This window comes from Pongo abelii, chromosome 8 (assembly GCF_028885655.2).
Source record: "Pongo abelii isolate AG06213 chromosome 8, NHGRI_mPonAbe1-v2.0_pri, whole genome shotgun sequence".
In the NCBI taxonomy this organism is placed as follows: Eukaryota; Metazoa; Chordata; class Mammalia; order Primates; family Hominidae; genus Pongo; species Pongo abelii.
In genome coordinates, this window is record NC_071993.2 from 17,906,026 (window position 1) to 18,050,204 (window position 144,179).

The 144,179-nt window shown below is 39.7% G+C and overlaps 1 protein-coding gene and 1 pseudogene across 1 annotated transcript; both read left to right on the top strand.

Annotated features, from left to right (window-relative positions):
• Window positions 1–25,778: 25,778 nt before the first annotated feature.
• On the top strand, window positions 25,779–115,095 carry MRC1 (mannose receptor C-type 1). Its single transcript, XM_024253705.2, has 29 exons — window positions 25,779–26,180; window positions 30,228–30,401; window positions 37,403–37,567; window positions 44,441–44,554; window positions 49,045–49,191; window positions 53,352–53,537; window positions 56,799–56,956; window positions 60,075–60,185; window positions 65,175–65,290; window positions 67,293–67,441; window positions 70,529–70,728; window positions 74,159–74,286; window positions 74,761–74,848; window positions 75,881–76,025; window positions 77,609–77,650; window positions 78,903–79,066; window positions 81,738–81,805; window positions 83,573–83,673; window positions 84,378–84,523; window positions 84,925–85,039; window positions 89,213–89,379; window positions 98,070–98,172; window positions 101,866–102,098; window positions 104,688–104,853; window positions 105,870–106,019; window positions 110,772–110,885; window positions 111,420–111,584; window positions 113,206–113,247; window positions 114,123–115,095. The coding sequence occupies exons 1-29, from the start codon at window positions 25,916–25,918 to the stop codon at window positions 114,371–114,373; spliced, it is 4,173 nt and encodes a 1,390-aa protein (XP_024109473.2). The 5' UTR covers window positions 25,779–25,915; the 3' UTR covers window positions 114,374–115,095.
• LOC112135378 (U4 spliceosomal RNA) lies at window positions 106,702–106,884 on the top strand (annotated as a pseudogene).
• Window positions 115,096–144,179: the final 29,084 nt, after the last annotated feature.

A 144,179-nucleotide genomic window follows, 5' to 3' on the forward strand; every position in this document is an offset into this window, starting at 1 on the left:
TAAGAATACTCTTCAATAGAGCCTTTTAAAAAACTAAGAACCTTTTCCATCAAGTTAGCCCAAGAATAAGATTTTTATCTTTTCTATAGATAGCATTATATGAATTGATTGATTAAATTTAGTTTTAAAAAACACACTTGAAATTATTGAATAATTTTTAGATTATACTTTTTTTTTTTTGAGACGATGTCTTGCTCTTGTCCCCTAGGCTGGAGTGCGATAGCGCGATCTCAGCTCACTGCAACCTCTGTCTCCCGGGTTCAAGCGATTCTCCTGCCTCAGCCTCCCAAGTAGCTGGGATTACAGGCCCCTGCCACCACGCCGGCTAATTTTTGTATTTTTAGTAGAGACGAGGTTTCACCATGTTGGCCAGGCTGGTCTCAAACTCCTGACCTCAGGTGATCCGCCCGCCTTGGCCTCCCAAAGTGCTTGGATTATAGGCGTGAGCCACCACGCCTGGCCAGATTATACTTTTTAAAAATTTGAAAATTGTAGTTTTAGGGGTTCCTTCAAACATGGAATTATATTCTTTATTCCATTGTGGCAAGGGACTTTTATTCAATAAATTGATTTCAGCATAAAAAGTAATTCACTTTAATAGATATTTGGCTCAGTTTAAGGCTTAGCTGTATTGCCAGTACTGAAGTACTAATATGAGTGTTGTTTAGTATAATGAAGTCAAGGTACATCTGTAATACCTAGATAAAGTTTCATAATAAAAAGCCATAAAGTGAAGACAGAGATTTCAAAGTAAAAGAATATTTTATTTGTGGAATTTGATCCTTTGATAAATAATCAAAGTACAAGCCCTGTTTAAAATTAAAAGTTCAGCTTACAAATATACTAGCCAATGTATCAGGGTCTTATGTGATACTATATCATGGATATATTGATGTTATAAAATAATTAGATACAAAGTCATGCAACTTGCTTTCACCCTGTTGGGACACATTCTGATATTCCCAGTCAGCACTGTTCATTTGATAGGAATTTTCAGATGCTAGAGAGATTTGTGAGAGGCTTATGAATGCAAGAGTAATGATTTATGTAGCCAGTTTCTTCAATGATCTGTGATAACAAATAGCTTAAGAATTTGACATATGGCAGGCTGTGGTGGCTCACACGTGTAATCCCAGCACTTTGGGAGGTCGAGGCAGGTAGATCGCTGGAGTCCAGGAGTCTGAGACCAGCCTGGGCAACATGGAGAGATCCTACCTCTACAAAAAATACAAAAATTAGCTGGGCATGGTGATCTGCACCTATAGTCCCAGCTACTTAGGAGGCTGAGGCAGAAAGATTGCTTGAGCCCAGGAGGTCAAGGCTACAGTGAGCTATGATCATGCCACCGCACTCCAGACTGGGCGACAGAGTGACACCCATCTAAAAAAAATAAAAGAGAATTTGACCTTGTATTATTCTACGCTCCACCAAACACCTCTCCCCCTGCCACCCTGTCTCCCTTTCCCTCTGTTTTAGGATTTTTCTCACACTGTAAAAGAAGATTTACTTACAGTTGTTAAAAGCTTACCTTCCAGCTTTCCAATTTGAGGTAGGTTCTTTAACCTCTGTGGGTCCGCATTTCCACATCTAAAAGATGAACATAATACTAGTACTACATTAATAGGGTTAGGAGGATTAAAAGGTAAAGAATCCTCTGAGCACATTATCTGGCAAACCATACTAACTTGACAAATGCTAAGCATTGGAATGGGTACCAAGTCTCCAAGAAACAAGTATCTCAATGCAGTTTTAGAAATTTCCTGTTTTATTCTTTTCTGTGGCCCTGCTCACCCTCTGGGAATAATCATTTAAACTTTGCATTTGTGAAAAATAATACATACAATCTTAAGGTTACTTCAGACTATACTTTTTCATCGAGCAGTATTGTATTCAAAAGTGATTGATCTGCTGAATATATAAATTAAAATGGACACAAGCCTCCATTCATCAGACATCTGAGTGTCTGTCCTCTGAGTTCCCGTAGAATCTGAATTACAGTACTTAATTCATACTTACATTATGTGTTTACTTTTCTGAGTGTCCTATTAATCTTTAAGTGTCCTATTAATCTTTTTCCTTCCTTAAAGGAAAGCCTGAGGGCATCTTGTTTAACAATGCATCTCTCTCTTCATCAATCAACCCTGCAGGTGCTTACAAGATTTATAACTTAAAAAAAATTATAATACGAGGCCCAGAGCAGTGGCTCAAGCGCCAACAGTTTCAGAGGCCTTGGCAGGCAGATCACTTGAGGCCAGGAGTTCGAGACCAGCCTGGCCAACATGGTGAAACACCGTCTGTACTAAAAATACAAAAATTAGCTGGGTGTGGTGGCATGCGCCTGTAGTCTCAGCTACTTGGGAGGCTGAGGCAGGAGAATCACTTGAACCTGGGAGGCAGAGGTTGCAATGAGCTGAGATTGCACCATTGCACACCAGCCCAGGTGACAAGAGTCTCAAAAAAAATTATAATACAAGTAATTACTTTCGAATTCTGCCATGGGGATCTTTTTATTATTAAGAAAAGCCTATCATCAAGGGATTCATTTATGATATTCCTAAATATGAAAATATTTTATGTAAGTATATATTTATCTCCATATTAGAACTTAGCAACAGTGCTCAGATAAACTCAAAAGTATTACTTGAGTTTAGAATGCATTTTGTATCTAATATTTTAATATGAATGTGCCTGATGTTTTCGGAAGTCACAACACTTTATACAGATAATGAAGGCATGTATAGAAGATTATGTGTAGGAGGAAAATTGAGTAGCTAATTTAATTTAATTTAATATTTTACTTAGAGTGTATACATGTTTATAGAGTGCAAGTCTATGGGATTTAATAGATATTACGGCAAATTACACTGGGAAAACATTGATAGTTCTACACTGTAATTAAATGTTACATATATTATTAAAATTATTAGGTTGGTGCAAAAGTAATTGAGGTTTTTGCCATTGAAAGTGGTGGTGCATGCCTGTAATCCCAGCTACTCGGGAGGCTGAATCAGAATTGCTTGAACCCGGAGGGTGGAGGTTGCAGTGAGCTGAGATCTCGCCACTATGCTCCAGCCTGGGCAACAGATTGAGACTCTGTCTCAAAAAAAAAAAGTCAAGTACAGTTAATTATAGGAATGTACATTTAAAAATTAATCTATGATTAGGCTATTAATATATAGTCTAATAATTTTATTGCATTATAATTATAAAATAGTTTTATAATTTTATAAAATTTTATTGATGCTGTAATTTTAATAAAATTTTATTTATTTTATAATTTTACAAAAAATTCTAATACCTGTAATACACTTTTTAGTGCCTTTTCTTTCTAAAAGTTAATGTTTGAAATTACAATGTGTAAATGTTATCTCATCTTGTTTTTCTTGTTAGGGCCCCATTTCACTGAATGACAATTGCAATGAGGCATAGGAAAGAAAAGGGAAATGAAATTGCTTGATGAAGTCCTACTATGTGCTGGGCACTATGCTGTTTGCCTAATAAATAATTGCTTTGTGCTGTGTACCTTGGAGCAGGGCCTTACATAGTGAATATATCAATAGCTTTTCACAAAAAGAGCAATATACCACTTAGAAGCTACAGAACTTAAAAATAGCTATTTATACTCCATAGAAGATATAGTAAATAATAGAAGAAAAAAATGAAATGGCTAAAGACATTTTGTTTTACAATGGGGCTATTTTTACATGTTAATTAAAATTCTATGTTTAAGCAAATCTCTTGTGATGTCAGTTTCATTATGAGAGGCTGCATTTGTATTAGTCAGTTCTCTAGAGGGACAGAATAGGATAGATGTATATATGAAAGGGAGTGTATTAAGGAGTATTGACTCACAAGTCCCACAGTAGGCCATCTGCAGGATGAGGAGCAAGGAAGCCAGTCTGAGTCTCAAAACCTCAAAAATACGGAAGCCGACAGTGCAGTCTTCAGTCTGTGGCCAAAAGCCTGAGGGCCCCTGGCAAACCACTGGTGTTGGTCCAAGAGTCCAAAAGCTGAAGAACATGGAGTCCAATGTTGGAGGGCAGGAAGCATCCAGCACAGGAGAAGGATGGAGGCCAGAAGACTCAGCAAGTCTAGTCCTTCCACGTTCCTCTGCCTGCTTTTATCCTAGCTGTGCTGGCAGCTGATGAGATGGTGCCCACCCAGATTGACGGTGGGTCTGCCTCTCCCCGTCCACTGACTCAAATGTTAATCTCCTTTGGCGACACCCTCACAGACACACCCAGGAACAATACTTTGTATTCTTCAATCCGATCAAGTGGACACTGAATATTAACCGTCACAGCCTTTATACAATGTTCAGCTTCCTGGTTGTCTGTCTCACGTCCACCTTCTGTGCTCTGTAGTAATCGAATGCAAACACACAAACAGTAGAGTCAGAAGGTGAAAAAATAGAGAAACAGAGAGCCATGTACACCTGCCCACACAGAGACACTGAGAACCAGATCCAACTGCATTAGAAAGGTGTTTCCAATATTTACAGGTGAGATTAATTAATGAATTCTAACTCATACAGCGCCCCTTCAGGTTGAACAATGCACAACCTCTACATCCCTGAGTACCAGTGATTAATAGCTTTAGTAACCTGAGATATTTGTATTAACAATTATTTACAAGAGCTTTTACATATATTACCATATCCTGAAGATTATTTTTTGGAAATTTCATTAATTTGTCATTTGACAAATTTGAGTGCCTGTTATAGACTAGGTATGGTTTTATATGAATTTCAGGATAATATTTACTAAAGTAACACTTGCTGTGAAAGTGTGCATTTATATATACACAAATCTTAATTTCCCAAGATATGCCTATTTTTAATAAGATTATTTTTTATTTTAACTCGTAATTATTCTTATATTGAAATGGAAATAATGGATTTTTAAGGAATGCCTTCTTTCTCTACAAAACTTTTTTTCTTGTAAATATTTAACTCAGATGCCTTAGAGGTGTTCAGAATATTTGAGTGAATAAATAGAAAATTTGCGTTTCAAATTGCTAAAAATTATACATAACCTTACATAGTTAGTGTTGTTCTGAAGAACCAGCCCAACATTGTTGTGTCTTGGTTTCCATCTGTAAAGTATAGGTCACTTTCAGATTATAAATACATGTTTAATCTTATTCTTAAAATTTGTTTCTGCCGGGCGCAGTGGCTCACGCCAGTACTTTGGGAGGCTGAGGCGGGCGGATCACGAGGTCAGGAGATCGAGACTATCCTGCATCCTGTCTAACACGGTGAAATCCCATCTCTACTAAAAATACAAAAAATTAGCCAGGCGTGGTGGCAGGCGCCTGTAGTGCCAGTTACTGGGGAGGCTGAGGCTGGAGAATGACGTGAACCCAGGAGGCGGAGCTTGTAGTGAGCCCAGATTGCACCACTGCACTCCAGCCTGGGTGACAGAGCGAGACTCCATCTCAAAAAAAAAAAAAAAAAAAAATTTGTTTCAAAAATTACATGGATCAAATAGCCTTTTAATTAAATTACTTTGTAAAATTTAGTATATTAAAAAGATGTGTGCCAAGACAAACAGAACCAAATGAAACAAAGTATTGGTTATAGAAATACAAAATTCAAAGACCCTTCAAATAGTATGAATCTACACACTGTAAATTACAATAAATCTAAATATATTATCTGAAGACAGTTACAATTGAAGCCTAATTTTATGTAAGTAATTGAATGCAAAGAAATTGGATTGCTATGATATAGTCATTTTCTATTAAACTGTAAATGCATTGTTGATGTTTTGCTATATTTTGGTAAGGATTGAAAAATATGAGATAGAACATCTAAATTTTTAAATTTTTACTCAAAAATATATTTTTTTTCTTTTGGCTGAGTAGGAATTATGTTGATAAGAGTTGAATAAATTTGTTCATTAAAAAATAGGCTTACTGAAAACACCATTTCTGAAGGGCTTACCAGTTTTATCTGTGAGAAATGATGTAACAGGTTATGAAAAAATTTGCTCAGCTATTTTTCTTGGAACTATCTCAGAGCAAAGCAGACACTAAGTTCATCATACGTGAAACTGAGTGGGTAGGAGGTGGCTGATGTTTGAGAAAGTCTAGGAGGAAATGACACAGTTGATTGTCTTGCCAATAAAAAAACGAGAATTTCCTTTATATTTTAGCTTGAAGAAAGGACTAGTTAAAAATAACCACCATCATCAATAGCTAACCAAAATTCAGAACCAGAACTTAGTAGAAGGGTGTAGACAGGATGGCATGAGTTGGATTTTTTAAAAAAAGTTGGTAAAGGATACATAACACAATTATTATTGTAGTCATTTCAACTGTACAATTCAATGGCTTTAAATATATTCACCATGTTGTTTAACTATCACCACTCTGTATTTCCAGAACTTTTCATCATCCAACATCCAATGGGCTCTGTGCCCATTAAACAATAACTCTCCATTCTCCTCCATCCTCCACCTCCCACCCTTTAGTAAACTCTCTTCTTCCTATCTCTCTGAATTTACCTATTCTATGTACCTCGCATAAGTGGAATCACATAATATTTGTCCATTTATGTTTGGCTTATTTCACTTAGCAAAATGTTGAAAGGTTGTACATATAGCAGGTATCAGGATTCCTTTTTACAGCTGTATAATATCCCACTGTATGTTCATACCACATTTGTTTATCTGCTAACAGACACCTGAGTTGCTTCTACTTTTTGGCTATCATAAGTAATACTTCTTTGAACATTGTTGTACAAATATCTGTTTGAGTCCCTAATTTCAGTTCTTCAGGGTATATACCTAGAAGTAGAATTGCTGGATCATATGATAATTATAGTGTAATTTTGTGAGGCATTGCCAAGCTGTTTTCCGCCGTGGCTACACCATTTTACATTCCCGCCAGCAATGCCCGAGGGTTCCAATTTCTCATATTCTCACCATCACTTGTTATTTTCTGTTTTTTTAAAATAATAATTCTTTTGGGTGTGAAATTTTATTTCATTGTAGTTTTGATTTACATTTCCCTAATGACTAATGATGTTGAGCATCTTTACATGTGCTTAGCTTATTGGCCACTTGTATATCTTCTTTGGAGAATTATCTGTTCAGGTCCACTGACCATTTTGTATTTGGTTTTGTTGTGGTTATTGAGTTGTGGTTGTTAATATATTCTGGATATTCATTCCTTAATCAGATATGTGATTTACAGATATTTTCTATTTTGTGCTGTCTTTTCACTTTCTAGATAGTGTACTTTGATGGACACAGTTTTTAATTGTGATAAAGGCCTTTTTATCTACTTTTCTATTGCTTGTGCTTTTGGTATCCAATCCAAGAAATCATTGTCAAATCCAATGTTGTGAAGATTTTCTTTCCTGACGTTTTCTTCTAAGAGTTTTATAGTTTTTAGCTCTTATGTTTAGGCATTTGATTCACTTTGGGATAATTTTTGTATTTGGTGTAAGGTAAGAGTCCAGTTTCATTCTCTTGCCTGTGGATGGCCAGTTTTCCCAGCACAAATGCTGTTCTTTCCTCATTGAATGCTTTTGGCACATTGTTGGAAATCAACTGCCCACATAGGTTTATTTCTGGCCTCTCTATTCTATTCCATTGGCCTGTATGGCTATCCTTATGTCCGTACCACACCGTTTAGATTACTGTCATTTTGTAGTATGATTTGAAATCAGGAAGTGTGAATCCTTCAACTTCATTCTTTTTCAAAATTGTTTTGGCTGTGCAGACTCCCATGAAATTCCATATGAACTTTAGGATGGGGTTTTTCATTTCTGCAAAAAAAAAAAAATCGTTGGGATTTTGATAGGGATTGCATGAATCTATAGATTATATTGGATAATATTGACATCTTAACAATATTAAGTCTTCCATTTCATGAACACAGGGTATCTTTTCATTTATTTGGGTCTTTTTCTTTCAGCAACCATTTGTAGTTTTCAGTGGACAAGTCTTTTGTCTACGTAGTTAAATTTATTCCTAAGTATTTTATTCTTTTTGATTCTATTGTAAATGGAATTTTCTTAATTTTATTTTCAGATTGTTCATTACAAGTGTATCAAAATTCAACTGATTTTTGTGTTTTGATTTTGTGTCCTGCAACTTTGTTAAATTTGTTAGTGCTACAGTTTGTGCGTGTGGTATGTATGTGCGTGTATGTGGTGTGTGTATGTATGTGTGTGTCTGTGGTGTGTGTGTGTGTGTGTGATGTGTATGTGTGTGTGGTATTTGTGTGTGTGGTATGTGTGTGTGTGTGTGTAAGCTTTAGGACTTCCTACATTTAAAATCAGGCAACCTGTGTACAGAGATAATTTCACTTCTTCCTTTTTAATTTGGATGCTTTTATTTATTTTTTTCTTTGCTACATGCTCTTACTAGAACTTCCAGTACTAAGTTGAAGAGAAGTGATGAAAGCAAATAAAAGCACCAATCAGAACACACAGTCCTGACATTTGGAGGGCTAAATCCTTGTTGCCCAGGCTGGCCTTACCAAGCTGCACTGGGCATGTGGGCTGCTTCCCCCTTCACAGCTGCCTGACACAGCCATAACCACAGGGACAGGCTGAAATTCGCTGAAGTGTACCAGCCTCTTTATCAAGCTTTCCCTTGGATGCTCCAAGTTTCTGACTAGACTAGTTCCAAAGTACAGATGGTCCTTGACTTAGAATTGTTAGACATAATGATTTACCCACTTTATGATGATGTGAAAATAGAAATGGTGCATGCAGTAGAAACTGTATTTCGAATACCCATGCACCCATTCTGCTTCTCACTTTTAGTACCATATCCAATAAATTACATGAGATACTCAACACTGTATTATAAAATAGGTTTTGTTAGATGATTTTGAAATAGAAGAGTTCCCTTATGACCCTCGCAGGGCGTGCGACAGGAATGAGGCTTGCTCCTTTGGTGCCCTGCTGCTCAAACCCCTAGGGGGAGCATGCAGCATGCAGATGGGCAGGTGCAGAGGCTGTGGGGAGTGCTTTTGGGCTCCGGCCCCACGGCAGCATCTAGGACTCCTGAAGCCCAAGTGGGCGTGTGTTACAGTGTGCTCTTTCAGCTATACCATCTGCAGACAGCTTGTGTTAGCTCAATAGACCCTCTGCCTTATCGCAAGGACAGGGAGCCAGTGTGACAGCCTGAGTTCTTGCCCAGTGTACTGGAAGAATCAGATCACATGTGGGCTGGAGGGCTGAGTGCAAGGTTTTATTGAGTGGTGGAGGTGGCTCTCAGCAAGATGGATGGGGAGCTGGAAGGGGGTAATGGAGTGGGAAGGTGGTCTTCCCCTGGAGCCAGGCTGCCTAGCCCCCCAGGCTGTTCTCCAACCACCGCTGGCCAAACTCCCCTTGGTGTCCAGATGTCCTTCTCTCTTTCTCTGCTGTGCCACCCCACTGCTCTCCACTGCTCTATTCCTTCACTCCTCTCAATGTTTAGCGCTTGTGTCTGTGCCCACTAAGGTCTCAGGTTTTTATGGGCACAGGATGTGGGGTGTGGTGAGCCAGAGTGGTCTTGGAAATGTAACATTTGCATATGAAAACAGGAGTGCCTGTTCCCACTTAGGTCTGTGGGCACAGGTCCGAGGGTGGAGCCTTCGCCAGGGATCCTGCCCTTCTCTACCTAGCACTTCTCTGCCTCCTGTCCATATCAGTTTTGCCCAGTTGGAAGCTAATGTAAGTGTTCTCAACACGTTTAAGGTAGGCTACGCTAAGCCGTGATGTTTCGTAGGTCAGGTGTATTAAGTGCATTTTTGACTTACCATATTTCAACTCACATAGGGTTTAACAGGGCCTAATTTGATCATGAGTAGAGGAGCATCTGCAGTTGCTTCAGTCAGTTCCTGTCCATTTGATGGCTGCTTAGACGGACGGATGAATTCCTGGAGCTTCTTACACCACCATCTTCTGTGACATCCCTTCCCCAAGATTTGGATTTATTTTTTGCCCTGGTGGCCTCTTGTAGCCTGATAAATCTTTGTTTCAATGAGGTCAAGGTCATGGGGTAAATTCCTTGTGGGGTGGTTGGCTGCATTTTGTTTAAACTTCACAGATTTTAGTGCTGATCCTAATTTTTAATTTTACTAATGTGATATACACACTTAGGTAATTAAAATACAAACCCTGGGCCAGGTATGGTGGCACACGTCTGTAATACCAGCACTTTCAGAGGCCAAGGCTGGCGGATCACTTGAGGTCAGGGGTTTGAGACCAGCCTGGCCAGCATGGTGAAACCCCATCTATACTAAAAATGCAAAAAGATAGCTGGGCATCATGGCACGCGCCTGTAATCCCAGCTACTTTGGAGGCTGAGGTAGGAGAATCACTTGAACTCGGGAGGTGGAGGTTGCAGTGAGCCCAGATTGCGCCACTGCATCCAGCCTGGGCAACAGAGCGAGACTCTGTCTCAAAAAAACAAACAAACCCTGAGTGTGATTATATACATAATTCAATTAAATTGCATTTGCTTCTGAAATTTATATAAATCTAAATTAGGCAGTCACTTTTTGTATATGATTTATTTATATTTGAAAGCCACAAATGACCCATTTAAACTATTTTTTTTTCATAGGTCAGTGAAACAATGTCTTAGAAAGAAACATTTTTGTTTTCTCTCTTCTATTCTATAACCAACATTTTTTTTCAGTCACGTACAGCCTTAGTGACAAAGAAACACTGGTCCTCTGTCCTACATTTTCACTATCTTTTTCCCTCCGGTCAGAATAATCTCAAATTTACACGTTAAAAACAATCAGTAAGAGAACTGTATCACATTTTTAATAGGATGGAAAGTTTTCAACTTTATCACAAAGACAATGAATGTGGAGGCTTTCTGTTTGAAGATAAAACTATTCATTTAAAAAATTTTAAAAATTACAATGTTTTCAGTAGCTTCTTTTTGAATTACTAACATATTCCACACTCTAGTAATGGTTTGGCCAGCTAATCGTTAGTTTCTGCTTTAAAATGTTCTAAATTCCTGTTCTACTTTTGAAAAATGACAACATAGATGTTTGGAGGGTTATTTTCTGCTTAATGAAAGATCTAGAAACATTTTTTTACTCTAAGAAAGAATTCCACTTGCCTTTAAATAAAGATATATCTTTTGACCAAACAATCAGATTTTCTTTTTCTTTTTTTTCTTTTTTTTTTGAGATGGAGTTTCCCGCCTGTCACCCAGGCTGGAGTGTAGTGGTGCAATCCTGACTCACTGTAACCTCCGCTTCCCAGGTTCAAATGATTCTCTTGCCTCAGCCTCCTGAGTAACTGGGCTCACAGGTGTGCATGACCACCGCCGGCTAACTTTTGTATTTTTAGTAGAGACGGGTTTTCGCCATGTTGACCAGGCTGGTTTCAAACTCCTGATCGCGGGTGATCTGCCTGCCTCGGCCTCCCAAACTGCTGGGATTGCAGGCATGAGCCATTGTGCCTGGCCAGATTTTCTTTTTCTAGCAAGGGGACCCACTTAAACTTGAAGAGGACCGCGATGGTTGAGGCTGGGCAGCAAGGCTTTACTGCAAATCCTTTACCACTGTTTTTTTCTGGCTTTCTAGAGAACGTTCTAGCAAAAGGTTTCTAGAACTTTCTCCTTCCTGGCCTGACTGACATTCCCTCTTAGGTGTAGCCTCCCTTTCACTTTTCTTCTGCCTGGAGGAAATGAAGCTCCACGGAACTTTCTCTTGAAACTGTCCAAGAAAAAAAAGAAAGGCTCTAAGCACTGAATGTGGAGACTGAGGGGGATGAGCTTCAACTCTGAAGTGTTTCCAGAGTAAAACTGTCCTTTCCAGGGCCCGTGGGGCTGTCACTTCAGAGTGGAGGTTGTCTGCTGAGGGACCCCTGACTCAGCTGCTTCCCAGGGGAAGCTTCGTCTTCCGGCACAGGTAATGGCCTGCAGCTTGATCTCCACCCAGCCCCATCTGAGCAGGCCGGGAGCTCCCAGGCTTGTTTCACTTCTCTCCTTCCTGACTCCTCACCATCACCATCGCCCTCTCTCCTCCCCACCCCGCCACTCCTCTCCCACACGTGTCCCTTTCTCTCCTTCCTCTGCGTCTGCTCTTCTCAGAAGTTAGCTTACGAAGCAAAGTTGTTACTTTGAATTCCTGTTTTTCCAGCCACACTCATGTGACAGGATGTCTCCTCAGTAGAGGCTTTCCCTAAATTCAGGAGCCCTTTAAAAGGGAGGGCTTCCTCTGTAGTTCTTTTCAGCTGGGCAGCTCTGGAAACTTGGATTAGGTGGAGAGGCAGTCGGGGGGCCTCGTTGTTTTGCGTCTTAGTTCCGCCCTCCTGTCCTTCAGGAGAAGGAGAGGATAAACCCTGGGCCATGAGGCTACCCCTGCTCCTGGTTTTTGCCTCTGTCATTCCGGGTGCTGTTCTGCTACTGGGTAAGTCTGCTCTGAGGCAGGGGGCTCTCTGACTTGGGGGGCCGGAACCACACCTTTCTCTTCTGGGTTACTGTGAATGGGTTCGTTTCAACATCTCTGTGAGGAGGAAACGGGGTTCCCCTGCACCACGCAGTCCACGGCTGAGCCTGCTGCCTTCACCTGGCGGCCAGGCGTGGGAGGCCTGGAGCTGGAGGAGAGAGGAGGATGCGTCTCAAGTCTCGGTTGCTGTCCGGCCGGGAGCCCTGCAGACCTTCAGTGTCCTCCTGACTTCTCTCATCGCTCGTTGTTCCTTCCCTGTTTTCTTCGTGCAGAAATTTCCTGCTCTGTGGTTTACTCTTTCTGGTTTTCAATTCACACTAGTTCTGTCTCACCGCCAACAAACACCTTCTGAGTGTCTTTGGCTGGAAGGAGGGCAGCACTGATATCTCCCCGCGTCTTAGGTCCAAGGATATCATCGCAGATCATCCCCCTAAAAGTGATTCTAGGCAATTTCCATGCTCATTTTTTTTCTGGCAGAATCATTCAGACACTTGATTGTTAGAAAGTTCATCCTTATCTGTATTCTAGACTATTCAAACTGCCGCATAAGCAGATCGATTCCTGTTTTTCTTCTTTTTCTGGAGATTAGAGATTACTCATTAGGAACAGCTCCAGAGTTGTTCAAATTCTCGAATACTTTTTCCAGTCTGTCTTTTCTATTTCTCTGGACTCAGTTGCTTAAACTTCAGGATGCGAGTGCCTCGGGGGATTTTCGTTCCTGGTTCTATTTGGAGATGATATAGAAGAGATTTCAAATTTGATTTTTTGGTTTCTGATCCCCCTTTATTTCTATGAAATCAACAAGCACTTGCAGAGAATGGTTTGTGCCTATGATCTACTCTATGCACTGACGTGAAGGTGGGTAGGAAGTTTCCTAGGAAGAGAGTGTTTTAGTACCGCAGAGGTTAAATCATAGTGAGTATTGAGTAGTAGTGATTATAAAAACACAAGTGAAGGCGGTATGGTTTACACCCTGTCTCTCTCACTCACTAGCTTTGCGACCTTGGGCAGGCTACTTTATTTCTTTGTGCTTTAGTTTCCATGTCTATAAAATGGAAAGAATAATATTACGTGCCCCCATCAGTTCTTGTGACGATTCAATGAGTAACACTATGTGAAATGTTTAGAACAGAGTATGACCCATAGTAAGTGCCTTATAAGTGTTAGCTATTAAAATCAGTGGCAGAAAAGAAGTACATAAAAGGCCAAATAAAAAGGATAGATGAAATTAATTTTATTTTTATTTTTGAAACAGACTCTCATTTTGTTGCCCAGGCTGGAGTGCAGTGGCATGATCTTGGCTCACTGCAACCTCCACCTCCTGGATTCGAGCGATTCTCGTGCCTCGGCCTCCCAAGTAGCTGGGATTACAGGCATGCACCACTATGCCCAGCTGATTTTTGTATTTTTAGTAGAGACGATGTTTTACCATGTTGGCCAGGCTGGCCTCGAACTCCTGACCTCAAGCGATCTGCCCTCCTCGGCCTCCCAAAGTGCTGGGATTATAGGCATGAGCCACAGCGCCCAGCCCTGATTTTATTAATGTATTTTATTTCACCCAGTAACTCGGAAATATTATCACTTAACATTTAATCGATTTGGGATATTGGGATATTTTCCCATTCAATTCTTAAAACTAACTCTTCAAAATCTGGTGAGTATTGTATACTTATAGCACGTCTCAATTCACAGTAGTGTCATTTTAAGTGTACAATGGTCACATGAGGTGACTGGCTATCATATTGGGCAGCACAGATACAGTGCCTAATTTTCTTTAAACTGACTCAATAATGCTTCTGAGCAATAGTGTTTCTCGGTTTGCTCAGGAGTGTTTCCCTCTTCCTGACAGCAGGATGCCCTCCTCTGACTAATGTCTTCCTCTTCATAGGCACCGATATTGGGGAGAGAAGGGGGATGCTGAAGATCTGTTTACTTGGAGAATAAAGAAACAAAAAATTCAAGGGACCCCCCTTCCAGATTTTTTTTTCCTACCTGAAAGCCTGTAATTTGTGTTGTTTGGTTTTTTGAGACGGGTTTCACTCTGTCACCCAGGCTGGAGTGCAGTGGTGTGATCATGGCTCACTGCAGCCTTGACATCTGGGCTCATGCAATCCTCTCACCTTGGCCCACTCCCAACTCTCCAGTAGCTGGGACTTTGGGCTTAAGCCACTATGCCAGGCTAATTTTTAATTTTTTTTATTTTTTATTTTTGTAGAGACAGGGTCTCACTATCTTGCTCAGGCCGATATCAAACTTCTGGGCTCTGGTGATCCTCCCACTTTGGCCTCCCATAGTGCAGGATGATAGATGTCAGCCACTGCACCCAGCCTGTAACTTTTATTTTATCTTTTCTTGGCCCAAAAAGCATGTGATTGGAGGAATTTGTGTAAAGGCAGGGCACCTGCTTAGTTAGCAGCAGGTTAAAGCTATGCTAAGCCTCAAGACCTCTCCCCTGGCTTCCTGCCCACTAGGAAAACCCATGGGAAGGTCTCCCTACTTGCCATCGGTTTATTTCTTTTCAATCCACATCCCTTCTTTCCGCCTTCAGGAGAGCATCCCACAGCATTAGCACCGTAAGTCTCTGTGGGCTGCTGACAACGGATGGGCTGGTTCTACCTGGAGGGGTTCAGGAGGCTAGAGGTTAACAGGGCTAGACGCTCACCTTTCCTACTGTTGTTCTTGCCGCGCTATCTTTTTAGCACTCGGCAGCAAGGTTTCCAGCTCAGTTCAGTTATAATCATGGTCATGTACCATGAGAGCCGGTGAGACACAGAAGTTAGACCACAGCAAAGAAGTTTAACTTGGAAATGGGAGGGTTTGGCTCACAGGTAGTTGTGTATTGGCAAACTTAACTACTGGTTCCAAGAAGGAAAGGAAAGGAAGCACTGATTTGATTTATGCTGTTTACTGGTGTCCATGCTGTAAATATTCCCACCATGGTTGATTTCAAACTACTGACTTGATGCCACTGGGGGCAGAGTTGGGAAGAGATGCCAACAATAGGCTTTTTTTTTTTTTTTTTTTTTGAGATGGAGTCTCTCTCTGTCACCCAGCCTTGAGTGCAATGGTGTGATCTTGGCTCACTGCAACCTCTGCCTCCTGGGTTCAAGCAATTCTTCTGCCTCAGCCTCCCGACTAGCTGGGATTACAGGTGCCAGCCACCACGCCCGGCTAATTTTTTATATTTTTAGTAGAGATGGGGTTTCACCATGTTGGCCAGGCTGGTCTTGAATTCCTGACCTCGTGATCTGCCCACCTTAGCCTCCCAAAGTGCTGAGATTACAGGCATGAGCCACCGTGCCTGGCCAACAATAGGCTCTTGCTAGCTGCTGCTATTGGTCCCCGGGCAACATGGAGCCTTTCTAGGCTCTGGGAAGGCGCTCAAACAGTGGGTCAGGTAGTGTCATGATAAGCCTAGAACATCTGCAAAAAATGAAAATGAGAGACGCCTTAGTGGACAGAGAAGCCTTAGAATCATGGAGCATTAAAGCAAGAAGAAACTTGGAAATGATACATTTTGACATCATCATTTTATAGATGAAGCACCAGGCTCAGGGAGGTAAACTGTCCAGAAGGTGACTGTTTAGCAGGTACACGTAGATCCAGGACTTTGCTCAACAGCTTGTACTTTTCCACGTCCCCTTAGATTTCTTACTGCGCTGTTAGATCAAGTAAGTGCAAATTAGGTTATCCTGTTGCCATTTGCGGGGCTTACATTTGGCTGGAAGGGATCCAACTGTGGTTCTGACATTGATATCACACTAATGGTATAATCCTGATAGTCCTCTATTTCATTTCCCTCATTGAAATGCTAAGAAAGATAATTATTATCATGTAATTATCACAGTAGTGGTTTTTTACAATCACTCTTGAAAACTTTGATTCCAATATAAATGTATGTCTTATGTTAAATATTGATTGTTCAATGTATTTTTCACAAAACTGAATAAAGTGGGAGAAAAATACAAGCACCTTTCTCCTTTTTAAATTTGGTCTCCATCTTTCTCAGTGTTTGTATTTAGAAGGCTGAGCTAACTTTTATGCTTTGGAACATATGGCTAGATTTTATATATATATATATATATTTTTTTATTTTATTTATTTTTTGAGACAGGGTCTCACTCTGGAGTGTAGTGGCATGACCATCGCTCACTGCAGCCTTGACTTCCCGGGCTCAAGTGATTCTCCCACCTCAGCCTCCTAAGTAGGTGGCACCACAGGTGCATGCCACCATGCCTGGCTAACTTTTGTGTTTTTTTGTAGAGATGGGGTTTTGCTATGTTGTCCAGGCTGGTCTCAAACTCCTAGGCTCAAGTGATTTGCTCACCTCGGCCTCCCAAAGTGCTGGGATTACAGGCATGAGTCACCATGCTCAACCTTAGGTTTTGACAGTTGTGCAACTTCTGGTTTAATCTGCAAATATTGCACGTGAATAACTGTAGTTGAAACTTAGACCTCAGGGGCCCATAGCTTCCCATAAAGCAGATGGGAAGATGTCACTGTTTATGTTTCCCTATGTGAGAAAGCTGAAGCTCTGAAGATTCAGTGACTTGCAGAAGTCAGGTAGTCAGTAAAGACCAGAGCTAACTCTTCATTATGATCTTTAGACTCTGAGGCTAAGAAGTAGATAAATTTACTACCTGGAGTGTGTTGATCAGGAAAGATATAATGTGGTTCAAAATAACACTATGTTAAAAGAAGGACTTAGATCCCTTTATCTGTACCAATTTTTTTAGACTTTTCAAGAGGGGGAAAGGAAGGAATTAATATTTATCAAGTGTGTATTAGATGCAAATGATATGCTGGGTGCTTTACATAAATGATCTCATTTAGAAGTTCATGGTAGCTTTACCAGACAGCATTATTATCCCCATTTTACAGAAGAGGAAGTAGAGGCTAGAATGGCTAATAGCACTAAGGCAACACAGCTAAAAAATGGTGGAACCAGGATTTGATTGCAAGTCTATCAACCCCAAAGAAGATAACCCTCCACACCACGCCCCCTGAGGCTGGAAACCCTGTGGTTCTGTGTTCTCAGTCCTTCCGTCCCTCTCTTTTTTTTTTTTTTTTTGAGACAGAGTCTCGCTCTGTCACCCAGGCTGGAGTGCAGTGGCGCCATCTCGGCTCACCACAACCTCCACTTCCTGGGTTCAAATGATTCTCCTGGGATTATAGGCGTGCGCCACCCTATAATTTTTGTGCCCGGCTAATTTTTGTATTTTTAGTAGAGACGGGATTTCATCATGCTCACCAGGCTGATCTTGAACTACTGACCTCAGGTGATCTCTCCTGCCTTGCCCTCCCAAAGTGCTGGGATTACAGGTGGGAGCCACCGTGCCTGGCTGGTCCCTCTTTCTACACTGCTGCAACAGTTCTCTGCTCTTTCATTTCATCTTATTCTGAAACATCTCACACTGTCTGTACGACTGATTTTGCCAAGTTAACAATAATAATAATGAATATATATTAAGCAATTCCTGTGTCAGGAACTCTTCTAAGCCCTTTATTTAGATGATTTCATTTCATTCTCACGACGATGAGGAGGTCCTGCTATTTCCCCCTTTATTTTACAGACGGGGAAGTGGAAGCACAGAATAATGTTGAACTTGGCCAAGGTCACACAGCCAGCGAGCAGCAGAGTCTGTTACCTGGGAACCAAACCCTAGAGCTCTGATTATGTCATGATCAGATTGACATGATACATACATAAGGTGAACGAATTAGTTAGTGGGGCTATGCATGGGAGAACAAAGAGCAGCGTAGTGTCAGCTTCTTACCTAGTAAAGGGTTTTGTTTATTTATCTTAACGGGGATCTGGGGAGACTGGCATTCAGAGGCTGAAGAAATAGGAGTGAGAGCAGAAACTAGCTGTGGAGAAGTAGGAGGGTTCACAATCCAGGACACGGGTAGGGCAGTCAGCAGGAGGAAGGAAGCCTCTTCTACTGACATGGGAGTGAATGGCCCCGGGAAGGTGTAGATATTCATATCTTTAAGGTGGTAGGAGGGAAGTTGGAAGAGTTTCTTGGCCTCTGTTTTGTCCTTGCGGTCAGACCCATACTGGGTTCCTATTTTGTACTTTTCCAAATGGCCAATTGCAATGACCTAAATCAGTAGTTTCCCTGAATATTTTGGGTCTGAATGAAGGATCAAAGTGACAAATGAAGTAATTCTCCATTTTTTTTTCTTTTGTTCAACATTTCTTTTCTTTTTCTTTTTCTTTTTTTTGAGATGGTGTCTCACTCTGTTGCCCAGGCTACAGTGCAGTGGCACGATCTTGGCTCACTGCAACCTCCGCCTTGTGGGTTCAAGAGATTCTCCTGCCTCAGCCCCCCACAGCTGGGATTACAGGCATGCACCACCACATCCGCTAATTTTTGTATTTTTAGTAGAGACGTGGTTCCGCCATGTTGGCCAGGCTGATCTCGAACTCCTGACCTCAGGTGATCCGCCTGCCTTGGCCTCCTGTTCAACATTTCTAAGCCTAAGATTCTGACTAACACCCCTCATGAGCCCCCAGCACCTGGCATAGCTTCTTGAATGTACTAGGTGCAGGGTAAATATTTGTTTTTCACTTAATTTGGGGTCTTTTGGGAAAACATAGGTACATTTATTTAACTGAGGCTGGTGAACATATTTCTTAGTTTGGATTCCCCAAGAAGTTGTCCTCAGACAATTGCTCTCTGGTTTGAGGGCAAGTTAGTTTATTTAGGAAGTGAGCCCAGGAAACACTGGCAGGGTAACGGGGAAGTGAGACAGAAGGGGAAGGTGTGTGGACACCCAGTGACCGCCGTGGGCAATGGAGTGTAGGAGCTCTGGGCGACGCTGTGGAATGGGTGCCTCAGACTCATCCCATCCAAGGTGCAAGAGATTTAGAGCCTTCAGCAGTTCTCCTTGGCCTCTGATGAGGGCCTCCTCCTACAGGGCATTCGTTTTCTGATCCATCTAATTTGTGCCATGTTTGAGCCTAGAGGGCTCTGATAGCCAGAAAAAGCCCCCAGGCCAAAAGACGTGGTGCTGGCATTTGGGAGTGGGGCCTGCATGCACCTAAATAGTGAAGGCCAAGGAGAAATAGTATAAATCTGGAGGCATCTGCTACAGCTACTTGCTGCTTTTCCTCTTATCCGGCTTCTCTGTCTTCCAGAAGTTATTGTCTTTTGTGTTCCAATGTCAGCATTTTATTTGCTGATAGTCAGAAAAATCTAAAAATGTATAAGAAAATGTAGCATATCATACTTATCTCCCTGAACAATCACCTTTAATAACCACATTTTCTTTGCTACTAGGCTTGGGAATTTAATGACTTGTTGAATGTTGTGGAATAATTTTAAAAATGGTTAAAAGAAAATCCAGGCCAGGGGCGGTGGCTCACGCCTGTAATCCCAGCACTTTGGGAGGCCGAGGCAGGTGGATCACTTGAGATCAGGAGTTCGAGACCAGCCTGGACAACATGGTGAAACCTCGTCTCTACTAAAAATACAAAAATTAGCCGGGTATGGTGGCACATGCCTGTAGTCCCAGCTACTGAAGAGGCTGAGGCACGAGAATCGCTTGAACCTGGGAGGCGGAGGTTGCAATGTGCTGAGATCGTGCCACTGCACTCCAGCCTGGGTGACAGAGTGACTCTGTCTCAAAAAAAAAAAAAAAGAAAATCCACACCTATGTTACTGGATGTTTAGTCTTTAATCATTTTTAACCTGAGATATTGGGTTGAAACTTATTGCTTCTTTACTAAATGTATTTTGACCCTTGATCTTTTTGCCCTTGAGTTAACCACAGCAGAGAGTGTGCTCAACGTGGCAGGAAACTTCTCTTTTGTTTGTCTTTGTATTGTCATTAGCATAGCATCTGGCATGTGGTCATTGTTTGTCAAATATTTGTTGAAAAATCAATGTGAGATTAGTAAGATCAAGTTGGGATGGAAGGAGAATCACTGCAATTCTGGAAATAAATTTCTGATGTGTAAGTATTAAAGAAAGAAACTCACATATTAGATCCTACAAATGAGATTGCAGAGAAATGAAAACAGCAACTGACTGTGTCGATCTGTTCATCTTTGCCATATTTCTGTTACAAAAACATAATTAGTATGGACAAAAATAGGATGTTTATAAATGTTAGTGTGGTTAATATTGGTAAAAATGCCACAAGTTGCCTTTTGGCCAACGTCTTGAATACGCCTTCAGAGGAAGAAGTATGACATTTTAAGTCAGACGTATTGCAGAGATGATGATAAAAGCAAAATGACATGCTGATTACTTGGGGAGAAGAATAATGCATGATGAATGTATCACTACAGAGCAATAATTTTACATTTCCTTGTATTGTCTGGCAAAGGCAATATCAAACTTACACTGCTTCCTAATGGCAAAAGATAAATAAAGGAAACAAGAATAGATAAGTGTGTATTGAAATAGAACCTTTTCATTTCCAAGTACTCTTTTTGTAAGTATACACATTTCTAAATTGCTTTTCAGTAAAAATAAGCTTTCAGGGGAAAAACGAATATTCAGTATACCTGTAATCATTAATCTATCATTAGATAAATAATTTATCTGGGTTACTAGTCAAGATGCTGCCGCCTTAATAAACATTCTTTCATTCATTCAACTAATTACTTGTTGAGAGATTATTTATGCTCCCCAAAGAGAGACTGCAGCACTAAATCAGAAAGATCAAGTACCTCGTCTCATGAAATTTACATTCCAGTAGGGGACTATGGACAGAACATTAGTAAACAAATTGAAGAAGAATATATTTTAAGATGGTTATGGATATTATATGGTAAATAAAAGAATAAAATGAGTTAGGATGATCTGCCTGCTAAGATGTTGACACTTGGCTGGGCACAGTGGCTCACACCTGTAATCCCAACAGTTTGGGAGGCCGAGGTGGGCGGATCACTTGAGGTCAGGAGTTCGAGACCAGCTTGGCCAACATGGTGAAACCCCACCTCTACTAAAAATACAAAAATTAGGTGGGTGTGGTGACATGCACCTGTAATCCCAGCTACTCGGGGAGCTGAGGCAGGAGAATCATTTGAAATCAGGAGGCCGAGGTTGCAGTGAGCCAAGATGGCGCCACTGTACTCCAGCCTGGGTGAAATAGCAAGGGTCTGTCTCAAAGAAAGAAAGAAAAGGAAAGTTGGCACTTGAGCAGTGACCTTAGTGAGCATCCCAAGAAGAGGGAACTCAAAACATGAAGTCACTAATGTGGAAGTGAGCCTGGAGGGTTTGAGGAGCTGAAAGGTGGTGTAGTTGGTGGTGAGGGCAAACAGGTCACTGTTCCCTTTCTAACAAACAATGACATAGGGGCTGGTTGTATTTTTCCTGGGTACAGTGGTTCCCTTTTGCAGGGTTTAAGTTGTTGAGAACTTGTAGTTAGAAACCCAATCTCCTTCCCACCCAGAAAACCTCTCCATAAAGGTAGATGAGAAAGAAAAGAATTTTACTATTGAGTGAACATTCAACCAGAATGTGGTGTACATCGCAGGCAATCTGCAAGAGATGGGAAAAACAGAAAGAAATCTCACTGTTGTAGGTGGCTCAGTGAAGACCACCTATTATATTAGATAGGTTTTGCAATTTGGCATCAGGTGACAAGTCAGGCCCGGCTCCTCCCAGAAAACTGGGAGATCAGGTGTTATCTTTTTTGATGATTCCATTTTCAAGAGAGGAAGACTAGAGCCAAACCATGGTGGCTTCGCCTGGGATGGTGTAAATGGAGTTGGAGCAAAGAGAATGAATTAGGGTATGTGTATGAAGTCAGAGTTGTATGTGTGTGTGTGTGTGTGTGTACACAGAAAGGGAAGAGAAGAGGGTAGAGAGAGGGAGAGAGAGAGTTATTTAAGGAATTGGCTCACACAATTGTGGAAGCTGGCAAGTCCAAAACCTGCAGGGGTAGAGGATTGCGGGAAACTCAGGAGAGGGTTGATATTGCAGTTCGAGACTGAAGCAGTCTAGAGCTGGGTGAGGTGGCCGATGCCTGTAATCTCAGCACTTTGGGAGGTCGAGGCAGGAGGATCACTTGAGCCCAGGAGTTCAAGACCAACCTAGGCAACAAAGTGACACCCCTGTCTCCAGTAAAAATAAAAAATATTAACGGGGTGTGGTGGCACAGGTCTATAGTCCCAGCTACTCAGGAGGATGAAGTGGGAGGATCGCTTGAGCCCAGGAATTGAAGGCTGCAGTGAGCTGTGATTGCACTACTGCACTCCAGCTTGGGCGACAGAGCAAGATCCTGTCTCAAAAACAAATGAACAAACAAAAACAAATAAAGTAGTCCAGAGGCAGAATTCATTCTTTGGGGAATTCCCCCTTTTTCTTCTTCTTCAGCTTGTTTCTCTTAAGATCTTTGCCTGATTGGATGAGGCCCACCCACACTGAGGAGGGTGAGCTGCTTTACTCAAAATTGGCTGATTGAAATGATCATCTCATCTTTAAAAAAATTCCTTTATAACAACATCCAGTCTGGTGCTTGATCAAATATCTGGGTGCCAAGACCCAGCCATGTTGACACATAAAATTAACCACTGCAGTGTATTTTTGGGTAGAGATGGTAGATGTCACTATTGTTTTAGAATGCAAAAACAAGCTGAAAATCCAGGAAGACTCCTACGTTTTTAGCTTGTGGATCTCGGGGGATGGTGGTGCCAAGAATGAGAAAGAAAAGTTTGGATGTTACTCATTAAATGCTGTCTTAGAGTAAAATTAAGATGAACTGCAGATAAAAATTAGGCATATAAAAGTCAAGTATAAAAACATCTGAAGGAGGAACACTATTCATGCGTAAAGATTTTTGAACGCCTTCTCTTAAAAGTCTGGTTGCCAACCGGTTAATTGACTGAATTTGACCAGTTAGTAAGACTGTTGTTTGACAATACAATGAAAATGGCCAACGTATAAGGTGGAAGATATATTTACTATTATTAACAATGAGGTATTACTAAGCAAAGCTATCTGAAAAGTGGAAGATAAGTCCAGGTTTTAAAAAAAACAACACTAGGTGGAATAACACAAACAAATTACATTAAATTTAGAGGCCAGTATAGTGGAGTTTACATATATCTATGGCAAAAGTTTCAGAGTTTGTTACATTTTGAGATTAGAGAAGATAATTTACCTCTGCATAAAGTAAATGATCGTTGTCACTGTTTTTTAAAAAACCATTTTTATTTTCCTATTTCCTGTGTCCCATTGTGAGCAAAGCCTTATATTATCAAAATTCTCATTTTATTGCCAAGGTAGAAAATTACTCATTTTGTCCCACTAGGGCATGAACAGTTACAAAATGAGATCAAGTGTGGAAGGAAGCTCAGCTAGACGGGAGGAGATTGGGACAGGTATTGCATGTTCGGTGGGCAGATGTCAACTGCAGAGAAGCCAGCAGAGGCAGGTGTCCGGATCCAGGCTTTACTGAGTTCCGATTCCAAGAAATCAAAGCAGCATGAATGAGTAACCCAGCAGAGGAGCCCAGGCAGAGGTTTGAGGTTGCAGAGAACTAGGAACCCAGGTGGCACAGAGGCAGCGAGAGTAAGTCTTACTCACTCTAAGTAAGACAGCATTTAATGCGTAACATCCAAACTTCTCTTTCTCATTCTTGGCACCATCATCCCCCAAGATCCATAAGCTAAAAACCTAGGAGTCTTCCTGGATTTTCAGCTTGTTTTTGTATTCTAAGGCAATCGTGAAATCTACAAGCTCTACCCAAAAATATACTGCAGTGGTTAATTTTATGTGTCAACATGGCTGGGTCTTGGCACCCAGATATTTGAACAAGCACCATACTGGATGTTGCTATAAAGGTATTTTTTTTTTTTTTTTTTTTTAAAGATGAGGTGATCATTTCAAGGTAGGATAGGGGCAGGAGGTCTGGAACTAGTGTGGACAAGAGCATATAGAGGAGCATGTCAGGAGAAAATAATCTTTTGAAGCAAAAATTTATTATAAGCTTTAAGCTTATGGGTCTAGAACTGATCTCAGAGTGTAAGTGGTGCTAACCTCCCTGGGGCGTTCAGAACAGGAAATAGAATACGGCTTCAAAAATGCTTTGGAAATACTGAAGGACTCTACTAGTGGTATGATTCTAACTTTGTTTGATTTCACTGGAATTATTTAATTAAAAATAATGAGCTCATTTAGTCAGAACCTCAAACATCTGCACTACTACCAGCTCATTTTGAAAGAACAAGGTGAGTACATGGAATTTAGGAAAACTTCACAAAATGTGTTTAATTTATGTTTATGTCACAAAATTAAAGCACTCAGTTACTTTCATTTCTATATTCCTTAACAATAAAGAAGAAAGAGAAAGCTTTACATGAACTCAATTTTGATTTAATTAAAGGAAAAAAAATGCTTACCAGATCCTTCGTTCCTCTTTTGCAAGAGGAATTTCCGTTTTGCCAGCTAGCAGCTATGTGCTGGTAAGTATAAGCCATCCTTACATATTTACTTAAATCACCACTTCCAAATTACAAATATAAAAAATGTTATTTTTAAAGTTATTCTCATAAAATATTCTCTCCAATGATATAAAACTTACATTGATTTATCCTTTATTGCAAACTTCACTATTAAATTATTAACAAATAATACCAAAATGTGTTGAGATGTGTCACACTTCAAAATCCTATTCTAGTCTGGGCGACGTGGCTCCCACTTGTGATCCTAGCACTTCGAGAGGCTGAAGTGGGAGGATTGCTTGAAGCCAGGAGTTCAAGACCAGCCTGGGCAACACAGTGACTCCATCTCTACAAAAAATAAAAAATTAGTTGACTATGGTGATGCAAGCCTGTAGTCCCAGCTACTTGGGACGCTGAGGCAGGAGGATCACTTGAGCTCAGAAGTTGGAAGCTACAGTAAGCCATGATTGCACCACTGCACTCCAGCCTGAGCAACAGAGCGAGAACTTGTCCTTTAAAACGACAAACAAACACACACCTTTTCTAGGACATACATGCATTTAATTTCACAGTTTATTCATATTACCCAAATTTTCTTTTCCCAGTTGATATTATTCCTTTCTGTTTTCTGCCTTGTATGTTCCACTCCTGGACAATCCTTGGGCATGTAAGGTGGGCCTTTTCATGAGACTCCTCACAGTGAACTAGGACATTTTGAGGACATCCAGCTGAGTGCTGGTACCTTGGCAGGCCCTCAGTCCAGGTTCTCCCTCCAGCTTCAGGGATCCTCAAAGAGAGCTGGCCCAAGCACAGTCATCAGTACCTCTTTTCCTGCAATCTTAAGTCTTTAGGGAAATGGAAGAGTTGGAAACTTTTGACCTAAAAGATTGTCCTTGTTACATGAATCCACTTACCCATGCTTGCTTTCTTCTTCTTTTCCTGCTTCTTTCTTTTTAAACAGACACCAGGCAATTTTTAATCTATAATGAAGATCACAAGCGCTGTGTGGATGCAATAAGTCCCAGTGCCGTCCAAACCGCAGCTTGCAACCAGGATGCTGAATCACAGAAATTCCGATGGGTGTCCGAATCTCAGATTATGAGTGTTGCATTTAAATTATGCCTGGGAGTGCCATCAAAAACGGACTGGGTTGCTATCACTCTTTATGCCTGTGACTCAAAAAGTGAATTTCAGAAATGGGAGTGCAAAAATGACACACTTTTGGGGATCAAAGGAGAAGATTTATTTTTTAACTACGGCAATAGACAAGAAAAGAATATTATGCTCTACAAGGGATCAGGTTTATGGAGCAGGTGGAAGATCTATGGAACCACAGACAATCTGTGCTCTAGAGGTTATGAAGGTAAGATGCCTGGAATTTTCACCTTTGTGTCGAAATTTTCTCGTCTTCTTAGTTGGAACCTAATTCAAGAAAATCATCATGTTGTTGTTTGGCGTGTACTAGAAATATCAATTGATCAGCATCTTTGTGTTTTCAACTATTCTGTAGGACTATTCTGAGGACATGATGGTGAATAAATGTGGTTAAAAAGTCCTGAATGATACTTCCGCTATTTTTACTCAATGGGAAGGCATTCTTTTAACTTTCTCTGAGGTTTTATTTTTTTAACTATGGGCTACATTTTTCAGAAAATCATTTTCATTGCAGTCTTTGACCCAAAGTCTCCTAGTTAACATTATAAAGTTGTAGTGATAAATACATTTAGCCAAATATTTCTTTTCCTTTAAGTTATCCCTGGAAAAATGATCCATAGAACATTCTTTCCCAATTTAGATTGCCTCAGATGAAATCTCGGCAGGTCCCTTGGCAACATGGGATTCTAAATGTTTCTGATTTATTTTGTCAGGTTATGGGTATTTAGAGACTGTAATAATAAGAAGATTATAAAATCTGAAGTATTAGCTTTTAAATTAATAGGCAATCTATTTAGTTAGCCATCAGAGAAGGTGATACCTCCAATGCGGTGGGAGGAATCCTCTTATATGTAGTTGGTTTCTTGACCTCTTGAAGGTTAAATAAAATCAGAGTATTTAGTTCTTTCTTATATTGACCAAATTTCACTATCTGGTGGCTGCACAGAAAACGAAACAAAAATACAACACAACTTGAAGCCTTGTTGCAAAGGCTGGTCTCTTGAGTCAGATGATGGTTATAATCACATTTTAGGTTTGGATACTTGGTTATTGTGAAGTGTTATCTAGAACAACCTCAAGGTCAGAGAAAGAGCCTACTTTTGGGGACAAGAGATAACCTGTTTCCAAAATTGCTATGTTACTGGGCTACTAAGATTGGTTGAACCTAGCTTATCTCAGCTAAGACTGAGCATAGCAATTTAGTTCTTTGTAAGGCGATAATTTGTGAGCTTTCTATTTTCCATCTACATACAGAAGAGGGGAGAGTAGGAATTGAAGTAGGGTGAGAGAAGGCCTCAGAAATAAGTTATTTTGAAGCATTTTTCAAACATAATATAGGTTTAGAAGTGATATGAGAGGCAAGCTAAATGAACACAAAAAAACCTTTCGGGAGAAACTCAACAGAAAATTACAAGGAAGGAGAAGGGTGAATTAAACTTGACTGAGTCAAATTCCACAGATGGGACAATTGTGCTAATTGAGGAGTTTCACTTGAGGAAGATTGGTGCTAAGAAATCGGGCTTTTATTTTATTTTAAAATATAATATTATACGTCCTTCACCCCCTACCCTTTCTGTTTCCCTGTTGGTTTTGAGACAAATATGCATAGGGTTTGGGCTAATAGTTCTCAAACTTTAATATGCTTAAGAATCACTTGGAGAGTTTCTTAAAAACACAGATCCTAAGCTCCCCCTTCTGCTAGATTCTTAATATGCATATCGGGAAAAAGCCCAGGAATCTATTCAATGATTTCTATGAAGACCTGGGTGATTCTGCGGCATAGGGTCTATTGACTACATTTTGCATACTCTCCACAGATCTCCCAGCACTTAAGATGATCTTGCTCCTCAGTTCTAGCTCCGCAGAGTGACCATGAGATTGGGAACACACATTAGAACTGAAGACAGTGTCGAGAGGATGTATTGTAGGGTCTCTGTATCTCTGATGAGAACATGGGGGAGGGGGTGGAATGGTGGAACTTTTTGAAAATAGGAATTATTTTAGAAGAATGGAACCAGAATTGTAGACTTAGATGGATTTGATGGTTGTTTGGAAGCTCAGACTCCAAGAAGAAGACATTGACTGCAGTTACATGATGTGTCAGTGAGGTAGTTGGGGTTCTTTTGGCCTCATCAGTGTTGGGTGTATAGAATGGCTCAGTAATTATTAAATAGAGTTAGTTAATAAAGCTGGCAGGCGTGGTGGCTCACGCCTGTAATCCCAGCACTTTGGGAGGCTAAGGCAAGACGATCGCTTGATTTCAGGAGTTCAAGACCAGCTTGGGCAACCTAGTGAGACCCAAACAAAATGTAAAAATAAGCTTGGTACTGTGGTGTGCACCTGTAGTCCGAGGTATTCAGGAGGCTGAGGTGGGAGGATTACTTGAGCCCAGGTAATTGAGGCTGCAGGGAGCCATCTTTGCACCACCTACTGCAGCCTGTGTGACAGAGTGAGATCCTGTCTCAAAAATAAAATAAGTAAATGAAGCTATATCTCATTGGCATCTATAGATCCAGCATTTCTTGGCTAATGATGGACAGTACAACTAACCCCAAGGTGGTCTTGACTGGTTTCCTTTGTACAAAGAAACAGTTATCCCAGTGACTAAGAATGGCGCAATTATTTCTGAATACAGCATGTTCCTAACACAATATATGATTTGGAGACCTTTCCCATAACTTAGTGGAACTAAAGCTAGAATAGCATTTTAAAGTTATTAACAACTACCTTATTGACAAAAAAGGAATTTTGAGGTCATTAAAAATAAACCTAACATTTAAACAGGACTTGATAATTACAATGAGTAAAGGAAAAAGAAAAGAGGTCAATAACTCACATTGTTGTGCTCTTACTATGCGCTACATGTTTTACAAGCTTTATAATATCAGAATGACTAAATGTCTTTTAAGAAATTTTTCTTCCTTTTTTTTAAGATTTATTTTTTGAGACAGAGTCTCACTCTGTCACCCAGGCTGGAGTACAGTGGTGTGATCTCGGCTCACGGCAACTTCCGCCTCCTGGGTTCAAGCGATTCTCCTGCCTCAGCCTCCTGAGTAGTTGGGATTACAGGTGCCTGCCACCATGCCCAGCTAATTTTTCTATTTTTAGTGGAGACAGGGTTTCACCATTTTGGCCAGGCTGATCTGAATTCCTGACCTCTAGTGATCCGCCCGCCTTGGCCTCTCAAAGTGCTGGGATTACAAGCGTGAGGCACCACGCCCAGCTAACAACTTTTTCAAGTCATAGAATCTACAAAACGTAATGAAGAATTCCTACCTAGGATAAATTCTGAATATCAGTTGGTGGCAAGAGGTCAAATACTTTAATTTAAAAAGTTGTTATCTCTACAAAGGTGGAGACTTTAAACATACTGGACAATGTAGCTATGTGCATTGTTTGGTTCTTAGTGGAGAGATGAGCTTCCTTAACCTTTTTGGCTTAAGCCAAACCATTATCACCAATGATTCTGTGTTTGTTTCAATTAACATTTCTAGTTGAACCCAGAGCTTCCCACTCAATCTGTTGGCCTTCACTTGTTGAAAAGAAAAACCTTGATTGTAGATGGTATCTAACAGTTTTGAGTGGTTTCTTTTCATGATAGGGATTAGAGAACAATGCCAAAATGTCTATCCTTCCTTATGGTCATTGTTGAGGAACTCAAGTGAAGGCTGGCTTGACAAAAAGTGGTTGGAGGGGATTTAAGTATTGACTATGTGTTTGGGCTATACAGCTTTAAGGTTAATTTTTATCTAGAGATTCCAAAGCTCCATGATTCCAATCAAGAGAAAGAACTGTTTCAGAGGAAATTCAGAAGTTAAAGCTTGTGTCAATAGAGGAAGGAGGAAAAGACAGTGGAAAATGAAGTGGTACTGTGAGTTATTATTACCACTTTAACTAGTACCACTTCATTTTCCACTGTTATTGGTACTACTTTGAATTGTACCATTTGAACATTTTCAAATGGTACAACTTAACAAATTAGTCTCATTTGAAAATCTTCCAAAACACAGTGGAAATGAAGTGGTACTAAGAGTTATTTGCTAAGTACAGACTGCTCTATGTACCCAGCAAAAGACTAGGGTAGAAGGAGAAGGAAAAAAAATAACCAAAAAAAAAAAAAGAAAAAAATTCTTGTGTGGGTGCACCAAGTGTGATCAGAAGAGTAAGACCAATTCCTTCAGTGGGCTTCTTATTGGAAAGTCAATGTTCAGAAATACCACTCACATTCCAAGTTCAAGTCAATATGTTTTTCCAGCCATGTATACACTACTAGGCAATGCCAATGGAGCAACCTGTGCATTCCCGTTCAAGTTTGAAAACAAGTGGTACGCAGATTGCACGAGTGCTGGGCGGTCGGATGGATGGCTCTGGTGCGGAACCACTACTGACTATGACACAGACAAGCTATTTGGATATTGTCCATTGAAATGTAAGTACTGTTTATCACCAAGAAAAGCTGGGCACATTTAGTCTGATAATGTAGTGAAAGACCTTGAATTTATCTAGAGCATTTTTCCCCAAAGTTATTTCACATTTACGACCTCATTGTACCTACTACTGCCCTTTACAGATGTCATTATTTCCATTTTCCAATGGAGAAAATGATCTATATTGGCTGAAGACTAGAACACAGATGTTGGACTTTATACTGTAGGCTTTGTATGTGTATTTTGATTTTGCCAGTAAGACTAGACTCACCCCTACTATCTCATCATTCCCTGAGATCATGCTAAGAGGACTAGACTGCACCCCCATGGTCCCACCATTCCCTCCATCAAGTGACCTCTTTATTTATTTATTTATTTTTTGAGACGGAGTCTCACTGCGTCTCCCAGGCTGGAGTGCGGTGGCGCAATCTCCACTCACTGCAAGCTCTGCCTCCTGGGTTCACGCCGTTCTCCTCCCTCAGCCTCCCGAGTAGCTGGGACTACAGGCACCCGCCACCACGCCCGGCTAATTTTTTGTATTTTTAGTAGAGACGGGGTTTCACTGTGTTAGCCGGGATGGTCTCGATCTCCTGACCTCGTGATCCGCCCACCTCGGCCTCCCAAAGTGTTGAGATTACAGGCATGAGCCGGCGCGCCCGGCCATGACCTCTTTATTTTTACCAACTATCAGTTACTTAGCGAAAATTATCCTGTACACAATATAATATATACTTAACACTGGAGGTAGGTAGGCATGCTATTATTCCCTCATCTCTGAAATGCCTTACCTTTATGAAACCATAGATCAAAAACAGAATTCGAAGGAAGCCACAAGCATGTGGTTTGATGGAGAAAGACGTGAAGGTCCTGAATTTTGTATCAATGTCATCAAAAGTGTTCTTCACAGTGAAAATAATAGTCAGGATACTCTTCTTACGTTTAAATTAAGAAGCGTGCCATTTAGTTTCACACAGCTAGAAATCAATGGAACTGGGTAATTTATATGCTTGAAGGTTTCTTAAAAATGAAAATTCAAGTTTTATTGCAAGGATGCAAAATAAGCAGTATTGCATTATCTTAGTGGGAAAGCACCAGAACAGATGAATTCTTGGTGTTCTTCCATGCTTGAAAATCTGTGAGCAAACAGTGAAGCAGATTTTAGGTGGGGTGGAGGAGGGCATCATGTTGCAAGGCAGAGCTGGGGCTGAGGAAAGAGGAAAAGGAAGTATTCCTCTTTGCTTCACATTCCCCATCACCAGACACCCTCTTCCTGATGCTGCCTCCACCCTTCCCAAACTTCTTACCCCCGACCTCTCACCTGCTACTTTAGACCAGATCAGAGCAGCTCTTGTTTCCTGGTATCACCCAGAACTCTTTCTCCTGCTGCCCTGCAAAGGGACTGGGCAGAGCAAAGAGCATTCGATATGGTCTGGGATGATTGTGACACCACCTGAGTAACAATAGAATCACAACTATCACAATTCAACTTTCCAGACCACAAATCCACACATAATCACACTATTTCAAGCATTATTGTAAAACAGAACAACTTACAAAAATATCTGAGTTTGAAGAACAAAAGCCAGAATTCTAAGAATTGTCCTTATTTATCTTTCTGGATGATAATCCCTAATTATTGCACTAAAAGTAAATTTAATTTCTGAGCCCCATATACTATTGTAATTGTCTTCAGAGTGCAGTCTCTCCAATCCGAATGAATACTCACAAAAGCCCATAGGCTTTCTGTTCATAGCGACACTGCTCTCTCGGTTTTAACTGAGGTAGTTCTATTTGTCTCTCTTATGTCAGTCTTTAGAAAGACATTTCATTTCCATTCAAGGTTTATAGATGTCGAATTTTTGTATTCGAAGTATTTTTGTCTGAAACACATTGAGCAATTTTTTTCTCAGATAAAGCAATACTTGGTTTTCAAGTGATTGAAAGTGTCTTTCTCCTTTACTTAATAGGAATGATATTTTCTTAATCTGTTTCATGGAGTTTCTTAAGGGTATATATTTCACGGGTCCAACTATAGCATCCTCCACATAAGTGAAATTGACAAAGGAGTTAGATGAATGTGTGATTTCATGAATGAAATGTGGAGGACAAATGGTAAGTTACTAATCACAAAGAAAACTCACAACCTTGGAAATCCTTGGATGTGTGTTGGAGACATATCTTGAGTTTGTTCAGTGGAAAAATTTTTTAGTCTTATTACTTGTGTTTATGCCTTCACTGTCAAATTATATATTTTTTCCTGTTAAATGTAAAATAATCATAGAAAATAAATTGATTTGATTTCAATATGCATTAAAATTTTAAAGCACATTTTTTACATTTAATATCTTTCTTAAAGGGCTTTATAGTCTTCCAGTCTGTTTCATTTTGTGTTCCTTTCAAAAGAGTTTTTATTGTATTTATTTATTTATTTATTTGTTTTTGAGACAGGGTCTCACTCTGTCATCCAGGCTGGAGTGCATTAGCCTGATCTCGGCTCACCACGACCTCTGCCTCCCAGGCTCAAGTGATTCTCCTGCCTCAGCCTCCTGAGTAGCTGGGATTACAGGCACCCACCATCACGCCTGGCTAGTTTTTGTATTTTGAGTAGAGAAGGGGTTTCATCATGTTGCCCAGGCTGGGCTTCAACTCCTGACCTCAAATGATCCACCCACCTCAGCCTCCCAAAGTGTTGGGATTACAGGTGTGAGCCACTGTGCCCGGACGAGCATTTTATTTTATATCAGCCTTAAAACTGGCAGGTTTTATACAGGAGGATGAGGAACCAGTTATTAACCTAGTAACACTTAATAGATGCTCTCCATTTTCTGTTGCATTGTTTATTGTAATGCTTTCCTTCCATGTAGACATTTATTTTCAAGTATCATGAGAACAGGAAAAGGAAAAGTCTTGGTTCTCTCAATTCTCTGTAGCAACTTTAGCTTCCAGCATCAGTTGTGTTGGATTACTGTGGGAATTTGAACTCCTTGGGGAGATAGTATGCAATCAGCAAACCTAAACATTAATTGAGAAATATGTTGAAATCCCTTGGTTTAAAATATACTTTCTTTAAGTGAAAGGTCAATTGCGTTTCCTTCTTACATCATTTATGTCACTTGCCTCCATTCCCAGGTTTAAAAAACAACAACAACAAAACCCTTTTTTATATCTCACATTTTCTACTATATTTATATATATTTTTGGAGATGGAGTCTTGCTCTGTCACTGAGGCTGGAGTGCAGTGGCATGATCTTGGCTCACTGCAACCTCTGACTCCCGGGTTCAAGCGATTCTCCTGCCTCAGCCTCCTGAGTAGCTGGGATTACAGGCATGTGCCACCATACCTGGCTAAATTTTTTTTGTATTTTTAGTAGAGACGGAGTTTTACCATGTTGGTCAGGCTGATCGTGAACTCCTAACCTCGTGATCCGCCCACCTTAGACTCCAAAGTGCTGGGATTGCAGTCGTGAGCCATGGCGCCCGGCATTTTCTACCATATTATAAGCAAAACCTTCCTCCACTTGTCTAAAACGAGTTGTTTAAAACATCTCTATCTTCAAATATACCCGAAATTAGTCTTATTTGAGTGGTCTCACTGACACAGACATGAAACTAGCAAGACCTCAGATCATTATAATTTAAATTTAGCATTACTGATTCAAATTTATTTTTATATAAACATATAATGATTTTGTAGTTAAAGCATCTTAAAAATTTCTATGCTGTTGCCTGAATCAAATTTTGATACGTTTTCTTCCTCTTCGATATGTCATGGGACCACAAGTTTCATATCATGGTGTGTGGTTTGCATATTACAAAAAGGTCTATGATCGCTTCCTCATCAGATATAAAGGGCAATTAGATACAGTTAAGAGTTACAAGGGTGTAGGCTGTGTGCTTATGGAAAATTGCCTAATTTCTTACCAAATTGAGTATTTCTCAGAACATTTTCAGAGAAGTTATATAATACTTCCTTTTTTCCTTACAAATAAATGAAAAGATTATTACTTCACGTGGCTTGTAAGCAGAATTTTATATTATTAAAAAGAAAAAAGAAATATTCACTACATGAAGCATGCCAAAATATTTCATTTGTTTACTAGCTTCGCAAACATCATATATGTGAAAAACTATCAATAATATTTATCTGTATATCATTGGCCACTTATAGAGTACAACCAGGTTTATGGAATTTGTTAGGAATCATAAAATAGCAAAGGAAGAAATCAGCTTGTGATTTTTTACTCTGTGGAATGAAAAAGTTACAAGCAACATTTCCTATTGCTAAGAGCTCCACCCGTATTAAATATATTCTAGCAATGAAAAAATGAGACTTCAAAAGTTAATAATTTATCTGAAGTCAAGTCTCCAGTGAGCGATAGGACCTCAGGTGCAGGCCCAGGCCAGTCTGTCTGCAGGAGTCCGTGACCTTCCCTGCTGACAACCTTATGCTTCCAGAAAGACCAAACTAGAATGTGCAGACAAATGCAAAATATCCACCTGCTGAGAAGATGTACTTTTATTTTCTTTGCTTCCCCTGCCTTACTTTACTAGATCAAGGAATTTGGGCTGGTATCTGTTCTTTTAAAACATGTTTTATTCACTTTGGGAGGCCGAGGCGGGTGGATCACAAGGTCAGGAGATCGAGACCATTCTGGCTAACACGGTGAAACCCCGTCTCTACTAAAAATACAAAAATTAGCCGGGCGTGGCGGCGTGTGCCTTTCGTCCCAGCTGCTGGGGAGGCTGAGGCAGGAGAATGGCGTGAACCTGGGAGGCGGAGCTTGCAGTGAGCCGAGATCACACCACTGCACTCCAGCCTGGGCGACAGAGCGAGACTCCGTCTCAAACAAAACAAAACGAAACAAAACAAAAAGTTTTATATTTATTTATTTATTTATTTATTTATTTTTTGAGGCAGAGTCTCGCTCTGTCTCCCAGGCTGGAGTGCAGTGACACGATCTCGGCTCACTGCAAGCTCCGCCTCCTGGATCCACGCCGTTCTCCTGCCTCAGCCTCCCTAGTTGCTCGGACTACAGGTGCCCGCCACCACGCCCAGCTAATTTTTTTTTGTATTTTTAATAGAGATGGGGTTTCACTGTGTTAGCCAAGATGATCTCGATCTCCTGACTTCGTGATCCGCCCGCCTCGGCCTCCCAAAGTGCTGGGATTACAGGCGTGAGCCACCGTGCCCGGCTATTTTTATTTTTATATATTTAGGGGGTATATGTGCAGATGTCTTAATATGCATATATCGCATCATGGCAAAGTCTGCGTACCCGAACTGTGAACATTGTACCCAAAAGATAATTTTTGAATCCTCACCCTCCCACCCTCCCACCTTTTGTAGTATCCAAGGTCTATTGTCTTTATATTTGTCTCACTTCCCAACTCAATTGATCCCGAAGGGGAAATGGTGCCTGCCTCTCTTTCTTTTTTTGTTTTTTTTTTTTTTTTTTTAATTGCCATGAGTAAGATTTTATTTTATTTTTTTATTTTTTTCTTTTAATTTTTTTTTCTCTTTTTTCTTTTTCTTTTTCTTTTTATTATTATTATTATTATTATTATTATTATTATTATAATACTTTAGGCTCTATGGTACATGTGCACAACATGCAGGTAAGTTACATATGTATACATGTGCCATGCTGGTGTGCTGCACCCACCAACTTGTCATCTAGCATTAGGTATCTCTCCCAATGCTATCCCTCCCCCCTCCCCCCACCCCACAACAGTCCCCGAAGTGTGATGTTCCCCTTCCTGTGTCCATGTGTTCTCATTGTTCAATTCCCACCTATGAGTGAGAATATGCGGTGTTTGGTTTTTTGTTCTTGCGATAGTTTACTGAGAATGATGATTTCCAATTTCATCGATGTCCCTACAAAGGACATGAACTCATCATTTTTTATGGCTGCATAGTATTCCATGGTGTATATGTGCCACATTTTCTTAATCCAGTCTATCATTGTTGGACATTTGGGTTGGTTCCAAGTCTTTGCTATTGTGAATAATGCCGCAATAAACATACGTGTGCATGTGTCTTTATAGCAGCATGATTTATAGTCCTTTGGGTATATACCCAGTAATGGGATGGCTGGGTCAAATGGAATTTCTAGTTCTAGATCCCTGAGGAATCGCCACACTGACTTCCACAAGGGTTGAACTAGTTTACAGTCCCACCAACAGTGTAAAAGTGTTCCTATTTCTCCACATCCTCTCTAGCACCTGTTGTTTCCTGACTTTTTAATGATTGCCATTCTAACTGGTGTGAGATGGTATCTCATTGTGGTTTTGATTTGCATTTCTCTGATGGCCAGTGATGGTGAGCATTTTTTCATGTGTTTTTTGGCTGCATAAATGTCTTCTTTTGAGAAGTGTCTGTTCATGTCCTTCGCCCACTTTTTGATGGGGTTGTTTTTTTCTTGTAAATTTGTTTGAGTTCATTCATTAGGCACGTGGAAGAGACTGGATGTAGTTGATACTTTGAAACCTCATCCCCCACCTCCTACTTCATTTCAGGAGTAAAGAAAATCTCAAAGACACCTTAAAAACAAGTAAAACAGTCCGGGCATAGTAGCTCACCTTTGTAATCCCAGCACTTTGGGAAGCCGAGGCAGGAGAATGGCTTGACAACAGGAGTTTTAGACTAGCCTGGGCCACACAGAGAGACCACATTTCTGCAAAAAGTTAAAAAATTAGCCAGGCATGGTGGTGCATGCCCGGAGTCCCAGCTACTTGGTAAACTGAGGTGGGAAGATTGTTTAACCTCAAGAGTTGGAGAGTACAGTGAGCCAGAATCACAGCACTGCACTCCAGCCTGGGTAACAGAGCAAGACTCTGTCTCAAAAAAAAAAAAAAAAAAAAGAAGTAGAAGCGGGGAAACAAAAGAAAGGAAAGAAAGAAAGTGCTTCAGGCAAAAATGCTCCTAGGCTAGTTTAAATAATACTATTCACTGAAAGTGTTTTCTACGCACAATGAACCAAATTCCATCTGATTTCTTTCACAGTTGAGGGCAGTGAAAGCTTATGGAATAAAGACCCGCTGACTAGCATTTCCTACCAGATAAACTCCAAATCCGCTTTAACGTGGCACCAGGCGAGGAAAAGCTGCCAACAACAGAACGCTGAGCTCCTGAGCATCACAGAGATACATGAGCAAACATACCTGACAGGTAATGACATGAAAAGAAAAGTCGCAAGTAAAATCATGACTGCTTTATTTTTATATAATTTAACTTAGAAGTCAACAGCACAAGTGTTTATAGATGTTATGACAGAAGCAATTCTTAAGCAGTTTATGCAGATGTCATGACAAATCTGTACTCTGAAAATGACACCAGGGATGGCAAATAGCTCTCATTTCCTGAGCCAACTATTGGTTGTAAGAGTATCTAGAGCCAGTGCTAAGAAGGATTCTGAGGGCTAATCTAGAATCAGAGTAAAAGATGCCACAATCGATTAATGATGTCGTTGTTGGACGCAAGGCAGTGGAACAATCCTGGTCAAGTATCCATCATCCAGGTCTAACCTGAAGCCACAGGTCTTTCATTAGCCTCACAGAGGTCAAAATCATAAATTAAAACACTGCTAGCACTGGCAGAGACAAGTCAGAGGCTGCTTTGAAACCCTGAAACCCTGAGTTCTTTTAGCCTCCTGTCCCTCGAACCCCCAGGCTCTACCGGTTTTCAGGTTTTATTGATTCTCTTTCCACAAGAGTATGATTTTGTTGTTGTTTTGTTTTGTGTTGCGTTGTTTTGTTTTGTTTTGAGACGGAGTTTCCCTCTTGTAGCCCAGACTGGAGTGCAATGACGCGATCTTGGCTCACGGTAACCTCCACCTCCCGGGTTCACGTGATTCTCCTGCCTCAGCCTCCCAAGTAGCTGGGATTACAGGTGCTTGCCACCATGCCCAGCTAATTTTTTGTATTTTTAGTAGAGACGGGGTTTCACTAGGTTGGCCAGGCTGTCATAAACTCCTGGCCTCAGGTGATCCACCCACCTCGGCCTCCCAAAGTGCTGGGATTACAGGCATGAGCCACTGTGCCTGGCCAATGTGTTTGTTTTTAAAATATCTGTTCTTATTAGATTGTGAAGACTAAAAGGGCTAAAGTTTACTTGAGAAGCGAGTATCTGTTTTAGCTTCTAAAAGACACACTCGGGGAAACAGAGAGATTAGGACCAGAAATTAGTGTGGAAACAAAAGCATCCCCGATTTCTTGCCCCCAAAATCTCCTCCCTCCAGTTTTTCTGGACACGGCTAGATTAATATTAGTCTGTCTCTGCTCCTATGATTGCCATGTTCGAAAAACCCCTTGTGCCTTCTCATTTCCCATCAAATAATTAACAAAATACATTTTGCCTGACGTTCAAGATTGCCACCTGCCGAACATCTGTACCGTTCCCGGTCTTGAATTTTGCGGTCCCGAAAAAAGAAAAGTCAGTCTTGGATTCCTTGTTTTTCCGCATCCATTCTCACCCTCACATCTTTTCCCATGTCGTTTCTTTTGCCTGGAATTCTCACAATTGCATACAGTTGAAATGCAGTTCTATTTCCATCTGCATTTCTCTTATTTGCTTATTACCACTTTTATTAGTATAATAGCTACTTACACAGATGTCCTACTTCCTTGACAACACTATAAATACATTAATTTGTTATTATTTATTTACTCATTCATTCATTCCCAAGATATCTGGTACCCATGTGCCAGGCTTTCTGCTAGGTCCTGGGGACATCAAAGCTGACCCTGTCTTGTCCACATGCAGCTTAAAGTCCAATGGGAAGAAACAGATGTAAACAAGAAAACAAACAAATGAATAGGTACCAATTATAATAAGTCCGGCATGGAAAGCGAACTGAAGGCCGTGTGGAGATTGCATCAGAGGGGGAAATAGCTGAAAACGGGGAATGTCTTGTGAATATCTGTGCCCCCTCTTCCCCCAAGGAGATTGACACAGAGCCTTCCAAGGAAGAATCTCACCAAACGCTTGCTGACTGACACGTTGACATGCAGCAAAATAAAAATACTTAGAAATTCAGTCTCCTGTTTGGAAAACTAGACAGTTCATGGCAAGAAGACAGTAAATGCAGTGGTTCTTCTGGGTGAAGTGGCTTATTCATCACCTTGGAAGTGATGATGCCTGGGCTGAGACTCCGAAGACTCTAGATCAGTAGGTGTGACACAGGGCACAGTAGGTATGACACAGGGCACAAGAATCTGCCTTTTGTCAAACTCCCGGGTGATTCTGGGGCAGCTGGTTGAAAGACCATATCTGGCAAAACACTGTTTTAGTTCCTGCTGTGTCTAGGTGCTAACACCAGGCAGCAGAGCAGAGGGGCTAAGGGCAAAGATTCTGGAGACAGACTGCCTAGGTCCCAGCTCTGTGAAACTGGGGGAGCTTGTGGGGATTTCCTGAGGCACCTGTGCTTTGGTGACCTTGTCTGTTAAAAGAGCTGATGTGTGTGAACCAATACAAGGGCAAGAGCACACTCCCTACCTTGCCTCATTTCTTAGCACCTACCTTTTTCCAGCTATTTTCAGATGACACCCGTCACCAACCAGAACACATCTCTTCTATAAGTTATTATTAAGGAGACTGAGGTTAGAAAAGCAATATGATGTCACTGTGGATTCATAATCTTAGAGATAGGGTTCTTCCTCTGTCTGCTCAATTATTCTGTTTTGCATTGGCCTTTGGGACCCTTCTAATAGTGGAACAGAAAGGATCAGAGTGATTCATATTTACAACCATGCACAAAAATTAGAAGGAAGAGGAGAAAATACAGAATAGACAAAAGTAAATTTATGTAGATGATTAAGGAATAGAAAAGATGATTCGAGGCAGTCCTGTGGTTATCTGGGCAGACTTGCAGGCACGAGAGAAAATGTATCAGAGGTGGTCTGGGCACAGTGGCTCACCCTTGTATTCCCAGCACTTTGGGAGGCCGAGGTGGGTGGATCACCTGAGGTCAGGAGTTTGAGACCCGCTTGGCCAACATGGTGAAATCCCATCTCTACTAAAAATACAAAAAATTAGCTGGGCACGGTGGCAGGCTCCTGTAATCCCAGCTACTCGGGAGGCTGAGGCAGGAGAATGGCTTGAACCTGGGAGGTGGAGGTTGCAGTGAGCCAAGATCACACCATTGCACTCCAGCCTGGGCAACAAGAGTGAAACTCGTCTCAAAAATAAATAAATAAATAAATAAATTTTAAAAAAAAGGAAAGAAAATATATCAGAGGTGCAGAGAGGTGAAATGGTTTCAGTTGGTGTGTTTTTGGTTTTTGTGTTTGAATTTGTTTGTGGGGTGTGTTATCTCTTGGAAGCCTGGGGACAGAGCACAGGTTACTTCGTGCGCTCTCCACCAGCTGCAGAGGAGCGAGTGATTTGAGCGGACAGCGGCTTTGCCCAGGCACAGACTCATTTCCTGGTTCCCAGACTCGCTATCGGACTCGGGCTGCAGGAAATACTTCCCTAATCAGCCAGGGCTTTTCTTGTGTCCATGAGGACAGCAAACAAGCCCCAGGAGATCCAGAGGCTGGGTTCACCTCAGATACTTACTTGAATCTTATCCAAGCCTCCGGAATTTCAGTCAGCACATTTTCACTGGCATCTGGATAAGAATGGCATCTCTAATGAGATTTGTAGTATTCCTGCCTTTCTTTAAGTAAAAAAGGTCAGGCATTAGGACAAGAAAAAGTCTGACAGGGAATTTAAAAAATAGGGGAAAGATATTCCCTCCCGACTGTTTATTTGAAAGAAAGGGATGACACTCGCTGTTGATTGAGATATATTGGGGAATAATCTAGAAAACAGTGGTGTGAGTGCATGTTTGCGATCCACTCTATTTTGGAAAATATGCCATTAAAATGAAAAAACAACCTACAAAATATTTACACTTTTAAAATAAGTTTTCTTTTATGTGAGTGTTTTGAAAAGTCAGTATCTTTTTATTTTATTTTATTTTATTTATTTATTTATTTTTATTTTTTTTGAGGCAGAGTCTCACTCTGTCGCCCAGGCTGGAGTGCAGTGGCACCGGGACTTAAGTGATTCTCGTGCCTCAACCTCCTGAGTAGCTGGGGCTACAGGCATGTGCCACAAAGCCTGGCGAATTTTTTGTATTTTAGTAGACACAGGGTTTCACCATGTTGCCCACGATGGTTTTGAACTCCTGAGCTCAGCTGATCTACCAGCCTCAGCCTACCAAAGTGCTGAGATTACAGGCATGAGCCACCATGCTCGGCCAGAGTCAGTATCATTTTTTAAAAATGTAGAACCTAGTTTGATGACTCTAATTAAATTGTCTGCCAATTACTGAAGAGCTACCATGTACTAGATTCTGAGCTTTAGTTCTAAAGCCCACAGCAACCTCATGAATGAATGTTATTAGCCCCACTGTATAGATGAGATAACAGACTAGGAGGGAGAAGTTAGGAAACTTGCTTAATGCCTCCTGTTTAGAAAACAGCTGAACTGGAATTCAGCCCTGTCTTCCATTTCACCCTGCCTGTGTGTCACACACAGAACACCCGGGGATCCGCTGGTTCCCAAAGCACTGATGAGAATCCTTAATTTTGTCAATATCTCCTGGCTCCAGTAAATGTATTCCAGATTGGTGGTGATCTGATTTCATATTATCTGCCAGGTGAAATGTTTCTGCCCGGCAACACGTTTGCACACTACCCACAGCTGTTTTATCGTCTTCCCTTCTGTTTCTACCCTGAAAAATGTTGGGACGCTCTATGGAGTCTCTGAGTCCTGAATCAGATTTATGGCTCCATGTGTGCAGGATAAGGATTTACAGAACTGAAATAAGATATAGGAAGTGAAATTCGGCTTGTTTCCTCGATTGTTTTTACCAGTTTCCTTTGGTACTGCCTGAAAAACACATTGGACCTCAATTTAAAAAAAGAAAAGAAAAGAAAAGAAAACCAGTGTAATATTGGACATTTGTATATCTTCTATTACATCTAAGTTCAAACGTTGGTATATAACCATTTCAGACAATATACGCAGAAAAGTTACACCTTGAGCATGTGAGGCTGGGCGCGGTGGCTCACGCCTGTAATCCCAGTGCTTTGGGTGGCTGAGGTGGGAGGATTGTTTGAGTTCAGGAGTTCGAGATCAGCCTGGGCACTATAGTAAGACCCCAACTGTACAAAAAAAATTTCTGGTTTGAGTTGGTGTCTGGAAACAAAGCAAACAACAAAAATTTAGCATGTGGAATTGTTGCTTTGTGCAGCAATACTAAAAGATTTTGGTCTGCTCTTTTATAAAATTACAAAAGCATATTAGAGAAAATTATTTGTGGACAACACTCATCTGCTTTAAGAGATATATTTTAACCCAAGATTTGAATTTTGCTTCTGAGTCACACCTTTTGCCAACCTTAATTCAATATGAAGCTATTGATAATAATAATAATAATGGTAATAGTAACAGTAGTAACTTACATTTATGGGGCATATACCATATGTCAGGCCTTGTTTTAAAAAGTATTAGCTAATTCAGTTCTTCAAGACAAGTTTATAAGTACTTAGAGCTGGTAAAAAATGTCAAAAGATAATTCTCTTAAAGAGCTATTATCATTTCTCATCATGCCAAACATAGTAATTTAGTTACGCAGTCTCAATATCTACTTCAATTCTTCTTTAATCAGCGAATTATTTATAATTTTTAAAACTTAAATACACTTATTTTCTTAATTAAGTTTTTTAAAATCCCAGAGTAAATTGCTTTTGGGAATAGCTAGTATTAAAATGCTACTTTTAGGAGCATGTCCTGTAGGATACATCTGTGCAAGTAGAAAGATAATTATATTCAAGTTAGTACAACTTTAAAGAATTTGTGAAAATTCTGTTAAAGAATTTTTTTAAAGGTTGTTGAGTACAGTGGTGTGCACCCTGTAGTCTCACATACTTAGGAGACTGACGTAGGAGGAACGCTTGGACCCAGGAGTTTGAGAGCAACCTGAGCACCATAGTGAGACTCCATCTCTAAAAAATAAAAATAAATTTTTAAAATGTTTTTAAAAGCCAAAGGATAGTTTTTATTTTAATTAATTGCTTTTGATCAATTAAAATAACTCAGAACAGAGAATTCTCATTGATGGTTTTAAAAAAGATAGAGGTGGCTGTGTATGGTGGCTCACGCCTGTAATCCCAGCATATTGGGAGTCTGAGGTGGGCCGATCGCCTGAGGTCAGGAGTTTGAGACCAGCCTGGCCAACATAGTGAAATCTCATCTCTCCTAAAAGTACAAAAAAAAAATTAGCCAGGCGTGGTGGTGGTCACCTGTAATCCCAGCTACTCGGGAGGCTAAGGCAGGAGAATTGCTTGAACCCTAGAGGAGGAGGTTGCAGTGAGTGGAGATTGTGCCACTGAACTCCAGCCTGGGCGACAGTGCGAGACTCCAACCCAAAAAAAAAAAAAAAGATAGCGGTAATAATAGGTTAGAGTGTTTACCGCTGAAGAGCTGAGGTCCGTGTTATTTCTGGTTTTATGACTTCCACATCAGTCCTAGTACAGAATTTGAAACATTGTAATTTTGATTTCTTAACTGCTTAAGCAAAGCATCCTTGGTGTTAGCATAAGCACTTAGTGATTAGTATTTAATCATCACTTTAACGAAGAAGAGAACTTGACTTTAAAAAATCATAAAATAAAATTCTTAGAATAAGTTTTGAAATATGCAGTGGAGGTAACACCTATTCATATTCACACAAGAAGACTTTGCACTGTCTTTGAGAAAGTAGATAATAGTCAAGATGATGGGGTTTGAAGCCTCATTAGATCTGGGTTGGAACCTTAAAAATCTTACCAGATTACCTATGCTCCCTCTGCCTCCATTTCCTCACCTGTCAGTGAAGGTGATAATTTTACTTGCCTTAGATTGTCAGGAGAATCAAAGGAGACGTGGTAAGCATGATTATTATTACTTCCCTCAATTACATTTTGATTCAAGCACTTAATTCTGAATTTAATTTCAACTGTTTTCTGAATGCCAAGTTCTTGTTTGTTTGTTTTGCTTTCTTTAAAAATATAGGATTAACCAGTTCCTTGACCTCAGGACTCTGGATTGGACTTAACAGTCTGAGCTTCAACAGCGGTTGGCAGTGGAGTGACCGCAGTCCATTCCGATATTTGAACTGGTTACCAGGTAGGGTTAAGCCTGTCTATGTCGAATTAATCCAAATTTAAGTCATCTAGACGCCCTGAAGATGTTTATTATCTCACCTATTGATCTCAAAGAGAAGAGTTGGGAGACTTCATCAAATACAGTTCATTTCACCTTGCTTTGAAATCTACGCTAGATTTCCATATACTGAATTGTAAGGTTATACCAGCTTCCTGGGATAGGGATTTGTCTGCCAGGATTCTCACACGAATCAATAAAGGTGTCTGTTTAAAGTTTCAATTTTCAGAGTATCCCTGATGTGTTGGGTATTATATTCAAAAGCAGATGTTGTGGCTACTCTTAAACATGATTTACTAAATATGCTAGCTGCCTTGTTACTATATACTCGCTGTTGCATCGACTTTGTCAATATCCTTGAGAGGATTAGCCAACATCTCTTTGTAAAGTTTGAGAAGTGGACTGAAATTATTTTGGGTTGGAGAGTTTTTTTATGACTGTACCTTGAGTCATGAGGTATTTGCAATACTGCTGTCCTTGTGACAATGATTTTAACATCTACATTAATGCCCACTTTTCCTGTTTTTGATTTAATAGCATTGGCTTAAAAATACTATCTCAGTTACAGCTTATGATATTCCATACTGGCATAAAAATTCGTTAGAGGTTTCTTGACAGTTTGTAGTTTATAGAAAAACAGAGTTGGGGTTGATAAAACCTACAACAGCTTTCTAATTTTTTTAGAGGATAGAAAATGCTGTGAACTAATTATTTCTACATTGTCATAACATAAAAGTTACAGAATATAAAATAAGTTTACATATTGAGCAACTATTTAGAGAAAACAAAAAAATGATATAAAGTTTTTCTTATTCACCAGTACCAACTGGTGTTAGTAGCCACTTGAGGCCTTCTATTGGGTATAAATCCACTCCCCATCCCTCAATCCCACCCCAGTGCCATTTTTTTTTTTTTTTTTTTTTTTAGGAAAGAGTGAAATTAATGATTAGTGATGTCTGCCATGGGTGTGGGAAAGGAGAAAAGTATCATATTGGTCACATCTTTACTTATCGATTCTCCTGTAGGCCATACCATTATAATATGGTGTTCTTCAGACAGTCAGACATCTCTTTTAAAGCCATTGAGTGGTTTTTGCATTTGGCTTAGAAAACTAAACTCTCCACTTTTTTTTTTTTTTTTGAGACAGGATCTCACTCTTTGCCCAGGCTGGAGTGCAGTGTCACAGTCTCGGTTCACTGCAACGTCAGCCTTCCTGGCTCAAGTGATTCTTGTGCCTCAGCCTCCCAAGTAGCTGGGATTACAAGCATGCACCACCATGCCTGTCTAATTTTTTTATTTTTTGTAGTGATGGGATTTCCCCACATTGGCCAGGCTAGTCTCGAACTTCTGAACTCAGGTGATGTGGCCTGCCTCAGCCTCCCAGAGTGCTGGGATTACAGGCGTGAGCCACTGCACCTGGCCAAACTCTCCATTTTCTATATTGGTTTATTGTATTAAAAGAAGAAAAACTTCAATAAAATAACATTTCAAATAGATGCTAAAACATGAGAAAATTTTTAGAGAATATATTTTGGCTTAAATAAATTAGATTTTACTATGAAATTCCAGTTTCAAAGCATTAGTTCAACATATGATGGTTACAGTGCTGTCACTCAAGTCTTGAGCTAGTAATCAGTTCTATTTTTTTCTGGAACATGGAAGGTAAAAATTTCTGGAATATGGGAAGACTTACTGCAAGAGAATACATATAAAATATCCTTTTTTGTGGATGAAAATTTAGGTGTCTGTCTACCCATTCAGCCAGATGCAATTAGAGAATACTAGTTGGCCTCAATCAGATTATTAGTCAATAAACCTTATTAGGGGACTAGAATTTATTCTTCTTTGTGTTGCTAAATTTTTATACATATTAAGTAGTCATTTAATTTATTCAATTGGGGGTGATGATTGTATTTAACCGCTTGCATCCTACAAGTTCAGGGAGAAAATTTCTGGGTTAACTTTGGGTGAAGTAAAGAATGAAAATGGAATATGATTAAGAAAGGGAAGTAAATGCTTTTGAAAATTAAACTTCACTTCCTAAGAAGTAGGTGCAAGATTAAATCACCTTGCGAAATGGTATGAGAGTTTCTTCCAACTAAAATTAGAGATCTTGTGGAAATTAAAAATCGGTTTCATATAAGTTGTTCAGTCAAGCATTCAATTGAATAATTACCAAGTAATGAATCTATTAAAATATATTCACTTTTGAAGTGAGGATATTTTGCATAAATGATGTGCAAGTGTGAATTCAAATATATAATAACTATGGTAAACATTAAAACCACTAGTTGATGTCTCAAAGTTGAGAGAGGTATTGTATTGATAAATAAATGTGTAATATGATTTACTAATTAACACATTAATTAATAACTTATAGCTAGAAAATGTATTTTTTTGAAAGTTTCTTTTTAGTGCTGATAACCTTATCTGTTAGTTCAGTTATCCTGTTATTTTAGTTACAGTATCAACAAATGTTTAAGATACCTTTATGCTTATTAGTAACTTTATGATAACTTTATGCTTATTACTGACTTTAAGATAACTTTGGCCAGGTGCAGTGGCTCACACCTGTAATACCAGCACTTTGGGAGGCTGAGGTGGGTGGATCCCGAGGTCAGGAGTTCAAGACCAGCCTGGTCAAGATGATGAAACCCCGTCTCTACTAAAAATACAAAAATTAGCTGGGCATGGTGTGGGCACTTGTAGTCCCAGCTACTCAGGAGGCTGAGGCAGAGAATTGCTTGAACCCGGGAGGCGGAGGTTGCAGTGAGCTGAGATCACGCCACTGGACTCCAGCCTGAGTGACAGAGCAAAACTCCATCTCAAAAAGAAAAAAAAAAAGATAACTTAATGCTTATTACTAACCATTATTTTCTTTGTGTGGTAGTTAAATAAACTTTTAAAAAATCATTTAATTACCACACAAAGAATACCAACAAACCTTTAAAAAGGTTATTTAGGTTATTACCTGCTCCAGACTTTGTGGAGCAGGTAATATGATTTCCGTCCTGCAGGAAAGGAAGTGACATTCAGTCACAGGTTACATACACATTGGAGGTCACAAAGCATAGTTATTAACAGAATGTGGCTCATTCACCCTGTCTTCAGGTGGAAGGTGAAGCTAGTTTGGGGAGTACTGGTTTTTAAATCATATATTAGAGTAGCAAAACGCATGTGAAATGTATCAATGCCTATACTTATCCCTTTAGCAACGTTGACTTTATCTGGTTCTTTAATCAGTTTCCACTAATAAATGGATAAGGCATAGCTGCTGAGAGCATTCTTCAGTAGACTGAGTTGAAGATATTGAGAGAGTTTTAGTTCTGGGAGCACAGCATGTTGCCCTTCTAGCTCTCCCATTAGCTTTTTCTCCTCCGTTTATTTTTATTTTTATTTCTGAGACAGAGTCTCACCCTGTCACGCAGGCTGGAGTACAGTGGTATGATCTCCACTCACTGCAACCTCTGCCTCCCGGGTTCAAGCAATTCTCCTGCCTCAGCTTCCCAAGTAGCTGGGATTACAGGTGCCCGCCAGCTCCCTGGCCGATTTTTTTGTATTTTTAGTAGAAATGGGGTTTCACTGTGTTGGCCAGGCTGATCTCGACTTCCTGACCTCAGTTGATCCACCCCCCTCAACCTCCCAAAGTGCTGGGATTACAGGCGTGAGCCACCGTGCCCAGCCGTAATAATGTGGCAGGTTTGGAACATCGTGTATTTTTTCTTTTTAATAAATTCTACTTTTAGATTCAGAGATACATGTATACGGTTGTTATATACCTAGGTAAATTGCATGTTGCTGAGGTTTGGGATATAAATGATCCATCCCATCACCCAGGTAGTGAGCATAGAACCCAGTAGTTAGTTTTCCAAACTTTGTTACCCTCCATTCCTCCCCCATCTCATAGTCCCCAGTTTCTGTTGTTGCCATCTTTGTGTCCATGAGTACTCAGTATTTAGCTCCCACTTAGAAGTGAGAACATGGCTATTTGGCTTTCTGTTCTGCATTAATTCGCTTAGGATAACGGCCTCTAGTTGCATCCATGTTGCTGCAAAGGACATGATGATTTCATTTTTTTTTTTTTACGGCGGCATAATCATGCATTCTTTTCATTAGGTACCTCTCTTTGATAATGTAATCCATTGTGACAACTGTTCAAGTTTTAAGGTGTAGCTTTATTAGCTGATAATGGGGGAAAAGGTTGTTTCAAAGAAGTATATTTGCTTTATCAACATTCTAAGTATTGGAATGATCCAACGATAAGAAAACAATAGACACCCATCGTGTCTTTTGCTCTGCAGTCAGTAAATATTTTTTTGTGAATGTGTAGCAAAAGACAGAATGGTGGTCCATTGAATCCGCAGGATGAAGACATGAGGAGACGTGGGAGGGATGCTATCTATCTGCTGGGAATAGCTATAATAGTCCACTTTAACTTTTCCTTTTCCTCGAAGGAAGTCCATCAGCTGAACCTGGAAAAAGCTGTGTGTCACTAAATCCTGGAAAAAATGCTAAATGGGAAAATCTGGAATGTGTTCAGAAACTAGGCTATGTTTGCAAAAAGGGCAACACCACTTTGAATTCTTTTGTTATTCCCTCAGGTAAGTGATCTATGGGATCTGAAGTGCCTCAACTATTAGAATTGAAAGATAAGTAACACTACAGCTTAGGTGTAGCTGTTGGAATGCCGCCAGAGGTTTTGTGGATAGTTGATGGGGTAAACTTAATGATATTACTGCAATATCTCTGTGTGCTGGTTGCTAATATTTCCTGAGTGTGCGGCGGTGTCTGGGTGTTGTGGAGATCCTCTGACCTAAATAAAAATGTTACCTTCACAAGCAGTCCTCTGAGGTAGGTGTCGTGATTCACATGCTGTAGTTGAGGAAAAAGATATTCAGAGGATACAGAAACCTTGCACACATGGCAAAACCGGAATCCAAGCTAGAAAGTCAGTGTTTGGAAGGGATGTTTATATTAGGTCCTCATGGCTCTATCTGGGCTTCCTTGCTATTCAGTGTAGCATCTTATACTGAAGTTTTCATAGAATAGAATAAAATGTCTAAAAAGTTGTAACTGAATTTTATTTATTTATTGAGACAGAGTCTCATTCTGTCACCCAGGCTGGAGTACAATGGCGCGATCTCAGCTCACTGCAAACTTCGCCTCCTGGGTTCAAGTGATTCTCCTGCCTCAGCCTCCCGAGTAGTTGGGATTACAGATGTGTGCCATCACGCCTGGCTAATTTTTGTATTTTTAGCAGAAATGGTGTTTCACTGTGTTGGCCAGGCTTGTCTTCAACTCCTGACCTTGGGTGATCTACCCACCTCAGCCTCCCAAAGTGCTGGGATTACAGGCATGAGCCACCATGCCTGGCCTGTAACTGAATTTTAAATATCGGCTAGACTTCAAGAAAAAAAAAATCAATTGTGTTGTCCCTTACAATTTTATAGGAGAATAAACTACTAAGGCAAGAATTCTTTCTTCCAATTGATGAAAGACAAACTACATATTTTTATTATTACCTCTTTTTGGAGGGACAGCGAATGCTTTAAATGGTTTAATTTATTTCTGTTTTTCTGCTGGAGGAAACTGACAATGTGGCATTCTTTTTTTTTTTCTCATTGGCTTTGAAAGCAATTTCGTGTATTTTAAAATACGCTTGACATGGCTAGAGATTCAAAAGGTACAACATGGTAAATAATAAGGTTTTCCCTACCTCTTACCTGTAACACCCGGTTTACCTTCCTGGAGAATAATTGTTTCTGGGTGTGTATCCTTAGTTATTCTGTGACTATATAAAGAAATATGTTTATAATTATTTTTGTTTCATACAAATGGCAGTATACTATAATACGTTTTTATCCTAAGTTTTCCACTTGATAACAATTTTGGACATCATTCCACATAGAATATAAACAGCTTCTATGTTTATTTTTATGGCTGTCCAAAAGCTATTGCAGAGACAGCACATATATTTTTTTGACCAATCTCCTGTGTAATGGATTTTTAATTTAATTTACTTCCAATCTTTTATTAATACAAACAGTCCTGAGGTAAATAACTATATACATTATATGCACATCATTTCATGCGTGTGATCATTCCTGGAAGTGGACTTGTTGGATTAGGGAGGAGATGTGTTTGCAATTTTAATTGATATAGATTTGGCCAAGATCCTAAATAGATATAGATGAGGGACATGGATGTTGGGTTGGATTATCCTTTACAGGCTCTCCATATCTTTAGACTGGGTATCTTTAGAGAAAGCCCACCATTTTTGCATTTTACCTCTACTATTCCTCCTCTAGGAGAAATAGTGTATTTTTTCCTTTTTGGAAGCCTTCATACAATTCTCTTTCTAAGACTTGGAATTTCCATGTTGCCAAAGAGGAGAATAGTTATTTTATAGTTTCTCTGGTACAGCATTCAGAATTCTGTAACTTGGCCTTACTGCTTAACCTGCCGGTGCTGGGATCCTCATGTGTAAAATGGAAATATTCATGACTCTTCTTCCTGAGATCAAATTTTGTTCATTTCATCAAACACTCAGTACATTCTTATTTCTCTATGATGCCTCCTTCACTTGCTAACCGCTTGATATCAGTTTCTGAACATCTCTATACTCCCTGGATTAATGATTCTGTTTTATCTATAAACTCAAATAAACTAGAGCTTGGAAAAGCGTATCAGAGTTCAAATTATGCAGCATACAGGATTGGCAACATCCTTAGGCAAGAATTCAACCTCAAACCCTGTGAATTCTTGTAACACTAACCCGTTTGTCCATAATCCTCAGGTCTCTAGGGCTGTACTCTTCTGGTTTAGCAGCCACTTAACCGCATGTGGCCACTGAGCACATGAGCTGTGGCTAGAGGAACAAATCGTCTTCTGTGGCTGCCGCAGGGAACTCCCCTTCATTTCACTCAAGTTGGTTGTTTTCATGCTTTCAAATATTTTTAAAGTTCATCAGTTCAGTTTTTGAAGGACTCAGCATTGGCTGATACTATTTTCAATTTCCTAGGTAGCAAAATTAAAATAACCCAGCAGAGGGCTCCAAAGCTGTACTAACCTTTCTTTGTTTTTCTTTTTGTTCTTTTTTTTTTTTTTTTTGTAACCACTGGAAGTGCACAGAATCTAAATTGTATTGAGGGAATAGAAGTTTTTTTAAATATGCGTTTTTTATTACAATTGTACAGCATTTGAGCCTCATGACTGAGTAGTTGTATGACTGCAGGGCACAAAATCCTGGGCTTAAACAATGATGTTTCAGATACTCTCCATCTTTAAGGGAAGATACGACCAATTCATCAAAGGAATAGTGAAGAAAGGTACCCTATAACGAACATATACTAAGGCAGCCATTTGAAAACATTTAATATGAGCTTAAATAATATATACGTTCACTTTCATTTGGTAATATAGTCCACTTGTAAGCAAAACATGTTGCCAAATTACTGTTTGAAATAGTATCTCTAGAATAGTAATAACAAGCAGCCATGTATCAACTATAACTTCAATTCTTTTTCTCTTCCAATACTCAATATGCTTCTATGTACCAGGCCCTGTGCCAGGCTCAAGGCAATAGGGATGAATAAACATCTGCCTTCAAATGTCTTTATTGTCACTTTCCCCTAGCTCATTACTATTAAAGTAAATTTTTGCAGCATATAATCAAGATTATACAATTTGATCCTATTAGTAGCAAGCCTGAGGATGTTGACAGCTGGTGTAATTAAATAATGATTGTGTGGTGCTTGTGATTTACAAGCTCACTCTCTCTATTCTTTTCTAGTTCAGAAGAACACGGGGTGGGTGGTTTGATATTAGTGTTAGTACTAATCTCATTTAAAAATTTTCACCTGTATGGGTACTTCTGTTCATGTGATGTGACTTGCCTAAGATCACACAACTTACCGCAAATTCAGGTTTTAGGGGTTATGACTCCAGATCCCTCTCCTTGTCACAAGAGCACATGTCAGTTTTGGGTAGCAAGTAAATGGTAGTGGGTCTGTTCTGAGGCAACAGGTGGCTGACTCATGTGACTATGGTGGCGGACGCTCCTTGGAGACCGTTTGTCCCCCAGCCATTCCAGCTCTCTACTTCAACACTAACCTGCCTCTCAAGAGTGACTGGCTCCCTAATGTCCATAGAATAAAGTAAATTCAAATCTTTTAGGGGATGTATTTAGTCCCCCAAAGCTTTCAGGCCTCCAGCATTTAAACAGTGCGTAACAGATGCTTAGTTCAGGTTAGCTGACAAGATTTAGATAATCTAATATATATTAGTATAGTCTTGTTGTAGATATAACTTTTTAAAAAGAGATTTCCCATAGCCAAGTACGGTGGCTTATGCCCTGTAGTAGCAGCTACTCAGGAGGCTGAGGCAGGAGGATTGCTTGAGCCCAGGAGGTTGAGGCTGCAATGAGACATGATCACACCACCACACTCTGGCCTGGGGAATAGAGGGAGACCTTGTCTCTTAAAGAAAAAAAAAAAAAAAAGAAATAAATAAAATTGATAAAGTGATTTTCCATTTGACTAAAAAGTAGGTTATTTTGTTTTGTGTAAAAACCAACAAAATAGTATATGCCTTGTCTATCTTTTGTGAATATGTATGCTGCAAAAATAAAAACTAAATATTACCTTTATTTGCCTAGTAACTATAAGCTGTTTCATGTATTATATAAAATGATTAAAATATTGTTATAGTTTTAATCAAATCTTTAAAAACTTTTTTCCAACCCCCCCCTTTTTGTTCCTAGAAAGTGATGTGCCTACTCACTGTCCTAGTCAGTGGTGGCCATATGCCGGTCACTGTTACAAGATTCACAGAGATGAGAAAAAAATCCAGAGAGATGCTCTGACCGCATGCAGGAAGGAAGGCGGTGACCTCGCAAGTATCCACACCATCGAGGAATTCGACTTCATTATCTCCCAGCTAGGATATGGTGAGAAAGCTGACAGTGATAATATACTTGGCTTTAATCCTGGGAGCACCCCTCTCTACCCAACTCTGGAAAATTCTATTATAAACATCAAATTTAATCAATGTAAATTAATAATTAAATGAACAACGTATGAATTTAATCAGAAATGCTGAAAATGCCACAATGTGAAAATTGTATAATAATTGAAAGAATTCTTATCACTGAAAGATAATTCAATTTCTTTTTCTTTTAATGTGTAATCCATTTATGGATAGTTTTAAAACATTATTTTTTTCATGTATTATCTAGATTCAGAGCAGTCTACCTTACACTTGTCAACAATGCTTAATTCCTTGGAATTATCTGTGTGTTTGTGTGTATCTTTTTTTTAGGTCCATATTTTATCTCCTAAAAAAGATTTTCTAAATGGACTGTTTCAGACTTTGGATTTCTTTTTTCTTTGTGAATTTAGCTGATGCTGGGAGGGTGTTGAACAGTGAAAAATATAGGAGTTTTTTTTTTTTTTTGAAATGGTTAGATATCAGCCTAAACCTTTTAAAGGAATATATTTCTTTGCCAAGGTACCACGGCTCACGCCTATAATCCCACCACCTTGGGAGGCCAAGGTGGGGAGGATAGCTTGAGCCCAGGAGTTTGAGGCCAGCCCAGGGAACATAGCAAGACCTCATCTCTACTAAAAAAAAATTTTGTTAAAGAAATGTATGTCTCAATCTTAGGTGCATAATTAAAAATACATAGAAAATGTACTAACCAGAAAAAAAAATAGATGAATAAAATGAGTTGGGAATGCTTGTCCCAAAGACGAGCGGCTTGAGAAACAGCATAATGATAATGGGCACTCAGCAGTGCTTGTTGATTAAATGATGATCATTTTCATCTTCCACTGATGAGGCTGCTGAATAGCTGCAGCTGCTCTTCATTTCCCCCCAGCAAAACAAGAGGAAATGGATGGTGGAGATGGTGGAGACAGCTTCCTGACACATAGTGCCTGGAAACTGATGGGGCTGGGGGAGGGGAGGAAAAAGCAACTAACAAATAGATGAGAAAAAAATAGAGTAGTAGCAGAGAAAGACTTAAAAGTCCCGGAAACACTCCTACTTCTAGCACCTGCCAAATGGTATCCATCTTCCTGTGTTGACCCCATTGAGTGTCTTAGGACATGAGAATAGCCCAGCTGCAGCCTATGAACAATTTCTTGGTTATTCTGTGTCTACCTATCCTGGAAAATTCACAATCGAAGATAATAAGAGAATCAGAACTGATATGTCTGAATAACAATTACTTAAATTTAGTGTGGCACTTATAGCCAGTAAAGTTTGCAAATGATTTAGCAGAAAACAGGCTAGGATGCTATAGAACTAGAGTGCACATTTAACTCTACTTTATATATATATATATATATATATAAAGTATATATATACTATATATATATCTACTTTTATACTATATATAACATAATATAGTAAAAGAAAAAAACCTGATATTTTTATTGCTATAATTATTTTAGGAAATTGGATGGCCAAAGTTGCTTTGAAATTCAGCTTGAGAATTAGTAAATAAATTAGAAAACCTTCCATTAAAATTATTGGTAAGATTTTATTTTAAACAATAAAATAATATTAATAAAAATAAAGTTGTAAAGTTAAAATTATTGTTTCTAAACAAAAGCCTAGAAATTTTTTTTTAGATAGTTGAGATGATACCTTTTGTATTAATCATGGAAGTATATTTCAAGTGGACACATTAAGACCTATACACGTAAGTTATGATTATACCAATGAATACAACTTCCCCAACTGATTGATAAAAATCAGCATGACAACTTTATACTCACATCTTATATATTTTTCTAGGATCAAGATTGTGCTTAGGAATTGAAGAAGCTATGGGGAGAACAATTTAGTGAGAAATATGTATATAGAAAACTCTTAATACTATAATTGTGGGACTTAGGAGTTAGTTTTTCTTTGATCTTCAATTGAAATCTTTGAGGGGTACGTGAGGTCACTTTGAAGCCTGCATTTGTTGCTGAAAAGATCACGATCTGCAAATCAAGTGAAAGGAGAAGAGGATCATCCTGGCAGTGTCATTCATTCTCCACGGCACTGGAAACATCTGCCAGTGCTGGCGCCAGGCCAGCTAGAGACTTCTCCAAAAGCAAAGTTGAATGACAACTTTCAGGAGGAAGAGACTAAACCCCTTAGGGAGATTCTTATACATTGTGATATTTTCCTCATTTTCTACCACAACATCATCTTTACAATACTTTGGCAACTAATTTTATTATACCAGTAAATGATCATACATCAAGTATTCATGATGGGACTCCCAGTCATGTGAATTAGATAGATATTGATTTGTGTATTCTTTAACTTTTTTAATTTAGACATGTTTATTTTTTAGCCATGACATCTTAAACCTTCATTGACTTTATCCCATTTTTGTTGTGATATTTAGGAATTTTTAGCATGGCACCTACTTATAAAATCAATAATGCTCTCCATAGAATTTCAAAACAGAATGATCACGTTTTAAATCTATATTGGTCGTTTTGGTTTTGACCTCATTTTTTATTGAAGTTTTGCTGGAATTTCATGGCATTTCATGATGAAAATGATTACAGATTCATTTGTATATACAGACGAATAAATAGGTTCCAAATGTCAGACACAAGTCTCACCTCTTGGTTTATAATTCTTTCACTATACAGATAACTTTCACTCCCAGTACAGCGATTGATCTTTAACAGAAGTACCTAGAATGTTCTTGATAACAAGAGTCAGTAAAATAGAAGCAGTTTAAAATTTTTGTTATTTGAAAACATTCATCAATTTAATCATAGTCAAATAGAGGTATATAAATAGGGTACCATCAATAATATGAGTGCGGTTGGCATGGTAAATAATTTGTAACAATAAAAGCAGCTTCGTAAGATAGAGCATAGTAATAGACCTACCTCAATTTTGTTTTTGTAACTGCCAGGAGATACAATCTATAATATTTCCACTAAAGAATACAGTCATATTCACAATGTAAAGGGAACACTACACAGCCTAAAACTAACAAAGTAAAATGTAGTTGGCATCTAAGTTGACAGCATGTAGGTCAGAGGAGCACTCATGAGGACTGTCTTTCATGATGGTGATCATATCAAGGGAAGTAGAGCCCTGTTGATAAAGCAGAGTGCCTTCCGTTCCTTTTACCCCCCGACCTTTGGAAAGCAACCCTTGTATATACCACTGTGTGCTTCTTCCTGTTTAGAGCCAAATGATGAATTGTGGATTGGCTTAAATGATATTAAGATTCAAATGTACTTTGAATGGAGTGATGGGACCCCTGTAACATTTACCAAATGGCTTCGTGGAGAACCAAGCCATGAAAACAACAGACAGGAGGATTGTGTGGTGATGAAAGGCAAGGTAAGGCCACTTGAATGACTGATATTTATAATGAAAGTCATGGAGGATTTTTCCTTCTGTCCCAGTCAGTTACATATATTTGTTTAGATTGTTTTTATTCTACATAAATTGGCATGGATCAAAGGTGAACCAAAATTCAGATTTGATTTCTTGAATCCCTCTCAATTGTCTGGCAAAGTCAAATTTTCAAGAGGATCACTGACGCAATGGACAGAAACTTTTGGTTCAAGGATGAAATTGGCCTATAATGAATACTCATATTGTTCCTATGGCACTATATATATATATATATATATATATATGGGCATATATATAGTGCCATATTATAATGGTGTGTATATATATCCACCAAAGCTCTCATTTAACCAATTAAGCCATATATATGGTTATGTATGTATATGTAAAAAGTTATTATAAGGCATATGTATGATTACAAGAGATGTAAAAAGAGATATATATGTGTGTGTGTGTATATATATGTATGTTATATATATGTAAAAAGAGATTGTAGTCCCGTATATAAGTGAGATATATATATACATGAAGTAGATGCAGTTCTACTTAGAACTATGGTGGATTAGGTCTGGAACCTGTACTTGGGGAGCTACGTTCATTTTTTTCAGTTTACATGGAGATGTCATATGAAATCATTGCTTCTATGATTGAAATATGAGCTTAGTGACTGAAAAATGTTATCAAATTTATCTTTTATTAATAGATGATAAACACAGTGATTAAGGGGCTGAGTTTTGCTGTGTGACTGACTCCTTTATTTGCAAAATGGGAATAAGAGCTGTACTCAGCTCACCTGTGGATATGAGGTTTTTGTTGTTGTTGTTGTTGTTTGTTTGTTTGTTTGTTTTTTAAGACAGAGTCTTGCTCTGTCACCCAGGCTGCAGTGCAGTGGTGCAATCTCAGCTCATTGCAGTCTTGACCTCTTGGGTTCAGGCCTCCCAAATAGTTGTGACTGAAGGTGCGTGCCACCACGCCTGGCTAATTTTTTGTATTTTTGGTAGAGAGGGAGTTTTGCCATGTTGCCCAAGCTAGTCTTGAACTCCTAAGCTCAAGCGATCTGCCTGCCTCAGCCTCCCAAAGTGTTGAGATTACAGGTGTGAGCCACTGTGCCAGGCCCAGGATATGAGTATTAAATAATGCATGTATGGTACACAGTTCCCAGCCCATATTTATTGTTCAATAATTTTTGTCATTATGGTTGTTTATTTTTGTCACTGTGGCTATTATTTTTGTCATTGTGGTTGTTTTTATTGTGATGGATTGAAAGTTTAAGAACATATTAGGTATTAACTATCCAAAGAGTAGACAGAAGAAACCAGAAAGCAGGATGCTTGGAGGAGGTGAAAGGTCAGTGTGGTTGAAATCATGAAGTTAGAGCCAGAAGGGTGGGTAGGAACTGAGGTTCAAGAAACATGAGTTGTCTTGGAGGGGTAAAACCAAAGTGGCAATTTATAAATGTTACTCTGGCTAAAGGCTTACGTGTCAGATTGCATTGGGCTGAGACCAACTAAGATATGAGGAGTTAAAGACAGACAATACAGAAAACATTTTATTTATTTATTTATTTATTGAGACAGAGTTTCACTCTTACTGCCCAGGCTGGAGTGCAATGGCGTAATCTTGGCTCAATGCAACTGCTGCCTCTAGAGTTCAAGCGATTCTCCTGCCTCAGCCTCCCGAGTAGCTGAGATTACAGGTGTGCACCACCACATCCAGCTAATTTTTTTGTATTATTAGTAGAGACAGGGTTTCACCATGTTGGCCCGGCTAGTCTTGAACTCCTGACCTCAGGTGATCCACCCGCCTCGGCCTCCCAAAGTGCTGGGATTATAGGCATGAGCCACCGCGTTTGGCCCAGAAAACATTTTTTTCAAGATGTTTAGCAGCGAAGGGAAGGAAAGGAGAGGTCCTGTTAATATGAAATCTCAAAGGAAAAGAGAGGGGACAGAATCTGAAATAAAGTGGAAGGTTGAGCCTCAGATCCAGGAGAACACTCATCGGTAGAAATAGGAAGAAGGGAGAAAAGATGACTGTGGTTTCATGATGCTTTCACGTTGGTGTGTTGGGTGCAGGAGATTTTTCTGGATGGCTTATATGAACTTGATTAATTTGAAGGCAGAGCTGACTGCAGGGATTGATGAAGAGACTGCTTGCGGCCGGGCCCGGTGGTTCAGGCCTGTAGTCCCAGCACTTTGGAAGGCTGAGGCGGGCGGATCACGAGGTCGGGAGATCGAGACCATCCTGGCTAACACGGTGAAACCGCGTCTCTACTAAAAATATAAAAAATTAGCAGGGCGTGGTGGCAGGCGCCTGTAGTCCCAGCTACTCGGGAGGCTGAGGCAGGAAAATGGCGTGAACCTGGGAGGCGGAGCTTGCTGTGAGCCGAGATCAGAGCCACTGCACTCCAGCCTGGGCAACAGAGCGAGACTCCATCTCAAAAAAAAAAAAAAAAAAAAAAAAAAAAAAAAGGCTGCATGCAAACCTCTTGCGAGCACTGTCATCTAAGGACTTACAGAGATTTTTAATTTCTCCCTGGATTCCTCTAAACAATGGCTTGGACATCTCAGATATAAAATCATATTGGGGCTCCAATCTCTTTTTACATGTTTGTAGCCAGAGTCAAAATTACTGTTTACATGTGAACATGTCAATTACCTTTCCTTTTAGTAGATGCCGTTTTCTCTCAATAACCTTGGATCTTAATTTTCCTCCTCTGAGGCACAGTTACAAGAAAATAACATCAAAGTCCAAAATTGGCCGGGCGCAGTGGTTCATGCCTGTGATCCCAGCACTTTGGGAGGCCAAGGCGGGTGGATCGCCTGAGGTCAGGAGTTCAAGACCAGCCTGGCCAACATGGTGAAACCCCATCTCTACTAAAAATACAAAAAATTAGCTGAGCATGGTGGTGAATGCCTGTAATCCTAGCTACTAGAGGGGCTGAGGCAGGAGAATCACTTGAACCTGGGAGGCAGAGGTTGCCGTGAGCCAAGATCATGCCACTGCACTCCAGCCTGGGGGACAGAGTGAGACTCCATCTCAAAAAAAAAAAGAAGTCCCCAAACTGATAATCCTTAATTTTTTTTTTTCTCTCTGCTCCCTGCAGGATGGGTACTGGGCAGATCGGGGCTGTGAGTGGCCTCTTGGCTACATCTGCAAGATGAAATCACAAAGCCAAGGTCCAGAAATAGTGGAAGTCGAAAAAGGCTGCAGGAAAGTGAGTGCACCAATGCCCACAGTAACTTAAGCTGAGCACATATGAGTTGACACCGTTGGCTTTATTTTTATGTGTGAAAGTGCCTTATTATTGCAGTAGCCAAGGGTTTCCGCTGTCTCAGTCTTCAATAGTTTATTGTTAGTGTTTGATCTCACTGTTCTCCTTAAAGTTTTCTTTGGGAATTCTGTATAGTTAATATGGAGGTACACAAGGCCGGTAGCTCCTTTCGGAATGTCATGGGAATTGGAAGAGACAGAACAGGAACTAAAAATGGCACATCAGAGGGAGTCTGGCTAAGTTGAGGACAGGCCATGGGAGAAGGTGTCATCCACCTTCTGTAGTAGAAGGTGACAGTCTACTGTATTCTGTCATCCTATGGGTTGTTAAGAACATTTCCAGTAGATACCCCCAAGTTGCTGATAGCAAATGATCCTTAGTCATTTTCTTCCCATTTATAATATTCCTGATGAGGCATCTCCTGGAGAGGATTCTTCTCAGTAGGTCACCGCAGTTGGGAGGTGGGAAATCCAGCCTCCAACTGGTACCCACAGTAACTCAGTGGTCCCTGTGAAATAGTTTTCTAAAGCACACAGAAGCTACGAAAACACAGGGTTTATGGTTATCATTTTCCTGTTTGATTGCTACTTCTTGTTTTCTCCTTTCTCATTTTCTTTGAATAAAAATGAAGTAGAAACTATTTTTTCCCCAAGAGTATTATGTTGTGGTCACATAATCTTATAACACGTACCAGAAAGCTGATAGTTTGGTACTATAAAAATAAACCGTAAAGAAATAGAGCAGATAATGGAAAATCATAGCATGGAAGAGGCACAAAGGACCTGGGTGATTTCACAGTTCCTCTTCTAAGTTTTGAATTCTGGAAACTTCAGTTCAGAGAAGCAATGTAGCTTTCTGATAGAAACAGAGGCAAGGCTAGATCCCAGGTCTCCTGTCCCTAGACAACTATTGTTTGTTTCTGTTCCAGCATACGTTCATATTCTTTGCCTGATCATATGCTTACACACGCTTGTATATTACTGTCATTTTCTAAAATAACAAACCTTACATTTTTATTACTTTTAATCAATCTGTTTTATTTTTTCTATTTTCCTACACATCTAAAATCTTGATAATAATCCTGTTTAATCATTAGGATGATAATAAAAATAAAATAATAGCAGTCCCTTATGAAGTACAATTATTGCATTCTAATAGATTTACAGGGTGAATATTACAGTCCTGATTAAAAGGAAGAGGAAACTGAAACACAAAGAGTTTAAACAACTTGACCACTTTAAAAACACCTGTTTGAGGCAGTGCTTTCCTTACCGGGCTGGGAAGACTGGGGAAGAAAAAATCCACTCATCAACAAAGGAAGATAATAATGCAATTTTTTCTGTCTGGGCTTTGGCATACAGTGGTGTTGAGGGGTCTTTCTAAGAATTCAAAAATCACAGGCTTGTTGTTGTTGTACAGACCTGAGATTTAATTTTCAATTCAATGCTATCAGTGTGGGAAACCCTAAACCAAGAAATCAACCTAAAGTGGCCATAAGTTTCTAATATTCCAGGATTCCTGACATATATAAATGTAAATCCTCATTATAAAGAAGTCTCATTATTCAAGCTGTGGGAACTCCACAGGTGAGACTGAAACCCCAAATTATAAGATATACCACCAAGATCTTCATATGGGGAAAATTTATAGATATGACATTAAAATAAAATGTGTTTTAAAATGTTTACAGAAAAAGACAGAAATGAAACCATTGATCAGCCACCACATTGTCTGAGAATGTCTTAAATTCATCCTCACCCTGAATAATAGTTTAGCTAGGTCAGTTTAGAATTCTGGATTGATGGTTGTTTTCTGACAGCAATTTACATATTATTTTATTATATTTTCTCCTGGCCTTATTTTTGCTACTGGAATTCCTGCTGTCACACTAATTCTTCTTCTGTTTTGAATTGGATATGCTGGTGGTTCTCTCTGATTGATTTTAAAATCTTCTCCTTGTCTTTGGCATTCTGCAGTGCCTGGGTGAATGCCGAGTACCTAGTGGAATGCTGCAGTGTAGCATTCTACTACATGTGCCTAGATCTGGAATTATTTTATTTGTTGCCTTTGCTCCCCAGTGTGATTCTTTTTTTTTGAAATGAAGTCTCGCTCTGTCACCCAGGCTGGAGTGCAGTGGCATGATATCAGCTCACTGCAACCTCCGCCTCCCGGGCTCAAGTAATTCTTCTGCTTCAGCCTCCTGAGTAGCTGGAACTACAGGCACAAGCCACCATGCCTGGCTAATTTTTGTATTTTTGGCAGAGATGGGGTTTTACCATATTGGCCAGGCTGATCTTGAACTCCTGACCTCATGATCCATCCGCCTTGGCCTTCCAAAATGCTGGGATTACAGGCATGAGCCATCGTGCCAGGCCCAGCGTGATTCTTTGAGGTTTCACAGCCATCTTTCAGTTCTTGAAAGTGACCCGTCATTAGTTTTATTCGCTGCTTCTGAAACTTCTGAAACTTATCATAGGCGGTTGTTCAACCTTCTCATTCTATTGTCTATGCTTTCTATCAATATGTTTTTTAACCTCTTTTCGTATCTTCTTCTCTTCCTATGCTATCTTTTCTATCTTGCTATCTTTTTATCTTTTCATCCAATTTACTAATTTCCTATGAAACCCTGATTACTATATTTAATCTGACCATTGAGTTTTTAACTTCATTGCTATGTTTTTCTTTTATAGACATTCCATACTTTGGAGTTCATGTCCTCCTGTTCTTTGTGCATACTATTTTGATCTTTTGTTATTGGATTTATTCTTCTGTTACAAAGTCATCTCAAACATGCTGTTTTTTTAAATAAGATCTTTCTGTTTTATTATGTTCAGTTGTTGAGTCTTCCTTAAAATGGGACATTTTCTCATATGGCTTGTTGTTGTTGTTTTTGAGAAGGAGTCTTGCTATGTTGCCCAGGCTGAGGTGCAGTGGCACGATCTCGGCTCACCGCAACCTCTACCGCATGGGTTCACACAGTTCTCCTGCTTCAGCCTCCCAAGTAGCTGGGACTACAGGCGCCTGCCATCACGCCCAGCTAATTTTTGCATTTTCAGTCGAGACGGGGTTTCATCATGTTGGTCAAGGTGGTCTTGAACTCCTGACCTCAAGCGATCCACCTGCTTCGTCTTTCCAAAGTGCTGGAATTACAGGTGGGAGCCACTGCACCTGGCTGGTTTGTTGTTTTTGGTTGTGATTTAGTGACCTCTCCATCCCCACCCATCTCCCCAAATGTCACAGTCTCTCTTGACCTGGTTGGTGGGCATATTTCTGATGTGTGGTTTTACATTCTACTTCTTGGAGTGCTTTAGAGATTCTCCTTTTACAGATTAAGTATGACTTTAATTTTTTGGCTGTGGATTCCCATGCAATGTGGATAGCGTAAACTTGGAACTGTCACTCATCTGTGGCACAAACTTGGTATTTATTTTCAAACTCAGGAATTGTTTTTTTCCGGTACTCAGAACCCCACGTAGATGACAAGACACTGTCATTTTCTGGTTCTGTAGGCAGAATGTTCTAGTTCTCCTTTAACCAAGGGGTTACAGGGGTTACTGGTATCATTTTTATACAAGGACCTTGGTTCCAACTCCCTGCCTCAAGTGAGACAAAGGCCAAATATCATATTCTGTATGGACACTAATACCACAGCCTTTAGGACCTTAATCTAGGATCTCACATGTCCTTGGCCAACAACAATTTAGTTTGTGCATTTTCCATTCAGCTTTTAGTATTCTACTAAATTTGGGTACCTGGAGATTTCCCCCTTCTTCTTCTCAAACTCTAGTATGGATTTTTCATTTATTGTTATGTTTTTATTTAGCATTTCTGTTGTTTTTTTTTCCTGAGACACGGTCTCACTTTGTCACCCAGGCTCGAGTGTAGTGGTGTGATTGATCATGGCTCACTGTAGCCTCCACCTCCTTGGCTTAGTCAATCCTCCTGCCTCAGCCTCCCGAGTAGCTGGGACTACAGGCACATGCCATCACGCCTAGCTAATTTTATAAAATTTTCTGTAAAGATAGGGACTCACTATGTTGCCCAGGCTGGTCTTGAACTCCTGGGCTCAAGTCATCCTCCCGCCTTTGACTCCCAAAGTGCTGGGATTACTGTGCCTGGCCATTTCTGTGTATTTGGAGTATGGGAGAAGGAGGAACAATGCTGAATCATACTGGCTGAAGTTTGAAAAGTGCTCTCCTATGACCAAATGATGTAACTTTATACCCACCTTCTAGTATTGTCTTCCATAGGCAACTAGGTTTGCTCTTCCCCAAATTCTTTCCCATGGTTACCTATTCTAAAACTGGTATCTTAGCCGTTCTGTTCAGTTTCCTGAGTAAATGTTTCACAAATAGTTTTCGTTGCAAGATACATTATAAGTGGAGAGAATGGCTGCCCCCATTTATTTGCATATTTGTCATAAGAGGAATGATGTACTACTGTTTCTTTTATTCGTTTATGTGTATAATTTTCATTGCATTTCAGATTCTTCAGAGTTGTGTTCTTTAGACATTCCTATTGTTTATCCAATAGTTTCATGATAGAAAAAGTATTAAAATAGTATTTTCTAAGGCCGGGCACAGTGGCTCACACCTATAATCCCAGCACTTTGGGAGGCCAAGGCGGGCGGATCACTTGAGGTCAGGAGTTCGAGACCAGCCTAGCCAGCATGGTGAAACCCCATCTCTACTAAAAAGACAAAAACATTTGGCCAGGTGTGGTGGCACGTGCCTGTAATTCCAGCTACTCTGGAGACTGAGGCAGGAGAATTGCTTGAACCTGGCAGGCAGAGGTTGCAGTGAGCCAAGATTGCGCCATTGCACTCCAGCCTGGGCGACAAGAGCAAACCTCCATCTCAAATAATAATAATATTTTATAATATATATGTGCATGAACTCTGCTCATTTATTCACTGCTTGATAACATTAATAGGGCTGGAAAAAACATCACTTTTACTGCTATATGATTGGACATACGCTTTCAACATTTGCAGAAGCAAACCAAACCTGTAATAATGAGAATGCTTATTTAACAACTATTGAAGACAGGTATGTAACTATTTTAATTTCATTTTAAAATATGTCAAATAGAAAAAAGTTTCAGAACAGCCCGAGTATCAACATGCTCTAAATTTCTGAGTATATTTTGTGTGATCTTGAGGTATGATTTGTAAAGGTAGAAGCATTAAAAATAATATTCTTATTTGGATTCTTCATTGCAAACATTATAAACCGTTTTTGCTAAATTTAGTAATATAAAGCAACATTCAGAACACATTACAAATAATAATCTAGTAAATGTAGTTTATAGAGCTAACTTTTTAATGATCCATTCTATGTTGAATTTTTTAAAGCAGGAAAGTAACTAAAAGTTGCCAGCTCAAAATCACGTTATGTCTTTACCACTCTCTCCACCAAAAAAGAAGGCAAAGAAGTTTACTGAATAATTCATTCATTCTTTCCATTCTTCCATTCTTTGCTTTGCTTTGCTAGGTTAACAGACTCATAGGTCAGGAAAATCACATGAACATAGAGGAGCTTATGTAATTTTTTATCTCTAGGGTCCTATCTATTTTGAAGATTTATTTATTTACTTTTCACCTACTCTACGCAAAGCTCTGGATTAGCCGCAGAAGAAAGTTTACAAAAATGGAAAAGTATCTATTTCACTTGTAGTAAAGAAGTAACAAAATTATGGAGTTTTAGTACAATAAGTTATATTTAATGGTCTTTTGAGGCAGACCGAATAAAATATAGGGAATACTGTTGATATTAAAAATCTTTGGATAAAAATGAGAGATGTCATAACATTTCATAGTCTTTATAAAAGAACTGTATTTCTATCCACATGCTGCTTTCATATATATTTAAATGTCTAATATATGGTAGTAGCACCCTAATACAGTGCTAACATCTGAAACTCAGAACGTAGGTACTTTTTATCTTCTGTGAGGGAGGTGAACTGCTCACCTTTAAGTACCATGAGATCATATTCTGGTCTGCAGTATAATTGATCTTTTGGTCTGTTGGAGATTATGTACATGATTTCACTATACTTTATATTTAGTTTTCCTTATGTATCTTCTGTAATATTTATACCCAGGAGTTCACTAACTGTTGTTAAATATGGTTTAGAGACATTTAAGGCAACTAAATTGAGTTTGGAACTTTTAATTTTTTTGGTTTGTTTTGTTTAGGGAATGAAATTATTTAGACTATGGTCAAATAAAATGTTGCATTGCTGTTAGGTTTCTCTATATTCTCTTCCTGCTCTCTCTGAAGTCATCTACAACTCTCTCCGTTCCTGGAAACTTCGGACACCATTTTTGTTTTTCTCGAAAGACAGATTTTTTCCTATGTTGCAGCCTCCATTGTTTTATTTGTCATTTTAGACACATTTTCGGTGCCTTGTCAACTGAATTTTATTGTTCCCAGATTAATGCCAAATAGACAAGAATCCTAAGGGAGAGAAAGTGTTGGAATTCATGATTCTGCCTCTCATTCATTCTGGAGATTGAGTCTCTGCTTCTCTATATTTCATGATAATTTTCTCTTTTGTTTCAGAGCTGAAATATGAGAGAATAAAATTGAGGGGGGAAATTCATGCAGATTATTCCATGAGTATTATCCTTGATAATGTTATTAACCTTGAACTTGCTGAATCAAGAATTGAGTAGAACTATTTGAAGAGTGGACTGATTTTTTAAAACATTGTATTTTAAAATACATTAGTTTTCTTCTTTGTATTCTCAAAATTCTCTGACATTTTGAGAATAGGCAGAGGGGCTGGTGAGGGCTAGAGGGAGATGGTTTGAGTATCTCTGAATGATTTTATATACTCAGCTATATGGTATTTTTCCATCATAAGCTCACATTTCCTTGGTGACAATGTGTATAATGTAGATGACATACAAATATAACATAATATATTTAAATTACCGATTCAATTATAGCTCAGACGTAGAACTGAGATAGTTTTCAGGTTGATAATTTTGAAAACTGGCGTAAATGTTTCGAAAACTTAATTGAATGTTAATTCTTCTTTTTAAAGATATGAACAAGCGTTCCTGACTAGTTTCGTTGGCTTAAGGCCTGAAAAATATTTCTGGACAGGACTTTCAGATATACAAACCAAAGGGACCTTTCAGTGGACCATCGAGGAAGAGGTTCGGTTCACCCACTGGAATTCAGATATGCCAGGTATGGGCAGCGCTTAGGTTGAGGGTGCATTCACCCTACGAATCCGTTGGATAAAGTCTGTTATTCCTCCGGGTATCTCTGCAAATAGACTAGGTAAATTGGTCATGCTTTTAGTAACAATTTATATTTCATTCTTTTTGTTTTTTCATTTCTTCCTATTTTTCTTTTCTAGAAATTTCCCAATGGGTTTAGTGTTCTAAAGAAAAAAGGAAGAAAAAATTTGCTAGGATATCTTGCTGGGTTATCTGGTACTGGTCTACTTAAAACCTATTCATGAAATTCTCAGTGGTCACAAAGGTTTCAAATGGTTGACTTTTTTCTTTCTTTCTTTCTTTTTTTTTTTTTTTTTTTTTTGAGACAGCGCCTCACTCAGTTGCCCAGGCTGGAGTGCAGTGGCCCCATCTTGGCTCACTGCAACCTCAACCTTCCGGGTTCAAATAATTCTCGTGCCTCAGCCTCTTGCCTCCTGAGTAGCTGGGACCACAGGCATGTACCACCACGCCTGGTTAATTTTTGTGTTTTTAGTAGAGATGGGGTTTCACCATGTTGTCCAGGCTGGCCTCGAACTCCTGGCCTCAAGTGATCTGCCTGCCTTGGCCTCCCAAAGTGCTGGGGTTTACAGGCGTGAGCCACTGCACCTGTCCTGGTTGACTTATTTCTGAAAACCTAAAACTGTATTAAATGGACATAAAGCTTTTCAGTGCAATTAGGAGTTGAAATATTAGAGTGGTTGGGTGGTGCAGCAAAGGACATTGCTCATGCGGAACTTATTATTTTCATATCTTCCATGTGCTACCGTGTTTAGTCTTTTATTTGCCTTGGATTTTATTTTGTCATCATAAAACCCTGCCAGGTAAGCTTCAGTATCTTCATTTAAAAGAAGTGGAGGTCGGGCACGGTGGCTCATGCCTGTAATCCCAACACTTTGGGAGGCAGATGTGGGCAGATCACCTGAGGTGAGGAGTTCGAGACTAGCCTGGCCAACATAGTGAAACCCTATCTCTACTAAAAATACAAAAATTAGCCGAGTGCAGTGGTGCATGCCTGTCATCCCAGCTACTTGGGAGGCTGAGGCAGGAGAATCGCTTGAACCTGGAAGGCGGAGGTTGCAGTGAGCCGAGATTGTGCCATTGCACTCCAGCCTGGGTGATAAGAGCAAAACTCTGTCAAAAAAAAAAAAAAAAAAAAAAAAAAGTGGAAACTGAGACTCAGGAAGTTTATGTGACTAGAAAGCTTCCAAGCACGAATTTAGACTAATCTGTGTCATCCCCAAATCTGTGCTACTTACACTCGCACCACCCTGCCTGCCTCTCTATATATTTTGATTTACCTTCCCTAGTAAGATGTTGTAAGTTGTTTCTGAAGTAGTCTCGGAAAGATTCTTTGACTTTTTATACAGTGGTATCACTAGCACACGACATTGTTTAGTATGACAACACACAGAGAAATTTCAACATCCCTTATAGCAAATATTTCATTGTGCTTGGGTGAAAAGCTAAAAAATAATAGCTCAAGTCTATCAATTTACTACCTGACCTAATATGTCCTAAACTTCAGTGTTCTGTAATTTGCATTCTCACCTTTCAATAAGGGAAACAGATCAGTAACCTAAATGGTGTGATTTTTGTTTATGGAATTATTGAACTTTCTGAAACATAGCAAGATTTCAGTTGATTTAAAAAGTAACAGGATGGTGTAATAAGAGCTGAGTACATACTTTAAAAACACATCTTGGCAGTAGTGATAAGTCTCACTCTGTAAGTGAAGCTGCTGAACTTTGCCTGTGGTGTCATCCAGCAGCAGGATTCTGAGGAGTTAGCCCTGGAATGTCCTTAGGGACTAACAATGGATGGAACTGGAACAGAACTCAGTTGCAACCACTGTCGTGGTATATCCTTGATGGAAGGATGGTGGCTGCCCTCTTTGGCTGAGTTTACAGCTGCAGGAGGAGTGGGCAAGGAGCCTGGGGCTGGGGCCTGAGCATCAGGTCAACTGAATTGATTCTGATAGTTAACGGGATGCCGCAGCCTCTGTAGTCATCTATTCCACAGTTACCAGGTTTTAACTCGGTGCTACAAAGAGAAGGAGACAATCTTAGGAATCAGGGAAAATCCTTGAGGTGTCAGGGAATCAGAGATTTCAGAGAAAACATTCCAAAAAAGGTGTACCTCTCCAGAACTTCATGAATGACTTCTAAGCACTTCATGTTCTTTAAAAGTCTGATAATAAAAAAATTTCTTCATCATAGCAGCAAAGAATTCTGATAATTTCAAAGCTGTGTCTTAGTTAATTGCTATTTGGAAATAACCTTGACTGTAAGGCAGAATTATAAATTAAGCTCAGTGCATCCTCATTTTGTTTTATGTACTTCTTTGTTCGTTAAAGCTGGCACTCCTTACAGCTCTATGAGGCAGGTCTTGGTATTTGCATTTGAAGAGGAGAAAGCAAGTTCAGAGTGTTTGAATAACTTACCTAAAATCTCTAGTTGAGACGTGTCTCATTTTGAAATCTGTGAAAAACTTTGGTCCTGGAAAACCTACGTGGACCTTAGTGGGAGGAAAAGAATCTCAAAAAATTAAGAAAGAAGAGAGAAAACCAGAAAGGGGGAGGAAGGGAAGAAGGAAGGAAAGAGGGAAGGAAGGAGGGGAGGAAGGGAGGAAAGGAGGGAGGAAGGAACGAAAGGAGGAAAGAAGGGAAGAAGGAAGTGAGGAAGGAAGGAGGGAGGGAGAGAGAAGCAGTAAACTACTATTTTTGCCATTATGGTGAATTTGATAATTTAAAATATTTTATCATTAAATGACTGTGTGTGGGGCACTTTGCCAAATGTTAGAAATATAAAGTGTTACAAAACCCCCTACATTTGAGATCATAATTGGGTTGGGGTTATAGACCACACAAATACCAATGAAACTGATTCAAAACAGCACAGACCAGTTGCTGAATGCCCCTGGCACAGCCAGCTGCATCTCCTCATCACATGCAGGCTTCACCACATCCCTGATGCTTGGTTCTGAGTGCCTTCTGTGAGCACGGCAGGCCTTCGGCAGGCACCTGTCAAGTGAATTCTACTTTATATATTTAATACAGGGCGAAAGCCAGGGTGTGTTGCCATGAGAACCGGGATTGCAGGGGGCTTATGGGATGTTTTGAAATGTGATGAAAAGGCAAAATTTGTGTGCAAGCACTGGGCAGAAGGAGTAACCCACCCACCGAAGCCCACGACGACTCCCGAACCCAAATGTCCGGAAGATTGGGGCGCCAGCAGTAGAACGAGCTTGTGTTTCAAGGTGAGTATCAGTTATAAAGCTGATAAGAGAATCTGGAGTATGCTTCAGCCTAAAGAATCATCTAAGGACATAAAAAACAAACAAAAACCAAAACACTCTGCCCAGACTCTACCATAGGTATTTAGAAATTCTGATTTGATTAACCCGGATATCAGTTGTTTAAGAGCTCCTTGGGTGGATGCATTTAGACCCACAAATACAACCAACAACATAAACACAACTCGCAGAAGTTTTTCCTCACCTGCTCTGCCACTATCACCTCCTCTCTGCTTCTCTCCTTTCTCCCAGGCCTTCTAGATCTACCTCCCTCCTTTCCCCCCTTCCCCCCTTCCTCCATCCCTTCCTTACCCCCTTACCTTCCCTTCCTCCCTTCCTCTTTTCCTCCCTCCCTTCCTCTGTTCCTTCCTTCCTCCCTTCCTTCTTTTCTCCCTTCCTCCCTTCCTCCCTTCTTCCCTTCCTCCCTTCTTCCCTCCCTCCTCCTTCCTCCCTCCTTCCTCCTCTCTAACCCTTCCCCCTTCCCCCTTCCCCTCCTCCTCTCCTTCGTCCTTTCACCTTTCTCCTTTCTTCTTCTGCTTTCTTCTTTCTTCTTTTTTCCTCTCTCTCTCTCCTTCTCTTTCTTTCTCCAGTGGGGTCTTGCTCTGTCATCTAGGCTGGAATACAATAGTACAATCATGGCTCACTGCAGCCTCAAACATCTGGGCTCAAGTTCCCCTCCCACCTAAGCCTCCCAAGTAGCTACAGGTATGCACCACCATGCCTAGCTAATTTTTAAAATCTTATTTTATGTAAAGATGGGATCTCACTATGTTGCCCAGGCTAGTCTCATACTCCTGGCATCAGTTGATCCTCCCACATAGACCTCCAAAAGCTCTGGAATTATAGGCATGAGCCATTGCACCCAGCCTCTTTTTGTCTTGATAGAAATTTCTGTTTCCTGTCACACTGTGGCATTGTAATTCATATTTATCCCATGCTCTTGGAGCCCAAGTTTTAGCTAATAAAATTGATAAAATATTCTACAATAATGCCACATAGGTATTCTAAAGAGAGTCCTCCCTTTTTCTGATTTAACCCTGATGATTATAATGATGGGTGAGGAAAGGAAATGATAGGTTGGGGCACGTGGCTTTTCAGTGCCCATTAAATGGCAGTTCAATATTCTACCATTATTTAATACATTCATAGTTTAGGCCATTCATTTTCTCCTTATGCAATCAAATTCACTAAAGCAAACAAACAGACAATAAAGGAAACCCAGAAAATAACAAACAAAAACCCCAATGAATTAAGGAGTAGGGTCTTTTACTCTCTCTCTTTTATAAGTCACATCCTTTCTAGAGAAAATTAGACTTAGCCAAATACAGAAATGTACCTACGGTATTAGTCTGTTCTCACACTGCTATAAAGATACTACCCGAGACTGGGTAATTTAAAAAGGAAAGAGATTGAATTGACTCCAAGTTCCACATGGCTGGGGAGGCCTCAGGAAACCTACAGTCATGGTGGAAGAGGAAGCAGGCACCTTATTCACAAGGTGGCAGGACAGAGAAGAGCATTTGAAAGTGTAGGAGAAGCTACCACTTACAAAACCATCAGATCTTCTGAGAACTCATTCACAGGAACAGCATGGGGGAAACTGCCTTCATACTCCAATCACTTCCCTCCCTCAGTGTGGGGATTACAGGTCCCTCCTTCGACATGTGGGGATTACAGTTTGAGATGAGATTTGGGTGGGGACACAGAGTCAAACCCTGTTACCTACCTACTGCTTAATGATACTGTTTTCTAATAGTCCTGCTCTCTGTACTTCTTTTATTCAATCCCTTTGAATGGCATATAGCCATGATATGCCCTGTAAGACAGTTTGGCAAGACTGATGAAGAATTTGCATCAGGATGAGGCTGTGCAGTCTTTTCTAACTCAAGAGGAGTATGGTTAATTGAGCTGGTCACTCCCACTAATAGAAATAGGAATCCAGGGAGTCTTCAATCCAGATTGGCCATCAGATCTAATAACATAATTTACATAGAAGGCAATGTATTGGGCTAAGACAGAAGAGGTTTGTAAATGGATTATTTGAGGACTAACACAAAGAAAATCAAGTATTTTATTGTTACCTCTGGAAACTTTTGAGTTACTACACAAAGGCCAGATTCATCTTATTCCTAGCCTTCACCTGAGGATGTTAGGCTATGGAGATTTATTGCAGTTTTTTGAGAGAATCAGCAGTTTTACCCAGAGCTGAGAAGTGTATCAGGGGCTTCAGTAGAGAGAATTTTCTGGTGGATTTTCAACAAATGAAAATATGTGCTTGACTAGAAATTAGGTGGTTTTACAGGTACTTGGGGTAGGGTTTGTTTGGAAATATATAGACCACCTTTATAAAGATTAAGGTGTGAGAATTATTAATGAAATTCAGCTGATAGTAAATTTAGTTAAGAAAATAAAAATCTTATATCATAGTCTAGCAAGTTGAGGCATCATAGGAGTCTGGGATATGCTGATGTGGATACTTACTTAAACACCTTTGTCCAGATAGCTTGATTCAAGTTAGGGTCAAGGAGAAGGTTGTCTTCGGCTGCTTAATGACAACTTGGGCAACCATAGTGCCTTGGAAGCAATTTTTTTTTCCCACAAGGCTGTGATGTGGGAATGATGAGGAGCAACGCATGAGAATTAGAAAAGTCAATGGCCAAAATTACCTCCTTTCTATTTGCATACTGGTGGGTGTGTCCCAGACCGTCACTGTTGACTGCATTTCACTATTCTCTGCAGTCCTCTGAATATTATGACACAATTCCTATATCATATAATCTTTTAAATGTAATTTTGCTCATAACTCCCTGCCAGATGGTTGTCTGTGGTTGCATGTGCTTCAGTAGTTGTTAAGATGTACAACCATAATGAAAAATACAAGGCGGTATTGAAGGACATTACCAACAAAATATCGAAACATTGCCAGGTTATTCATTGTTTAAGCTGAACACAGTAACAAACTGTGCACAATTTTAGAAAAGTTATTTTCCTTAAAATTCTTCTTCTTCATGTTTACTTTCTCTGTATCAAAAGTGTCTTTCATTCTTTTCCATCTCAATGCCACTTTTTACACTTAACCAAATTAATCTTGTCTTCCACATAGAGCTGTATACATAACCCATATGCCTAAAGCTCCTAAGATTTTCATCTAATTTCTCTTGTGCTATAAAATAATTTTATTTTCTAAGGTTTTCTCAATAAAATAATCCCCCAAGTTTTTTTACCCAACTATTCACTCATAAATTGATTTTAAAGCAAAAGAATTACATTGTATTGAGTCATTACAATGTTTTGTTTTTCTGTAAATGAACTCTCATCAAAAGTAAATAATTGTTTCTCTTAATCTGATAAACTACAAAGCATAAAATAATTTTTGTAACCATATCATCTTCAGCTGTATGCAAAAGGAAAACATGAGAAGAAAACGTGGTTTGAATCTCGAGATTTTTGTCGAGCTCTGGGTGGAGACTTAGCTAGCATCAATAACAAAGAGGAACAGCAAACAATATGGCGATTAATAACGTAAGTGGTATTTTTATGGATTCTTCCTTTTTGTTATCTAGTTCGTGCTTATGAAGTTGAGAAAATTTGTCTGTTTCTGAAATTGTTGTCTCAGGATGCTAGTTTGAGCACCTGTATCATCTCCCAAATCTGTGGGCCCTGTTTGATCTAGTTTCACTTTCAAATCCTTTAATTTTATAAGTGTAAATTCTGCTATGACTTGCTCTATAAAAGTTCAAGATGCTTAATACATATTTGTCTTTCAATACTATGCCATTATTTACTCTCAGGCAGTGGCCTGTTTTTAAGATATTTATGGGATATACCAAAATGCACATCTATTGCATAAGTCTTCTATTTAGCTGTTAAATGTCTTTACTTGTGTACTATTAATTTACATTTAGGAGATAACTTTCAAATATGGTTAGTCCTCATAAGTTACTGAACTTGCTTCATGCAATAGCATATGCTTTCTTTATGTTTTGGATTTCATAGAGCTAGTGGAAGCTACCACGAACTGTTTTGGTTGGGATTGACATATGGAAGCCCTTCAGAAGGTTTTACTTGGAGTGATGGTTCTCCTGTGAGTAATTTGACTTACTATATAACTTTCTTACTTTATCGTGTATTTATTTTGATGAATCCAAACTTTTAGTAAGACAGGTCATTATGATAGGCACTATCCTGCCATGCAAAATTGATGTGCAGGTAAACTTCCTAAAACTTGAGTGTTTTATACCCTCTTTTAGATCAATAGAAATGGAAACATTTTTGATATTCCCACTAATAATGATTAGGCTTCGTCAGACTTCTCCATTTCCAGGAATGAAGAAGTGAGAGATTCTGGCATGTGCTGGCAATATTTAGAAGCCCTAGTTGTCACAAGAAGTGATTTTGTATAATTTCAGTTCTACCTCTTAATTTCAGTTCTGCCTGCACCAGCAACTTTTCAAGGAACTTGAGTGAGGTGGTTTATTTGATGGCTTCATTGACATTTGGGTTTTATATTTACATCTCTGGAAAACACATCACCGTGCTTAGTCCAAAACTCTGTGTGTTATGATTCCACACTGAAAACTCCATAGAAGACCTAGACCCAGGGCCTCTGTTTGTTTCTGCTGTTCATTTTGGCAAAGTTTAGTAGCTGTTAGCAATATTTTCTGGGTCTTTTTCTTTTACAAGAAGAATTAATTATATTTCTTTATCCTACACATTTAATAAAGAGAAAACTTCCAATAACACACTGAAATATTATCCTTTCCATTGGGTTGTAAATTTAGGAACTCCCGACACTGAGAAGTGGAACTTTGTTGCCAAGTTTTTCCTGTATATAAACCCCCATTTGTGGCCCTTGGAGCCATTCTATTTAATAAGAATAAAGAAAATGTTATAATAATCAATTGTGTACGTTATTCAACATCACAATGTTCCATGTAATGAAAGCTGTTTCTTTTCTACTGTGTTTGTGAACTGTGCTTTCAAAGCAAAGCTATTGTGAAAAAAAACTAAATTGATAAAACAATGCAAACATATCTTTCGTTTTTTGTTTGGATGAATGATTGGCATTGGCTTGATACAAATGGTTAATGGTTGTAGTTTAATGTTTCTAATATAGGTTTCATATGAAAACTGGGCTTATGGAGAACCTAATAATTATCAAAATGTTGAATACTGTGGTGAGCTGAAAGGTGACCCTACTATGTCTTGGAATGATATTAATTGTGAACACCTTAACAACTGGATTTGCCAGATACAAAAAGGTATGATCACCGCTTCTCTCCTTTATCTCAGCTTGGTAGACTAACCTCCTGACACCCCAGTATCTTTCCTTTATTAGCAGAAGCAAACAAACAAAATAACAAAACCAGGAAACTGTCAGTGGCCATCATTGCATAGGATAAGCATGAAGTTGATAAGCACAGATAAATGTGCCAAAGGAACAGAGAAGATCAAAAGGCCACCTGGGAGTTCTGGGCAAGAGTCACGTCCTCCCAAATAGTTCCCATGAGCAGCTCTGATCCTGGCCCAGGTTCCATAGCAGTAGAAGTTTGTGGGTGTCCTATGCTGTCAACAGAATAATGCAAATACAACTTCCGTTTTGGAATTTTCACCTTCTGACCTACGTTAATCATCAAATAGGTGAACATTTCCCCAAATCTGAATATTCTAAGTATTGATTTCTCAGATAAATGTTCCACACAGTGAACAATCACCCTGGAGTGGCCTCTGATGCTATTAGCCCCACCATGTTATTGATGGTGAAACAATACGCATGCTGACAGTCATTATCTGGGACTCAGAAAGTTCTGCATATTCAAGTCAGGCCAGAGGATCCGAGTTCTAATGTTAAGAGAAACCAGCACACCAACAAGCAAATAAACAAACCTACCCTCGAACCAAAATATACATCAATACCTCCGTTGTAAATGGTTAAATGGAACTGCATTGCCCTCTGCTGTTGGGGAATCTTGGCAACCATTTCAACTCTGGCTGGAGATGACTTAATGCTCTGTTTATTTTCCATCCTCCTGCTTAGATTATTGCTTTCAAAGTTTCCAGAATAGAAGAAGTCAGTGGTGGCCAGTTGTCCTTTAATGGTCTCTTAGCTACCAATGGCTAGTATCCTTTTTGCATTATTGTAGCTCTGCTCTTGTAGATGTTAAATTCATTAACCTAAAAGCTAGGTAACCTGAGTCCCTTTATCAGCTTTCAACAAAATCCAGATATATCATTAACTAATTGGAAAGAAAAAATATTTCATTTAACTTTTAGTAAACCATACATTTAAGAAAAATAGATTTTCTTAAAAAAATGCATTTTCTATTTTATAAATAAATAGTTCACATTTAATCGTTTCAAATCATGAAATCGTAAATAATTTCACAGATTATAAGATGTCTGGAAAATGAACAGCTGTTAAACACCTATTACATACCAATAACTCACATATTTTCACAAACTAATCTATTTGGTTTAGTTGACAAAATTAAGGCTAAATGATTTAAACCCAGGCTTGGGATTTGAAGCTAGGCTTTCTGATTCTAAAACTTGTGATTTGTTTTTTTTTTCTTTTATATAATGCTACTTGTGCCTGAAAACTGTGGTGGTTGTAATTTCTGTTGGCTATTATTGCACCTAATTTGTTTAATTCTTCACTTCTTATTCTCTTTTCCTTCATTCTGCCCTCCACAACATGATGTGCAAATTAGAGAAAGAAAGGGAAGGGAGAAAAGAGAACAACTAAGTTTTTAGCAATATTGACTCATGAAAATAGTGAAAATAGAAGGATATGTAACTAGCAGAAGTTTAAGTACTTTATTTCTACTTTTCGCTTGTTTTACAGGACAAACACCAAAACCTGAGCCAACACCAGCTCCTCAAGACAGTAGGTGTTTTCTTATTTTCTGATCTCTGTACTGATAACCCTTTCTCTGTCTCTTTCCTTTCTCAATGAAAAAATTACTTGCCCTAGGAAGGTAGAGAGCAGAAGTCCTTAATACCTTTGAGTGAGAATATCATGGAAGTTTGGGTCTTCCTCTCCAGAGAGAAGCTCATATGCACAAACATAAGGCATGTTAATACAGTTTCTCAAGGGTTCATGAATCAATTCCAAGGTCCCAGGTTCCTTCTTCTTTAGCACATGTATTAGTGTCCACAGGCTGCTGTAACCAGTTACCAGGAACTTGGTGGCTTAAAATAACAATGCAGTTACTCCCTTACAGTTCTGGAAGTCAGAAATCTGGAATCAATTTCACTGGGCCAAAATCCAGATGCTGGCAGGACCACGCTCCCTTTAGGGGCTCTGAGGGAGAGTCTCTTTCCTTGCCTTTACCAGCATCTAGAGCTGCATTCTATGAACTCATCAGCTCATGGCCTCTTCCAGCAATGTAGCATCTTCTTCCAGTGATCACATTGCCTCCTTCTCTTGTAGTCAAATCTCCCTCTGCCCCTCTGCATAAGGATACTTGTTACTACATTTAGGGCTCACCTAGACGATCCAAGATAACCCTTCCATCTCAAGATCCTAACCTAATCACGTCTATAAAGTCCTATTTTCCATATAAGCTAACATTCATAGGTTCCAGGGGTTAGGAACTAGATATCTTTGGGGGCTTTTATTCAGCCTACTGTAGCACAGAAGTATGGAATCCCATGGGTTGGAGAAAGCCTGAGGGGCCCACTTGATACGTGAATTCCTTGCTTCTACCCTGAAGCACCCAAGTCCATCTATTAGAAGTTTGGCTTTTTTTTTCTTCTTATACTGGGGTGAAAGCTGCTTTCTCATAATTCCCACTCCTTTGATGTAGAACATTATGGGTGCATTATATATAAATCCTCACAGCTATGCTATCGTATTGATGAAAGTGACACCCGGAGTTCTTTTACCCAGTAATGAAATATGGAACTTAGCTGGGAATGCAAAATGGGCCCTTTTTACCAGATTGGTAGAAAGTGGATATTTGGGCTGGGGTTCAAATGTCTGTATTTGATGTGGACATTCTGCTGTTCTGGTCTCTCAGAATTGCAGATACCTCTTGATATAGCAGCTCTGTCCCTTTCACCTTTGTGTGCTATATACACCAGATTCTTGAATTTGTCTACGTAAAACTCATTGCCTTTTCTCATTAACTTTTCAGATCCACCAGTCACTGAAGATGGGTGGGTTATTTACAAAGACTACCAGTATTATTTCAGCAAAGAGAAGGAAACCATGGACAATGCGCGAGCATTTTGCAAGAGGAGTTTTGGTGATCTTGTTTCTATTCAAAGTGAAAGTGAAAAGAAGTTTCTATGGAAATACGTAAGAACATCAATCATTTTAAAAAATTTTAATAGTTTTAGGGGAACAGGTGTTGTTTGGTTGTATGGAAAAGTTCTTTAGTGGTGATTTCTGAGATTTTGGTACACCCGTCACTTGAGCAGTGTACACTGTACTGTCTTTTATCCCTCACCACCCTCTTACCTGTCCCTGCGTCCCCAAAGTCCGTTGTATCATTCTTATGCCTTTGCATCCTCATAGCTTAGCTTCCGCTTATGAGTGAGAACATACGATGTTTGGTTTTCCATTCCTGAGTTACTTCACTTAGAATAATGGTCTCCAATTCCATCCAAGTTGCTGCAAATGTCATTATTTTATTCCTTTTTATGGCTGAGTAGTATTCCATAGTATGTATATACCACATTTTCTTTATGCACTCATTGGCTGACGGGCATTTAGGCTGGTTCCACATTTTTGCAATTGCAAATTGTGCCAATATTATAAACGTGTGTGCAAGTGTCTTTTTCATATAATAACTTCTTTTCCTCTGGGTAGACACCCAGTAGTGGGATTGCTGGATCAAATTGTGTTTCTACTTTTAGTTCTTTGAGGAATCTCCATACTGTTTTGCATAGTGGTTGTACTAGTTTACATGCCCACCAGCAATGTAAAAGTGTTTCCTTTTCACGACATCCTTGCCAAGATCTGTTATATTTTGATTTTTTAATTATAGCCACTCTTGCAGGAGTAAGGTGTTGTCACATTGTGATTTTGATTTACATTTCTCTGATAATTCGTGATGTTGAGCATTTTTTCATAGAACATCATTGATTTAAGGATGGAACAGTGACATGTGATAAACAAAGTGTCTACAATTGGTAACCCCTAGTACAATTTCTAATTATGTGCTGAATTTGCACCTCCAAAGTTCAAGGTAAAGATGGGAATGCATGAGGAGGAGGAGGTCGTAACACAAGTTATGCCCTATTGTTTAAATATTTAGTGCAGAATTGCAGAACTCAGAATCTTTTTTTTTTTTTTTTTTTTTTTTTGAGACAGTGTCTTGCTCTGTTGCCCAGGCTAGAGTGCAGTGGTGTGACCTCGGCTCACTGCAACCTCCATCTACTGGGTTCAAGCAGTTCTCCTGCCTCAGCCTTCTGAGTAGCTGGGACTACAGGGGCACACCAACATGCCTGGCTAATTTTTGTATTTTTAGTAGAGACAGGGTTTCACCATGTTGGCCAAGCTGATCTTGAACTCCTGACCTTAAGTGATCTGCCTGCCTTGACCTCCCAAATTGCTAGGATTGCAGATGTGAGCCACTGTGTCCAGTCCCAGAACCATTTTTTAGCTTGGATTTTGTGAAGATCAGTACTTGATGGCTTTGAGTTCACTAATTTGAGTTCACAAATTTGATTTGCAAAGATTATAATTCTTAACTAGTTGTTATATGTCAGTCCTGGACCCTTTGTGTATCATATAGCTTAATTTTTAATTTAAAAATCTGGCTTACTTGGCCCAAATTTTTGGCCGTATAACACAGTTTGATTATTTATTATAATCATCTTTCTCGGTTGTAACAAAATTGCGATACCATTGATATACCTATCAGTGAAGGTATAATTTATTTTTTCCAAGAGTGCTTTTCTCAGTATCTTTCTGATTAAAATTCTTCATGGCCTCATTGCCAGAGAGGAGGTAACAGAGCAGGAAAAAATAAGTTGAACAGTACTGAAAGAATAAAAATTCATTTGATTTATAAAGGTACTAGAGTATACTCTGACTTAACATCATTTTGTGGATATACCTTGCTTTGAAATTCTCAAGATGTTTTCTAATATTGCACAACTATATATATATATATATATGAAAATCAAATATATCTATATATAGTAAAATGGTACATTATAATGAAATTAATACATTTTGGGGTTCCTTTCCTTGTTCATGAACACACATGTTCTCCCAAGTTTGAAGAACAGATATATCCTCCTGGCTCATACACAGATATAAATTATAATATATATGTAATATATACATAAAATATGTATATAAAATAAATACTTAAAAAACATATGAAATAAATATATGATATATGTAAAATACATATAGAAAATATATGTAATATATGTATAATATACTTTATATTATACATATAAATCCTCTCACCTCAGCCTCCCAAGTAGCTGGGACTACAGGTGTGCACCACCATCTCCCACAGGGTGACTACTTTTCATATATATATTTTGTATATGTATTTGACATATAGATTTATTTTACCTATATCAGTGTTTATAATGATATAGGTAAAATAAATCTAATATATGATTATTTTTTATTTAAAAAAGAAAAATTTGTACACAATTTAATTACTTGAATTTGTAAAGCAAATACCTTAAATCATTCTCTATAATACTAAATGCCTATAATAGTTACATTGTTGAAGACATTCTTTAAAACAAAGTAGCCAGTCAGGATTATAGGATTATGCATCAAAGAAAAGACTCCTGCTTTACAAATTCAAATTATTAAATTGTGTGCATTTTTTTTTTATTTCTAGGAAGAACGTAATATAGAATGTACTACATTTCTGCAGAAATTCCTCTCTAGAAAAGGTTTCGATTAGGCTGCCTCATTAACATGTGTGTTTTGTTTAAGAACTTGCTGATTGTGTGATTCTAAATTGAACTATACGTAAACTTCCATGTTTCAGGTAAACAGAAATGATGCACAGTCTGCATATTTTATTGGTTTGTTGATCAGCTTGGATAAAAAGTTTGCGTAAGTAAATCAAGCTAAAAACACCTTTGCTTGGGTTAGTGTTCTGACCAATACCTATGAGTTATTTTGAGATTTTTCTTTGTGGAATGCATTTTTAAAAATCCTACAGCATTCTCAATTGAAAAAGCAACTTTAAAAAAAGAATTTAAAATCTATTCAATATTTTCAGCACTATAAATTCCAAACAAACAACTCAAAATTGGATTCAGTTTTGCAAAACTACACTTTTCTTTGTTTTCAGATGTCATCATCTGTCAGTAAATCATCTACTAAAAAGTTGTTGTTTTAGACATATACAAATACTGAATTTATTTAAAAAATTATAATCCCATCTGGGATGATAACCTTGCTAACCTTGCTGCTGGGAACCGCAGTATCCTTTCCTATTGCCCTGTTCCCTGTGTTAGGGCACTATTTTGAAGCACACTTTCAATTTGCAGGAAATACTTTCCCTTTAAAAGGGTGATTGTGCCATTTTCTATTAGATATAGGAGCCAGGAGCCAGAAAAAGCTGTAGGGACATGAGGAAATTAATACATTTTATGTTCTTTTTTCTTGTACCTTAATACATATGTCCTCTAGAGTTTGAAGGGCAGATATGTCCTCCTGGCTCATGTACAGAATTTTTTAGCCTCATGTATTCCAGAGGACTGCTATTGTCATCTTTGAGCAATAGAGACCTAAATTCAAGGTCATTATTATTATTATTATTATTATTTGAGACAGGTCTCGCTCTGTTGCCCAGGCTGGAGTGCAGTGGGACGATCACAGCTCGCTACAGCCTTGAAATCCTGGGTTCAAGCAATCCTTCCACTTCAGCCTCCCAAGTAGCTGGGATGACAGACATGCACCACCATACCCCACAGGGTCATTGTTTTTAAAGACTAAAAGTGTTGGATCTTCCTTTAGACAAGGAACATCATTTTATCATTTCTAAAGTGAAAAGATCAAATTTCATGATCTCATGGCTGGTCCCCTTCTGGCTCTCACAGTCTGAATTTTTGTAATTTATAGACATAAGTTTAGCCCACCTACATTACAAGAAACTAGAGTAAACATGAGAATCAGAGAATGAGTCTAATGAGAAATTCTATACACTCTGCCTCTCCGTGGGTGGTTTGGTTTTGTGGGAATCATGCCCGGGGAGTACAATGGGAGGATTTTTGTCTCTGGCTCACTTCCAGAGTAATCAGGGTCTCCACTTTGCGACTAAAGGTGGTTTCTTCCTGGGAGGGAAAAGAAGGTAGCCTGGACATGGTATCAGGGTTGCTGCTGCGGAGCATGACGCATGGGACACACCAATACTCAGGCATTGGGGGTTTTCCTGCCACTCTCTGGAGGTCTCCCTCTTCTGGGTTGACTTGTCCTGTCCCACCAGTAGGCTGTAGCCAACTATTCTTTTTTATGAGACGGAGTTTTGCTCTTCTAGCCCAGGCTGGAGTGTAATGGTACGATCTCGGCTCACTGCAGCCTCTGCCTCCCAGTTCAAGCGATTCTCCTGCCTCAGCCTCCTGAGTGGCTGGGATTACAGGAGCCCACAACCATGCCTGGCTAATTTTTTTTTTATTTTTTATTTTTTTTTATTTTTAATAGAGATGGAGTTTCCCCATGTTGGTCAGGCTAGTCTCGAGCTCCTGGCTTCAGGTGATCCACTCGCCTTGGCCTCCCGTAGTGCTGGGATTACAGGCGTGAGCCACTGCTCCTTGGCCTGTATCCAATTAGTCTAATGATTGGATCATTTCAAAATGCCTGAATTTTCTTTTCCAGTTGGATGGATGGAAGCAAAGTGGATTACGTGTCTTGGGCCACAGGTGAACCCAATTTTGCAAATGAGGATGAAAACTGTGTGACCATGTACTCAAATTCAGGTAGGCAAGTCATGCGTGTTGAATTTGCTTTGTGGCATGGAGTGTCATTTGCCACATCCCTAGACTAAAAGTAGCAAGTTGTGTGCTTATATCAGGCAAGATAAAAAGAGAGAATAAAGGAGAATTCTAATTTTAGCAGCATAACAGTTCAACTTGTAACGAGAATGGATGCTTAACATTTACACTAGTAAATGACATAGTTAATGTTCTCACTTGTTCCCAAATTAGGAACCATTTTTTTCATGTTCTGATTTGAAAAAACTTATCCAGAATTTGTTTATCTATCTCCTTTATTTCTCTCTAGCTCCTTATTATTCTGCGAAATGGGAATAATGACAGAATCTATCAATTGTTGAGAAGATAAAATGAAATCATACATCTAAAATACTGTGTAGATGTTCGGTGTATACAAAGTTTGCTATTGTTAGATTATTATTATTAGCTATGACCATTTAGGCAATATATCTGCAACATCAAGTACATGTTTGGTTCATAGGATGCTTTCTATAAAGTGGAACTATTATTAGTTTAAGTAAAACAGCAAAAGGATATTGCATGGATACCTCTAGTCACATATAAAAATAAAGTTTGATTCTAGTCTAAATAAGTTTTGAGAATTCTTGTAAAATAGAAATACATTTTTTAAAATAATGTTTTAAAACATAAACATATGAATCTAATTTAACTATTTTTCTCTTTGCCAGGGTTTTGGAATGACATTAACTGTGGCTATCCAAATGCCTTCATTTGCCAGCGACATAACAGTAGTATCAATGCTACCACAGTTATGCCTACCACACCCTCGGTCCCATCAGGGTGCAAGGAAGGTTGGAATTTCTACAACAACAAGGTACTAGGAAAATTAGTTGCAATCTTGGCACTGATCAGTATGGAGAGTGATGCAAATCTTTCAGCTCAAAGTTAACTTTTTGCTAGCCTCATCACTTTAGAAAATTTTTGGCAAGAATAGGTGAAAATTCGCGTGACAAACTCTTTATGGAAATTGAGAGCATACTTGAGATATTATCCACATTGATGTATCCTTTCTCCCAAGGGAGAATAAAACTTTGCAAAGAAAGTGAGTGGGTCATAAAACTAACAATTTTTTAAATCTCCAGTTGGTGGTGAGAAAATTCTGATTTAGCTATAATCTTCATGAATAATTTTGCTTTTTGTAGAGCAAAGTTGATCATCTTTACTTAACCCCTATGGTTTTTCTTTTTTTTTTTTTCCACCCCTCTTCCATCCCAGTGTTTCAAAATCTTTGGATTTATGGAAGAAGAAAGAAAAAATTGGCAAGAGGCACGAAAAGCTTGTATAGGCTTTGGAGGGAATCTGGTCTCCATACAAAATGAAAAAGAGCAAGGTGGGCAGGCCATTTGCAATTAGTTGTGCATTTAAATATGGAATTTTGACTGCAAAATGGTAAAATATTGCTGACAGTAACTGACTTTTTGGTTTTCCACTGTAAAAGCTAAAAAAGTGGAAAAAATCAAATGCCTATTGAAAACTATTTTATTCAATCATAGCACATATTAAGCTGTTTATTTTATATAAAGTCATCACAACTCTAAGAAGCAGGTATCATGACCCCATTTTGTGAGTGGGGAAATCGTGCATAGACAGCTTTGAGTGAAGGAGCTTGCCTGTTAAGCAGTAGAGCTGGGAGTGAAACCTAGGTTTGTCCAGCTTTCTACCAAATCAGTTTGCTCCCAAAGAGTCAAAGAAGAGTACTTCTAAGAATAAGATGAAAAATTGCTGCTTTCTCATTTATTGCTCTTCTAGTCACTTGATCATAGAACTTGTAATGCAACATAGTTAATATTTTAAATATGAACTTTGAACAAATTTCGATTTTTTTTTTTTTGAAACAAGGTCTTACTCTGTTGCCCAGCATTATAACTCACTGAAACTTCGAACTCCTAAACTCAAGCAATCCTCTTGCCTCAGCCTCCTGAGCAGCTAGGGCAGGCCTGGGCCACGATGCTCGGCTAATTTTTTTTAAAAGTTATTTTTTGTTGTTTTTGTTTTTGTTTTTGTTTTTTGTACAGATAGAGTCTCACTATGTTGCCCAGGCTGGTCTTAAACTCCCACCTCAGCCTCCCAAAGTGTTAGGATTAGAGGTGTGAGCCACCATACCTGGCTTTGAAATATTTTTTGATAAAACATGAAAATAAGCCAGAACTATGTTGGAGAATATTCACCATATCCATAGAGCAGATGGTAAAATTCATGATATTGTCGTCAAAAGAAAGGTACCCACCATTTCTGCATGATCTTTCTGTGGAGGCATCCACTGAAATAGGTATCAGGTTAAATTGTGACTTGCCCTTTGAGGAGGGTGTTGACCAACTGCAGGAGATTAAGACTAAACTGATGAAGGGTTTCGAAATCACTGCAAGTGAGTCAGAGTTGAAAGACCCTCAAGTTATACAGCTTGGAAAAGAGAGGATGTGGACTTTGAAGGATCACCCTGTGTCACCTCAGATAGAAGACCTGGAACCAATGAGTGACGGTCACAGGGAAATAGATTTAGGCTCAAAATTAGGGGGCCATTGTTACAGAACTGATTGGATAGACTGCTTCATGAGGAAGTTGAAATTTCTAAAGGGCTGTGAAAATGCTTACACTGGAAGATACTCAAATGGATGCTAGGGCATCCTGTATGTTGGCTGGTATGTAGTATAGAAGATGCTCAACAGTTGTTTGTTGTATATATAACTTTATAGGGACATGGTAGGAGACACATGGACTGAATGTTCTGTAAGCTCTCTTTTGGTTCTGAGATTCTTTGACTTCTAGAATCATTTATTTCAAAAATGATGTGAGAAATAAAATAGAAGAAAAACATAGGAAATAAGAAGGCACTAGAAACATGTAGGGTGCTCTCTCAAAAGTTTATTTGGCTTTGTGAATGCCGCCATGTGCTCTCTGAGAACACATTGTACAATAAATCCCAACCAAGCTTTTACTGAGAACGTTTGACAAGTTGAGCAATTTGTCAGGCGCTGAAAGAAAAGAGTCAAACCAAAGCACACAGTACAAGAACATAACATTCACATTTCTCCAACTGGCCTACCCCATTTTGGGCTTAGCTACCCAGCAGAGAAACACAATAATTGATTTCCCCTCTTAACCACAAAGTGCTGATTCCTGGCACAATGAAATTGAAACTGGATAATAGAGATGTGCAGAAGGAATCAATTTGCAGATAAAATAACATTATTCCTGGCAAAACAGGCACACGTCGTTGAATTCTTATTGTGGTTGTTGGCAGAAAAAAAGTGCTGAATCTTGGCAGGTAGAGCTTTTCCATGTTTCATTTCAAGCTGGGGATGAGGCAAAAGTTACGATCTTATTTGGAAAACAAAATAAAATCAAAACAAATATCTACCCATGCTCTTTTCTTTTTAGAGATAGGGTCTCGCTTGATCACCCAGGCTGGAGAGCATTGATGTGATTATAGCTCACTCCAGCCTCCAACTCCTGGGCTCAAGTAATCCTCATGTCCCAGGCTCCCAAGTAACTGGGACTACAGGTGTGCACCATCATACCTGGCTAATTTTTAAATTTTTTTTGTAGAGAGAGGGTCTTGCTATGTTGCCCAGGCTGGCTTAAAACTGCTGACCTCAAGTGATCCTGCCACCTTGGCCTCCCAAATTGTTGAGATTACATGTGTGAGCCACCATATCTAGCTGTACTCATGCTCTTTTTCTTTTCTGAAAAACGTTGGAAGAGTTTTTTTCTTTTTTTTTTAAATCCTTAGTTAATTGAGAAAAACAGAAGTCTCTGAGATGGTAGCTGCCTCTTCTACTCTGCAGAAAGAGTAAGCGTATAGCAATGGAATTGCTTGAAATTCTATGAAATTGTTCATGAATACACAGATAGTTACATCTCTGCAGATTTCTATTTTGCATTTTCTATAAGTAACCCTGAATGCTTAGTCATTCTATTTCCTATTTATGTTCAGCAGATGTGTTTAAGTGTAAATGTTTGCAAAGTATTGTTCAGTAGAGTAGGTACTTGTCGGTCTAGGAGTTAATGGCTCAGGTAGTGGTGTTGGCCCCAGATGGCAGCTGCCATGGGAGGCCTGGAGGTACGCTGAGGGAAGGGGAGGGGCACATGTACAATTCAACCTTTTATGTCTCTTGGATGTTTGCCACCATCCTCTTGGCCACAGAATTGATAAGCAAGAAGCCATATTCTATAGTCTCATCCGGTGATGTGAGCACTTTATTATTGATTGATTTGTGTAGCGATGGGGTCTCCCTCTGTTGCACAGGCTCAAGTGCAGTGGCACAACCATGGCTGTCTGCAGCCTCGACCTCCTTGGCTCAAGCAATCCTCCTGCCTCAGCCTTTTGAGAAGCTGGGACTACAGGCGCATGCCACCGATGCTTTGTTAATTTTTGTATTTCTTTGTAGAGACAGGGTGTCGCCATGTTGCCCAGGCTGATCTTGAACTCCTGGCCTCAAGCAATCTTGCTGCCTCTGCCTCGCAAAGCGCTAGGATTACAAGCACCAGCCACCATCCCCAGCCCCTGATGTGAGCATTTTAGCATCAGGATGGTACCCTAGATCCAAGCACACTGAGTAGATGGGCAACTGATCTCAGGGATTTCTCCCCCACCTCCCCAAGAGGAATCTCAATTGGGAAACTTTTGGTTTGGCAATCTGAGATACTGATAATTTGACAGCTGTATTGGTCTGTTCTCACGCTACTATTCAGAGCTGCCGGAGACTGGGTAATTTATAAAGGAAAGAGGTTTGATTGACTCACACTTCCACATGGCTGGGGAGGCCTCAGGAAATTTACAGTCATGGTGGAAGGGGAAGCAAACATGTCCTTCTTCACATGGTGGCAGGAGAGAGAAGTGCAAAGCAAAGCATTAAAAGATAAAACCATTAGCTCTTGTAAGAACTCATCTCATTCACTATCATGAGAACAGAATGGGAGAAACCTCCCCCATGATTCAATTACCTTCACCTAGTCCCACCCTTAATACATGGGAATTATTACAATTCCAGGTGAGATTTGGGTGGGGACACAGAGCCAAACCATATCAACAGCCTAATGATTCTTGTTTTGACAGTTTTTATTTTTTCAGAACTGTCTGGGTTAAGATTCCTTTGTCCCATAGTTATTATATAAATCAGATTATCTTATTTACAGAATCAGGACAGCTGGTAATCCATACGGTGACTTTTTGTGAATTAGAAAAAGTTGTGGTTGTAGGCAGCCACAACCCAGATAGGGGCGCACAGAATGGAGCCCTCGGGCAGGGTGCAACTTGCACAAGTGTCTTCAGTGGCCTAGATAAAACCTAGACTTTTATTGTATGAAACTTTTCAAAGTCCAAAGCTCAAGTGACAACACAATGCTGATATTAGAATGTTTGTGTGTTCATGGTAAGTGTTTTTAAGTAACAATGACACAAGTCACATGGTAAATATTTTGAAATTCATATATTTTGAATATTTTCCATATTTTGAGTATTAACCCTCAAAGTTTAAAATTATTTCATGAAATTTTCTTTCAGCATTTCTTACCTATCACATGAAGGACTCCACTTTCAGTGCCTGGACTGGGCTGAATGATGTCAATTCAGAACACACGTTCCTTTGGACGGATGGACGAGGAGTTCATTACACAAACTGGGGGAAAGGTTACCCTGGTGGAAGAAGAAGCAGTCTTTCTTATGAAGATGTAAATATCAGATTCAGGTCACCTCTCTACACACCATCAGCTTGCACAGGGTTATCATCTTATTGATTACTCTTCCATGAAAGAATCTACCAGAATACTCCTTGATCTGGTCTATGCTTGCAGATTTTACCTATTTCAGACTGAGCTGACTTTGAGGGAGGGAGTATAAATTCAGTTAAAAAATCTTTGGCTTGGGGAAGTGGCAATAGTGAGAGGTCAGGAAACCCAGTTCCATTCTGAGCCTAACTTGTAGTCAAAAGAAACACTTCAACCTAGAGTTATCAGCTTTCTTTGTATCACCTTCCCCTTATCCCTTGTAACTGTTTTAGTATTTGGGGTGTAGGCCTGGAAGCTACTACTGCTTCTAAAGATCACATATCATCATCTATCATCATCATCATGATCATGATCATGAGCTAATATTTGTAGACTGCTTATTATGTGCCAGATGCTTTTGTACATTAACCTGGGAGACAGATTGCTACTTTATTTTACTACTTTTATTCTTATATAATTGAACGGCCAACTTATCAACATCAACACCATGTTAGGGATTATAAAAAGTGTGAAGAAATAGAAGATTTTGTTTTTACCTTAATAGTGTGTACACTTAAACTAGACCACAAGTCTTATATAAGAAGGAAGATAGGAAAGAAATGAACATGTCTAGTGACAGGATCAGCTATAAACACTGTAGTAGCTAAGAGGAAAGAAACTCACTGTGGGATGGGGTGATTTAATCAGTCGACATACATCTATGGTGTCCTATGTGCTAGACACTGTCTGCATGACATGGTGGAGGGAAGAAATATAAAAAAGAATCAACTATGGGTGTTTCCTTCCTTCCTTCCTCTCCCTCTCCCTCTTTCACTGTCCTTTTCCCTCTCCCTCTTTCACTCTCTCAGTCTCTCACCCTATCGCCACCCTGTTGCCCAGGCTGTAGTGCAGCGGCATGATCTCGGCTCCCTGCAGTCTCCACCTCCCAGGTTCAAAGATTCTCCTGCCTCAGCCTCCCAAGTAGCTGGGATTACAGGTGCCCACCACCATGCCTGACAAATTTTTGCATTTTTAGTAGAGATGGGCTTTTACCGTATTGGCCAGGGTGGTCTCCAACTCTTGACTGCGAGACACCCACCTGCCTCGGCCTCCCAAAGTGCTGGGATTACAGGCATGAGCCACCACGCCCAGCCAGGTTTTTGTTTCAAGAAATTTAAAACATAATAACTCAGGGAACTTAGCAAAAGGATGAGAAAGGCCATGTTAGATGGTCAAGGTGGGCAGTCTTCAAGCAAGAGATACATGATGTGTTTGGGCAAATGGAGTAAATGGCTTTGAATACAGCAGGAGTTTTATCCAGAAAAAGAAGTAGGAGTAAGCTTCAAAAGGTGGGAAATAGAATTTAGAGAAATGTAGATGCCCTGTGATGAAGGCTGAACTTTGTTGAATAAGCAACAACAACAACAACAACAAAAAAAAACCAGTGGAAAAATGACCTATTCAAAATGGCGTTTTTATGACCATTAATAATTTGGTAGCTATTTGCCGGGTGAATACATTCTGGTGATGGAGCCAGACAGCAGCCCATAGGGTTGCTCTGTCTGTGAAGTAGCCATGCTTTTGTTTCTTTACTTCTCTAATAACATTGCTTTTACTCTAGATAAAAAATAACTGGTGGTCAGGAGATTGAGACCATCCTGGCTAACATGGAGAAACCCCGTCTCTACCAAAAATAAGAAAAAATTAGCCGGGCGTGGTGGCGGGCGCCTGTAGTCCCAGCTGCTCGGGAGGCTGAGGCAGGAGAACGGCGTGAACCCGGGAGGCGGAGCTTGCAGTGAGCGGAGATCGCGCCACTGCACTCCAGCCTGGGCGACAGAGTGAGACTCCGTCTCAAAAAGAAAAAGAAAAAAAAAACCAAAAACTGGTGATGGGTAAATAATTTTCTGTGGAGAAATTCTTTCATTTTCATGATACCAATGAGGGCTGAAGACTTACTGAAGAAGTGAAAGTAGAATGGAGCGAGAGACAGCATTAGCTTAGACAGATTTAATGGATGAGAGGCGAATTTCTTGTAAATCAAAAACATTCATTATTGCACATATTTTTGTGGTTTTTAGAACATAAAGAAAGGCAGAAACAATAAAAGCAAACCAACAAACAAAATCTGTAATCTCACCAATTCAGAAAAACAACAGTGCTCATTTTTTGTTGAATTTTTCTCCCAGACTTTTTCATAGTGCATATAAACAGATAAAGTTTATATTTCACAAAAATGGAATCAAAATACACATAATGCTTTTTATTTTATTTTGTTTTTTTGAGATGGAGTCTCATACTATCTCCCGGCAGGAGTGCAATGGCGCCATCTTGGCTCACTGCAACTTCCACCTCCCGGGTTCACGTGATTCTCCTGCCCCAGCCTCATAAATAGCTGGGATTACAGGTGCACACCACCACAACTGGCTAATTTTTTTGTACTGTTAGTAGAGACGGGGTTTCACTATGTTGGCCAGACTGGTCTCGAACTCCTGACCTCGTGATCTACCTGCCTTGGCCTCCCAAAGTGCTGGGATTACAGGCGTGAGCCACTGCTCCCGGCAATAGTTTTTTAAAAACAATTTCAGGACTTTAAAATGGAGAGGATTAAATATAGTTAGAAAAAGAGAATGGGAGAGAACTTTTAATATGTGTTTTATGGTGGAAATATGCTTGGATTGTAACAGGTTTTCTGGATCAGAGACTCTGAGCCAGGCTAATGGGGGGTAAAAATAGTTAAGAAAGGAAATAGGGTGAGTGGAGAACTTTTGAAATGTAAGTTTCAGGTTGCCTGATAGTTGTAGCACATGAGATGAAGACACTGCAGGTTGACAAGATGTCTGTGGCAGGAGTGTAGGCTGTGATTCACTGTAGCTCAAGGGATGGGTTGAAGATGTGCTGACTTCACAGTGACATGTCTCTTAAGTACTTTCATTCAGAAAAAGTGCAGTCACCTTTTTTCGGTTGTCTTTGTGTATCACTATTAGTGTATTATTATTGACTTAACATTTTCTTTAATTTCTAGGTATTTTGGAATTTTCCAACTGTTACTGATTTCTAGTTTAATTCCATTGTGGTCTTAGAGAATATGTGTTTTCTATTCTTTTAAATTTGTTAAGGCATGTTTTATGGCTCAGAATATGGTCTATCTTGGTGAATGTTTCATGTGATCTTGAGAATAATATATATTCTACTGTTATTGGATAAAGTAGTTTACAGATGTCAATGAGATCTGGTTGATTGATGGTGCTGTCCAGTTTAACTATGTTCTTACTGATTTTTTGCCTGCTGGATCTTTCTATTTTTGATAGAAGAGTATTGAAGTCTCCAATTCTAATCATGGATTTATCTATTTATCTTTGCAGTTCTATCAGTTCTCACTTTACATATTTTGATGCTCTATTGTTAGCCACATACACAGTAGAGACTGTTATGTCTTGGTGGAGAATTGTCCGCTAGATCATTATGTAATGTTCCTCTTTACCTCTGGTAACTTTCCTTGCCCTATAGTCTGCTCTGTCTCAAATTAATATAGCTGGTCCAGCTTTCTTTTGATTAGTGTTAGTATAGCGTATCTTTCTCCATTTTTCTTCACTTTTAACTTGTGTATCTTTATATTTAAAGTGAATTTCTTATACCAATACATGAGTCTTTGTCTATTAATTTGTGTAGTTAGACCATTAACATTTAAAATGATTGTTGATATAGCTGGGTTAACATCTATCATATTTGCTATTGTTTTCTGTTTTTATTCTGTATGTCATTTTTTTGTCTTCCACTCTTTCTTGCCTTCTCTGGTTTTACTTCAATATTTTGTATGATTTTATTTGTTCTCCACTCCTAGCATACCAATTATACTTTAAGAAAGCTTTTTTCTTTTCTTTTTTATTTTTATTATAAATAAGGATGGGGTCTTTCTGTGTTACCCAGGCTGGTCTTGAACTCTTGGGCTCAGGCAGTCCTCCTACCTTGGCCTCCCAAAGTACTGGGATTACAGGCATGAGCCACCACTCTTGGCCTAAAACAAAAACAGAAACAAACTTTCTTTAGTGGTTGCTCTTGAGTTTGCAGTATACATTTACAACTAATCCAAGTCCTTTTTCAAACAGCACATAAGAAAGTATCTCCTATTTCTTCCTCCTCTCCCATGTAACTTTGCTATAATTCATTTCACTTATCCATAAGCTATTATCACCAAATGCATTATCACCAAATACATCGCTGTCCACTTTTTATATTAGAGTCCTTAGTATATTATTCATAGTTGTTTAACAACGACTATAGTTGTTTGAACAAACCGGTATCTTTTAGATGAATTCAGAATAAGGAAAATGAAAAATTCTATTTTTCTTTCATGTATTCCTTCTCTAATGCTTTTCATTTATCTATAAAGACCGGAGTTTCTGACATATATAATTTTCCTTGTTTTTTTCCTTTTAACATTTCTTTCAAGCTAAGTTTACAGGCAACAAATTTTCTCAATGTTTGTTTGTCTGAGAAAGCCTTTGTTTTCTTTTCACTTCTTAAGGATAATTTCACTGGAGACAGAATTCTAGGTTGGTGGGTTTTTTCTTTCAGCACTTTAAATATTGCATTCCACTCTACTTGCTTGCATGGTTTCTGAAAAGAAATCCAGTGTAATTACTATTCTTGCTTCTTTATAGATCAGATTTTTTTTTGGTCTGGCATCTTTCAAGATTTTCTCTTCATCTTTGATTTTCTGCAGTTTGAGTATGATTTGTTTAGATGTTGTATCTTAGTATTTATCCTGCCTGAAGTTCTCTGAGCTTCCTGGATCTGTGATTTGCTGTCAGTCGTTAATTTTGGGAAATTCTAAGTCATTATTGCTTCAAATTATACTTCTTCTGTTCCTTTCTCTCATTTCCTTGGCCACACCCAGTGAGCCTATCAGAGATAGTCTTCATTTCTGTTAAAGTGTTTTTGATTTTTAGAATTTCCTTTTGATCCTTTCTTAGCATTTTCATCTCTCTGCTTACGTTACCTACCCAGTCTTGCTTGTTGTCCACTTTTTACGTTGGAGCCCTTAGCATATTATACACAGTTGTTTAAATTTTTGATAATTCCACTATCTTTGTCACATCTGAGTCTGCTTATTATGCTTGCTCTTCGCTTCAAACTGTGTGTGTGTTTTTAAAAAATCTTTTAGTGTGTCTTATATTGTTATGTTGAAAGCTGGGTATATATTATAGTGCAGGGGTCTGCAACCCATGGGTCGCAGATGGGTGCCAATCCATGGCCTGTTAGGAACTGAGCCTCACAGCAGGAGGCAGGCGGCAGGTGAGTGAGCGAAGCTTCATCTATATTTACAGCCATTCCCCGTCACTCGCATCACTGCCTAAGCTCCGCCTCCTGTCAGATCAGCAGCGGCATTAGATTCTCATAGAAACGTGAACCCTATTGTGAACTGTGCATGCGCGGGGTCTAGGTTGTGCGCTCCTTATGAGAATCTAATGTCTGATGATCTGTCACCGTCTCCCATTACCCCCAGATGGGACCATCTAGTTGCAGGAAAACAAGCTCAGGGCTCCTACTGATTCTGCGTGAGGGTGAGTTGTATCACTGGTTTTATTTATTTATTTATTTATTTATTTTTGAGATGGAGTCTCACTCTGTCGCCCAGGCTGGAGTGCAGTGGCGCGATCTCGGCTCACTGCAAGCGCCACCTCCCGGGTTCACGCCATTCTCCTGCCTCAGCCTCCCGAGTAGCTGGGACTACGGGCGCTCGCCATCACTCCCTGCTAATTTTTTGTATTTTTACTAGAGATGAGGTTTCACTGTGTTAGGCAGGATGGTCTCGATCTCCTGACCTCGTGATCTGCCCGCCTCGGCCTCCCGAAGTGCTGGGATTACAGGCGTGAGCCACTGCGCCCGGCCCTCATTATTTTATTACATATTACAATGTAATAATAACAGCAATAAAGTGCACGATAAGCGTAATGCGCTTAAATCATCTCGAAACCACCCTCCACCCCAGGCTGTGGAAAGTTTGTCTTCTATGAAACTGGTCCCTGGTGCCAAAAAGGTTGGGAACTGCTGATGTAGTGGATAAAGGGAACAGAGGTAAATAGACATTTAGTGTGAGGTTTCATGTTTATTTAGCTACGAGTTAGGCTGTGTTTGCTGTTTGCTGTCACTTTAGGTGTCAGAGGTTAAAATCTCTGGTGTCCTTGTTTCTGTCTCTCCTGTTGTCTTCGGGTTCTCCTAAAGACTTCTTAAATAATGTCAGAGAGGCACAGTTCTTCGGCTGTATCTGCCTGTTATCATACGGGAGCCCCAAGGATATGGTGGTAAGATATTGAGGAGGGGAAGTATTTCGTAGTCCTGTGATGGGGACTCTGACTTTTAGGGAATCTGTGCTGTGACCTTAGAAAGGGCTTCTCAGTTTTGTTTTGTTGCTTTTTCCTTTTAGGTGAGACAGGAAAGCTAGAGAGGCTGGAGTTGAGTATTTCTTTTCTCCTAGGTTAGTTAACATGTGGTGAAACCGCAGTCAGTTAGGCACTGGTAAACTTGTTGCTCTTGAGTGCTGGTGTTATTAAGAACAGAATGAAAGCTCTGTCGTATTTAAAAATGGCTCTTTTCCCACCTCTCCTGTTGGAAGCAAGAGGAGATTTTTCTCCAGTCTGCACTGTAAGAATCTGGTAGGACTCACGGAAGGAAAACTCACAAAACTCTGCAATCTCTCTAGGACTGCCTCCTCAAGCACTCCTCTGCCAACAGTTTTTAATTTTCAAACTTGTCCACACTGAACATCCAGCAATGTGTCAATGACATTTACTATCTCCTACCTCAATACTGGTTCCCGTTTTCTGCTCCTGGGCTTCTGCTCTGGTCAGTTCTGATTTCCTATATCCATCAGTCCGTTTCTCCAATCTGGGGGGCAGCTGTTTGTCTTGTGACCTCCTTTTCCAATGCATTTAAAAGAAGTTGTTGATGTTCAGCTTTTCTAGCCATTTTCTTGCATTGTGGATGGCAGTCACAACTTCCAAGCTTCTTACATATCAAAGTAGACACTTAAGTCCTCCGCATTTTCTTTAAGTGTACTCCTTTTTTTTTTTTGCTTACGTTTACTTTAAAAGAAAACTTCCTTTTAGAAGAAAGTAGAAAATTGATATAGTCACCATAAATAGAAGATAACCGGCCAGGCGTGGTGGCTCATGACTGTAATCCCAGCACTTTGGGAGGCTGAGGTGGGCAGTTCACGAGGTCAAGAGATCGAGACCATCCTGGCCAACATGGTGAAACCCTATCTCTACTAAAAGTACAAAAATTAGCTGGGCGTGATGGCACACGCCTGTAGTCCCAGCTACTCGGGAGGCTGAGGCAGAAGAATTGCTTGAACCCAGGAGGCAGAGGTTGCAGTGAGCCAGGATTGCGCCACTGCACTCCGGTCTGGCGACAGAGCGAGACTCCATCTCAAAAAAAAAAAAAAAAAAAAAAAAAAAAATAGAAGATAACTGTGAAAATAAACATAGCAAAATTTGGGGGCTCCAGCAAAAAAGCAAAATGATTTGACCAGGTCTCTTGTCTTTATTTCTGGCTTCCCACAGCCCTTCCCTCCCTCCCTCCCTCCCTCCCTTCCTTCCTTCCTTCCCTCCTTGATTCCCAAGGTCTTGTTCTCTCAGCAAGGCTGGAGTGCAGTGGTATGGTCATAGCTCACTGCAGCCTCAACCTCCCAGGCTCAAGCGATCCTCCCACCTCAGTCTCCTGAGTAGCTGAGACCACAGGCATGCACCACCATGCCCAGCTAATTTTGTTTATTTTTTGTAGAGTTGGGGTCTCCCTATGTTGCCCAGGCTGGTCTTGAACTCCCAGGCTCAGGCGATCTTCTAGCCTTGGCCTCTCAAAGTGCTGGGATTACAGGTGTGAGCCACTGTGCCTGGCCTTCTCTTACTTTAAATGAGCAAAATACCATATTTCAAATTAAAGTATAGATTGTACATTGAAATGGGGCAGGCAGCATGTGTTTCTCTCACCTCTACTCCAACAGGACCAGATATGAGGATTAGAATGGAAATAATGGCATTTCAGAAAAAAAAAAACTGAGATATATTTAGTACACAAAGGAAAGAAGGATTTGGAATGGCAAACACATTCACAACCAAACAAATATAATATTGTTCCAGTCCTGGCATACTCCCCTGTAAGATTATAAATAAGATGTGAAACTTTCTGGCTATACCAGCCACATACTATGAATCTATAATAATACTTTTATAAATTTAACAATGAAATGTATAGATCGTACTCATTTCCCTTTAAAAATATGGTACCTACTTTTGGGTTTGAATACTGGTAATTAGTATGGAGAGGATACTGTGTTCTCCTAGTTTCTTTGGTTTGTAAGTTTTTATAGTGATTGATAAAAGGTCTGATAGCAAAATTTCTCAGTCCTGTCTCCAAAATTTATCCAAATCAGTTGGGTTTTTGATTCATATAGTGAGAGTTCAAATGTGGAGGATATGCATAGTAGGTAGAGTTGGGTAGAAAGTAATGATGGATTGAGCATATCTTAAGTTAGGACAATCTTAAAATTTGGAAATCAGGGATAATGAAATATTTTTTTGCTTATTAATGAATTGATTTCAATAGTCGTTGATTTATGATTGTTTTCTTCTTCTTTCTCCATAAATATACAGGCTGACTGTGTTGTTATTATTGGAGGTACATCAAATGAAGCAGGAAAATGGATGGATGATACCTGTGATAGTAAACGAGGCTACATATGCCAGACACGATCTGGTAAGTTCTACCAAACCTCACCTTCCTGAAAGAGCTGGGTTTTTTTTTCACTTTTTTCTTTCTTTCTTTTTTTTTTTTTTTTTTTTTTGAGGCAGAGTCTCACTCTGTCGCCCAGGCTGAAGTGCAGTGGTGTGATCTCAGATCACTGCAACTTCCGCCTCCCAGGTTCAAGCAATTCTCCTGCTTTAGCCTCCTGAGTAGCTGGTATTACAGGCAGGCACCACCCTGCCTGGCTAATTTTTGTATTTTTTGTAGAGATGGGGTTTTCCATGTTGCCCAGGCTGGTCTTGAACTCCTGACCTCAGGTGATCTACCTGCCTCGGCCCCCCAAAGTGCTGGGATTACAGGAGTAAGCCACTGTGCCTGACCTCACTTTTATTTTATTTTACTTTAAGTTCCAGGATACATGTATAGAACATGCAGGTTTGTTATATAGGTATACGTGTACCATGGTGGTTTGCTGCACCTATCAACCTATCACCTAGCCCCACATGCATTAGCTCTTTGTCCTGATGAAGAGCTGTGTTTTTAAATGTACTTTAAAATATATAATCATGGTTGGGCACTGTGGCTCATGCCTGTAATCCCAGCACTTTTGAAGACTGAGGTGGGTGGATTGCTTGAGCCCCTGCATTTGAGACCAGCCTGGTTAACACAGTGAAATCCCATTTCTACAAAAAATACAAAAATTATTTTGTACTTTTACAAAATTATTTGATTTTTGTAGCTGGGACTACAGGTGTGGTGACTTATGCCTGTAGTCCTAGCTACTTGGGAGACTGAGGTGAGAGGATCGCTTGAGCCAGAGAAGCTGAGGCTACAGTGAGCCATGATTGTGCTACTCACTCCAGCCTGGGTGACAGAGTGAAACCCTGTCTCACAAAAATAAAACTAAAAACAAAAATAAAATAAAATAAAATATATGATCATTCCCTTGCATAGCAACAGGTTTGATTGTTGCTTTAATCCATGGAAGCCTGTGACAGACAAAAAGGGTAATATTTTCTATACTTAATTCATGAATCTGCTTTTTTTTTTTTTAAAACCAGACAGTTTTGGGCAGACTAAACCTGTCACTAAAACTTTCTATTAGAAATGTGGGATATTTGCTTACCTGTACCTTTTTTAAATGTCAGAATAGTAATACCTCCATTTAATTCATGTAATTTGAGAACTTTTGGCATAAAGCATCATATATGCCTCATTATTTGTCCTATGTCTTGTGTGCCTTAAACATGTGGATATATGATCTGAGTTTCTTTTTTCATCTTAGGAAGCCAGAATATGGTTAAATGAAAATAACACAGTATGCAGATATTTGCTGTCAATTAAGATGGTTTTTATACACATTTTAGTTTCTAGAGAAACTGGAATAAAAATGCCTAGTTGACAGGGCAGGTGAGCCCCAAAATTGGGGCTTAGCCCGGGAGGGTTCTTGGCTTCACCCAGGAAGGAATTTAAGGGCAAGCTGGTGGTGTTAACAACTTTTATTAAAGTGACAGTGCACAGCAGCAGCAGACATACTGCTTCTTGTGGAGTGGAGCTTATGCCATAGACAGTGAGTTCTGCACTCATATTTATACCCACTTTTAATTACATGCAAATGAAGGGGTGGGTTAGTCAGAAATTTTTGGAAAAGGAATGGTAACTTCTGGGGGCTGCCACAGTAGTGGTGGGTGTGCCTTATGGAGAGGTTTCAGCCAGTCTTCAATCTGGTCTGGAGGGAGTCCTGCCTCCTACCTCATAGCTATATAAAAGGGTCAGAAATTTAAAAATAGATTAGACAAGAGGGTCGAAGGTGGGGAGGGTTGCTGTCTTCCTGAGTAGAGTTCTTAAAAGATGGGTTTGAGTTGGAAGGTACTTATTCTCCCAGACCTAAGGAATTTTTCTATACTATTTGGGAAATCAGGGAACTAATGTCAACTCATGACAATGACTGAAAACCATCTAAGATATTTTCAGATGGTTGAGAATTACTGTAGAAATCCTAACCTTCTCTTAATCCAAAAGCTGTCCCAGTGCATGTCATTTTTCTCTCTATACTACACTCTATAGCACCAGAATCTCAGGTCACCAGTAATACCAAAGCATGCCATCTTTGCCTCTGTTCTTTGGGCCAAGAGGCGACACTCCTTCCAGGAGTGAATGGTGATTCACACACATTTAAAAACTTCTCTTTCTTTTCCTTATACACATACATGATAGACTATGTTGCCACAAATAAAAATCGCTTGCAAATTTTTAATGACTTAAGGAAAGATTCACAGTATTAAAGTGAAAAAAGGTAGCATATAAACTTTTATAAACTATAATTTATCACCAGGTGTGGTGTCTCATGCCTGTAATTCTAGCACTTTGAGAGGCTGAGGCAGGAGGGTTGCTTGAGGCCAGGAGTTCAAGATCAGCCTGGGCAACAGAACAAGACCCTGACTCTGAAATAAAATAAAATGAAATGAAATGAAACAAAAAAGTCGGCACTTCCGTAGTGCAGGACAAGGCCGATGGCAGGTCATGTAGGCATAAAGTGGAACACGTTGGAGAATTGGCCAGGATACACACTGGTAAACAAGGATATCTCGATCCCTAGACCAGAGTAAAGAACCAGACTGCAAATATTTTAGGTTTTGCAGGACATACAGTCTCTACTGCAAATACTCAACTCTGCTATGGTCACAGATGGTCATAGGCAATACATAAACAAATGAATGTGGCCGTGTTCCAGTAAGACTTTATTTATGGACACAAATTTGAATTTCATGTAACATCTACATGTCATGAAATATTATTCTTCTTTGATTCTCCTCTATCCCCAACCATTTAAAAACTTTTGTAGCTCATAGGATGCAAAGACAGACAACAGGTCAGATTTCATCCTCTGGCTGTTATTTGCTGACTTCTAGGGCATCAGCTAAGACAGACAGAAACAAGCTCTTTTGGGGGTCTTGACATGAAGTGGCTCAGAGTACAGGGGGCACAATGCAGTGATTAGAAACACATTCTAGGAGCTTGAGGATGAAAGATCAGAAAGCTGAAGTGATTTGGCTTGTAGGGGCTCCAACCCCTAGGTCAGTTTGGATAAGATTATGGGAGGCTTTACCCATAGGCGAAGGGCATAGAAAATCATCAAGAGTAAAGCTTGATCTTGAGATCAAGGTTAAAAGAACCAGGGACTTGTGTATGGCTGCATTCCAGAACCTAAACCTGTCACCTGAATGTGCATTACTCACAAGTGAAGTCAAACAGATACAAACTCATGGATCAAGTAGAACAAATGAGGGAGGAAGAGAAAGGCTTTTCTTGACCTTGACTTTTAACCTACCTTGAAAAATAAAGATTAGCAATGACACAGTCATCTATGTTCTTTAATTTGTGGGATTAAACTACGGCATTTCTTTCATCAAGATACTAGATGGGATTGAATTTGTCATATGTTTTGTTTGTTAGTTTAGAAACTTGATCATGTATTTGCCTTAATATTCTAAATATAGTTTGGAATTTAATTTGATCAGGGATACTGATGAAAAAATGTTTGTTTTCTAGTGTGAAATGGCTTATAAAATATTTCTAACAGCTGAATGTTTGGAGTTATGCTATTTTGCTTATTTTTATGATAGACGAGATACACTTGTAGTTCCTGATAGGTCTCAATTACTGTTTATTGATAATGCTAATGAAAATAATGTTTTTATCTAGACCCTTCCTTGACTAATCCTCCAGCAACAATTCAAACAGATGGCTTTATTAAATATGGCAAAAGCAGCTATTCACTCATGAGACAAAAATTTCAATGGCATGAAGCGGAGACATACTGCAAGCTTCACAATTCCCTTATAGCTAGCATTCTGGATCCCTACAGTAATGCATTTGCGTGGCTGCAGATGGAAACATCTAATGAACGTGTGTGGATCGCCCTGAACAGTAACTTGGTAAGATGCTGGAAATATGTGCAACTTGACATGATCAGTGAATTATGGTTGAATATGATTATCTTTCTGTTTGTTCTATTGAATACTCATTATGTGTAAGAGACCGTGCTAGGCAATGTGAATGATACTAACATCAACAAGATCCAATCTTTCAGGGACGTGATGCCTTTAAGGATCTGGCAAGCTAGTGATGTGTGTCAGAAATCAAACCAAGAATTATCTGATGAATGTTAACTCTCCTATTGCATTAGACTATGAAAATTATATTCCAAATCTCAACGGTTTAATTTATTCACTTATTGCTTCAAGGTCATGATTTAACTATGGCATGAGAATTAAGAAAGCAGGTTAGGGACATAGTTGCCAGTGATGGGGATACTTTTTATTTGTTGTGGCAAGACATTCTAGACTTGTTGTAGGTCCTGAGGTTGTGGAGCTTCCATCCATTTGTGAGAAATATTTCATTGCAGTCAGTTCCTTGTATTCCATAATAGACTAAGGTTGGCAAAGACTAGGGATGAGGCAGAAAACTAAGAATGCTGATAGAGTTGCCAAATTATTCCTAAACGAGTCTTCTCTGATGCCTGGTCATCCATCTATCCTCCCTCTATTCATCCTTCTAGCTAGCCAACCAGCAAGCTTCCTAGTAGAAGTAGATGTGACAGTCAGCAACTAAGATATAAGAAGTATCAAAGAGAGGCATATAGAAAGTGTCATGAGAAGAGAGAAAAGGGACCAGTTGGGCTAGTGGGGAGGACCAAGAAGGTTCCTCAGAAAAAGTCAAAGTTTATAGATACAGTCTAGAATGGTAGAACATAAGGAAGGAATATCAAGAAGACAAAAAAAAAAAAAAAAATAGGAGATAAACTGGAGAGTAGATGAGTGTCACATGTTATGGAGCTCCCAAGGCCATGATGCGGAGATAGAAATTTACAATTTATACAATGAGTATTTCCTAAGTAGGGAAGTGTGTATTTAAAAGTAAGTAGTTTCAGAATGATTTCTGTGATTAAACTTAGGCAAGACATTTTTACGTCCCTGTTGACTAAGTTTTTATAATTAAGTCATTTGATAAGTCATTTGTTTTCTTCTCACAGACATGTTCACAATTCTCTTATGAGTTTAAAGTAAGCTTTTATTTTTAGAAAGATTAAGTAGTTTTTCATTGTGGCAATATTTATGACTACAACAGTATTATTGTCTTCCTTATTTCGATAGAGTTAATGATTATACAAGCATTATTTGATTAAATATGGTATAATACTACAAACTTCTAATTTGAGATAACACATACTTCTAATTTTTGTCACTGGATTTTTGGCAATTGGCTTGGTAAATTAAATAATGCAGTCAAAAGGGTGATAATTGCTTGAATCTTTGAAAAATTCACCTACCTCTCATTAATATTATATATCATCTATTCTTTTTTTTTACATATATATAATTTTTATTTGTAAATCATGCGCTATAAAGACACATGCACACGTATGTTTATCATCTATTCTTAAACAATACCTGTAAAATCTTTACTAGACTGTTAAAAGGATATTATTGATAAATAATATTTTTGATGTTTATCAATATTCTGTATGTGATCATAAATTTATTTCACTAAATTTAATAAGAAATTGACTGTGCAGGCTGGGCACGGTGGCTCACCCCTGTAATCCCAGCAGTTTGGGAGGCTGAGGCGGGTGGATCACCTGAGGTCAGGAGTTCGAGACCAGCCTGGCCAACATGGTGAAAACCCGTCTCTACTAAAAAATAAAAAATTAGCCGGGCATGGTGGCAGGTGCCTTAATCCCAGCTACTTGGGAGGCAGAGGCAGGAGAATCATTTGAACCCGGGAGGTGGAGGTTGCACTGAGCCTAGATCGAGCCATTGCACTCAAGCCTGGGGGACAAGAGCGAGACTTCTCTGAAAAAAAAAAAAAAGAAAAAAAGAAAGAAAGAAATTGACCGTGCGAGTAGACTAAAACGACTGGCTTTTTACATCATATATATGTGATGTCATATAGCTGACAGACCACCTCACTAGAATATAGCTGAAAGACTGCCTCACTAGAAATCAAGAGACCAAGGCTTCTCTCTTCCATACCCATATGACCTTAGCTAAGCCGTTTACCATTGGTGCTGTTTCAACAACAGAATAATGAGAAGATATGAAGAGATTAGTATTTCTCTCAGGGGTCCATGAATTTAATGAAAATTACTTAATTTTTATTATAATTTCAATAATAATATAAGAAATATTTGTTATGAAGATAAAACTTCTCTTTTGCCCTGAAAACCTGCAAACAAAGAGAGTTTCATGGAATAAGAGATAAATTTTTTTTTTGTTAGTGTTTTTTGAAATAACTTCCAAGGATATATTCCTGGGGATCTCTAAGAAATAACTGTTTCTAAGAAAGGCTGCATTTACTGAATTTGAGTTGACAGAAATGATTTATAGTGTTCTTTTTATTCTCAAATGTTCCAGGTTCTATGTCAAATCACAGTCTTAAATATACTTTGTATTCTTGAACTGGTTCTTTTAGTATTTTCTAAATGAAGCAAGGCTGCGTGTTAATGCTTGTTTTTGCTGTTGCAGACTGATAATCAATATACTTGGACTGATAAGTGGAGAGTGAGGTACACTAACTGGGCTGCTGATGAGCCCAAATTGAAATCAGCATGTGTTTATCTGGATCTTGATGGCTACTGGAAGACAGCACATTGCAATGAAAGTTTTTACTTTCTCTGTAAAAGATCAGATGGTAATTGAATATATAAAAACAATCAGGGGATCTGAAAATTTCTGAATAAGCTACTACATACCACTGTTGATATTATTAAACAGTAATGTATCTTGGATAGCTAAGAATAATATAGAACATACTCCCTCACCTATCAAAAGACTATCTTTATAAACCAATATACATAGATCAAAATAATGGAGATAAACATCTCCCTAGGAAATTTTGCTTACTTTTGATGTTGGCAACACATCTATATCAAAGGAATTTTGTCAGAATAAATGTAGATTCATCAGTCAATGATGGACACCATACTAGAATTCTAAATATAGCCTTTAGTTATATCCCAGGTGCTATTAATAGCTAAGAAAGAGTTGTAGGGATTAGGATCCCAGAAAAGGAAAACAGTGACTTAAAAAAGGAAAGTCACTTTACAAATTACTTTGTGGTGACTTTTAAAAAATTTATCTTTGGGCCGGGTGTGGTGGCTCACGCCTGTAATCCCAGCACTTTGGGAGGCCGAGGCGGGCAGATCATCTGAGGTCAGGAGTTCGAGACCAGCCTGGCCAACATGGTGAAACCCCTTCTCTACTAAAAATACAAAAATTAGCTGGGCGTGGTGGCAGGCACCTGTAATCCCAGCTACTCGGGAGGCTGAGGCAGGAGAATCACTTGAACCCAGGAGGCAGAGGTTGTGGTGAGCCAAGATTGCGCCATTGTACTCCAGCCTGGGGGACAGGAGCAAGACTTCATTTAAAAAAAAAAAATTATCTTCGTAGGTATCTGTAGATCGATTGTCTTAACTATGAGTGTAACTGACTGCCACTATACCATAGGACATTCTATTGAAATATATTTAAAGTGGAAAAAATTGATAAAAGGAAACCCAGTAATAAAAATGGTGATCCAAATGATAACCATTGGAAGATTTTTTAAAATAATGATCAATGATCAATTTTTGTAGCTGCTAATGTATTATACTACATACTACAGAAACTTCAGGTTTTGCTTTATTTAAAATGTGCTTTTATTAACAGAAATCCCTGCTACTGAACCCCCACAACTTCCTGGCAGATGCCCGGAGTCAGATCACACAGCATGGATTCCTTTCCATGGTCACTGTTACTATATTGAGTCCTCATATACAAGAAACTGGGGCCAAGCTTCTCTGGAATGTCTTCGAATGGGTGAGTGCCACATTTCCTGAAGGAAAACTCCGTAATCATCTATTCTGGGGTCCACTGACACTATACATGATATATACAAAGAATGTAAAAATACCTGTTTATATTTTTAATGATTTATTTTATAACAGAATGGCCAATATCATGCTCCCCAAATGTAATCTCTAAGTTTGTAGCCTCAAATTTTAGAGAATTTAGAGAATTCGGGTAGAAAACAGCATGTTCTAAATGGTTTCTTCCTTTCAGACTTCATGTTCTAAATTGTTAGGATTCTCATTCTCAGTAATTCCAAGTGTTGTACTCACCTCTTATCACTGATAAGCTGAAGTTTTACAAGTGCCCAGGAACCATTTTGTTTTACCATTAATAGAAAAGTATTTCTATTTATTATTTTTGTGAAGACAAATAAAACTCAAATAGACACCACAAAGATGAATGATTTTTCCCCCTGAAGTAAAAAAATGTCAAATAAAGTTTATTTTAAGGGTACATTTAAAAGCTACTTAGTTAAATCCCGTTAAATATTTTACTGAATTATATTTACTTCATGTTTTTTTATGCCTTAACTCAAGAGTTCTCCATCCAACAGTGGTACACACAGTTTATAACCTCATTTCCTCCATGTTCTTTCAAAAGTCAACCTTGACTTTTGACTTTAAATTCTGAGTGAGATGAAGTTTGCTTTAGCTTTGCACAGTGGCAGTATCTTAGCCAATGAGGTTTATCCGAGGCACGATTATTGCTAATTGAAGTTTGCTTTGTCAGTTTTTGATTCATGTACTTTGGGGCCCTGTTGTTAGGTACATATATGTCTACACTTATTACATCTTCCTGATGTATTAAAAATTTTTTCACTGTGAAATGTCTTTATTGTCTCTAGTACTAATGTTTATCTAAAAGTCTATTTTATCTAATATTTGTGTAGCCACTCCAGCTCTTTTTTGGCTATTGTTTGCTTAGTATACATTTTTCCATGCTTTTACTTTCAACCTATTTGTATCTTTGAATCTCAAGTGTCTTTTTTAGACAGCACATAGTTGGATCTTTCTTATTAATTAATTTTCATTCTGCCAATCTATGTTTTTTGATTGGAGTGTTTACTCCATTTACACTTAATAAGTAGAATTTATGTCTGACATTTTGCCATTTGTTTTCTTTATGTCTTATGGTTCCCCTATTCCTCTGTTACTGCCTTCTTGTGTATTAAGCAGATAATTTCTTGTGTACCATTTTAATTTTCTTTTTCTTTTTTTTTTTTTTTCTGAGACAGAGTCTCATTCTGTCGCCCAGGCTGGAGTGCACCGGTGCAATCTTGGCTCACTGCAACCTCCGCCTCCCAGGTTCAAGCAGTTCTTCTGTCTCAGCCTCCCAAGTAGCTGAGACAGCAGGCACGCACCACCTTGTCCGGCTAATTTTTGTATTTTTAGTAGAGACAGTTTCACCATATTGGTCAGGCTGGTTTCGAACTCCTGACCTCAGGTTATCCACCTGCCTCGACCTCCCGAAGTGCTGGGATTACAGGTGTGAGCCACCGCACCTGGCCTCCATTTTAATTTTCTTGTTGTTTCTTTTACTATTTATCGTTTGGTTATTTTCTTAGTGGTTGCCCTAGGGATTACAAGTAACTTATTAATTTACAAAAATCTAGTTCAAAATTAGCCATGCGTGGTGGCGGGTGCCTGTAATCCCAGCTACTTGGGAAGCTGAGACAGGAGAATCACTTGAACCCAGGAGGTGGAGGTTGCAGTGAGCTGAGATCGCATCACTACACTCCAGCCTGGGCAACAGAGTGAGACTTCACTTCAAAAAAAAAAATCTAGTTCATATTAATATACATATATACATTTAATTGTAATAGCGTACAAAAACTTTGCTGTTACGTAGCTCCATTCCCTCTGCCTTCCTTTGTGCTGTTATTGGCAGACAAAATCCATTGCATACCCATAAGCACAGATTTACAAGTATTGTTTTATGCAGTTATCTTTCAGTTAGAAAAGATAAAGAAGAGTTATACATAAAAAGTACATTTAAACTATTTTTTATATTTACCCATGTAGTTTCGTTTATTGATGCTCTTTATTTCTTTGTGTGGGTTTGAGTTACTGTTGAGTGCCCTTTTATTTCCACTGGAAGTATTTTGTTCAGTAGTTGTTATAGTGATAATTTCTTTCCATTTTGGTTTAGGAATGTCTGACTTTTTCCTTCATTTTTTGTAGGATAGCATTGTTAAACAGAAAATTCCTGCTTGACAGTCATTTTCTTTCGTCTTTTTCACTATGTCAGCTCATCGCTTTCTGGACACCATGGTTTCTAATGTGAAATTAGTGTTAAGATCCCTGTACGTGATGAGACCCTTCTCTCTCACAGATTTTAAGACTCTCTGTCTTCTCTCTCACAGATTTTAAGACTCTCTGTCTTTTGATAGTTTTATTGTGATGTGTATACATGTAGCGCTAGATGTGTTAGGTGCAGATTTCTTTAAGTGCCTAGAACTAATTAAGTCTCCCAGGTTTTGCAGAGGATCTGTCTGTGTGTTGGGATGTGCCTTTAATATTTGTCCAAGCAGTTACAAACTGCCTTAGCTTTCACTTCCTGCTTGTGTAGTGCATCTTCAGCCAGATGTGAGAACTTAGGACCCTCTCAGGTCTTTCTCAGACGTGCACATAGCCTTGGGCAAGGGCACACTTCAATGCATATCTGTAGCCTTCTACATTCCCCAGAATTTGTCAATGCTTTTTAAAGTCTCCTATGAACATCTCATTCTCCAGCTTTTCCTTTTAAGTTTTTCAATTCGCTAGTTGTTTGCCCCAACTATTATCACTGCCTTAGATGGTTACAATGTTAGACAATTGCCACTGATAGTTTTTTACAAACACTTGCAGGGAAAAGTCTGTTTGCACTGACTGAGCTCTGAATCAGGTCAAATAAAGACAAGTTTTGCGAGTGGGGTTTTCTAGGGAGCTGTAAGACAGGTCAAGTAATGGAGATTCTCTGAGAATGGGGCTTGGAAAGAGCTCCAACCCCATTTTAGCCTCTCCTGTGGCTTCTAGGCTGCTGGTTTTCACTGTGGTTGTGGGGCTGTTGGTTTTTAAGGCTACCGCAGAACTGGAAAGAAGGCAAAGGGATTAGGACAAGTTAAAACACTATAAAACTCACTATCATTACTAAGACACAATTATTTTTCTTGCATAAATGCTTCTTGAATTGTTGCAAGCCTTTGATTAATTTTCAGCATTCCGAAACAGTGGATTTAGAGTTTTCCAGTGTTCGCATTGGTTTTATAGAAAAAATAATTTTCAGAAGAACTTATTCCGCATTTCTCATGATGCCACCTGATGCCTTCTTTGAACTTTTGTAATTAAAAAAAGTTTTTCTTCATATTGCTAAGTATTTTTTTGAAAAAAATTGCAATGAATATGTAGAAACTTTGTTTTTCATTTTAGGTGACTCTTTTCTGGTAAATAAAATGAATGCTTCTCATTGTCATTCTCAAAATATGAGTCATAAATATTTTGAAATGGCTAATGTTTGTGAAATATATTTAATAATGGATTATGTAGTCATGCAGTGAAAACAAGGCGATAATTCAGAACTCAGCAATACGGGATACAAGTGTATGGTTAGGTGCGGACCCTCAAGGTTCAGAAAGCCTGGGTCATACCGTGACCTTCCCTCTGCTAGTATTAGGATCTTGGCAGATTACTCATCCTCTGTGCTTTAGTTTCCTTAGCTATAAAATGGGGCAAAGATGGTACCTATTTAACGAAGTGATTGTAAAAATTTAATGGGTTAATGCTTGTAAAGTCCAAAGCAAAATGTCCAGAATGAAATGCTTAAAAGATATTAGTTATTATTAAAAAGCTAGAGATTTTTACTGTAAAATTTAATGTTGACAATCTAATGTGGGTTGTCACTTCCTTAGCCATCTAACTGGTCTTTCTGTTTTATCTCCTTGCCTTGAATTGTCCTATGCATAATAGCTGGATTCTAATAATAACTAATATAGGACCTTTCTTAGGTGGAGAATCTAACTGTTATGTATAGGACCAGTCAAAGAAGGCGATGGGTTATTGCATCATTCAGCTGCCTGAAAAAAAACTAAGTGTTCTTTATCACCACGGTGCTCTTAATACCAATCTCTGGCCTTCTGCAATGAGACCTAACCCATGTCTTTTTTTTTGTTTGCCTGTGGACCAGATTTGTGCTATACTCCAGCCAAACCAAGCTATCTTTGTTCCTGAAGAAGTTCTATGCTTCCCTTCCTCTTTGTCTTTCCTCTTATTACCTCTTTTTCCTGGAATTATTTTCTATCCTTTTTACTTGAAATCCTATTCTTCTCTCTACCGAAATTCTGTTTCCTCTATCCTCCCTTTTAGCTGCTTCACCAAGAATGAATATTTGACATGTCCATAGCATATGGCACTTAATTTCTCTTCTATAATATTTCTTTGTACTCTTATTACAGGCCACTGAACCATAACTTTCGGAAGACATACTCTACATCCTACTAATCTTTGAATATCCTGCAGGAACAAGTTCAGTGCTTGTACTCAAATGATGCTAATGATGCTTAAAAACGTATTTCAGAATGAAAACTAAAATTCTGAGAAAACAAACACCTGCCCTTTGAAATTCTTCCCCTTAAGTGGAGATGTTAGGCTGATTTTTGTTGCTCTCAATAGCAGTGTTGTTTACAAAAATATTTTCAGCCACTTAAATGTGCAGCTATCATATTTATCCTTTTATGCTTTCTAGGTTCCTCTCTGGTTTCCATTGAAAGTGCTGCAGAATTCAGTTTTCTGTCATATCGGGTTGAGCCACTTAAAAGTAAAACCAATTTTTGGATAGGATTGTTCAGAAATGTTGAAGGTAATTTTTGCAGCATGCTTATTTAATCACAAATGTTGTAAAATGTTGTATGTAAAACAAGGCTTCGTTTCCAAAATGTGTTGCCTTAAAAATGATTAATTCATGAGGAATTTGAAAATTCAAACTCATATTTTTATTTAAGAACTGAAACTTAAAATGAGTTTCATATCATGCTATCCTCAAAGTTGCTAATTAAAAAATATCTTTCGTAGCTAAGATAGTTTGAGAAGCTTTAAAAAGCATTTTCTATGTTTTCGTGGGGCCAGGAAAAAAATGCTAAGGAAAGGATAAGTATAAATATTTGTACTAAGTAGAAATACATTTTTAACTAAAGCTATGTCGTAAACCTATTCTTTTTCGTTTCCTTCCCTGTAATAATTAGTCATTATAGTCTTGCCTGTTACGTCTGGTTATAAATGACTATTGATTCTAGTATAAAAGAATATGCTTAGAAATTTCGCATAAATTGGCTGAACTTATTTTAAGATAGGTTATATTTAACTTTTGTCTTTATTGGTTTTATCTGATGACCAGGGACGTGGCTGTGGATAAATAACAGTCCGGTCTCCTTTGTCAACTGGAACACAGGCGATCCCTCTGGTGAACGGAATGATTGTGTAGCTTTACATGCGTCTTCTGGGTTTTGGAGTAATATTCACTGTTCTTCCTACAAAGGATATATTTGTAAAAGACCAAAAAGTAAGTAAGAAGTTTGTTGCTTGATGCATATCACTGGCTGCCATTTCTTTCAAGTAGTAAGATATCAGGTATGGAATCATAATGTGATTACGAGGCCATTGCAAGCTCTGTCCTTTCATCCGTGAAAAATCCATTCCGCCATTGTAGTTCATTACTGTTTGCAGCTCTGTGTGAGTGAGAGACACTCTCTGTCTGCTTAGCTGTTGTAATGATTTTTGCTTATCAATGCATTTGTAATGGGATATCTGAAGGATCTGCCAAGCTGCAAACAGTCAGGAGAGCCCATCTACAAAGCCTTACTGCACGAGGGAAAAGGTGGTAAAGCAAGTACCAGCCCAAACCTGAGGAGACCAGTGTTCTGAAGAGGGATCAGAATTGATTGTGGAATGAGTCACATCAGACAAATTCAGTCTCCTTTTAAGATGGAAAGTGAGACCATAAAAGGAACGGGATCAGGGAATTCATAGTGTTGAATGCTCACAAGGTACCTCTATCTGGAATTTAAAAATATTTTGTTGCCATGTCATGTCACATAATATCCCTCCCAATAATTTACTGATTAGATAATAGAGGTTTTTTCTTTGTTTTTTGTTTGTTTGTTTGTTTGTTTTGAGACAGAGTCTCGCTCTGTCGCCAGCCTGGAGTGCAATGGCGCGATCTCAGCTCACTGCAACCTCCACCTCCCGGGTTCATGTGATTCTCCTGCCTCAGCCTCCCGAGTAGCTGGGATTACAGGAGCACACCACCATGCCCGGCTAATTTTTGTATTTTTAGTAGAGACGGGTAGAGTTTACCATTTTAGAATTTGGCAGGTCTTTAGCCTTCTCTAACTGTTCTAAGACACACCACATCCTCTGGTGCAATGTTGGAGTTGTTTTATTTGTTTTGTTTTGTTTTTGTTTTTGAGACAGAATCTCACTCTGTTGCCCACGCTGGAGTGCAGTGGCGTGATCTTGGCTCACTGCAACCTCCGCCTCCTGGGTTCAAGCCATTCTCCTGCCTCAGCCTCCCAAGTAGCTGGGATTACAGGCACATGCCACTATGCCCAGCTAATTTTTGTATTTTTAATAGAGGTGGGGTTTCACTTTGTTGGCCAGGCTGGTCTTGAACTCCAGACCTCAGGTGATCCACCTGCCTCAGGCTCCCAAAGTGCTGGGATTACAGGCGTGAGCCGCCACTCCCAGCCTGGAGTCTTATTTTACTTTTCATTCAAATGCTTTGTAACATCTTAGGCTTCAGTGGGCTAATTTCAAAACCCCTGTCCTTGAATGTTTTACTTATGGGTAGATTGGGTAGATTTTAAGGGTGAGTATCACTGGCTCAAATGCAGCTTGGAGAGTCACATTTCCAGATCTTCTAATGTACTCAAACTCACCATACAGCCATAGGAGACTGCTATAGCTCAGACAGATAGAGAGACAGATAGATGATAGGTGGGTAGATATATAGATAGAGATACAGATCTTTTTTTCTACCTATATTTTTATATCTATCTATCATATCATATATCAACACAGATCAAATGTGGAGGATTCCATGTATTTGTGAGCCAAATAATATTTGCTATCTACCTGCAATTATTCTGGGTTTTTATAAATATTATTTTTTTTTTTACACACAGTTATTGATGCTGAACCTACTCAAGAATTACTTACAACAAAAGGTAAGGCCATTGCAAAATTTCAAGTTCCGTGTTAGTAATACATCCGTACTCTTAGTTTTAAAAGGCATAATACTAATCCCTTCCAACTCCCCTGCTCTCTCAGTAGAATTTGCTTAAGCTGAACTATCCTTTGTCATCAACCTACTTTGAATAATACTTTAGAAAAAGAGGTCTTGGAGTCAGGTTGGTGTTTTTACTATAAGCAGTTATTGAAGGCATTTTTTTTTCTGCTGTGTTACAAACAGCTGCCTTGAACGCGTGGAAGAAATTTCTCTTAAGAATCTCTGTGGAGTTTTTTTCTTTTCTTAGAATTATTTTTTGTTTTAATTTTTATAGACTACTTGAATTAGGTAACTGATATTATTTCACTCATTTTATTGGCTGCTTAAAAAAATCTGAAAGTGAGATTTATGGCTTGCCTGTAACCTCCTTATTAACATCATGAGTGCTATTTGTTTACTAATTACATCTATGAGTTCACGTTTCCACTATTCTTATTTTATTTTTCTGTTCATTTTTCATTTCCTTTTAATTATTATCATTATTATCATTACTAATCTATTTATATTCTTATACTGTATTTTTAATAGCCTTAAATTATTTTGAAATAAGGTATATATATTTTAATACATTGATGAACTAGCCTGCTGCTACATAGACAGATGGATTATTCTTGCAACTGAATACTCATCTTAACATTCTTAATAATCCTCTATACTACAGGGACTCTTGTTTTCACATCTTTCGTTTCTGTTTGACAAATGTCACTGCAAAGAATATTTATGCCTTTTAGTTTTTCAACAAGCAAAGTTCTGCATAGCATGCAACCCTCTGCCTCCCTCTACCTTTTCCCTAATGATTTTATTTATTTATAGCTGACACAAGGAAGATGGACCCTTCTAAACCATCTTCCAACGTGGCCGGAGTAGTCATCATTGTGATCCTCCTGATTTTAACGGGTGCTGGCCTTGCTGCCTATTTCTTTTATAAGAAAAGACGTGTGCACCTACCTCAAGAGGGCGCCTTTGAAAACACTCTGTATTTTAACAGTCAGTCAAGCCCAGGAACTAGTGATATGAAAGATCTTGTGGGCAACATTGAACAGAATGAACACGCGGTCATCTAGTACCTCAGTGTGATTCTGAGATATTTGAATTTCATAAAATTGTAACTGAAATTTAAAATTTTTAATTCAATGTGATTGTTTTCTTTGAAATGAGTACTGAATTATACTAGTCTGTCCTTTTTTTCTTTGCCTAATTGAAGAAATAATTGCTTGTTTTCTAACCTGGCAAGATATTTTCTTAAAAGAGGGATAATAATGCTGATTACTACCTTTTAAAATATTTTAGATAAATACACAGCACCACAGCACCAACATCTAAGCATTAGTGATGTGTAGCTGATGTCAGCTTCATGTGGATTTTAAGTGCTCTAGAAACAATGAAGCTTCTTGGCATATTTTAAGGAGCTCCCAAAATGTGTTACCTATTAAATTGTAACTCAGCAAGTAGAAGACCATTTGAAAAGTCAGGTACAAATATCCTCAAGTGGCATAAAAATGTAGTCAGTTTTCTCTTTTACCAGTTTTTATTTCCACTCCAATTATTTAGAACTTTATTTGTACATGTGTAGGAGAATAAGGCAGCTGAGAACCTTGTTTCCCCCAAGAGAGTTTTACAGGCTGAGTGTTGCAAATGTGTTCTTTGTCCTGTTATATGTATATCAGGAATACAAGGATGTGAAATAAAACTGTAAATTTGCATAACTGGATGTACTTAGATAATGTGAAATAAACATTAAAGACAAGTTCTATTTTTAATAGATTTGCATTTTGGTGATCTTAGTATAAATTTGCTTTTAAATGAGATGTATTTATCCACTCACTTTACACTTTAACTTGATACTTATGATATTATTTGTAGAGAAATTCTTTAAATGAAACTCATGAACTGTTTTGAAAAGGAGTGTTGCTAAAATGCTGTGTGTAAAATGAATTTTTTACCATAATGATTTTGCCAGATCTTCCCCTATAACATGGACTCAATCAGAATTCAACAATCAAAGCCACTAATACTATTGAGAATCAGAATTCAGAATATCCTTTTCTCCCTTTAATGATTTCTTTTCACTTAACAATTTTGCCTTAAAGTTTGAGGTATATTGTGAAATATTTGGGAGGTTTTACATCTGTATTAGTCAATTTTCATACTGCTGATAAAGACATACCCAAGACTGGGTAATTTATAAAGAAAACGAGGTTTAATGGACTCACAGTTCCACGTGGCTGGAGAGGCCTCATAATCACGGTGGAAGGCAAAAGGCACATCTTACAGGGTGGCAGACAAGAGAGAAAAATGAGAGCCAAGCAAAAGGGGCTCCCCTCATAAAACCGTCAGATCTCCTGAGACTTATTTTCTACCACAAGAACAGTATGGGGGAAACCGCCCCCACGATTCAATTATCTCCCACCAGGTCCCTCCCACAACATGTGGGAATTATGGGAGCTACAATTCAAGATGAGATTTGGGTGGGGACACAGCCAAACCATATCAATATCTCACACAGGTACCACACTGCCAGCTCACCTTCACTTTTTTATGAGATTGCCCATGAGCAGGAGTCTTTACCTAGAATCACTGGCTGGGACTCCTTGGATGGCTTTAAGGGGTCTAGGAAGGCCCCCAAATTGCAGGGCAAAATGTCATGTTTGTTTTGTGCCTTTATTTTTCTGGAAAGAAAACAGCTAGATTCTCAAGAAAGTCAATCATTCAAAAAAGAATAAGAAACGGCATAGTATTTGGGGTAGGGTGGAGTTTCCAATACTCCAACTTAGAAACAAATAGGAAGTAAGAAGTAGGCTGGGCGTGGTGGCTCATGCCTGTAATCCCAGCACTTTGGGAGGCCGAGGTGGGCAGATTGCCTGAGGTCAGGAGTTCAAGACCAGCCTGGCCAACATGGTGAAACCCCGTCTCTACTAAAAATACAAAAATTAGCTGGGCATGGTGGTGGGCACCTGTAATCCCAGCTACTCAGGAGGCTGAGGCAGGAGAATCACTTGAACTTGGGAGGTGGAGGTTGTAGTGAGCTGAGATCGTGCCATTGCACTCCAACCTGGGCAACAAGAGTGAGACTCTGTCTCAAAAAAAGATAAATAAATAAAATAAAAATAAAAATAAAAAAAGTAAGTGGGCAACTGTTGGAAAGGTTTCTGAGCACAAACAACTCCACTCAACACCTCAAATAATAGAAATCAAGTTGCTTTTCATTTTCTTGGTAAGAACAAAGCAAGTTCAACTAGAAGAAGTTCCAGTGGAAACAGTGGTTGCAGCGTCAAAGCAGTATGTGGTGAATTACACTAAGGCAATCCCTTTCCTTCTGTCTATCTAGCTAGCTAGCTAATTTTTTCCTCAAAGATAAAAGACAGAAATATGGAATGAGAAGAAATGCTTGAGTGAGTACAGTTTACAAATTCTTTACACAAATCTTTTTCATTATAATTCAGAGCAGCAGTTTCACAGAAAATATTTTGGACTCCATGCAACATATATCTCAGACTAAATGTCTTATCATTTCAGGAAACAGTCTGTGTTTGACAGGGTTGCTGAGTATTGTATTTCACACTCTCACATTATCCACCCAAACACATACTCAACGAGATAAGTCGTGTGTATCTCTTTAGTACTGTACTAAAATAGCAAGGATATTTTTTGGTGGAGCCGGCGGGAGGTATTGGGTAGAGAAGAGCAGTTTCTGTGTTGTTCATTTATTCATTTGTTTTTGGTTTTGGTGGTTGTAATTTATGTGATTGCACTTGCTTGAGGTTTTCATCAGGATTCAGGAGCTGGAAAATTCTTAAGGCTGTTTTTTCCCAGTTGAACTCAAACAGTGTGGATTGTTTGTAAGCTGAGCTCTGAAAATGATGGGGATATCTGTACAGACTGGCGGACACATGACACATCCATTTCTCAGTATTCACTCCTGCATCCATTTATCCCTTTATTCATTTTTTCATTAAATATTTCTTGAGCATCTAATACGTGTGCCAGGCATTGCGCTCACCCTTGTATGTTCAGATACAGCTAAGAAGCAGGGCCCGTCCACAAAGTGCAGTCTAGTGGCCGTCCAGACCGCAAACAGATCATTTAATAACCATATGGCAGATGCATTGGTAGAATGTGCTTAAGGTATTAATGAAGCAGCAAGAAATGCAGAGATGGCTGTTGGCAGGGGCAGAACCAGGTTTTGTGGGGCCTGGAGATGTTGCTCTTGGGGGCCCTCTTTAAGAAAAAGGCTGAGTGTGGTGGCTCATGCCTGCAATCCCAGATCTTTGGAAGTCTGAGGCAGGAGGATCGCTTGAGGCCAGGAGTTCAAGACCAGACTTGGCAGCATAGTGAGCATCTGTCTCTACAAAAAGCTTTTAAAAAGCTAACCGGGCATGGTGACAAGTGCCTGTAGTCCTGGCTACTTAGGAGGCTGAGGTGGGAGCATCCCTTGAGCCCAGGAGTTTCAAAGCTGCAGTGAGCTGTGATCATACCACTGCACTCCAGCCTGGGCCATGGAGTGGGACCCTGTCTCAGAAAAAAAAAAAAAAAAGAAAGAGAATATTAAAAAATAGGTACAAAAGTGAAAATGTATTCAGAACAAGAAAAATCAGGAGAAACTGCAAATTATTAAAAGCTGGTAACTGCAACAAACATCACACACTGGGGACAGTTACACGTTACTTTTAGTAATTACCTTCCTGATGTACTTCCTATTACTTTGCTTGGGCTGTCATGATAAAATGCCACAGGCTGGGTGGCTTAAACAACAGAAATATATTTTCCAATATCTTCTCCAGGTGAACAAAACAATTGAATATATGTGTATGTGTATAGTGTGTGTGTACAGTATATGTGTGTACAGTATATACATGTGTGTACAGTACATGGGTGCATACAGTATGTGTGCAGTATATTTGTGTGTGTACAGTATGGGTGTGTACAGTATATATGTGTGTGCTTACAGTAGACATCTGTGTGTGTGCAGTATATATAAGTACATACAGTAGATGTTTGTACAGTATGGATGTGTAGAGTATATATGTGTGTAGTATATGTGCATACAGTATATATGTGCATGCATGCCATAGATATCTGCAGTATATCTGTGTGTGTACAGTATATGTGTGTGCATGCAGTAGACATCTTTGTGTGCCATATATATGTGTGTGCATGCAGTAGATATCTATGTGTGTACGGTATATACAGTATATGTGCACACACTATGTGTTTTTACAGTATATATGTGTGCGTGTACAGTGTGTATGTATAGACATGTGTATGTGTATGTGTGTACAGTGTGTACAGTATATGTGCATGTACAGTACATGTGTGTGTAGTATATATCTGTACAGTATGTGTGTGCAGCATATATGTATGTGTACAGTATGTGTACACAGTATGTATGCGTGCATTCTATATCTGTGTACAGTATATATGTACAGTATATACATGTGTGCAGTACATATGTATGCACAGTATATACATGTGTGCAGTACTTATGTGTATACAGTGTATATGTGTATGTACTTTAAGTTTAAAGTATATATGTATGTATAGTATGTGTGATGTGTGTACAGTGTGTGTACAGTATACCTGTGTGTGTGCAGTATATGCATGTGTGGCATATATATATTTGTGTGTATGGTATATGTGTGTGTGCAGTATATATGTGTGTGTGTGTGTATTTGGAAGGAAGAGAGAGATTTATTTTGACGAATTAGCTTGCACAATTATGGAGGTTTGAGGAGTCCACAATTTACCGGGCAAGCCAGCAGGCTGGAGACCCACGGAAGGGTTGCAGTTCAAGTCCAAAGGCAGTCTGCTGGCAGAATTCCTTTTTGCTTGCGGAAGGCCAGGCCTTCAGCTGATTGAATGAAGCCCACCTACATCATGAAGGGCAATCTGTTTTACTCAAAATCCATCTATTAAAATCTTAATATCCAACACCATCACAGAAGCAGCTAAAATAATGTTTGGTCAAATATCTTGGCACTGTGACCCAGCCATGTTGACACATAAGATTAACCATCACACTCCCTTATATGGCAATGATTTTGTAATATTTTTTGCAGAGAGAATAGAAAGATAATTCCATCTTTAGCACAGTCAATCAGACATTTTAAAAACATTTGATAGTTTAGAAATGCTGATTTCAACTATACAACTTGTTATTGATAATGTTTAATTTTTAGGATTGTTATCACATATGGGAGAACTATCACATAATAGGTACAATATACCCATAATAGGTACATAATAGGTATCATATACGAGCACTAATAATTTAGGACATTAATTTTGAGTTTGTGTGTGAGAGAAATAAGTACTCTTATACAGTTTTTGATGTGATGATATTAATCAGTTTATTGATATTATTTTTATAATGGCCTATGAGTTTTGGGAAGGCTGTTATGTCAAATCAGCTAAAAATTTAAATCTTTTTCTAATATGTTCGTATGATTTACTTTTCTTTAGGAGCTAAATTATATAATCTAAGAATCTCTTCAATACTTCAATTTGAAACATCTCTTTCTTGTTATAAAGTATTGTTTTGGAAATGATCTGAAAATTCTCTTCTATTTCCTTTTTTGATCTCAGAATAATTTCTATGGGTTTCATGGCCAATTTTTTCCTGTTTTATATCCCCATTAATCTCATATGCATTTTTCCTATTTCTTTAATAATTTTTAAAATAATATATACTTTCTATACATCCAAACCTTCAGTCTGCCAGTATTTACAGAAGAACTTCTCAATTGTTTTAGTTGAAATGTTCCAAAAATGTTTTTCCAAGTTGCAGTTAAAATGACATATTTGACAAAACTCCAACACCACCTTCCTATCAAAACAGAAAAAAGAAAAATATGCAGTTCTTTTATAATTGCCTATTATAGACAATAATACACCTTTCATTTAATTACTTAGACCTTCTTTTTGTGTTACTTAAACCTTCCATTTTGATTAAGCATCGATGATAATTGAAATTTCTTTCTTTCTTTCTTTTTTTTTTTTTTTTTTGACACAGAGGCTCACTTTGTTGCCCAGGCTGGAGTGCAGTGGCGCACCTCGGCTCACTGCAGCCTCTGCCTCCCAGGTTCAAGCAATTCTCCTGCCTCAGCCTCCTGAGTAGCTGGGATTACAGGCACCTGCCACCATACTAGGCTAACATTTTTGTATTTTTAGTAGAGATAGGGTTTCACCATGTTGGCCAGGCTGGTCTCAAACTGATAATTGATATTTCTACTTACATTTTTTATACTCTGGTGATAAAAATAATTTCTATAGACTAGCTTCATGTTTCACATATTTCAAACCTTTTTCCTCCTCTAATCCCCACTTGCTTTGCTCGTGGGTCCCCTAGGATACGCTAATAGTACTCTGTAAAATCTGGCCTTCAACCTTCTAGCAATATAGTTGGATGTTTTTGCAAAGGGGATGATAAGTATATTGCTAGAGCCCATTCATGAGGTGGCTTTCTGATGTGTTCATTTCATGAAGCTAAAGTATGGTACTCAGTGACCCAGTCAATATAAATCTAGGTGATTTGTGAAGGGATGTTGCAGAAGTAATTAAAGTTCCTAATCAGTTGCCTTTAAATTAGGGAAGTTATCTGGAGAGGGCCTGGCTTAATCAGTTGAATGGTTTTGAAATTGAGCTCAGGCTTTTCCTGAGGTTGAGGGCTTCTGATTATGGAACATAGCTTTGGCTCGAGAAGTTCCACATGAAGTTCCAGTTCCAGTTTGCTCCTGATCTCCTCCCCTCCCCTCCCCTTCCTTTCTTTTTCTTCCATTCTTTCTTTTTCTTCCCTTTCTCTTTCCTTTTGTTTGTTTTCTTTTCTTTTTTTTCTTTTCTTTCTGACAGGATCTCACTTTGTTTCCCATGCTGGAGTGCAGTAACATGATCATAGCTCACTGCAGCCTCAAGCTTTCAGGCTCAAGCAATCTTCCAACCTTGGCCTCCTGAGTAGCTAGGACTACGGGCATGTGCCACCATACCTGGCTAATTTTTTTTGCTTTTTAATAAACATGAGGTCTCCCTGTGTTGCCCAGGCTGGTTTCAAACTCCTGGCCTCAAGCAATCCTCCTGCTTTGGCCTCCTAAAGTGATGGGATTACACATGTGAGCCACCATGCCTGCCCTAATCTTCCCTTTCTGATGACCTGTCTTATAGACTTTGGACTTGCTTAGCCAGTCTGACACAATTGCATAAGCCAAGTCCTTGTAATATGTCTCTATATATGTGTATCTATGTATGTATTCATGATCATCAATCTATTTTTATATTTCCTACTGGTTCTGTTTCTTTGGTTGAACTCTGACTAATACATCATTCCATTATTAACAACCACATTAATACACCATTCCTATATATATATGTATTTTTTTTTTTGAGATGGAGTTTCACTCTTGTTGCTCAGGCTGGAGTGCAATGGCACTATCTCAACTCACTGCAACCTCCACCTCCCAGGTTCAAGTGATTCACCTGCCCCAGCCTCCCAGAGTAGCTGGGATTACAGGTGCACACCACCATGCCCGGCTAGTTTTTGTATTTTTAGTGGAGACAGGAGTTCACCATGTTGGTCAGGCTGGTCTCGAACTCCTGACCTCATGTGATCCACCCGACTCGGCCTCCCAAAGTGCTGGGATTACAGGCGTGATCCACCGTGCCCGGCCACACCATTCCCTATATTAACAACCACGTAAATATATTATTCCACTAAAACCCAAACTAATGTATTCCAAACTCAACATCCGTTTACCCTGATTCCCCAAAATGTCCCGGTCATTCCAACGCCACCTATCACAAGAGGAGGTACCCTCCCACCCATCATGGAGGGGTAGTTGAATTGGAGAGTCTAAAACAATTATGGTTAAAATATTATCTACGGATTTTATTTTTAAAGACATAGCCATATGAAAACACTGCTAAGGCCCTCCCAGGGCCTTGGAAAGGACCCATGCAAGGGAGTGGCCCTGAAACTTAAGCCTTATTAGCGTCACTATAGAATCACTCTGAATGCCAAGGACAGCTTCTGAGAGAAGCCACTTGAAGTGAAACCAGAACAGATATTCAAAGATGAGTAGAAAATAAAGCATCGTAAGGGAAAAAGGAAGGCAGGAATGGACACTGGGCAGAGGAGAAGCTTGAGAAAAGCCATTGAGATGAGCAACAGCTGGTTTATATAAGATGTAAAGTGAGATGAATGTTGAGAGGCGAGCAAGGGATCGTGCACTTGAATAATGACAAGAGGCATTCTTCCATTTGGTCCTCCTACTACTTCATCTATACTCAGGGCCTTTTGATGTGGTGTCAGGATCTGCCTGTGTGACTCAAGCAAGGAGATTACATGTTTCACTATATAATCAAAACTACACATGTCATCTGGCCTAATTTAAAAGAGAGCAGAAATCATACCCCTTTACATGCAGATTGATATGGTTTGGCTGTGTCCCCACCCAAATCTCGAGTTGTAGCTCCCATAATTCTCACATGTCATGGAAGGGATTCAGTGGGAGGTAATTGAATCATGCAGTGGGTTTTTCCTGGGCTGTTCTCATGATAGTGAAGTCTCATGAGATCTGATGGTTATAAAGAGGAGTTCCCCTGCCACGTGAGATGACCCTTTGCTCTTTCTTTGCCTTCTGCCATGATTTTGAGGCCTCTGCAGTCATGTGAAACTGTGAGTCCATTAAACCTCTTTCATTTATAAATTACCCAGTCGTACGTATGTCTTTATTAGCAGTGTGAGAATGGACAAATACACAGACATTCAAATGTGAGGTCATAAAGTTACTCAAATAGACTCATGAAGAATTAGAGACTCCTGAAGGTTTAGGCCACATAGCTATGGGATGCATAGAACAACTGACTTTTCTCCATAACAAAACTGGAGGTGGAAAATTCTATCTTAAATTGGAAACCTTTGTATTACTAAGATTATAAAGCATATTCGTGAGAATTTATTCTCTGCTGATAACTTATGGAAAATCTATTTCATTGACTATAAATGAGTGTTCTCAACATTGGTAAACATTGTAATCACCTTGACCTCACCCCAGACCTGAAATTGTTTTTGCCAAAATTAAAACAATGAGAAAATGATGACAGTGAAGAGATCTGACCTAACCAACTGCATCTTGCTTCTAACCTCCAAGATGCCCTTGTTCATTCTTCAGCATAGGCTGAACTAACTTTGGGAGGAACTTGGTTTATAGTTTAATTTTGAGACAAAGATAACAGCCCTTTTCTGAAACAAACCCCCTTCTTGCCTGGAGTCCAGAGTGCCCTGTAAGACTAACAAGTTAGCCACAAGATTAGAAATTATGGTTTAGGACTCATGCAGCCAGAGGCCACAAGATTCTGAACCTCCCCAATTGCTCCTAGGGATAACATCACTATCGTAAAATCTAAGGCTGGTACTCAAGATATTGTTTCAGACCTTGCATTCTGATGCACCAGCTAGTGCCACCCAGGTTGGTAATCTGCCAGTTCTATGATCCCACCCAGGAGCAGAAGACAGCAAGAAGAACCCCCTTCGATGTCCTGTGATTTCATCTTCAACCTGACCAATCAGAACACCCTACTCCCTGACCCCTACCCATCAAATAATCCTTAAGAAATTCCATCCTCTGACTTTTTTGGGAGACTGATTTAAGTAATAAAACTCTGGTCTCTCATTCATCTGGCTCTGCATGAATTAAACTTCTCCATTGCAATTCCTCTGTCTTAATAAATCTTCACTATCTGGGCAACAGGCAAGGAGAACCCACTGGGTGGTTATAGACCCATTAAACCAGAATCTGGGAGTGGCACTCAGGCATTTTCTTAATTAACAAAACAGAACAGATCAAACCAACGGAAACTCCAGGTGCTTCTATGAACTGGGTCCTGAGGGCTATGGTTTGAATGTGTTCTTTCTAAAACTCAGATGTTGAAACTTAAGGGTCAGTGTGATAGTACTGACAGGTGGGGCTTTTGAGAGGTGATTAGGTTGTGCGTGAGGGCTCCTCCCTCCTGACTGTAATTCCGGCCCTTGTAAGAGAGGCTTCTGGGAGCGTTCAGCTCTTTTCTGCTTCCACCTTTTACTACATTCAGCTCTCTCCCGCTTCTGCCTTCTACTACCCGAAGACATGACGTTTCTCCCCTCTAGAGGATGCAGCAAGAATGTTCTTGCCCTATGCAGGTGCCTTGACCTTGGGCTTCTCAGTCTCCAAAACTGTGAGAAAAATGAATTTCTGTTCTTTATAAGTCACCCCTGTGTCTGCAGCACCAATGGATTGAGACATGAAGAAATAAAGTTAACTGGTACTGGTTTGAAGGTATTAATCCTCAGTATTCTCTCTTTGGTACAACATAGTAAATCTCTCTCACAATTAGGGGAAAACAGTTGGTAAATTTCCTGATGTAGAATGGCTACCCCAAATCTTTTTTTTAACCAAAGAGAGGATATAACCAAAAAATTTCACATTATAATTTTCAACTTTTCATGCTTCTGTGATTTTTTTTTAAAGAAAATCCATGTTTAAATACTAAGACAACTTTTAGTTTTCTTAAAACCTTTAGTTTCTGTATGTGTTTCTTCTAAAACTCAGATGTTGAAACTTAAGGGTCAATGCAATCATATTGACAGGTGGGGCATTCAAGAGGTGATTGAAATTGTTTTCTTATTGAAATAAGTTTTCAATAAGGAACTAAAAGTTTGCTTAGTGTTTAATTTGCTGAGTTAATATTTAAATATATGGATTACATAATATGGATTATATTTAAATATTAAATAGAAAATAGCATGGATTTAAATATGGATTATAATTAAATACTAAATAAGAAAGTTTCCTTAAAATATTGTTCTTGGTCAAGCCTCAGTAGATGTTATAAATATGTATCAGGAGACTGCTTCCCCTGGTAATTCCACCCAAACTGCTCACAACATACCAGAAACACATACTTGGTACTAGCATTTCTTTGGTGTTCTGTAAATGTTCTTTATTCGGAAATGCCTCCTGACAGGCGCTTTCTTTAAAAGTGACAGTGACATTGGAAAGGCTCCTTGAGTTGGCTGGAGATCTGACTCTTCTGTGGTGCTTTAAAATATTAACACTATTCACGACAGCTCTGCAAGAATAGGTTTTGGCAGTGGTTATTGATCTTATTCAACTAGCTCTGTGGGAGCTTTCTCCTTGTGGGTGTGATTATAGCTCATGTACACACAGTTGCCTCAGTTTTAAGGAACTTTACAAAGCTACCATGTTCTTTTTCCATTGATTTAATTTTTTTTTTCTTTAAGTGCAAGAAAATTCAAGACTCTGGGCCTGTCCCTGATTGAGGATTCTAGCAGGAGTTCTCAAATACTGCTGGGCCTAAGAGCCACATGAGAAGCTTATTCTAAAGCTCAGATTCCTCTGGGTCCATGCTTGTGATTCTGATTAAGTAGACCTGGGGTGGAGCCCTGGAATCTGCATTTCAATCAATTTCCCAAAAGATTCTGAGGCACACAGCCCTTAGACTATGACTTTCAGGAGCATTCTCTTTTGGAATCCTTTTGCATTGAAATTGCATTTTCCCCAAACTGCTTGTTAGAAATCTCACCTAATCCATGAGGGAAAAGCAGTGTAGCTCAAGAGCATAGGAATTAACTAAAGCTGCAGCTTCTCCATGCTTTTGTTAATCAGGAATCACAGATACTAAAATCCACTCCCGCACTTTTCCCTAAACCCCTAATTCTCTTCCAGTGCGTGACTCCTCACATCCCTTTCATAATCAAAATTAATGAGTATGTGTGAGTGAAGCTTGGCCTCTCCTATCCAATCTTAGAATATGAGCTCCGAGAGTCAGACACCATAGGCTAGATATCATGGAGCCCTGGGCAGAACCCTAGGTCTTTGTGAAAAGAACCATCTTTCCGGGCTATGAGTAATAACAGGAAATTGGTTTGAGACAGGAATAATACACAACGGTCACAGAATAAAAAGATTGCAGGCAGCAGTTTCACGTGACTAGAGGCTAGGGGCCAAGATCCTGAAAAACCAGGGTGTGAACCAAGCTGACTAAGACAGACTGCACTCAACACAGTGCTGGATTTGACCTAGGTTTCACCTAGGACCTCATTATATGTTCATTAACATACAAATGACATACCCACTAGTACTATGACAGTTCTGAGAAGACCCATATTTGATGTAAAAATGGCTGGCACCATAGTTCAGAAAAATCACTTGCTTCCAGGAATTCTCATGAATAGTCCACCCTTTGGTTAAAAAAATCCATAGAAGTAGCAGCTCTAAACCCCATTGCGGGACTCTCTTGAGTACACGGAAGGAAGTACAGCACTTCCTTTCTGGAGTGTGTACTTTATACTTTGCAGTAAATCTCCATACTTGGACTATTTTCTGAATCCTTGAATTTCTTCTCACAATGGTGTCAAGAGCCTGGACATTGGCTGGAGTTGAGGTCCCACTGGCAGCCGGGAACCTCACCCAGCCCAACAGTGTCAGTTTGACCTATGGAGATATCCATCATAAAGTGCCAGTCTCCTTGGGCCAAGGTTTGCTCACCTTCTAAAAGGAAGTTAATGGAAACTTTCTGATACTCGTAACCATCAAAATTAGATAATTCAGCTTTATTCTCTCAAAGTTAGAGGGCAGAAGAAAACACATCCAGTTTTTGGAGGAAAATTGCAATAAATATTTTGAAGAGAGTTCCATCTCTTATTCTACCTCAATTTTCTGAAAGTCAGAATAACACTTGGCTATAAAAGTGATAGGGAAACTAAGTGCCTATCATACACCAGGCACAGTGGTGTGCAATCAAGTGGGATTTCATATTTTTCCCAAGTGTGTTTTGCTGGCTGCCATGTAAGACCCTCGGGTTAATTCCAAAACTCAGAGGTCCTGGCTCTTGAATGGGTGGGGACAGGAGGTGGATTTAAAGTTTCCAGCAGAGAAGAAGTGTGGGACTGATCGTCTGCTGGAACCAGTTCTCTGAATATGATGGTTTATCTGGCAAGGTTTGATTCCCTCAAGGAAGTTCTGGGCTAAAAGAGGAGCTAAGCTTCTACAGTCTCTGAGCTTTTTGTGTTACTGATCTTGAATCTTATTAAAAAAAAAAACAAAACCCTGACTTTATCTGGCCATGCCAGGCTCCCTTCTGGGGCCTTGCTGCCCTGTGTCAGTAGGCTGTAACTAGAGATGGATTGTGTAAGAAATGCTTTTGTCAGAAGAGGCTATTCCAGTATTTTATGTGCCCTGGTGCCCAGCACCTCTGCTGTGAGTCCCCTCCCCGTGTGAGTTGCAGCCTGGCTGGATACACCTGCTACTGGTCTCAAGCACCTGTGATTTATTGGTCATGAAGCAGGTACTGGGACTCCTGCTTTTATTGTCTGCACGGCCATCCCTCAGCCAGTATAGATGCCCAGGCTAGAGTTGCAGAGCATGAAGAAGGAAGCAGAACCAGTTTGGGACCTTCGCCTGAGCAGCTGACTCAGCTGCTCACTGCCAAACAGCCAGGAATCTGGCACATTTTCTGAGATGTCTCAGCCAACTGGTATTTGTGAAGCCACAGTTTTCCTCTGAGCTCCCCCTCAACATGGGTATAGTCATTGTGCTTGTTTTGCTTCTTCCTTGTTCTTGTTTAAAAGCCAGTTTTCTTCCTTGAAAGGCAGTGAAATCTCTGGGTTTTCCATGTGGGTAGAGAGGAGCAGGCAGAACAAGCTTAGAGAGGCCAGGCAGTATCAGGTAACCATTTCTTGAAGTTGATCCTCAGAGCATCCAAGCCAGTGGGTTCATTTGGATGATCTTCAGCCAGGCATAGTCCCTGATGCCAAGCCTCAGGATATCAAAGAACTACTTACAAAATTTGTGTTCCTTCATAAGAAAAAGAATGTTTTAGCCAAGAGGGCATGCCTGCCAATAAATCGCACATAGGTTAAGACACAAACTGAAAAAATCCTCAAGGACCATGAGCCACAAGTCGCTCATACTCCAGCAGTTGCCCTTAACTGCCTACCAAAGGTCCTTAGATAGCTGCCATCAACCCCTAGGAACTCACAAAAAGACTATCAAAGTGAAAATGTGTTTCAAGGACTATAGTGGGTGTAACACCTGGGTAGCCAACAACATCTATAATTCATGCGTTTTTCAGCTCTAATTTTGTCTCTTTGACTAATGGAACTTCCATTTCAACTGCATCTAATATTGAAATAACAAGTTGTAATATTCCGTAAAGAACCAAAACAGAAGACTGATAGTGGCATAAGCTATGAGTTCAAAAGCTATTGCTGGGCCCTAGCTGAGAGCAAGTGGTCAAATACTGTACTCTATTCTTAACAAACCAATTATAACATCATGACTCCTCAAACATTTGATAGATTAGCAAAGACTATCACCCTAGAGGTCCTGGCAGGCTGTTCTGCAGTTAGCACAGAAAGCAGCACTGAATGCATCTGCTCGAGCTTTGGGACCAAAACTATAACCACAGGGATGATCAATGCCATCGCCCCTATAGACTCATACCTAAGACATCAGTGATCACCACCAAGACATGAAGAGTTGAGTCAACAGCATATGTGCCAACTGCTCTGATCAAAGAGCTGAAGGTCATGTTCAATATCACATAGACACTGCCAAACTTAAAACTTTCAATAAGAAACTTGAGATGTTATGTAGGTTGTTGATGACAGAAAAGTCTGATGTGGAAGGTCCTCTCAGTGCTGTCGTGGCAGAGCTTAGAGATGTTGAAGGTGCTAGGAGCAAACCCAAGGCAGTGCAGATCCATCAGGTAGTGCCAGCTCCTTGTTACAAAAGCTTCTGAATGGTGCTTGGTAAACAGGTTTGCCTTTGGTGACCCTCTTAATTCCGTTGCCATAGTCACCTTTAAAAGCTACAAGTAGGACTATAACCATCAGAGCACTTAATTAGTGACTATATGTAGACAGATTATGAAGGAGTCATTGGAAGGACATTTAGCCAAATGGCTACTTCTGTATTAAGGGTGCCTGAAAGATTTGGGGGCATTTCTCCTCTTTTGGTCTGTAAGTCTAAACCAAATGTTGTGTTATGAATTATTTGCAATTTAAGAAAAATGACATATTTAATAGACATGAAATTATTTCGTTATTACTGAATCGTTCCTTCTCTTTTCAAAATTAAAATTATGAAGTTGACCAGAAACAGGAAATAATTCCATCAGTGTAGGTGGTAGGTGATCCTAACCTCAACGTGGACTTGGTCTATTGGGTCATTTTTCTACTTGATGAAATCTAAAAAGGAAATTCTTGGGGAGTTTGACATTTTTCTTTCTTTTGATATAATGTAATGTTTAAAATCCATTCTAGTTAGAACTCCTGTGAAATGCATGATGAGTAATAGGTTTTGTTCCTGAAAATAGTCATTTAATTAAAAATAAGATCCTAAAAAATGTACAAATGAATAAATGTAATTTTCATGCTGATGAACCTCATATTTACATCTTTAGCTTTAGATTCGACTTGGAACATTTAACTTGCCTACTTGACTGTTCTCCTTAAATGCATCATAGACATCTGAAATGTAACCAAATAGAACACAGTATTTTCCCCATGTGGTTACCACTCCGATGGTTTCCATCTTAGTGAATGGCAACATGATCTACTCAGCCACTCTATCTAGAAAACTGGGAGCCCTTCTTGCTTCCTCTTTCCCTCACCCTCCGTATATATCACCAAGTGTGTTCAATTCTACTTTTCACTTCTACTTGCCCAGGTCTGTCTCTCCCTGGCCACTCCCTAGCCCAGCCGCCATTATTTCTTGCCTGAAATACGATAAACTTCTTTTTTTTTTTTTTTTTTTTCATGATTTTCTTTCTTTCTTTTTTTTTTTTTTAAGTATTTATTGATGATTCTTGGGTGTTTCTCGGAGAGGCGGATATGGCAGGGTCATAGGATAATAGTGGAGAGAAGGTCAGGAGATAAACACATGAACAAAGGTCTCTGGTTTTCCTAGGCAGAGGACCCTGAGGCCTTCTGCAGTGTTTGTGCCCCTGGATACTTGAGATTAGGGAGTGGTGATGACTCTTAAAGAGCATGCTGCCTTCAAGCATCTGTTTAACAAAGCACATCTTGCACCGCCCTTAATCCATTTAACCCTGAGTTGACACAGCACATGTTTCAGAGAGCAGGGGGCTGGGGGAAAGGCCATAGATCAACAGCATCCCAAGGCAGAAGAATTTCTCCTAGTCAGAACAAAATGGAGTCTCCTATGCCCACCTCTTTCTACACAGACGCAGCAACAATCTGATCTCTCCTTCCTTTCCCCACACTTCCCCCTCTTCTCTTCAACAAAACCACCATCGTCCTCATGGCCCGCTCCCGATGGTCGCTATCTCTTTGGAGCTGTTGGATACACCTCCCAGACAGGGCGGCCGGGCAGAGGCGCTCCTCACCTCCCAGACAGGGCGGCCGGGCAGAGGCGCTCCTCACTTCCCAGACAGGGAGGCCGGGCAGAGGCGCTCCTCACTTCCCAGACGGGCGGCTGGGCAGAGGCGCTCCTCACATCCCAGACGATGGGTGGCCGGGTAGAGGTGCTCCTCACCTCCCAGACAGGGCGGCCGGGCAGAGGCGCTCCTCACATCCCAGACGATGGGTGGCCAAGTAGAGGCGCTCCTCACTTCCCAGACGGGGCGGCCGGGCAGAGACTCTCCTCACTTCCCAGACGGGGTGGCCGGGCAGAGGCTCTCCTCACTTCCTCCCAGACGGGGTGGCAGTCAGGCAGAGGTGCTCCTCACTTCCCAGACGGGGCGGCCGGGCAGAGGCGCTCCTCACTTCCCAGACGGGGCGGCCGGGCAGAGGCACTCCTCACTTCCCAGACGGGGTGGCAGGGCAGAGATGCTCCTCACTTCCTCCCAGACGGGGTGGCAGCCAGGCAGAGGCGCTCCTCACCTCCCAGACGGGGCTGCTGGGCAGAGGCGCTCCTCACCTCCCAGACGGGGCGGCCGGGCAGAGGCGCTCCTCACTTCCTCCCAGACGAGGTGGTGGCCAGGCAGAGGCGCTCCTCACCTCCCAGATGGGGCGGCCGGACAGAGGTGCTCCTCATCTCCCAGACGGGGAGGCCGGACAGAGGCGCTCCTCACTTCCCAGACGGGGCAGCCGGGCAGAGGCGCTCCTCACATCCCAGACGATGAGCAGCGGGGCAGAGATGCTCCTCACTTCCTATACGGGATGGCAGCCGGGCAGAGGCGCTCCTCACTTCCCAGACGGGGCGGCTGGGCAGAGGGGCTCCTCACATCTCAGATGATGGGCGGCCAGGCAGAGACACTCCTCACTTCCTAGACTGGGTGGCGGCAGGGCAGAGGCTGTAATCTTAGCACTTTAGGAGGCCAAGGCAGGCGGCTGGGAGGTGGAGGTTGTAGCGAGCCGAGATCATGCCACTGCACTCCAGCCTGAGCAACATCGAGCATTGAGTGAGCGAGACTCTGTCTGTAATCCCAGCACCTCGGGAGGCCGAGGTGGGCAGATCACTCCAGGCCAGGAGCTGGAGACCAGCCGGGTCAACACAGCAAAACCCGGTCTCCACCAAAAACACAAAAACCCGTCAGGCATGGCGGCGCGCGCCTGCAATCCCAGGCACTGGGCAGGCCGAGGCAGGAGAATCACAGGAGCCCTAGGCAGGGAGGTTGCAGTGAGCCGAGTTCAAGGCAGTACAGTCAAGCTTCGGCAACAGAGGGAGACCAAAAAAAGAAGTAGAGGGAGACCGAAGAAAGGGGAGACGGATGAGGGGGAGGGGGAGGGAGAGGGAGCGGGAGAGCGACAAACTTCTTTTTTTTTTTTTTCATTGATGTATCTCTCCTTTTATTTTCATTGCTTTCATTGATATATATTTTTATTTATTAATGTTTACTCTTTTTTTTTTCTTTTTTTTTCTTTTTATTATTATTATTATTATTATTATTATTATTACACTTTAGGCTCTATGGTACATGTGCGCAATGTGCAGGTAAGTTACATATGTATACATGTGCCATGCTGGTGCGCCGCACCCACCAACTCGTCACCTAGCATTAGGTATATCTCCCAATGCTATCCCTCCCCCCTCCCGCCACCCCACAACAGTCCCCGAAGTGTGATGTTCCCCTTCCTGTGTCCATGTGTTCTCATTGTTCAATTCCCACCTATGAGTGAGAATATGCGGTGTTTGGTTTTTTGTTCTTGCGATAGTTTACTGAGAATGATGATTTCCAATTTCATCCATGTCCCTACAAAGGACGTGAACTCATCATTTTTTATGGCTGCATAGTATTCCATGGTGTATATGTGCCACATTTTCTTAATCCAGTCTATCATTGTTGGACATTTGGGTTGGTTCCAAGTCTTTGCTATTGTGAATAATGCCGCAATAAACATACGTGTGCATGTGTCTTTATAGCAGCATGATTTATAGTCCTTTGGGTATATACCCAGTAATGGGATGGCTGGGTCAAATGGAATTTCTAGTTCTAGATCCCTGAGGAATTGCCACACTGACTTCCACAAGGGTTGAACTAGTTTACAGTCCCACCAATAGTGTAAAAGTGTTCCTATTTCTCCACATCCTCTCCAGCACCTGTTGTTTCCTGACTTTTTAATGATTGCCATTCTAACTGGTGTGAGATGGTATCTCATTGTGGTTTTGATTTGCATTTCTCTGATGGCCAGTGATGGTGAGCATTTTTTCATGTGTTTTTTGGCTGCATAAATGTCTTCTTTTGAGAAGTGTCTGTTCATGTCCTTCGCCCACTTTTTGATGGGGTTGTTTGTTTTTTTCTTGTAAATTTGTTGGAGTTCATTGTAGATTCTGGATATTAGCCCTTTGTCAGATGAGTAGGTTGTGAAAATTTTCTCCCATTTTGTAGGTTGCCTGTTCACTCTGATGGTAGTTTCCTTTGCTGTGCAGAAGCTCTTTAGTTTAATTAGATCCCATTTGTCAATTTTGGCTTTTGTTGCCATTGCTTTTGGTGTTTTAGACATGAAGTCCTTGCCCATGCCTATGTCCTGAATGGTAATGCCTAGGTTTTCTTCTAGGGTTTTTATGGTTTTAGGGCTAACATTTAAGTCTTTAATCCATCTTGAATTGATTTTTGTATAAGGTGTAAGGAAGGGATCCAGTTTCAGCTTTCTACATATGGCTAGCCAGTGTTCCCAGCACCATTTATTAAATAGGGAATCCTTTCCCCATTTCTTGTTTTTGTCAGGTTTGTCAAAGATCAGATAGTTGTAGATATGTGGCATTATTTCTGATGGCTCTGTTCTGTTCCATTGATCTATATCTCTGTTTTGGTACCAGTACCATGCTGTTTTGGTTACTGTAGCCTTGTAGTATAGTTTGAAGTCAGGTAGTGTGATGCCTCCAGCTTTGTTCTTTTGGCTTAGGATTGACTTGGCGATGCGGGCTCTTTTTTGGTTCCATATGAACTTTAAAGTAGTTTTTTCCAATTCTGTGAAGAAAGTCATTGGTAACTTGATGGGGATGGCATTGAATCTGTAAATTACCTTGGGAAGGATGGCCATTTTCATGATATTGATTCTTCCTACCCATGAGCATGGAATGTTCTTCCATTTGTTTGTATCCTCTTTTATTTCCTTGAGCAGTGGTTTGTAGTTCTCCTTGAAGAGGTCCTTCACATCCCTTGTAAGTTGGATTCCTAGGTATTTTATTCTCTTTGAAGCAATTGTGAATGGGAGTTCACTCATGATTTGGCTCTCTGTTTGTCTGTTATTGATGTATAAGAATGCTTGTGATTTTTGTACATTGATTTTGTATCCTGAGACTTTGCTGAAGTTGCTTATCAGCTTAAGGAGATTTTGGGCTGAGACAATGGGGTTTTCTAGATATACTAACATGTCATCTGCAAACAGGGACAATTTGACTTCCTCTTTTCCTCATTGAATACCCTTGATTTCCTTCTCTTGCCTAATTGCCCTGGCCAGAACTTCCAACACTACGTTGAATAGAAGGGTGAGAGAGGGCATCCCTGTCTTGTGCCAGTTTTCAAAGGGAATGCTTCCAGTTTTTGCCCATTCAGTATGATATTGGCTGTGGGTTTGTCATAAATAGCTCTTATTATTTTGAGATACGTCCCATCAATACCTAATTTATTGAGAGTTTTTAGCATGAAGGGTTGTTGAATTTTGTCAAAGGCCTTTTCTGCGTCTATTGAGATAATCATGTGGTTTTTGTCTTTGGTTCTGTTTATATGCTGGATTACATTTGTTGATTTGCGTATATTGAACGAGCCTTGCATCCCAGGGATGAAGCCCACTTGATCATGGTGGATAAGCTTTTTGATGTGCTGCTTCATTCTGTTTGCCAGTATTTTATTGAGGATTTTTGCATCAATGTTCATCAAGGATATTGGTCTAAAATTCTCTTTTTTTGTTGTGTCTCTGCCAGACTTTGGTATCAGGATGATGCTGGCCTCATAAAATGAGTTAGGGAGGATTCCCTCTTTTTCTATTGATTGGAATAGTTTCAGAAGGAATGGTACCAGCTCCTCCTTATACCTCTGGTAGAATTCGGCTGTGAACCCATCTGGTCCTGGACTTTTTTTGGTTGGTAAGCTATTGATTATTGCCACAATTTCAGCTCCTGTTATTGGTCTATTCAGAGATTCAACTTCTTCCTGGTTTAGTCTTGGGAGGGTGTATGTGTTGAGGAATTTATCCATTTCTTCTAGATTTTCTAGTTTATTTGCGTAGAGGTGTTTGTAATATTCTCTGATGGTAGTTTGTATTTCTGTGGGATCGGTGGTGATATCCCCTTTATCATTTTTTATTGCACCTATTTGATTCTTCTCTCTTTTTTTCTTTATTAATCTTGCTAGCGGTCTATCAATTTTGTTGATCCTTTCAAAAAACCAGCTCCTGGATTCATTAATTTTTTGAAGGATTTTTTATGTCTCTATTTCCTTCAGTTCTGCTCTGATTTTAGTTATTTCTTGCCTTCTGCTAGCTTTTGAATGTGAGGGGGATGGGGAGGGGGAGGGGGAGGGAGAGGGAGCGGGAGAGGGAGCGGGAGAGCGACAAACTTCTATTTCCCTACTTTCACTTCCATCACCCTCCAATCATTCCCCACAGTGCACCGAGTGGTCTTCCTAAAATGTGAGTCACTCTATATCACTCTTCAATTTAATACCTTTCAATATCTTCCAATTTCATTTAGAAGAGGACCCAACCTTCTTACCACAATCTAGAGGACCTGTATCACCTGCTCCTGGCCTGCCTGCCACATGCTTACTTTCTATGCTTTGGCCACACTGGTCCTCCCTTGGCATCTCAAACCAGTTGAGCTCTTACCCCAGGGCCTTTGCCCATGCTGTTTCCACTGTTGGAAACCCTTTTGATCTCTCAGGTCATTCTTCCTAAGGCAGCCTCCTACCCTGTTGTTCAACTCAGCCCCCTGATTATTTTCATCATAACACTGGTCAGAATTCTTTAATTCATTTTTTTCTGCTCTGTTCCTTTCCCCTGCAATATAATGTAAATTCCATGAAGGCAAGAACCAGGTCTAGTTAGGTTAATTAGTGAAATGTCTGGAGCCTTTGACAGTGCCCAGTACATGATGGTGCTTGATAGTATTTGTCGACTCCACTGAGTCAATGAAAGAATTGGAATAAAAAAGAGGGCTTTAGACAGAATCTAGGAGAGCACTTACATTACCATTTGAGAGGCAGGAAAAAACCTACAAGGAAACCTGGGAGAAGCAGCCAGGGAGGATTCTACAAGAGTTTCCAAAGGCCAAGGAAAGAGTGTCTGCCAAAGACTGCCCTGCATCAGGTAAGACAGGAGTTGAAAGCTGTCTACTAGATGTAACATTAGAAAAGTCATCGTGACCTTGCCAAAAGCAGTTTCAAGAAGTTTGAAGGAGACAGACCAAGCAAAAGCAGCTAAAGGGAATGTTTTCCGTATACCTGAGTACAGAAAAGAAGCTAGGGGAGGGGCAAAGTGTAAGGACCCACAGGTGAGAGGCTGTAATCATTAGAATGTGGCCTCCCTGGGATGGCGGGAGGAGAGCCCAGGGCCCACGTGGAAGAAAGAAGAGACTTCCTTTAGGAAGTCTATTAAACTACTGCCCCACCCCAATATAATTAAGGCAAATCTCTGGAGGTGAAGTCTGGAGATGGTATTTTTGTAAAACATCAGGTTCATCCAATGGCAGCCCATGGTTGAAACACTGGTTTATATAACCATCTTCCTGGTGGTGGCAGTGTTTTTTTTTTTTTTTTTTTTAAATTGAAACAACTCTCGGGAAGAGAGATTTGGCCTTGTGAGAGAGACAAACTCTGACTTAGGGAAGTGGGCAGATTCACCAGCAGGAAGTGGGAAAGAAGCTGGTAGTTACCTTTACCTCCACCCAGCCAAGCTGCCTGGAGTCCATATACAAATTCATTTTGTTGTAATTGTGATAAAATACATATAAAACTTACCATCTCAACCAATTTCAAGCACACAGTTCAGTAATAAGTACATTCACGTTTTTGCACAACGGTTACCACCATCCATCTCCAAAACTCTTTATCTTGCAAACCTGAAACTTCGCACCCATTAAACAACTCACCATTTCTCCTCCACCCAAGCCCTGGCCACCGACACTGACATGCTACTTTCTGTCTCTATGACTTTGACTACTCTAGGAACCTCATATAAGTGAAATTATATAGTATTTGTCCTCTCATAACTGGCTACTTTCATTTAGCATAATATCTTCAAGGGGTCTATCCATGTTCTAGCATACCAGAATTTCCTTCCTTTTTTTTTTTTTTTTTTTTTTTTTTGAGACAGAGTTTTGCTCTTGTTGCCCAGGCTGGAGTGCGATGGCATGATCTTGATCTCGGCTCACCGCAACCTCTGCCTCCCGGGTTCAAGCAACTCTACTGCCTCAGCCTCTGAGTAGCTGGGATTATAGGCGTGTGCCACCATGCCTGGCTAATTTTTGTATTTTTAATAGAGACAGGCTTTCTCCATGTTGGTCAGGCTGGTCTCGAACTCCCGACCTCAGGTGATCTGCCTGGGATTACAGGTGTGAGCCACTGCACCCAGCCTCCTTCCTTTTTAAGACTGAAAACTATTCCACTGTATGAGTAGACAAGTTTGTCTATCCAGTCATCCGTTGATGGATATTGGGTTATTTCCACTGTTTGGCTATTGTGAACAATGCTGCTATGAACAGGGTATACACATAACTCTTCGAGACCCAGCTTTACATTCTTTTGGGTATATAGCCCAAAATGGAATTGTTAGACCATGTGGTAAATTTATTTTTAATTTTTGGAGGAAGCGTTCCATTCTGTTTTCTGTAGCAGCCACACAAATTTACATTCTCACCAAGAGTGCATAAGAGTTTCCAATTTCTCTACAATCATTGCCAACACTTGTTATTTTCCAGTTTCTTTTAAAACACTGGTAATGATCATCCTGATGGGTATATGGTGGTTGCATCCATTCTTTTTTGATTTAGTTTTTTTCTAAACTCTTTGAGTCAGGCTGTCATGGGCATTGTTGGATTTTTCAATGGCAGTCCACTCTCTGGAGGAACAGGAGAATGGCCATTGGACTTCAGCAATGTCCTGGCTCTTTTTTTTTTTTTTTTTTTTTTCCCCCTTTTTGAGTTGAAGTTTCTGATGTTTTGAAAATAAAGAGGCTGAGCGTGGTGGCTCATGTCTGTAATCCCAGGACTTTGGGAGGCCGAGGCGGGTGGATCACGAGGTCAAGAGATCAAGACCATCCTGGCCAACATGGTGAAACCCTGTCTCTACTAAAAATAGAAAAATGAGCTAGGCGTGGTGGTGCACGCCTGTAGTCCCAAATACTCGGGAGGCTGGTGCAGGAGAATTGCTTGAACCCAGGAGGCAGAGGTTGCGGTGAGCCGAGATCACGCCACTGCACTCCAGCCTGGGGACGGAGTGAGACTCTGTCTCAAAAAAAAGAGAGGAAAAAAAAGAAAAATTTATAAGTAATTGCCAATTATCTCCTGCCACCAGATTCTCCCTCTCTGGGGAAGACATGTACAAACAGACTTCTCTAAAGTTGTCTCTCACTCTAAAGCCTTGAAGGAAACCAAAATATTTTACCCCCAAATATACCACTTTGACCTATTAGGTTGGTGCAAAAGTAATTGTGGTTTTCACCTTTAAAAGTAATGGAGAAAACCGCCATTACGTTTGCATCAACCCAATATTTCAAGATGGCTATTCAGAAGTGCTGGAAATATAAGAGTAGTTGAAAAGCTGTCTTTTGTAGGGGAGACTCGCATCTGTACACAAAATCTGCACTGATGCAGCCTGGCTTTCCTTTTTCTGAATCTAGGAAAGATTAACTGAGAGTCGGACACCTTAAAGGTCTGAAAGAAACATTTATCCATCTGTTCGGAGAGCAGCTACCTATGGGCTTTCATCTACGTAAGAAGACCACCTTTGCAAACCAGGCCTTGTAGTCTTTCTCCCGTAACCTGCCTTGCCAGCATAACCTGATTTACCACCATAATCTGTTTCTAGCCATGCTCTAAGCTCCCATTCTTTGTGTAACCTCGAGATGGTATACATGTTTCTGAAACCCATTAGGGACTGGGGTAATCACTCTGTGTTTCTTACCCAAGCACATACATTTGTATGACTTTTTTCAATCTGGCTTTTGTCAGTTTTGTTTGTTTGTTTGTTTGTTTGTTTTAAGCAAACCTTCAGAGGATAACAGGAAAATTTTCCTTTGACTTCTACACATGTCAGGAAAAGAGATTTTACTTCTCAGTGCTGCTAAGTTTTCATAGGGTCAAGTTGGCCAGAGGCTAACAAAGTGTGCAAGGGAATAGGTGGGCCAAGCTACTGACCTCTTTCTCTGGCCTTATCTGTACAGAATAAATCAGGCTAGGAGAGAAAACTAAGAGTGCCTACTGATGGGTTCAGGAGTAGAGATTTTTAAAAATACATATACCAACATGTGAAAGAAATGGTGCTGAGAACTGTACATGGTTTATCTCATCACATTTCGGCAGTAACTTATGATATACTTACTGTTTCATAGATTTTTAAAACTGGGTCTTTATACTCTGCCCAAGTTCATGCAGCTAGTACATGGTAGAGACAGACTTTCAACCCAAGTCTGGGTCCAGGTTCTGGTTATGTAACCACTCCTCTATGATGCCCTCTGTTGACTGGCCAGCTAGGACTCAACATCTTTTTTGGAGTTTGAACATAGCAAGAGAGAACTGGAGCTAAGTGGCTGTAATGGTGCAGTACGGGGGTGTAGCTCGGTAGCCTCCTGTTGAGGAAGATCCTGATAGGGCTTTGGTTTTCCCTTTCTCAGGCCTGAAGTTTCAATGCTTTCATTTTTTAATCTCTTTTTTTTTTTATGACAGAGTCTTGCTGTCTCGCCCAGGCTGGAGAGCAGTGGTGCGATCTTGGCTCACTGCAACCTCCACCTCCTGGGTTCAAGTGATTCTCCTGCCTCAGCCTCCCAAGTAGCTGGGACTACAGGTGCCCACCACCATGCCTGGCCTTTTTTTTTTTTTTTTTTTTTTTTTTGTATTTTTAGTATTTTTAGACAGGGTTTCACTATGTTGGCCAGGCTGGTCTTGAACTCCTGACCTTGTGATCCACCCACTATGGCCTCCCAAAGTGCTGGGGGGCGTGAGCCACTGTGCCTAGCCTGTTCGAATGCTTTCTTAGATTCTATGAGATAGTTCTGGATCCTTTAATAAAAAATCCTTTTTTCTTTTCTTTTTTTTTTTTTTTTTTGTGATGGAGTCCCACTCTGTTGCCCAGGCTGGAGTGCGGTGGCACAGTCTTGGCTCACTGCAAACTCTACCTCCCAGGTTCAAGTGATCCTCCTGTCTCAGCCTCCCAAGTAGCTGGATTACAGGCGTGAGCCACCACACCCAGCTAATTTTGGTACTTTAGTAGAGACAGAGTTTCACCATGTTGGCCAGGCTGGTCTTGAACTCCTGACCTCATCTGATCCGACCCCTCAGTCTCCCAAAGCACTGGGGTTACAGGTGTAAGCCACCACATCCAGCCCAAAAAAAAAAAAAAAAAGACATCCTTTGTTCTTTTGCAAGACTTATTTTAGCTAGATGTTTAACACGTGCATCTAAATGCTCCTTGACTAGGAATGAGAGTAGATACGGAATTGCTCTGTGATTCCACATCAAGATTCTTGACCTAGGCAGAAAATAATTCATTAAACTGTACATTTTTAGGTCTCTCTGAAGATCATGTATTGACACTCAGAGACCTCAAAATGATGCCCTCCCCGAGTCTAGTTTTGATATTTTCAGCAATATCCCTACCCTCTCAACACTTGGTATTTGTGATGGTTGATTCTATGTGTCAAGTTGACTGGGCCATAGGGTGCCCAGATTAAACCTTGTCTTTGAGTGTGTCTGTGAGGGTGGTTTTGGATAAGGTTGCATTTGAAATGCTGTACTTAGTAATGTAGGTTGCCCTCTCCAATATGGGTGATTGTCATACAATCTACTGAAGCCTGAATAGAACAAAAGGCAGAAGAATGGAGGGGGAATTTGTTGCATTTGCTTCTTCCTGCCTGCTGGAGCTGGGTCTTCTCCTGCCCTTGGACTGGGATTTACACCATTGACTCTGCTGGTTCTTGTGTCTTTGGTCTCAAACTAAATTCCACCACCTGTTCTCCTGGGTCTCCAGCTTGCAGATGGCAAATCTTGGGACTTCTCAGCCTCTCCAATTTCGTGAGCCAATTCCTAATAATAAATCACTGCATTGGCTGGGCATGGCGGCTCGTGCCTGTAATCTTAGCACTTTGAGAAGCTGAGGGGGGCAGATCACCTGACATCAGGAGTTCGACCTGGCCAACATGGTGAAACCCTGTCTTTACTAAAAATACAAAAATCTGCCGGGTGTGGTGGTGGGCACCTATAGTCCCAGCTACTCAGGAAGCTGAAGCACAAGAATGGCTTGAACCCCAGAGGTGGAGGTTGCAGTGAGACAAGATCGTGCCACTGCACTCCAGCGTGGGTGACAGAGTGAGACTCCATCTCAGCAACAACAACAAAAATAAATCACTTCATTTATACACACACACACTATTAGCTCTGTATCTCTAGAGAACGCTGAATAATGCAAGTATTTAAAAAAATTTTTTAAACTACTTGTACAATGAGTGGGTTTTGTAAAATAAACCTATATTGTGAATATCTTAAAGATCTAAATGAGAGAAAAAAAAACAACCTTTCCAAGTTCCTGCTTCAGTGAGCAGGGAAGATTTTATTTTAAAGATGGAAAAAGCCCCATCAAGTTCACTTTATGAAAGTTCCTATGTCCGAGAGACATTCTAGAGTGTGCCAGCACAATGCTTACAGAAATCTGAACCCCAATGTGAATTCAAGATTCAACCTTATGTGCCTTTCTCAACACTCCCTAACTCTCTTCTCAGGAAAAACCTGCACAGCCCAAGCCATTAAACGAAGTAGGCGCTCAAAGGCCTCTGCTGAGTCAATATCAACTGTGACTCCTCATGCATGGGTCATTTTGAAGGTCTTATTTATTTGTCACCAGAGGAAACCTTGGGTTGTAGCTAGATGGTGATTTGTGTCCAGTGATAGCCACTTTGTTCACGGACACTTCTAGCCTCTCTGCTTCATTTGATGTCATAGAGACCTCTACATTTTATTACAGTGCTAAAAGCCACCTTGCTTTTTGTTGTCTCCTACGGCCTCAGTACTGGGTTAAGGATCCCCATTGCACACACTGAGTATCCCATATTATCGTACTGACTCTGCTGCATTCTGGCTAACTGATTACCAGGCTTTCTTTGACAAACTGGGAACTCAATGTGGGCAGTGACTATCCTGTTCACCATGTGTCACCAGCACCTAGAACATAATAACATAGGTAGATACTCAAATACCTGAGTATGATACTATGTAAATGTATACATAATTCCTAAGCCTCATGAACATTTCCTGTGTGCTATGTTTGTCATTACTTGCATTACTATTTATTTTATTTATTTTGAGACGGTTTTGTTCTGTGGCCCAGGCTGGAGTGCAGTGGCGTGATCTCGGCTCACTGCAACCTCTGCCTCCTGGGTTCAAGCAATTCTCCTGTGTCAGCCTTCCGATTGGCTGGGATTACAGGTGTGCACCACCGTGCTTGGCTAAATTTTGTATTTTTAATAGAGATGGGGTTTCACCATGTTGGCCAGGCTGTTCTCGAAGTCCTGACTTCAAGTGATCCATCCACCTCGGCCACCCAAAGTGTTGGGATTACAGGCGTGAGCTACGGAGCCTGGCCTCATTACTATTTATTTAACTCCTCACAACAGCCCTATGAAGGTAAGTTTCATTATAACCTTTACTTTATAGTTGAGGAAACTGAAAGAAAATTTCAGAAGCTCATCCCACAGCCAGCAACTGGCAGAACCAGAATTTGAGCCTGGGGATTCCGGCTCTTGAGTCACTAAGTGGATTTTGAATGAAAGAAAGGAAAAAGGAAGGAAGGAAAACCAGCACTTTTATCCGTTTGAATTTTTTTCCTAGGCAAGAGTGAGCCCAGGTCACTGAAGGTAGACTAGGTCAGAAACAGAACTGGCTCTGGGATAGAGTCCTGGTGAAAACAAGACTGAAGGCCAGCACAGGCCAAAGGCCCCAGAGCAAAAACTGTACTCACGAAAAACAGCCACCCAGAGCAAGGGGTTGGTGATGAGGATGGGGGTATTGGTGGCAGGCAAGGGCTCCTGGGCTTCCCAGTGCCATTCCACTTCTTCCTGCCTGGATATGGCTGGCCCTTAATGCCTTCCCGTGAGGGAAGAGTGTGATACAAGAGCTTCAAGCTCCTTTTCCACTCTTAGCCCTGAGAACAACAAATTGGGTATCTTATGATGTTTGTTATAGTTATCATCATCAAAGAATAGATGATGCAAATACATGTATACAAATTTTAAAATGCAAATTGTGTATATAATATATAGATATAGGTGTATGTATATGCACTCATATTTGTGTATATATAACATTTTGGCAGAATATAGTAAACTTTTAACAGTATATATATGTGTGCGTGTTTGTGTATATATATATATGCATATATATGGAGAGAGAGACAGAAAGCAAGCTTTACCTTCCCTCGTGTTTCTTTTTACACAAATGCAGGAATAAGTGCCTTATTTTTTTGCTTATGATTATGATTGATAGATAGGGTCTTGCTCTGTTGCCCAAGCTGGAGTGCAGTGGTGCAATCATAGCTTACTGCGGTCTTCAACTCCTGGACTCAGGCAGTCCTCCCACCTCAGCTTCCTGAGTAGCTGAGACTACAGGTGTGAGGCACTGTGCCCAGCTTATTTATTTAATTTTGCAGAGATGGGGGTCTTACTATGTTGCCCAGGCTGGTTTCAAACCTCTGGCCTCAAGCAGTCCTCCCACCTCAGCCTCCCAAAGCATTGGGATTACAGGTGTGAGCCCCTGTGCTCAACGTATGATTACTTTTAGTGATTGTTTCTTATTAGTACATATAAAATGAGTTTATTAATTTATTGGCTGCATATAGTCAACTGAAAAATATAAATACTATTGCCCTATTGATGGTCAATTAGGAGGTTCTAGATTTTCATAACAGTACTGATAAGAAGATCGCTTAACATGTTCCTGCTTCTTTGAGAGAAAGATGCAAGTGTTTCTCTAGGATCTATAACCAGAAGCATGTTATTTAGCAGCTCTTTCAACCACTGCCCTCAAAAGTTCCTTTATCTTCATCCTCTCAACAAAGTTATCACATTTTTTGTTAAACCAATATTCAGTGCTATTATGTTACACTATCATGAGCCATATAGTAGGCTTTTATGTCTTATATTACTTTGTTTTGCTTTCCATTAAAATGTTCTCTCTTTTTTCTTTCTTTGAAGGCTCTATCCCTAATTTAATT

Excerpts from the sequence above, each read along its gene's own strand:
- MRC1 (XM_024253705.2), top strand. The coding sequence starts at position 25,916 with ATGAGTGTTGCATTTAAATTATGCCTGGGAGTGCCATCAAAAACGGAC. Across the intron at positions 70,729-74,158 it reads GAACGAGCTTGTGTTTCAAG|CTGTATGCAAAAGGAAAACA; the intron begins GTGAGTATCAGT and ends TATCATCTTCAG. Across the intron at positions 89,380-98,069 it reads GCAGTCTTTCTTATGAAGAT|GCTGACTGTGTTGTTATTAT; the intron begins GTAAATATCAGA and ends ATAAATATACAG.